The 136,548-nt window shown below is 44.4% G+C and overlaps 3 protein-coding genes across 9 annotated transcripts; 2 read left to right on the top strand and 1 right to left on the bottom strand.

Annotated features, from left to right (window-relative positions):
• Positions 1–2,670: 2,670 nt before the first annotated feature.
• Positions 2,671–54,776, top strand: Gabpb1 (GA binding protein transcription factor subunit beta 1). Of its 7 annotated transcripts, none has more exons than XM_051144557.1 (9): positions 2,671–2,766; positions 21,857–21,964; positions 26,813–26,980; positions 28,626–28,820; positions 30,323–30,434; positions 30,770–30,883; positions 35,909–36,094; positions 43,844–43,959; positions 53,578–54,776. In XM_051144557.1, the coding sequence occupies exons 2-9, from the start codon at positions 21,857–21,859 to the stop codon at positions 53,737–53,739; spliced, it is 1,161 nt and encodes a 386-aa protein (XP_051000514.1). In that variant the 5' UTR covers positions 2,671–2,766; the 3' UTR covers positions 53,740–54,776. The 7 variants fall into 7 exon arrangements, with proteins under 7 accessions (XP_051000514.1, XP_051000511.1, XP_051000515.1 ...); XM_051144554.1 differs by lacking the exon at positions 2,671–2,766 and adding an exon at positions 3,220–3,440; XM_051144552.1 differs by lacking the exon at positions 2,671–2,766 and adding an exon at positions 3,477–3,501 and having other exon boundaries at positions 35,912–36,094.
• Positions 54,777–70,952: 16,176 nt separating this feature from the next.
• On the top strand, positions 70,953–92,962 carry Hdc (histidine decarboxylase). The gene is made up of 12 exons (XM_051144560.1): positions 70,953–71,022; positions 73,222–73,394; positions 77,250–77,363; positions 78,271–78,393; positions 80,992–81,126; positions 81,364–81,507; positions 82,247–82,313; positions 83,411–83,573; positions 83,658–83,748; positions 87,040–87,138; positions 91,916–92,017; positions 92,157–92,962. Exons 1-12 carry the CDS (start codon positions 70,992–70,994, stop codon positions 92,904–92,906), a joined length of 1,992 nt encoding a protein of 663 aa, XP_051000517.1. The 5' UTR covers positions 70,953–70,991; the 3' UTR covers positions 92,907–92,962.
• Positions 92,963–99,089: 6,127 nt separating this feature from the next.
• Positions 99,090–136,194, bottom strand: Slc27a2 (solute carrier family 27 member 2). Its single transcript, XM_051144550.1, has 10 exons — positions 135,529–136,194; positions 126,362–126,571; positions 123,394–123,552; positions 121,086–121,210; positions 111,941–112,135; positions 108,842–108,932; positions 107,794–107,992; positions 105,889–105,986; positions 100,633–100,763; positions 99,090–99,427 (listed from the first exon to the last, which is right to left on the bottom strand). Exons 1-10 carry the CDS (start codon positions 136,007–136,009, stop codon positions 99,251–99,253), a joined length of 1,866 nt encoding a protein of 621 aa, XP_051000507.1. The 5' UTR covers positions 136,010–136,194; the 3' UTR covers positions 99,090–99,250.
• Positions 136,195–136,548: the final 354 nt, after the last annotated feature.

Genomic DNA, 136,548 nt, shown 5'->3' with positions numbered 1-136,548 from the left:
TGAAGACTGGCACCATCTAATGGGTCAGACTTTTAGCCGCATTCTTCTAGAATAACTAAAACTGAAATCTCATTAAGTCAGAGCAACAGAAGGTAGCATTGCCCTTAGGCACCAGTCACTAGATGGCCACCTAGTGGCCTTTCCAGCCTTAAATGTAAGGCTGGCCCCCAAACTACTCACTGCTAGGTGTTCTTTTAGCTTAGCATTCAAGGCTTATTCTCAAACTATTTTTTGGTGGTGGGGGCGGGGGGGGGGGTGCTTTGCTAATGATAGGCCGGTACTCTACTGCTGAGCTGTATTCTCAGCCTTCAGAAGAACTTGTCTTTCTTCTTTTGTTTTTGAGACAGGGTCTATGTAGATCAGCCTACCTCTGCCTCCCAAGTGCTAGGATTAATTCCAACTGAAATCTTAATCTAGAAATTTATTCTTTTTTTTTACCCGAGACTGGGTTTATCTGTGTAACAGCCCTGGCTGTCCTGGACTTGCTTTGTAGACCAGGCTGGCCTCAAACTCACAGTGATCCACCTGTCTATGCCTCCTGAGTGCTGGGATTACAGGTGCACACGACCACGCCCAGTTTAGGAATTTATTCTTAAAACCTCAAGTTTAGTTTAAAGTGAAAATAAGCCTAGTTTAGTCACCATAAAACTTTTTTTTTAGCGTCATGCTGGGCAGAGATGGCGCATGCCTTTAATCCCAGCACTTAGGAGGCAGAGGCAGGTGGATCACTGTGAGTTCGAGGCCAATTTGGACTACAGAGCGAGTTCCAGGACAGCCAGAGCTCAGAGTAACCCTGTCTCAAACATAACAAAAAATCTTTTTTAATGTCTAGAGCCAGGTGGATAAATAAATCAACTTTCCATAGTAAATTTCATGAAACCAAGTGTTGAGATTTTTTCTTTTTCCAAGACAGGGTTTCTCTGTGTAGCCTTGGCTGTCTTGGACTTGCTTTGTAGACCAGGCTGGCCTTGAACTCAGAGATCCACCTGCCTCTGCCTCCCGAGTGCTGGGATTAAAGGCATGCGCCACCACACCCGGTCCTTTCTTTGCTTTTTTACTCAGAGAACTACTTTATCCAGTCACCCTTTCGTTTTCTTTGTGACATTATGGGACATTATCTGTTTTAAAACTTTAGTTGGTCTTCCCTTCACTAGAAATAGCAGCAGAGCCATGCTCTTTGTTGCTCCTTTTATCTTCTCTAGCACACAGAACAGTAGTAGAAAGAAGGTGTGCTCCAACAGGTACCGAGCGAGTACAGCCAGCGATTGCTGACTGGATAGGCCTGCAGGCCCTATGTGCTCCGAAAGAGGCGGCACCTTCCCTGGCACCCACTCCTCTCACTTCTCCTTCCAGTGAGCACACCACTGTCCCTCAGTACCCACCCACTTGGCAGTCAACTTTGACCCCTTTCAGTCATTCTCACAGCCATGCCTTCATTCCTCCTTGTGACTACCTTACTGCCTTCCAAATTAGCTTCTTCCTGCCTTGGACTATTTGCTGAATAGTTACCAGTCAAAAAATTATCAACTCATTGGTTGACATGACAGTTAAGGCTGTCACTAAACCTCTACAGGGACATCTCTGAGAACGACTTAAGTGACCTGTTTTTATTCAGTCTTTGCCTCTTAAACCTTTGCATTATTGTTTCCTTTGGTTGGAAGGCCTGCACCAATTCTCTTACTAAAGCGAATGGCTTCCTCCTTCCAGGTTAGTGGTGGGTGGGCGGGATCTTCCTCTGAGACCATAGTGTATTCAGGAGCTCTTAGGGCACAACCACTGATGATGTACACTTGTTTATATGCTATAGCAAGAATTCTGCGGAAATCATTAGCTGACTATTCGCTCAAAATGTTATGGAAGGCATGACAATTAGAAAAAAAAATCCACGCACAAGCCCTTAATCCCAGCATTTGGGAGGCAGAGGCAGGCATCTCTCTGAGTTCAAGGCCAGCCTGGTCTACAAAGAAAGTTCCAGGACAGCCAGGGCTATTCCACAGAGAAACCCTGTCTCCAAACACCGAAAATAAAATATTAAATCAAAAGAAAAACACACAGAATATGCTTTCTTCATACTGGTTACTCTGCTATGCTTTAATAAGTCATACTGCCTACAAACTTTCACTCTATTAATATAAAGGGCAAGTGGAGGTACAATTACGTATCTGAGGTCACACACACAGATCAGTGGACAACATGGATCCCTTTTAAGCCTTTTTGCTCTTAAGTTAAATTCCCGGTGATTCCTAGATGGCGGATGCCCAAAGTTCCACGGGTAGTGGGCCTTCTGTTAAATATACGTAAGTGTAACTTTGAAAATATTGTGTAAGTTAAATTTAAATGGCCTTTTCCTCACAAATCATCATCTCCCAATAAACTCTTGGTTTGAAAATTATATATAACACTGGGCATAGTGGCACACGCCTTTTAATTCCAGCAATCGAGAGGCAGAGGCAGGCGGATCTCCGTATGAGTTCAAGGCCACCCTATTCTAAAGTGAGTCCCAAGACAGGTAAGGATGTTACAGAGAAACCCTGTCGGAGGCGGGAGGGGGGGGGGAAGCTAAGAAAAAGAAATACAACATAAATCCTGACACCACAGACACGTAGTAAAGTGTCACTGTTACAACATAAAAAAAAAAAAAAAAAGCCACAGAAACACCCTCATCGCATACGACCAGTAAACACCAGGTGAAGAGGACACATCCTTTGTTCCTGAACTGGCACTACAACTAGCGATTCCAGGTCTACCTTCCAGGACCAGTTTAAGGTAAATAATGGTTCCTGATTGCACTTCCGCATGCCGGGAATCGGCTAGGACATCCCACAAGCAAGTTTTAACTCCGGGCGAGCCGTAGTCCCTGCGCTTTAGGTGTCACACCGAGGAGACAGGTCGCTTAGCACAACGCACCCCAGCTCCCACACATCCTGCCCCGCCGCGCGGCGCGAACACTCGGCCGCGCACATGGCCACCGCAGCGCTCACCCCGCTGCCGCGCAGGCGCCGGGAGAGCCGGGACTTGCGGTCGCCCAGTGGATCATTCCGCGCAGCCTTTGTGTGGCCGAATGCTAGAAATGGCTTATTTCCTTTCTCTGTGTTTAAAGTCAAAACCAGACCCTTTCGTCCCTTTCTCTCGCCGGAACGGGGCCGGGGGAGGGCGGCGGCAGGCTTGCTCCTGGGGGCGGCGGGCGGAAACCGGCGCGGGTTGGCGAGGCCTCCGCAGGCATGCTGGGAGCTCGCCCGCCGTGTCCCTCCGCGCCGACGGGGACTTTTCGGTGGGGATTTTGGGCGCCGACCAGACGCGGCATTTTCGGAAAATAGCGCCCTGTGCAGCGAAGCGCTCTGTGTGTGGTGGGGCCGCGTCAGCCCTGCCGGCTCCGAGGCGCCGCGGTCCCCGCACCTCCTCCCGCCGCTCCCCCGCCGCCGCTCCCGAAGCTTTTCCAGGTCAGTGCGGGTCTGTGTAGGGCCCTGTTACCACCGGATGTGGAAGTTGATCTCTTCGCTGGTAAAAAATAATTCCACTTCCCCCGGAACCCAGATCATCCCCGCGATTTCCTGTTTATTGCATTAAGGCGCCGGGTTTCCGGGGCTCCCGGCCCCGCTCGTTTGGCGGGGGTCGGCGGGGTCGGCCTGGGTGTCCACGCCACCGCCGCCGCGCTTTGTCCGCCCCGGCGCTCGGCTTCTGGGAGGGGCGGCAGACATGGTGGCGGCCGCCGCCCCCTTCTCGGCCAGGCGTCGCGGCCTCCCGCGGGCCTCAACGGGACCCTGGCTGCGATGGGGTCGCAAAGATCCCAGAGGGTCCGGGCCGGTGGGGGCGGGCGGCGGGCCAGGTGGCGCGGCCCCCGCCCGCTCCTTTGTCTTGGTGGCCTTGATGGCCCGGCCCGGTTGACGACAAGCGGGAAGGCCGCGCCGGGGCCCACGGGGCCCACGGGGTCCACGGGGCCCGCGGCGCTCGAGTCTCTGCCGGAGCAGGCGGGCCTGGACAGGGTGGACGCGAGAGTCCTGAACGGACGGAGCGTGCCATTCTTAGTGGCCGAGACTTTGGCCCCCAGAGACTTCGCTGCCGGAACCCACGCGGGTGCGGGACAGCCGCGAGTTTTCGTCCGCTCCTCTCTTGCCTGGGGCACAGATCGGTGTTGAGAGTTAGTTCTCCCACAGTGCTGGAGCCGCGTGCCCAGCTTGAAGTGTGCATCTCCAAAATGAAATGAAGGACTGGCACGGGCCTACTTGGCTGTGTTTGCCTTTGAAGCTTTTGCCTTAAGCTCGTTTGGACTGTGTAGAGCAGACACACTCGTTTAAAGCGGGGGTGGGGTGGGGGCGCGAGGCTCCAGTACTTCTGAAAGGGAGCTTCATAACGTGGAAGTAATTTTAAGTTCTTTCTCCAGACCCTGGTTTGCTGTCTATTCAGGCAAGTTACTTTCTGGAAAAAAGACGGTCGTGTGCTGTTCCTTGGGAAGTAGTTGCCGTCCCAGAATTTGAAAGGCACCGAATTTACTATGCAGAAGATAGTTTATCTCACAGAGATTCACCTAGGTTAATTTAAATTTAACTGATAGATTTTGACTTTTAGGCCTTCAGACTCTGACTTTGAACGTTAAGGAAACTGGTAGCTGTTATCCCTTTACTCATTTTTTTTTTTTTTTTTTTTTTTTTTTTGGGAGGAGGGGGGTCAGGAATCATGTTTTATGTCTTAACTCATGACTTAGGCAATAGTCACATTGGTTTTCATTTTTGCAAATCTTCTTAGTGCCCAGTTTAATAGAAAACAGATTCTTGAATCTATTTTTGCAGGCAGTCTTGTGATAATCATGCCACATAATCACTGGAAAGCACTGTACATCATACTTTTTTTCTTTTTAAAAAATATGTCCTCCCATCCTGTTCCCAGCATGTAAGTACAATCAGGATATTGTGCAAGACAAACCTACAGTGTGAGTGAGAAGAATGATTCCTGTATTTGGGGGGAGAGAGTTGTTGACTTTTTAAGAGATAGGGATTTAGAGTCCTAAGCATCACAAAGATTATACTTTAATGATAGTATTGAAATCTCGGGAAGATCTGGAAATAGTCGAAGTGACGAGTCATTTTAAAGTTCCAACTTGCATGTTTAATGGTGTGCACAGACAATAAAGTAGATTTACAAGCACAGTAGATGTCCTTTTTCATGAGGGCACGTGCACCAAAGGAGTTTCAGACTTCAGGAGATCGAGACCTTGGCTGAAATAAAGCATAACTAATATGCATATGTAATTTGCATATATAGGCCCTTATTCTGAGTCAGTCTGGGTTTCCTAGGTTTGGGTGATGAGTCTGTAAAATTTCAAGGTGAGTTTGCCTCCAATGGTTTCGGAAGGGAACTGAGTTTCCACTGGTTTCTTGTGACCTCTAGTCTGATTCTGTCAGTCAACCTTTCTCTGCTGTTCCATCAACAGGAAGCATCTGGCCATTCTTCATGTAATTGTCAGAAAGTGCCAGGTGCATTTTTAATGTTTGCTATTCATTTAAGAAAAACAAAACAAAACAAACACAAAAACCAGAGCCTGACAGGGTGGCTGGTGGACGCCTTTAATCCCAGCACTTAGGAGGCAGAGACAGGCAGATCTCTTGAGTTCAAGGCCAGCCTTTTCTACAACGTGAGTCTAGGACAGCCAGGGTTTGTTTGCAACACAAGAAAAATCCTGTCTTACCAAAAACAAAAATAAAAAGGACAGGATCTTAATTTTACTTGATTTTGTGTCCCTGGTACAACCTCCCCCCCCCAATGGCATTTTAAAAACCTGTATCTCTTCAGGTATAGGTAAAGCAAATATTGCAAACTCAAAATTTGTCACATGTAATTATAAATCAAGTTCATTTTTGTTTGTTTTTTGAGGCAGGGTTTCTCTGTGTAGCCCTGGCTGTCCTGGACTCACTCCGTAGAGCAGGCTGGCCTCAAACTCACAGAGATCTTCCTGCCTCTGCCTCCCGAGTGCTGGGATTAAGTGTGCCACCATACTCTGCCAGAAATTCATTTTTGAGGAAGCTCAAGTTTCTCGTAAGTAGTCTTGAGCCAGTGTACTTGCACTAATGGGGTCCAACCCTGATTTCACTGGGAGGCATTAGAGATGCAGGTCAAGCTCTTGGACATGTAGGAATTGATTTATAGATTGACAAAAACGATAATTTAACATCTGTATACAATGTAGTGATCAATCAAGGGTAACATTTCTGTCTCAACTTTCCTTTGTGTGTGTTGGGACCCTTTAATTCCTCTGCCCTAGTTTATAAAACAAATAATTGTAAATTTTGTTCACTGGAAGGCAGGTAGCTTTCCAGTGACCCCGTCCATCTGTGGCTTTTCAACTGATAATTATGCTTCTGTAGCATTATGTCTCAACTTTGGTTCAATTATAATTAGCATTTTACTTTTCTGAAGAGGTTTGTTTTTCTTTTTTCTTCAAGACAGGGTTTTTCTATGTAGCCTTGGTGTCCTAGACTTGCTTTGTAGACCCCGAACTGCAGAGATCCGCTGCCTCTGCCTCCCCCTTTTCCCCCGAGTCCTGGGACCACCATACCTGGCTGCTTTTTTTTTTTTTTTTTTTTAAACTTTTTGCTTGTTTCTCTTGTCTGGGCCTGGCTGGAACTCACAGAGATCCTCCTGCCTCTGGCTCCCAGTGCTGAGATTAAAGGCGTGCACCACCACTCCCGGCAGTTGGGCAGTTGTTTGTTTCTTTATCTCTGTGTCAGAAGAACTAGAATTAGCACCTATTGCAGGGCGGTGGTGGCACATGCCTTTAATACCAGCACTCAGGAAGCAGAGACAGGCGGATCTTCAGAGTGAGTTCCAGGGCAGTCAAAGTCCCTTTCTCAAAATAACAATAAAAACTCGTGAGGACCCGTTTGGTTTCTCCTAACATCAGCACTGTGGTGTTGTCCAGAAGGCTTAGTGCATCTTCATTTGGGCTGGGGATGTTTATGCCATTGTTTTAGAGATTTAGGCTGGAAGGAATTTCTTCTCTAAAGATAATTCTTGATATTACAAAGATGTGAAGAATAACAGTTGAAACACTGTTGATAACAAGAGTGGTTACTGACTTTCCTGTGTGCCTTAGTTGTTTTATTGGTGCGGTATGGATCATTCTAGTATCCGTCATGGAGGTGGGGATCATTAAACGCATTCTTACATATAAAGTGCTTAGAATGATGCCTTAGAGCAGTGGCTTTCAAACTTTCTCCTTCGAGACAAGGTTTCTCTATAGCCTTGGTTGTCCTGGACTATCTTTGTCAGCCAGGCTGGCCTTGCACTCACAATGATCCACCTGCCTCTCCTCCTGAATGCTCGGATTAAAGGCTTGCGCTACCACACCTGGTTGTTTGTAACCTCCTTAATGTTGAAACCCTTTAATACAGTTCCTCATGTGATGACCCCAACCATAAAATTTTGTTGCTATTTCATAAGTATTTTTGCCACTGTTATGAATTGTAATTTAAATATATATTTTCCGGCGGTCTTAGGTGACCCTGTGAAAGGGTTGAAAATTGCTGCCTTAGTAGATCAGTAAATTTTAGGCTTTTTGTTTGTTTGTTTGTTTTGAGACAGGGTTTCTCTGTGTAGCCTTGGGTGTCCTAGACCACTTTGTAGACCAGGCGAGCCTCGAACTCACAGCAGTCCGCTTGCCTCTGCCTCCCGAGGGACTAAAGGTGTGTGCCACCACTCCCGGCAGGTTTTTGTTTCTTAAACAGGATTTCAGTTTAACTGTTTTACCAAACCAAACCAAACCAAACCCAAGTTCTGCCATTCTGTAGACTAAATGAAAGAGGCATGTTGTATTTTCAGGAATCTAGCTGCCACGTTTTACCTTTTTCTCTCTGATTACTTCATTGTCTGTAAAGGTTTATTCCCCCTGTTCAGATGTGCAGCCATAAAGTGGGAGAAGAAAATAAACTTGAGAATCTCGTACAGTTCTCGGCCTCACTCTTTATTTCATTATGTTCAGAGCCCAGGTCAATGTTTGCTCCAGGTTCTTTTACTACCTTCCAGACCTACTGAACTATTAGGTACCGAATTCAGACTGCTTGAGAGAACCTCCTTGTCAGCAATAACTTTTAAAATCTTGATTATACGGAGCCAATATAGATAATTGCTTGACTTTCTTCAGGAAATGTTTAGGCTTGCCTGTATGTGTATTTTGTTTGCATGCATGTATGTGCATCATGTACATGCCTAGCCTGCAGAGATGATGGCGTCAGGCCCCCTGCAACTGGAGTGAAGGGTGGCTGTGTATCATCATGAGGGGTCTAGGAATTGAACCCCTGTATTCTGCAAGAAAAAGTGCTATTGACTGCTGAGCCATTTATTTCATAAGGGCTCATAAGTTTAATTCTTTTCATTTACTATTCTATCCCCTTTTATTACTGTCTTCTGTTGTGTGATTCTTGCCATTCATGTCAAGGTTAAGATCCATCTGTTCTCTCTCCTTCCCTCACTTTCTCCCTCTGGCCTTCTCCCTCCCCCCTTTTCTCTCTTTCCCCTGATAGCTGTTTTTTGTTTGTTTTTTTGAGACAGAGTTTCTCTGTGTAGCCGTGGCCATCCTGGACTCACTTTGTAGACCAGGCTGGCCTTGAACTCACAGCGATCCACCTGCCTCTGCCTCCCGAGTGCTGGGATTAAAGGTGTACGCCACCACGCCCAGCTTGATAGCTGGTTTTTGTTTTTTGTTTGTTTGTTTTTTTTTTTTCTGCTGCTGTCTGAGAATATAAAGGCTCATGCTTTAGTGGAAGGCTAAGGAATTTCCATCACCTTTAGATTTATACTTTCTAATCTATCAGTTCCCAGTTTCCTATCGAGTTGTCTATGATACATGCTTTCCCTTTGTTGTATCCACCAATCAGGAGTTTTCCTTAGATTGTCCTTCCTTGAATCCACCCTGCAGATGACAGCCAGAATAATTTCTCCCAAAACTTCCAAATCTCATCCTTCTGAAAGCCCAAGGAGAGAGTTTACCTTTGGTCTTTGTATTCTCCACTGTGCTGTTGACCTTTGCACTCTCCACTGTGCCAAGCAACAGGAATTGAGCCTGTGCTCAATAAGTGTTTGAAGTCAACACTTTGAATAACTCCAGTAGTCCGCAGGGTAAAGTCTCCTTTCTGATACTCAGACTTTTGCTTATTACATTCTGCTTCTTTGACTTTATTACTTACTCTAGTATAATGAAACTTCTGTTTCCTCGTTGATTATATTCTTCCTTTTCCTTCCATTTAAAAACTTACCCAGAAGCACATGTGTCATGCCAGGCTCTGATGAGATCTCCTAATAATCAGTAAAACAAGACAGAGTCAACCAGGTACTGGTGGTGCACACCTTCAATCCCAGCGTTGAGGGAGGTGGAGAAGCAGACGCAGGTGGAGCGCTGAGTTTGAGGCCAGCCTGGTCTATAGAGCGAGTTCCAGAACAGCTAGTGCTACACCAAGAAACTGTTTGGCAAAACCAAACCAAACCAAACCCAAGACAAAGTCCTGTTCTCAGAGCTGCCATTGGAGTAAAGGGTGTAGGCAACATTTCTATGTAAGGTAAAACAGGAATAAAGCTAGGTCGGGGGGGGGGGGGTGTGATGTGGCTGCCACTTGAGTACCAGAGAAACCTGATCCCTAGAGTCAGAGTGAGTGAATAGGTTCTGGATTGAGGAAACTCAGGATCCTAGGTGGCGGGGTACATGCTTAGCTTGTTAGGTTCACTGAGACCTACCTGTCTTAGAACCTGTACAGCAACAATCAAAGTAGTTTTCAAGCTTTTTAAAACTCCTGGGCTTTACATATCATTCTCTTTTCTTTCTTTCTTTTTCTTTTTCTTTTCTTTTTTTTTTTTTTAAAGATTTATTTATTACGAATACAGGGCTTTGTCTCATGTACACCTGCACACCAGAAGAGGACACCAAATCACATAGATTGTTGTGAGCCACCATGTGGTTGCTAGGAATTGAACTCAGGACCTCTGAGCCATCTCTCCAGCCTCTCACATACCATTTTTAGTTCTCAAATACAGTAGCCCACAGTAGGAAATAATTTTTTTTACACATGGTAGTCATTTATACTCATGACTGTGTTTCTGTGCATATGTGTTCATGTAACTATATTGTATGCTCAGATTTATTTTGGTGTTTTGAGACAGGGTTTCTCTGTGTAACCTTGGCTGTCCTGGACTCCCTTAGACTAGGCTGGCCTTGAACTTACAGAGAACTGCCTGTCTCTGCCTCTCTGAGTGCTGGGATTACATGCGCCTGGTGTGAAGTACTGCTCTTAAAGTCTGAGCATATCGTCCAGGGGCTACGCACCTGTAATCCTAGTAATCCCAGGGAGGCAGAGGCAGCAGACCTCTGAGTTCGAGGCCAGCCTGGTCTACAAAGAGAGTCCAGGACAGCCAGGGCTCTGTGTAACAGAAAAATCTTGTCTCAAAATTTTTTTTTCCTTTCTTAAAAAAATTATATTTAGCTGGGCCAGGTGGCCCACACCTGTAATCCCAGCACTTGGGGAGGCAGAGGCAGGCAGATCTCTGTTAGTGTGAGGCCACTTTGGTTTCCATAGGGAGTTTAGGACAGCTGAGACTACACAGATAAATCCTCTTGAAAAACCAAATCAAACCAAAATTATATTTAACATTTCCCCCATTTGTTCTATGCATCGAACCTATGACATCACACTTTTCTCACGTACTCATGAATATTCTACCCATGAGCTTACTCCCTAGCCCAAGATTCTGATTTTTAAAGCACATAGATTGCTTTTATTAAATTTTTACTTGACCATAGTTCAGAGTAGATCCTTTTTTGTTTAGTTTTGTTTTTGAGACAGGGTTACTCTGTAGGTTTGGCTATTCTGGACTTTCTTTATAGACCAGGCTGGCCTTGAACTCATAGCATCTCCGTCTGCTTCCTTGAGTGCTGTGATTAAAGGTGTGCACCACCAATTCCAGCTGCAGACCCCTCCTTAACAGTGCTAATCTTAACTGTGCATACAGTGGCTGTATGCAACATTAAATTTGTCAATGTCCCTTTTCTTTCCAAACCATACATTCTGTATTTCTGCTCCACTTGTTCTTTTTCATTGTAAACCTCCGTAACTGTTGTCAATAACCATGGTGTTGGCTCAAAAATGTGCAGTCTCCTCCCCCGACCCAAGACAGGGTTTCTCTGTTAGTCTTGGCTATCTTGGACTAGCTTTGTGGACGAGGCTGGCCTTGAACTCACAGATCCACCTGCCTCTGCCTCCGAAGTGCTGGGATTACAGGTGTGTGCCACCACGCCCTGCTCATTGTGCAGACATTTTCTCTGCCCAAGAAATTAGTTCATTACTTTTTCATTTAGCCTCAGGTAAGTTCTTAGGACATGAGCAAAAACCAGCCAGGATTTTTGCCTTACGAATGGCCTCTAGCACCAGCTGTTGGTATTGTTATCCTCTGAAACCTCTTCAGCTGGCCCTACACAGATTGCATCGCCCTCAGAGTACTGTTCTCCAGGCTGTTGTAAGATACCCCTTTGCACTTTGATTACCGCACACAACTGCTTTTCTAGTCCAAAGTTCCAAAGTCTCTACATTTCTCAAAAACATTGTGTGTCTAAACAACAACAACAAAAAGACGGTCTGGGTCTTCACAGCCACTGTCCCCTCTTGGTACTAACTTTGTATTAATTAATTTTATGTTGTTAGGACAATATGACCATGACAGTTTATAGAAGAGTTTATTTGTGGCGTGGAATCCTGGCCTCCATTAATCACATTTGCAGCAGTTTTCATTTGTTGCTTTTTAAGAGCAGAAAATTCTTTTTTAAGATTATTACTGTTTGGGTTTTGTTTGTTTTTTCTGAGACAGGATTTCTCTGTTATCTTGGCTGTCCTAGACTCACTTTGTAGACCAGGCTAGCCTGGAACTCACAGCAGCCCGCCTCCTAAGTGCTGAGATTAAAGGCGTGCGTCACCATGCCTGGCTTGTTTGAGTTTTTTGAGATAGGATTTTGAGACAAAGCCACTCTTCAGAGAGCCTGGGCTGTCCTGGAACTCCTATGTAGACCAGACTGCTAGAATTGAATTGCCTCCCAAGCCCCAGGTGCAAGGTAGGTGTGCGCCAACACCCAGCCCTGAGCTGGGGGAAGTCTTGCCCCGAGGACACTTTTTTTGCTTAGATCAGGCCTATTCTTAATCTGCTATTTTTTAATTGGTAATTTTTTTATTGGAAAACAAATATACAACTTGAAATGGATTTGAGGTACAAATTGTGCCATAAGCAGATTTTCTTTAAGTGGCTAAACAAAGTTTAAAAAGCAAGTAACAATAAAAGAAAATGTTTCTAGTACAATACCAACAGTACAAAAAAGTAGTGTAGGAATACCTGGGTAAAAGCCATTCGGCAAGAGTCAACTTTAAGTCCATATTGTTGACTTCAACAACAACATGTTTACAGTTCTAAAAACTACTAAAAAAAAAAAAGACATAACCCAGATGTTCCCTCATTTGACCGACTCCATCTAAGTGTAGATGGCTTAGATACAGCCAGAGTAGCCACGTGCAACATGTTACTTGATCAATTTCCTAAAATAAGGTTTGACAATGACAGTAAGATAAGGGAAGAAAACATGGAGGAATGAAGTCCTAATTCCTATACATGCATATTTTTTGACAGTAGGGGGAACCTTTTACAGATAAGTTACAAACAAATTTAACACATCCTGTACAATGTCTTTGTGTCATCATTTGTACAAACTTTATAGTTTACCTGACCATCGCCATCAATGTCTGCTTCCCTGATCATCTCATCAGCCTCTTCTTCATCTGTTAACTTCTCTCCAAGGTTTGTCATCACACGGTGAAGCTCTGCTGCACTGATGTAGCCGTTGCCGTCCTTATCAAACACGCGGAATGCTTCTCTGATTTCTTCTTCACTGTCTGTGTCCTTCGTCTTCCTTGCCATCAGTGTCAGAAACTCAGGGACGGCAATTGTGCCATTACAATCTGCATCTACTTCATCACGTCTTGCAGCTCTGCTTCTGTGGGGTTCTGCCCGAGACCTCATCAGAGCCCCCAGTTCCTTTGTCGTTAAAGTCCCGTCACCATCCTTGTCAAATAGTGAAAAAGCCTCTTTGAATTCCGCAATCTGCTCCTAAGTCAGTTGGTCAGCCATGCTGCAAGGGCTACTGGTTTCCAAGTCACCACCAGACAGCTACTCTGCTCTCTCGCTCCACTTGGACTAATCTAATCTGCTGTTTTTATCAACACAAGACTGGGCTCTAACATTGAATTTCCCGATGTTCTGTTCTTTTTTTTTTTTTTTTTTAAGATTTATTTATTTATTATTTATGCAGTATTTTGCCTGCATGTGTGCCTGCTTACCAGAAGAGGGCACCAGGTCTCATAGTAGATGGTTGTGAAGCTACCATGTGGTTGCTGGGGATTGAACTCAGGACCTTTGGAAGATCAGACAGTGCTCCTAACCACCGAGCCATCTCTCCAGCCCCCTCTTTTCTTTTCAAATTGTACTTTTTCTTGTGTATTTCTTTTTGTTGTACTTGCTCCCTTTCACTGTAGACCTGCCTAAGAGTGATTGCTAATGATGATATCAGAATCAGCAATAAGCTGTCTTGAGATCTCCCTAAGGTTGGGCATGAGAGAGAAACCCTTTAATCCCGGCACTCGGGAGGCAGAGGCTGGCAGATCGCTGTCAGTTTGAGGCCAGCCTGGTCTACAAAGTGAGTCCAGGACAGCCAAGGCTACACAGAGAAACCCAGTCTCGAAAAACCAAAGCCAAAACAAAAACAGAAACAAACGAACAAACAAAAAGGAACTCTCCACTAAAGCAGTAGTTCCGTTACTTTTGATAGTGGCCAAACTTTGCAGCAGCATCCATAGGGGTTTGTATTTAGAGTCATGAAGGTTACATGCCTAAAAAAGTTGTGGAATCTGGGTTCTCTCATGGAGGACTGAAAGGCTGTGTGATGCGAGGATTGTCTTGGGGCCCTGCAAATGCTAGAGCTACGAAATAGCTGCTAAAGAAAGCTTTGCATGGGGGTTGATCCAGCCCACGAGAGAGAAGTGTGTTGCATCAAGACAGGGTTTCTCTGTGTGACAGAACTCCCAGGCCAGCCTCTAACTCACTGAAGTCCTTCTGTCTCTGCCTACCAGAGTGCTGGGATTAAAGGCGTGCACCACCTTGCATGCCTATGGACTTTTAGATAATGTTGAGTTTATGAATGATTGTGGCCTTTTGAAATTGGACTGAATGCACTTTACATCATAATAGCACCCGCAGCATATGGGGCCAGGGAGTGGAGTGTGTGGTTTGAATGAGAATGGCCCCAGGAGACCCACGTGCTTGAGTGTTTCTTTTGCTGTTGATAGAACTGGGTGGGAAAGATGAGGAGGTGTGCCACTGGGGTAGGCTGTGGGTGTGTAAGATGAGGAGGTGTGCCACTGGGGTGGGCTTTGGGTGTGTAAGATGAGGTGTGCCACTGGGGTGGGCTGTGGGTGTGTAAGATGAGGAGGTGTGCCACTGGGGTGGGCTTTGGGTGTGTAAGATGAGGAGGTGTGCCACTGGGGTAGGCTGTGGGTGTGTAAGATGAGGAGGTGTGCCACTGGGGTGGGCTTTGGGTGTGTAAGATGAGGAGGTGTGCCACTGGGGTAGGCTGTGGGTGTGTAAGATGAGGAGGTGTGCCACTGGGGTGGGCTTTGGGTGTGTAAGATGAGGAGGTGTGCCACTGGGGTGGGCTGTGGGTGTGTAAGATGAGGAGGTGTGCCACTGGGGTGGGCTGTGGGTGTGTAAGATGAGGAGGTGTGCCACTGGGGTAGGCTGTGGGTGTGTAAGATGAGGAGGTGTGCCACTGGGGTAGGCTGTGGGTGTGTAAGATGAGGAGGTGTGCCACTGGGGTAGGCTGTGGGTGTGTAAGATGAGGAGGTGTGCCACTGGGGTAGGCTGTGGGTGTGTAAGATGAGGAGGTGTGCCACTGGGGTGGGCTGTGGGTGTGTAAGATGAGGAGGTGTGCCACTGGGGTGGGCTTTGGGTGTGTAAGATGAGGAGGTGTGCCACTGGGGTAGGCTGTGGGTGTGTAAGATGAGGAGGTGTGCCACTGGGGTAGGCTGTGGGTGTGTAAGATGAGGAGGTGTGCCACTGGGGTAGGCTGTGGGTGTGTAAGATGAGGAGGTGTGCCACTGGGGTGGGCTTTGGGTGTGTAAGATGAGGAGGTGTGCCACTGGGGTAGGCTGTGGGTGTGTAAGATGAGGAGGTGTGCCACTGGGGTAGGCTGTGGGTGTGTAAGATGAGGAGGTGTGCCACTGGGGTAGGCTGTGGGTGTGTAAGATGAGGAGGTGTGCCACTGGGGTAGGCTGTGGGTGTGTAAGATGAGGAGGTGTGCCACTGGGGTGGGCTTTGGGTGTGTAAGATGAGGAGGTGTGCCACTGGGGTAGGCTGTGGGTGTGTAAGATGAGGAGGTGTGCCACTGGGGTGGGCTTTGGGTGTGTAAGATGAGGAGGTGTGCCACTGGGGTAGGCTGTGGGTGTGTAAGATGAGGAGGTGTGCCACTGGGGTGGGCTTTGGGTGTGTAAGATGAGGAGGTGTGCCACTGGGGTGGGCTTTGGGTGTGTAAAAGTTCTTAGATCTTTAATTCCAGTACAGAGGAAGCAGAGACAGGCAGATCTCTAGGAGTTGAAGGCAAGCCTTGTCTACAAAGTGAGCTCTGTGTAGCCCTGCCTGTCCTGGACACGCTTTGTAGACCAGGCTGGCTTCGAACTGAAAGCGATCCACCTGCCTCTGCCTCCCAAGTGGTGGGATTAAAGGTGTGCACCACCACCACCCAGCGAGAAAAGATCTTAGGCTGTATAGATGAATTAATGATACTGTGTATTAGTGTTATACTACTGTATTAGTGTTAGTTTAATGCTGGTTAGTTGGTGGGTCAGGTAAAGCACGTGCTTTAGGCAGGGTAGCTGGGAGCAGAGAAGAGAGGGCCTCTGAGCAGTAGCATACACTCCAGGCCGTGAGTGGTTTTGAGCAGGCTTGCATTGCTGAAGTGGGTAAAAGGATTTTGTGGGGAAAAGAGGATGAGTGTTTCCCGCAGATTGTCAGGCACAAATTTTGAAGGTGGTTAGAAGGGCACTTCAGCCGACACCTGGAGTCAGAGCCCAGTTCCTGAAGTACCCTGAGAAGTGTCTCCGCTTTCTGTGATTATCCCAGAATGCGTAGCCTTGAGTTCTGAGATAAGATTTCAGTTGTAAGGAGTGGGGACCTTGTAGATAGATGGGTTCTTGTACACTGGTAGTGTAAAGTGCACATTGGTATAATAGTACACTTTTGTGAGTGTGAGGCCAGCCCTGGCTCCATAGACGGCTGTTGTAGAAAAGAGATGGGCTCATTTTTCCCTTCTGAGGCTACACAGGGAGGAGAGCCCAGACTGAAATCCTCAGACGACACATGCTGCCTTCTACTTCAGAAGCTTCTCCGTGTTACCTTAAAATAGAAGACAAAAAATTCATGATGGGAAAGTTCATTCAAATTGAGTGTACATGATAAATTCTTTTACTCTTGCTCTCTTTGTATGATAGAGACAACAGTGACAAGTGACAAGATTGTGAGGACTGTATTATTAGTGAAATTCCTTTCTATTTCTTTATTTTTATTTCATGTGTAAAACCGTGGCGCCGGATGTGGTGGCACATGCCTTTAATCCCAGTACTCTGGAGGCAGAGGCAGGTGGATTTCTAGGACAGCCAGGGGTACACAGAGAAACCCTGTCTCAAAAAACAAGCAGACAAAAGAAGTTTGTGGCATGTATGTCTGCACCAAGTGTGTGCAGTGCCAATTGAGGCCAGAGGAAGGTGTTGCTGAGTCCCCTGGCACTGGAGTTACAGGTGGCTCTGAGTTCTGTTTAGGTGCCCTGTACTGACCCCAAGCCCTCTGCGAGAGCAGGAAGTGCTTAAACTACCGAGCCAGCTCTTCAGCCTCCCGAAGTCCACTTCTCATGAGAATGTTGACAATTAAATACTGATTGCCAAGAATATTTCATACGTACATCTATATACATGATAACTTACTATGTAAAACAAATGCTTTCAACATTTAAAATTAAACATTAAAGGGTTTTTAAGCTTACCTGTAACCTAGTTTTTTGTTTTGTTTGGTTTTGAACCTGCTTGCCTCTGCCTCCCAAACACTAGGAATAAAGGCGAGCGCCACCATGCCCAACCTTGTAACCTAGTTTTGATATAAAGTTTTTAATAAAAGTTTGTTTTTAATTGCATGAGTAATATGAGTTTATTGTACAAAACTTACAAAATAAAGGGGAAATAAAAGAATTTTTTATTATCCTGCTTTATTGTTTCTAGTTCTTTTTCTGTGCATTTTTTACATATTTCAGTTATGTTGTATATACAGTTTAGAGTCTTGATTAAAAAAGATTTATTTATTATTATGAATACAGTGCTCTGTCTGCCTATCTGTTAGAATATCAAATTATAGATGGCTGTGAGCCACCATGTAGTTGCTGGGAATTGAACTCAGGACCTCTGGAAAAAGTCTGCTCTTAACCTCTGAGCCATCTCTCCAGCCCGAGTCTTGATTCTTAAGCCATTACATACTATTTGTAAGTTTTTTGATTTTTGTTTTTGTTTTTTGAGACAAGGTTTCTCTGTGTAGCCTTGGCTGCCCTAGGCTCGCTTTGTAGACCAGACTGGCCTCGAACTCATAGAGATCCATCCACTTGCTTCTGCTTTTCAGGGTGCTGGGATTACAGGTGTGTACCACCACATCCAGATTTTGTAAATATTTTTAAATGAAAATATTAAAGATCATTTAAGTATGTATGGTTGTATAAGCTGCTGTTCTTGTAACCACTAGATGGCACTCGTGTATAATTTTTGTGAGTGCAAGTTTCTAGGTGGATCTTACTTAATAGGTTTTTAAATTTAATTTATTTTTTTGCTTTGATTTTATTTGTTTTTTTGAGACAGGGTTTCTGTACTTGAGAGCTACCAGCCTCTGCCTCCCAAATGCTGGGATTAAAGGTGTGTGCTACCGCCACCCGGCTTAGAATTTTATTTTATTTTATTTTTTTGTTTTTTGAGTAATATGTTTTAATTTAAACAAAACAATAGTTTATGTTAGACTATGGTACGCATTTAATAAACAGTTTTTGTTTATTGTTATTAATAGTTTTGTTTATTGTTATTGTATTTATTTACTTGAATTTATTGTAATAGGTATTTATATTCTCAAAGAGAAAGGGAGTATTGAACTAAGTGGTGTAACATTCCATATACAGTAGGTTTTGGGTATATTAAGTCATTAAAATTTACTGGTTTTTCTTTGGAGAAAATCAAGTAAATGATGAGCATATATTTTAATTGCTAACCCTTATCATTTTTAAAATATTGTTTTTCTCCCTGAAGATTTAACATATAATCAGTCTGAATGAACTGAAGACTTGACCCAGCATTTGTATGTGTGTGGTGTTCATGTCTATATGTACATTTACATATATATGAGCATGTGTGCACCTGCACAAGTGCACATGCATGTGTGCACATTGAAGGCCAGAGGTTGAAATTGAGTCTTTAGCTCCTCTCCACTTTATTTATTGAAGGCAGAGTCTCACTGAACTCAGAACACTCTGAACTCAGCTAACCTTTTAGGTGCTACGCTGCCCCATCTACCAGGTGTTCATGTGGGTTCTGGGAATCTGAACTCTGGTCCTCTGGCTACATGGCAGTCCCATTGCCAGCAGAACCACCCCCAGCCTCTTTGTTGTTTTGTGAATTGATTCTCTTCCTGGTTATAGGATCTTTAAACTGAATCAGTTTAGCAGGGTGCAGAGGCCTGGTCTGCAAAGCAAGTCCAGGACAGCCATGGCTACACAGGGAAATCCTGTCTCGCAAAACCAAACCAACCAACCAAACAAAAATCAACTTACTAAATTAAGTTACTTTTACTGTTGTTGGCATACATGATAGAGCAGTATATAAGGGTAAGTTTTAATCACCATTGACTACAGTAGGAATTACTTTAAAAATATTTTACATCTTTCAGCAATAACAGTTATTTCTTTTTGATGACTTCGTGGTCATCATGGTTTTTGTTTTGTTTTGCTTTTATTACTACTGTGTTAGATTCTTTTTTTTTTATAATTGAAATTCTGATGTCTTTTAAAAAATATTTTATTTAACTTTAATCTATGTACATTGGTGTGAGGGTGTCAGATCTTGGAGTTACAGACAGTTATGAGCTGCCATGTGGGTGCTGGGAATTGAACCCGGGTCCTTCAGAAGAGCAGGCAGTGCTCTTAACCACTGAGCCACCTCTCCAGCCCCCTGTGTTAGATTCTTGTTTATGCTTCCTCCACCTTTATTTTGACTTAGGTTTTTCTCTCTGTCTCTCTGTCTCTGTCTCTCTGTGTCTCTCTCTTCTACTTTGTATATAGCCCTTTATTAGCAACTAAACTAGAAGGTATCTGTTATACAACATGGGCAGTTGTCTGTAACTCGAGATTTCTTATATCCTAGTGCAGATCATCTGCACATACAGTTTCTTTTATTAAAAAGTCTTTAATCCCAGTGCTCGGGAGGCAGAGGCAGGTAGATCGCTGTGAGTTTGAGGCCAGCCTGGTCTACAGAGCGAGTCCAGGACAGCCAAGGTAACATACAGAAACCCTGTCTCAAAAGCAAAAGAGCACAAGACAAAACAAAGCTTCCACCCTTTTCTGTCTGTGTATAATTTGCAAAACTGATATGAAAGTGGAATATGTATACAGGATTTGTAAAGCGTACAAATTTCAAGTATGCTAAATGCTTTACAACCCACTTTCAAAAAACTGTGCATAGATTTGAAAAGGAGTTATTGATAATTTTGTATTTGGCATAGGAGCTACTGTCCAGAATGTATACAAATCAAGATGAAAAAAGCAGACTAATTTTAGAATGTGAGAACTGTAGTCTGGCATGCTGTAGTGGTTCTTCAGAAGTTGCTGTCTGGCGTAGTATGTCCAAGTGGACTTGCTGGCTGAATAAGCACTGTAAATGTTTACATTGTACATAGCATTTCAAGGATAAGATTCATTTTGGAGGCATTTAAGTGAAATTTGGTGCATCTACAGAATAGATACTGTATCCAGTAGTTTGGATTGTGTTCTTCTAGGAGAGGGATCAACTTGTCTTTTAAAGATTATGTAGTCTTTAGTAGGAAATTACTGCTTAAGGTTCCTCTGCCCTCCGGCATGGTCTCTAGGAAACACCTTTATCTGAGATCATAAGTTTAGTCTCTTTGCAGAGATTAAGGACCTTGGGCTACAGAGAAAATGGGGGTGGGGGTGGGGAAGACAGCAGAAGGTCAAAGGTAAAAGAAGTGTTGCAAGTGTCACATGCAGAAAATACAAAAACCCATATAAACTCTACAACTGGATATGTTAGGCTTATTCTCCACCACAGGGTATGTTATGAATTCTCTTGTCATTTCACAGAGAATAACTCCTAAGAAATCTCATCTGTGCACACCAGCTCGTGTTGATGGCTTTCTGTGGCTAGTCCTTTGCATGGCATGGATGGGCTCATATTACAGGACCTCCTAAACATGATAATTTGGCAACGTTCTTTCCAGAGGGTCGATTGATTGTCTTGTAATTATCTCTTAGTACCTCCTAACCCGTCTTCTGAGTATGTGGCATGTTTTATGCCTTCCTGGAGGAAATGACCTTTCCAAGCTCCTTCAGTCTCTCACATGCTCTTCCTGAGTGACGGCTGCATTAGTCCACTTGTCACTTCTCCTTTATGGCCTCTCTACCTTGTGAGTGTATTCCTTTTTGGACAAATTTGAATCCCAGCTGCATCTTTTTTTTTTTTTAATCTCAGAAGATTCCTCGTCTTCACTTCACAGGCTTCCAGTTTTCCCTGTTTCTCTTTCCATAGCATGTTGTACAGTATCCCAAAGTAAGCTTCTGGCTGGACAGCTTTCTGGATTTGGAAACTTTCTTATTCCTCAGAAGGACCAGCTCAACTCTTTGCTCACCTGCGGATTCCTGTCATGGTCTTTTCTGACACATACATCTGTGTAACTTCCCTGCCTCCCTCTCCCTCCCCCCTCCCTTGACTGGGACTTTAGAATTCTTGAATTCTCTAAAGACAGAACCTCTGTGTAGATTCTTAGTGAGACAGCTGTCCTGCTCCTAAGACCATTCAGCTCCCTGTTCAGCACTTGCATGGAGTGTGAATTGTGTTCCTTTCTGGAAGACTAAGTGTGCACTGTGTGCACAGGAGCAGAAAGTGTGTGTTTCAGAATTCGAGCACACTTATTTTTTCAGAAAACGTCATGGTAGATTAGCTGATAGCAGCAACAGGATACTATCTTGTACTTTATGATTTTGCTTTTGTTTTCCAAGATAAGGTTTCTCTGTGTAGCCTTGGCTGTCCTGGACTCACTCTGGCGACCAGGCTGGCCTCGAACTCACAGAAATCCACCTGTCTTTTCCCCCAAGTGCTGGGATTAAAGGCGTGCAGTACCACCGCCCGGTCTACTATCTTGTACTTTAATTTTACTTTTATGAACATGTTATTAGGTTCTAATTAAAACAGGTGCTGGTTTTAGTTCTCAGACTCTCAGTATCTGTCACCTAACCTCTTCTGTTTTTTTCTGACCATATGTGAAAGAAGAATTTAAGCCAATTTTGCTCAGGTAAAAAAACTTAATGAGAAGAGAAATATATTTCAGGAATCCAAATATAAATTGTTTTGCATGATCATTAGTTTTAGGTTAACCAAATCACATTTATAGGGATAACTGAGAGTGGACTTCTGAAGGAGGGGGAGTCATGTCCAGTGTGTAATGGAGATTCTGATGCCAGCTCATGTGTTTCATTTAGATGTCCCTGGTAGATTTGGGGAAGAAGCTTTTAGAAGCGGCACGAGCAGGTCAAGATGATGAAGTTCGTATTTTGATGGCAAATGGAGCTCCTTTTACTACAGACTGGGTAAAGAGTGATTTTAATGTTGTCGAGTTGCTTTTACTTCCTCCTCCTCTTCTGCTGCCCCTCCTTCCCTTCTTCCCAGATAAAAATTTATCCAGTATTTATGCTTATATAAGGTAAATGTACACATACTTTTTTGGGGGAAGGGATTTGTTCAGAATTTTACAGTTATGTATTTTAAAAAGATTCATTTTTTTATAACTTTAAAAAATATTTATTATGTATACAGTGTTCTGCCTGCATGTGTGCCTGCACTCCAGAAGAGGGCACCATATCTCATTATAGATGGTTGTGAGCCACCATGTGGTTGCTGGGAATTGAACTCAGGACCTCTGGAAGAGCAATCAGTGCTATTAATCTCTGAGCCATCTCTCCAGCCCCTATTATGATTTTTTAAAAGATTTATTTATTTATTATGTATATAGTGTTCTGCCTGCATGTACACATGTACACCAGAAGAGGGCACCAGATCTTATTATAGACAGTTGTGAGCCACCATGTGGTTGCTGGGGGTTGAACTCAGGACCTTTAGAAGAGCAGCCAGTGCTCTTACCCTCTGAGCCACCTCTCCAGCCCTCTTTGAATTATTTTAAAGCAAATCCCTGCAACTGTCATTTCATGTATAAATATGTCAGCATTTGCCTATATCAGATAACTCTTTTGCTAAAGATTCTCAAGGAGATCTTCAGTGTGCTGCCAAGTTAAGAACTGAGAGTGCTCACAGCACTCTGGAGGCAGAGGCAGGCGGATCGCTGTGAGTTCGAGGCCAGCCTGGTCCACAAAGTGATTCCAGGACAATCAGGGCTACTTACAAAGAAGCCTTATCTTGAAAAACAAAAAAACCCAAAAAACCAAAAATCAAAAACAAACAAACAAAACTAAGAACGAGGAGTAAGGGCGGTGGAGGCACAAGCCTTAATCCCAGCAGAGGCAGGGGAATCTCTGAGTTGGAGGCCAGCCTGGTCTACAGAGCTAGTTCTGCACCAGCCAAGGCTACACAAAGAAACCCTGTCTTGAAAAACTAACCAAACATACAAAACAAAAACAAAACAAAAATACCAAAGAAAGAACCAAAAACACTGGAACCCAGAGAATTTGTTCTCTAAGATTAAAGTTTGCTGCTTTGGGAATACTTTGTTGGCTTTCCAGCTCACCAGCATGGGGTCCTGAAGACAAGACCTGAGCATGCTCCCCGAGGGACAGTTTCCTGAGAACTGTCTGCAGCATTGAGACTGTCTCAGCACACCCCATCCCCCACCCTTTCTCCCTTTTCTTGTGTGGGCACTGCAAAGAATGAGCTGATGTGAGCCAACACCAAGGAGAGAGGGAAATGTTTATTAAGAGAATTTGGAATCAGAAGCATGCCTTGTACATTTGAAGCCCGAACTCACAAACACCCATGTGTCTGGGAAACCAGAGGCCGAGGAGTGGATGTTGTTTCTTTGGACTAGGGTTCTTTCACTCATGTCCCTGGCAGAAGCAAATGCATATCCTATAGAGAAATTATTTTTAAAAATCCCAGCTTCGTATCTACTAACAAAATTTCAAGGAAAGGGAGCAGTCAAGAGTAATTAACACCCAAACACAAATGCAAACACAAACACAAAGCAGCTTGAATGTCTCTGAAACAACCTGACAGTAGAAGCAGACCTGCTGAGGACGGTAGGTAGCGCATCAGAACACGTGAGAGACAGCTGCACACAAACTGATGGGCGGAAACCCAGGGTGTAACATAGACGCACAGTAGAAAATGGCAGTGCTGTGAGAGGTTGCGAGAGATGCCAGGAGCATTTCCATAGTGACAGAGGTAGAAACAGTAGACCCACAAACAGAGGCTGGGGCAGGGTAAAGACATTTGAAATAGTGGTTGCCTAGAATTTCCAGAATTGATAAATACCCACAAATTCAAAGAAGCTCAACAAATTTATAGCAGAATTAACTGGTTGAGAACACTGGTTGCTCTCGTAGAGGACCTGGGTTTAGTGCTCAGCTCTCACGTGGCAGCTCACAACTGCCTGAAACTCAGTTCTAGAGGATTCTTCCGGTCTTCACAGGCATTACACACATTGTGGTGAATAGACATACATGCAGGCAAACACTCATACACATGAAATAAAAATAATTTCTTTTTAAAGAAAGCACACTGTAGATAGATCATCATGATGTGTAGTACATCAAGACAGAAGGATCATACATAAAGGTTAGTTTCTGCAGTGTGTGAAGAGTTCCTGGGGGTCGGCAGTGAGAGACAGACAGGTGACTCAGAGTAGCACTCCCCCAAGACAGAGTTTGAATGGCCAGGAAATACAAAACCGTGTTCAACTCCATCAGTAAACAAAAAGCAAGCCAGAAGCTACTTGGCATATTTCTTGGTTAGCAAAGTGATATTTCGAGTGCCAACCTTGATGAGGAGATGGTACAAAGGTGAACCAACGTATCCATTTTGGAGGACAGTTTGACAGTGCTTATTAAATTTTAACACGAGTATGCCATTTGTAGCAATTGAACTTCTAGAACATTGAAGAAAATCTTGTTAATGTGCTTGAGTTGCTAGAAGACCCTACGTAGCAGAATCATTTATGATAAAGCTGGGAAAAAAATGTTCATCAGTTGATGAGTCGTATTAGCTACAGATTTTCTCAAGTGGATTATTGTAGAGAAATTTAGTGTGCTTCATTTTTGCTCATTAACATGAATGCATCTTGAAAATATAATTTTAAACAATAGACAAGTACGTGTGGTAGGATTCTAGTAAAGTTCAAAACAGGAAGAACCAAACTATACCATGTAAGGATTTATAATTGATAGAAATTAAAACAAAGCAATGCTTTGTCAAAAAATTGTGAGTAGGGACTGGGGAGATGGCTTAGTGGGTAAAGTGCTTGTCATGCAAGCTGACCTTGGTTTGGATCCCCAGAACGCACACCATGCACACATGCACACCAAAACCAAGAGACGGGCTTGTAATCAGGGAGCACCATGAAGGATTTCAAATTATTAGAATGGTTTTCCTTCCAGACTGGTGTTGACTTACAGACATTTAGCTAGTCTTGAAACCATATGTAAGTATGCATGTCACGTATATGTAAGTATGCGTGTTATATGTATTTTTTTCTCTCCTTGTGAGCCAAAAAGGAAAAGTCTCAAGAATAACAGCAGAAATACAAAATAGACCTCAGTACCTCTCTAAGTAAATCTCAGTGGTTGCTCAATGAAAGTGTTAAAAGTCTTTCATTAAATACAGAATTGGAGAGTAGAAAAAAGGCCAGTTATATGACAGTACAACAGGGCATGAAAAAAGGATTATTCAACAATCTCCTTTGATTTATGAGGGTCTGTTAAAACCTCAGTAAAATAAATTATTTTTTGTTGTAATAAAATAATTATTTCTAAGGTTTTCTTTGTAATTCTGTCACTTGTGTGACTTTAGGCAAATTGGTGACCTCTCTGTGCTTTAGGTCCCGTTACAGTGCTTGTGCTGTGAAGGCATCAAGTGAGACCAATACGAAGGTCTTAGGACAATGCGGTTTACAGGAAATGATTTAAAAACTGATGCTGGGCGTGGTGGTGCACGCCTTTAATCCCAGCACTTGGGAGGCAGAGGCAGGAGGATCGATTTGAGTTCACGGCCAACCTGGTCTACAGAGTGAGTTCCAGGGCAGCCAGAGCTGCTACACAGAGAAACCCTGTCTGAAAAACAAAACAAAACAAAACAAAACAAAACAAAACTGAGGTGATGGGCTGGAAAAATGGCTTGGAGGTTAAGAATGTTTGCTGCTCTGCCAGAGGACCTGGGTTTAATTCCTTGCACCCACTTGGGGGCTGACAACCATCTTTTACCCTAGTTCTAGAGGTTTTGTTTTTTTGTTTTTTGTTTTTGTTTCTGAGACAGGGTCTCTGTGCAGCCTTGCCTGTCCTGGACTCTGTAGACTGGGCTGGCCTCGGACTCACAGAGATCCGCCTGCATCTGCCTCCCGAGTGCTGGGATCACAGACGTGCGCCACCGCGCCCTGCAGTTGTAGGGGTTTTGTCACATTGCATTTAGGCAAAACATTCTTACATAAAGTAATACTAATAAGTCAAAACAAACTTAAAACAGAGGTGCTGTCTAATAGTGACAGCCTAGCAAATTTCATGATCTGGTGAAATAATCTCTTTTTAACATCATTGGCTGTCAATCAGAATTAGTGGGCTTTTTTGTACTTCTTAATGCATGTAATATAATGTAACCTAATAGACATACACCTCTGATACTAAAATTTTCTTCATTCTCAGATCATAATTATCTCTAATTTTAAAAAATGATTTTTTTAATGTACATTGGTGTTTTGCATGCATATGTGTTTGTATGAGGGTGTCAGAGCCTTTGGAACTGGTGTTGTAGACAGTTGTGCTGCTGGGAATTGAACTCGAGTCCTCTGGAAGAACAGCAAATGCTTTTAACTGCTGAGTCATCTCTCCAGCCCCATTATCTCTAATTTTTAGTAAAATTAATTCCAGTTGTTTTTCTGTTAGTGACAAAGAGCTAGGCATGATCTGATCCCAGCACTTGGGAGGCTGAGATGGGATCTCAGGTTTGAGACGTGAGACCTTGTCTAAAAGTAGAGGAGGAGCAAGAAGAGAATCTGAGTGAAAGGAACCACTGACTTCTTCCACATTAATGCGTGTATGGGGACAGTGAAGATAACCCTGAGTCAAATAACTTCTTTTGATGTTTGAATTACTATATCCACAACTTAATATGCTTCACTGTTTAAAATATAGAGTAGTTTATAGTGGAATTGTATCAAAAGCAACTAAAAAGCTTTCTTTTTTTGTTTGTGCATGTGTATGTGTGTTCCTTTGTTACAGTTGGGAACGTCTCCTCTCCATTTGGCCGCACAGTATGGGCATTACTCTACTACAGAGGTACTTCTCCGAGCCGGTGTAAGTAGGGATGCCAGGACCAAAGTGGACCGGACACCACTGCACATGGCAGCTTCTGAGGGTCATGCCAGCATAGTAGAGGTTTTGCTTAAGGTATGTCTTTTCTTTTTAGACTTAGGTTTTGAATCTAAACCCCACAAAAACTTTATGAAATGAGAAAGAGGATGGGTTTCATTAAGTGCCTACTTTTTAGCCTGGTGTGGTGGCACACGCCTTTAACCCCAGCACTCAGGAGGCAGGGTCAGGCAGATCGCTGTGAGTTGAATGCCAGCCTGGTCTACAAAGCGAGTTCAGGACAGCCGAGGCTACACAGAGAAACCCTGTCTCACCCCCTCCCACCAAAAGTTCTACTTTTTGTTTCACCTTTGATAGAACATTTGTTACAGATGTGTGTAAATCTGTCAAATGAATATTGCCTTAAAGTTTTCTTTGGAGGGAGAGAAAAACCCTCCGATAGGTGTACCCTCAGTTAAGAGTCAACCATCGAGAGTCAGTCCAGCTTTGCCTTACTATAGTCAGAGTCCGTAGGCAAGGAAGATGCATCTCGGTGGTTAGCAAACAGATTAACAAGTAATCAAATGTGGATTTACTGTTAGTCTTCTAAATGTCAATGGGTCACATGGAAGATTCTGAAGTGGGTGACAGTGATTGTTCATGACCCTTTTCATCTTAGCCTGAAGATGAACTCACATGAAGGAAATGAAAGGAAGTGTAACGTCAAATCACATGTAAAAACTCGGGCTGGAGGGATGGCTCAGTGGTTAAAAGCACTTACTGCTCTTCCAGAGATCCTGAGTTCAATTCCCAGCACCCACATGGCAGCTTACAACTGTCTGATGCCATTTCCTGGTGTGTAGATGTAATGTAGAAAAGTCTCCATACACATTAAATAAATAAATAAATAAATAAATAAATCTATAAATCTTACCCACATGGCAGCTCACAACTGTCTGATGCCATATCCTGGTGTGTAGATGTAATGTAGAGAAAGTCTCCATATACATTCATTAAATAAATAAATAAATAAATAAATAAATCTTACCCACATGGCAGCTCACAACTGTCTGTAACTCCAATTCTAGGTTATCTGACACCCTCACACCAATGCACATAAAATAAATTAGATAAACTTTTTAAAAAGTAAAAACTCAAGTTACTGTTTAGTTAACTCGATGCATTTAAACCATTCTTTCAGCATGGGAGCAGAATAGACGTTGCTGAGCTGCTTCATATTGTACTGCTTAACTGAAGTACAGCGCGCATTTACACAGCGCACGTGCGCTGTGACTAGCTGCAGCACGCTGCACCTAGCCTCCCGGTCAGACAGTGCCGCGGCAGCTTCCTTCTGATTCCCTAGGTGGGTCTTGTTTTGAAAGCAAAGGGTACATTTAATTATAAGGGTTTACCCACCTTAAACCATTAAGGAGTTCCGGAGAAAGCCTCAGTGCTGCCCTTCACCTGTTAGGCCACTTCAGCTCTTTGTGCCCCAACTAAGTACTAAAACCACAGTTGTCTTATGTCAAGAAATTAGGAGGAAAGTAGATAGGAAAATCACCATGGTAGAAAAAGTGATAAAGTGACAGATAACTGATGATACTGAACATATATCTAGTAATTCCCCCACTCTAAAATTAATGGTGCCCTTTCTTGCTTAAAAGCATTGTGGCTGGTATTTTCATATCAGGGATTTTTTATATTCTATATCTTGAAATATTACTGATTTTGAAATATTTTTTAGCATGGTGCTGACGTCAATGCAAAGGATATGTTAAAGATGACAGCTCTGCATTGGGCAACAGAACATAATCATCAAGAGGTGGTGGAACTTTTAATCAAATATGGTGCTGATGTACACACGCAGAGTAAATTTTGTAAAACTGCATTTGATATTTCAATAGACAATGGAAATGAAGATTTAGCAGAGATATTACAGGTAATTTGGCTTTGAGTTTAAGAAAACTTGGAAGGCAGCTTGCAGCCAGATGCTCTGTCTTGCAGCGTTTCCTGTTGGGCTCAGTTCTTTGAGTGGCCTTGTTCTCTCCACTTCTCACTTGTTACTGTCCATAATCTGTCACCTTAGAGAAGGAGCTAATCTCTGGCTTTCAGTTTCTGAGTTCCCTTTCTGAATATAAATTATTTTGTTGTATATTTGAATGTCATATTTTATCAAAACAATTGCAAATTACTTTATAAAGATTTAGTTAACTAATAGCCCTTGGATGAGTGATATAGTTTGCTTTTTAACTCTATTTTTCTTTTTAATTAAAATTTACTGTGTGCATGGTGGGGGGCGCAGAGAGTGACTCTGAGGAGTTGCTTCTCTTCATCTTCACGTGGGTTCTGGGGACTGAACTGAGGTCTTGAAGCTTCTGTGGCAAGCACCTTATAACTACTGAACCATCCTGAGCCTCTTCTTTATTTTAAATCTACTGTGTCTAGCATTGCTATATTTACAGTTCTAAAAATGTAAATTGGGATCTAGCAAAATGGTGTGTTTTGCTAGGCAGGATGTTCATTTGGGTTAGATGCCTAGGAGAGGAATGAGAAGATTTACGTTAGTCTGCTTTAAGGACTGGGGTGATCTGCCAGGACGGTCCCTTCCGCCTTTGTCTCTTTCCCATGGTGCAGCTTCTGGGAATTTCCCCAGGCAGCCCCCTCCTCCTGACCCTGTCTCTTCTCTCAGTTCCTTGAATATGGCTGAAGCTTTCAGTGTCAAAACACGTAGATATGAAGGCAAACACATGTGACTAAAAGTGGTAAAATTTTGCCAAGCTTTTGTGATGTAAGTGATAGAGACTATTATTCTGGTTTCTTTCTTTCTTTTTTCACCATCTGTAAAAACTAAACTATTTCTAGACATTATTCTGTTGGACTTTTCTGGTCACCAGAATTACTTCTTACCTGTCTTCTCGTCCTGTTCTCCGTAGAGCTCTCTAAGCTTACCTGACCTCACTGAACTTTCTTGTAGGATGTGTTTTGTGCTGGGAAGTGCTGAGTTTTACCTTGACTCTTGCATTTTTCATATCTAGGAATATAATTTAAGGCTTGAGGTCTAAGATTAAGAACAGTCAAATGGGAAGGCCATACTTTAATATGTTATATATTGCCTAATGTGGCAGAAATCATTTAAGTAGTTCTACAGAACAGTAAGCTATCTTTGATTGCATACTTTTTCTGTGTTCTGTAAGAACCTTTCAGATGTGAATTTCTCCTCCAGTGAGGTTTGTTGTCACTCAACAGGAGGCCTTAGGATAAAGTCCGTACCTACACTTCCTGCTGCCCTCTCAGTGCTTCGCTAACAAATCTTCCCATTGTATTATGTGGCTTTTCTAAGAGACTGTGCTTCTTCATGTGTGTATTTATATACTAGATTGAGAACCTGTTCCTGATGTACTACCTGTAATTCTGAAAATATTGTGATGATTTATTCCCTAGATTGCTATGCAGAACCAAATCAACACCAACCCTGAGAGTCCTGACACTGTGACAATACATGCTGCCACACCACAGTTCATCATTGGACCTGGAGGGGTGGTGAACCTAACAGGTCTGGTATCTTCAGAAAATTCATCCAAGGTAGCAGGTATTGAGTTGCATGTAGGACAGCTGTTAGGATGTTAAGCATTAGTAGGGATTCATCAATTTAAGGAAGGACTGTTGGAGAATGAGGGTAAGAATACATCTGCTTTCTTGGCCTCCTAGTTATTAACAAAACCATTTTTCTGAGATAAACAAATCTAAAGTCTTATATAGTACACGGCAGTATTACCTTTCCCAACTGATGCTCTCCAGTGTTAGTTAAGACTCAAGTGAGAAACAGAGGATGAGCGGGATGCATTGAGTAAGCACCCTAAAGTCTGAATTCTGTTTCTTCTCTCCTAGATGAGACGGGAGTGTCTGCTGTCCAGTTTGGAAACTCCTCTACGTCAGTATTAGCTACGTTAGCTGCCTTAGCCGAAGCATCTGCCCCACTGTCCAACTCCTCAGAGACTCCAGGTTAGAACACAAGTCAGATCTGTACCCTGAGCATTTCAAGTTCTGCCTGACCTTTCCATAGTTCACTTTGTCAAGGTTTTCCTCTGTGGTTAGTACTTTTTGAATCCTGTTCAAGAAGTCTCTTCAGCGTTTATTAGAATGTTTGGTTTTCTTCAAGAGCTCTCATAATTTGTGTTTACCTCTGCGGTTCCTTCAGTTGGTTTTTCTACCTTTCTTATTACTTGCTTATTTCTTATTAATTAAAGTCTTTATTTTTGATTTTTATTTTTATATCAGCTACCAGTATGATGCAGTGTCCTGATCCCATTTTTATTAAGTGCTTTATCAAGTGCTTGCAGAGGCCAGGAAGGGAACATAGCCTGTTAAGGTGGAGTAAAACTGCTCAGCTCACAGGTGTGGAGGACGAACGATGGGGGCACCCGCCGCTCGCCTCTCCCTGAGTGAAGTCCTGTGGCCCAGCTGGCCAGATCCTCTGTTTACATGGTAAACTGGAAAAAAAGAATGTGAAACCAGGCATGGTCTGTACTCTGGTAATCCCAGCATTTGCCAGGCTGGAGCAGAGAGGTCACAAGTTCCCTATCAGTCTGGGCTACACAGTAAGAATCTATCTCAAAGGAACAAAAGAAGACAAAAGCCAAGAGAATAGATGCATTAAAAATTACTAAATTTTAGTAACAATTAAAATAAGCAGCAAACTTGTATGGTTCACATAAAACATGTGCTTGCCCAATTTGGCTCTTACTTTTTGCCACTTTGTGACTTTTGCTTAAATAGAATATTTAAATATATATGAATTTGCATTTTCATAAATTTAAATATTTTCAGTCTTATATATGATAGAAAAATCTTAATGACTGAAACAATTTATAAAAAAAAAACAAAACAAAAAAAACCACTATTAAATGGGTTAGCCGGACCCTTTGTGCTAGAGGTGATGGCACATGACTTTAATTTGAGCACTCGGAGGCAGAGGCAGGAAGATCTCTGTGAGTTCCATCCAGGCGACCCACGGTAACATACTGAGAGCTGCCTTAGGGCGGGTAGCAGGGTTTAGATGATGGCAGGCAGTATTGACAGACGGCTGGCTCTAACATGGCTTTCTTTTGCTAGTTGTCTTTTACTCTAGTTACTGTGTGAATAAATGAGTTCTCTTTTATTTGGAAATTTTAGTAAAGTCTGAAAGTGGTCAGGTTTCATAGCACCTGCCTATAATCTCAGCTACTGCAGAGGTGAGGCAGGGGTGGCTGGTCAAAGACAGCCTGAGTTCCACACTGATTCTGTGCCTTAAAAAAAGAAGACACACACAATGCGCCTCCCCGCAACCCTAAGAAATGCTGGGCAGCTATAGTTTAAATGACTCTGTTTGGATCAGTGTATGAGTAAAGAATATCGTCTTCTCCAGACTTTGATTAATAACAGAAGCTCACTGACTGCATGTTCTGAGGGTAAGGTGCTGTGAGACGTGTTTTTACTCAGGATGTTGTTGAGTCTTGACCCAAAACTCTAGAGTAGACATAATGGAAGAGGCAGTGCTCTTCCCTTTCCCCCTTTCTCTTACTATTTAGTGCTGATGATCACTAGGGTGTTCTCTGCTTCTTGGCAGTCTTAAGATTTTTCTGAATTACTTCTGGCTGCCAGCAGCTCCAGGCACCATCATGCTGACATGCTGCACTTACAGCCTGTGCTTAGATTTGTAGAAGCCATCAAAGAAAACTGGGTTCAGGGCTATCAGAGCATTTTTTGGGGAGAATGTGTGTTCACTATGCTTGAGGCACTGGGTTTGATCTCCATCACCAGTGAAAAGAAGGTGAGTGGGACAGAAGACTTTATTTTGTTGATGGATTAAATTTGTATATTTCATTTCAACACTGTGTCATAACGAAGTTTCGGGAAGGTTGGTAGTGGGAAGATATTAAGAGTATGAATGGAGCAAAAGTTCAGGTGTATGTCACTAAGGTGCATACCAATTAAAGAAATACAGTCCCGATTCAGTTGGCATATGCTCATTGTTTTGAGATGGAGGGTTTGATGTACAAGTAGGTTTTCATGGGCTGAGTCCTTTGGTAAGAGCACGTGCTCTGCAAACATGAAGACCTGAGCTTGAAGCTTCTGCACACGGATGAAAAGCCAGGTGTGGCTGCACATACCTGTAATCCCAGCATTGGGAGGGCAGAGGTAGGTAGATCCCAAGAGCTGACTTACAAGCTAACTTCACCAGAAAATGTGAACTTCAGTTCAGTCAGAGACCCTCTGTTAAGCCAATAAGGTGGACAGCTATCGAGGAAGACACCTGACAACCTGCCCTGGTCTCTTTCCTGGTTTCAGACATGGGTATGCATACCTACACACGCAAACATCCCACACATACCATCCCCGATAGCGTTTCATAAGTTTTTATTTTGTAGCTCTAGCCTGTAGTTCTACAACTTTTCTTTGCTTAGTGGTACTCTTCTCTGTGGCCCAATTATATAATACTTGATTAAAAGAAATATATGATTTCCCTTTTTGTATTTGCTAGATGTATATGAAAGTGTCTAGTGGTGATTGAAAATTCTCTTTCTCGTGCTGGGGATGGTGGCACACGCCTTTAATCCCAGCACTTGAGAGGCAAAGGCAGACAGATCTCTGTGAGTTTGAGGCCAGCCTGGCCTACAAAGAGAGCTCCAGGACAGCCAGGGCTACACAGAGAAACTCTGTCTTGAGAAGCCAAAAAGAAAAAAAAACGTATACATTATGGTTTTGGTCTGTTCCAAAATATGGTAATGAGGGGTATTTAGTCTCAGGGAATTCGCTATTGGTTCATGTGAGTCTTGGTTTTGCCTTTCTTTGTTCTTAATTTCAGGTTAGATTATAGGATTCTACCTTCAAAATGCTACATTTTTATGTAATGTAGTTTCTGTTTCTTGTAACTATTTATACATAAAAGTCTCAAGAAACTCTTACTGACCCTATTTAAGCTTATGGCATGGTGATTCAACCTCAAAGGCACTGCCATTGCCTGGCTCTCCTTATTACAGCTCGACTTTTATATTAGATCAATGAATATTTATGATGTTACAGTTACTTTTTATTAAGCCAATTTGTACACACATGCACACACTTTATATCTACAATCTTCTAAAGTTTTAAAGTTGCTTTTTTCTTACATATTTCAACATTTGGCTATTAGATTGTTCTGTAGGCTTGGGATGTGTACTTTGTCTTCTATAATTGTTTTCCTTTTAATTTTTTCATAAATACTTTACCATCTCACAACTTAAAAGAGTTTTTTAGATGAAAGGTAGGAACTATTATTTTAATGGCAGTCACTGCTAACAGTTAAGATGAAAGTTCTTGAGTTGAGCCTTGACTGTTTGTGATCTCAGAAGTTTCTTACATTTGCTGAAGCTTTTAAGTAGTAGTACTTGTAGTTAGTATTCAACCAATAAGCATTTCTTTTTCATATGGATATTTAAAAAAAATCAAAGCAATAGTTAGTGCATTGAAAGCTTTAATAGTTATTCTATTGAATATATTGCTATTTGTGCTCTCTATTCTATTTTGTGACTATTTTTCTGAAATTGTCTTATGTGCTCAGTAACAAAGATAATTATTGCTTAAGGCAAACAAAATAATGAGAAAACTCAAAGGTTTGCCTGCATTTTAGGTATTCTGGGTTTGTTTTGTGATCCTTTGACTAAACAACACTGTTAGAAGCTTGCTGCCTTTTGTCAGATAGCCTTGAGAACCAGCTGTTGACAGATACATCTCTAAGGTGATGCTGGTAGCCTTTGATGTGGTACTTCAGGAACATTTCAATATCCTGATCGCTAAAACATTTCACCAGCATGTTTGGCATCTCTAGCAATGTTTGCTTGAGTCAGCTATTACAGTAATGAATTCCTAGTCCTTCCTCTTCTGTGTTAATTAGTTATCACTCTTTTGTCAAAATATTTCCCTAAATTTCATTCCTTTTAAATGTTGGTGCAGAGTTTTGAAAAGCTCACTCTAGTATAATCATTGTTCAGTTCATAAGTGGGAGGCAGATAGTGCCCGTGGTTTCTGTTGCTTACAGCTGTTTTTGGTACTTTCATCCGTACTTTACACAGTCATTTCAGTGACTTGGTTGTAATTCATTGTATGATGACTAAAGTTTAATTACTGCCAGTGAGTATTTGGTTATTTCTAGTTTTACTTTTAGTAGCCACAATAAAGCTGTTAGGAATGTTCATGAGGAACTTTTTCCCCCTCTGAGACAGGGTTTCTCTGTATAGCCCTGACTGTCCTGGACTCACTTTGTAGACCAGGCTGGCCTCAAACTCAAGAGATCTGTCTGCCTCTGCCTCCCTGGGTGCTGGGATTACAGGCGTGCATCACTGTGCCTGGCGAATGAGCATGTCTTTATGCACACATTTTTTGGGAGATGTAGGATGGCCTGTGGGAAAGGATTTTTGGCAATATTAACTTGTGTGGGTTTTTTTTGTTTAGTTTTTTTAACTTAGGCAGGGCCAAAGGCAAGTTTTTAACCATCAGAACCCTTTGTGCACCTCTTAGAAATTATTTGAAAGCATATTTGGGGGCTTGCTTTATGCAAAAGTTGAATTACACTTTGCTGTATAGTACCAACTCTAGTTGCTGCTTACGAAAGTGGCCTTGCTCATTCAATCCAAAAGGGACTCCCGTTTGTTCTATGTATCCTGATGCATAAATGTGTCTAGAATATAATCAGAGTTTTCATTTGAATTGTGTAATTTTATTAAGTAGATATAAGCTTTGATATTACCTTCCAAGATCTTATATTGTACTTCATGTAAAGAAGACACAGAGAAATGAAGAAGAAAGGTTATTAAAATACAGCCAAAAAGATGGCTGGAACTCATATATAAATTGTGAGACTTGAAGTCAGCTAATTACATAGATGTCTACATCACCATTGGTGATGACATTTAAAAACCATGTAAAACTTGTCCTGTCTGAAAGACACAGACAAAGCAGAAATGAATTTCTATTCATATTCAATGATCTTTACTTTTTTTCCCCCTCTAGTAGTGGCCACAGAGGAAGTGGTTACCGCAGAATCTGTGGATGGTGCAATTCAGCAAGTAGTTAGCTCAGGGGGTCAGCAAGTCATCACGATAGTTACAGATGGAATCCAGCTGGGAAACTTGCACTCCATTCCAACCAGTGGAATGGGTCAGCCCATCATTGTGACCATGCCCGATGGACAGCAAGGTTAGTACTAGATGTCTGCATGAAGTCTGTTTGTATTCAGTATTCAGGACACTGTATTTTAAAAGCACTTATTTATGCACTGGATTTTACTTGTATAGTCTTTTACAATGGATATAATTCCCTGATTTTATTTACTTAAGTTAGTATCAAAATTAGCTTATTTTGAGCATGGGTGGAATTAACCTCAGACTATTCTGTTTGGAAAATGAACTTTAAATATTGCCACAAACAATACACCAATAATTTAGAGTCAGTATTGGACAATTTTTAGACCATTTTGTGCAATTGAGATATCATGAGAACTTCAAAAATACCATGACTTAAAACTTATTAAAAGTATCACTGGTGGGTATAGAGCTTGAGAAGTGTGGACAACTGGGAGGCAGAGCTCTGGAAGTTTGGAGACAGAAATGCAAAAGGATGCTTCTACTGTCACGATTGCAGGGTAGTCTGTAAGAGCGGAAGCCTGCACTGAACACACGTCCACGCCACAGCATGTTGAGTGGAACTGGAGAGGATGGTGCTCGCTGTGCTCATGTGAGCTATATTGTTTTCCAGTGGTACTGACAGTCAACCGTAGTCCTAGAAACAGCCTAAAAGATGGAAGGAACTCTTGTTTTAAAAAGTGTTTGGGTGCACAAATGAGCATCTTAGCCTAAGATGCTAACATAGTGAAGCAACCAAAATATGGTTATTATCAGGGAATCAAGCCAGCTGGTGGGTAATCAGGAAACTTGTTTTTGGTTAGTGAATTTCCAAAAAACAGGAAGGAAATGCTGATCATACTCTTAGTTGAGTTTGGGAAAGAAAGAACATTAAAAATGAGCCTAAGGACACTAGACAGGTAGGCATTTGCAAATGTGGACAACACCAATCTGTCGACAACCAGGGTGACTGCACCACACTGTACAGCTATGGAAGCCATTACCTAGTGCCTCCTGCCCGTCAGCACGGAACCCCAGAAGGAATGCTTCAAACAAAGCTGGAGGCATTTCCTTAAGAGCACTAAGCACACAGAACACTTGCTGTGTGGAGGATTCGTATGAGCAGGAGCAGAGTTTGTTAGCAGAGCCCTCCTTTTCCTCCTCTCCACTCTTCCTCCCACTGCAGCCTGCAAATGTGAGGGTCTCAGCACCACTCGTACCCCCTGGGCTCCAGAAAATACTCCTACAATCTGTCCCTTGACCAATAATGGACAAGTCTGTGACCGTGGTCCTAAGAGTACTTCTGGATTCAGGAATAGACTGGCCATACAAAGCACTTCTACTTGTTGCCTCTTGACAGCTCCAGGATCAACTGTTTCTACAGTGTAAACAAACTCAGTGGAGGGAGGTACATGAAGGATATGGGCATGTGTGACAGCACAATTCTCTACAGACTACAGGAGAGCAGAGGTGACACATGGCATCCTGTTCCTGTGTGCATGCATACTGTCTACACACACACACACACACACACACACACACACACACACACACACACACACACACACACACACACCATGCTTCTGAAGGGGATTCCTGCCTTGCTGACTCTAGGAAAACTTCTAGAGAGTTTTTCTGCCTTCTATTCTAGAACAGGCTGACTGACAGTCTGCCATTGCATTTGAATCCTAGGGATGTACCTGTAACACATGCCTGTGTTAGCTTCTTATGAGTCTTATGGGGTCTTGGTATAGTGTGCTCACCTGAGCATCAATGGACTGGGGGGTGGGGTGAACACTAGAAGGTTTGAATTGGGCGCTGTGAACCAGAATGATTAAGTCATGAGAAAGGCAGAACTCAGAAGTGTTACAGCACTTTCACTGGCTCCCACAGATAGTTTCAAGGCAATGTGTTAGCACTATAAACTGCTACCAGAAGGAGAGTAAGGGACATGTGGGCACCAGCTATATAGTATGGTAGATGAGTAGATACCACTTGGAAGTGAAGTGTTCAGGAACCAGGGACAATCTAGTTTTAAGTGTGGCAAACTTATCACTTGCCACTGGCTTCTGTGTGAAGTTCCTCCACCAAATTAGTTGACTTGCCAATGAATGTCAGAAAAAAAAATCAAGTTATATTTCCTGTAATTAACAAGAAGATTCCAAAGCCGTGGAACCACTTTTCTGTTTGCCTGCAAACTATGCCAGCATAGTGTGCTTGCACTGTGGTCACACTGTATGGGCAAGAGAATCACATGCCTGGGCACAAGCTACTTCCTGAGATGTCCTTAGTTCCTCAGCCACATGCTGAAGACCAGCAGCGTAGGGCTTACGCTGCACTTTTGGAGCTTTCTCCCTCAGGGGACACCCTGCCCCCCAACTGAAGAATTTTATGGCTTTTACCCCATTGCAGAAACAACAACAACCCACAGTCCTCGTAGCTGAAATGGTTGCCCTTGCCTTTCAGTTCATACTCTTTGTAGGCTTCAGTGGGCTGCTTGACTTGTTGATTTCTACTTCTGGCACAGCTGATCCAGGTCTGAGATATGTATGGCAGTGTGGAGCCAATAATTATGAAGGAATGACTGGTGTGGTCTGTTTAGTGTGTGGAATATGGATAAGGAGCCAGGCCTGGTGGTACCTGACCCTTACTCACTGGGTCACTTTTATATCATGGTCTTCCCTTATTGCATGCACCATCATCAGATTAAGTGCTTTGAGAGGTGCCAGAGATTGACTGAGACTACAGCAGTGACAGCATTCAGAGGCCTAGGCATGTCCGTCAGTATCCAGATTGTCATCATGGTCACTGACCCTCTGAACAGAGGGGAGATGAAGAATGAGGGCAGCGCTCAAAAATGGAGCAAGTGCCTAAGTTACAGGAAGCACCCAACTGAACAAGCCCATCACAAGCCAGGTAGTACAGGACTTCCTGAATACTGTGTGGAAGCCATGCCAGCAGGTCCACTAGGCATCAGAAGTACAAGGGAGGCCAGTCGGCCTGCAGGAGATGGAGCTGTCACAGCCCCTGATCCAAGCCGTGTCATCCAAGCAGAACACATTCCATAGGCCTGAACCTAAGTAAGAAATGAGAGCAATTAGCAGATGTTAGTTGGACAAACTGGTGACCAGTAGTCCACCATGCAATCTGTCTTACACACTGAGACCCTTTCGTCTAGTGGGCTGGGAGGTGAGTACCTATGTGTCTGTGTTGAGCTAGATTGTCTCCATGATCCGTACCATTACTAGGAAAGTTGAGATTCTCTTTGGAGATATCAGTACTTTGCTGAAGGAAACCATGACAATATGTCTGTTCACCTCCTTTCATGAGCCAAGGCAAGGCTTTGCCATACTTTTGGACCCTTCCTACAAAGCCTATTTACAGAGGAGGAAGAGGCTGAGCAGTACCTACAAAACTTTCTCCAGAAACTCAAAATACAGAATTTACTTCACAGGACATGGTTGCCTCTAATGGCTGTGCAGGGTTTCCATGGAAAGACTGACAAAAGGAAGTGCCTGTTGTCATGGATGACAAGGTGAAGACACGCTAGTGTGTGCCAGGAAAGAGGTGCTGAAGCACACCTGTCTGCTCCCCTGCGGGACTGGTAGCAACAAGCAAGCTGTTGACCTTGGCATCAGATGTTGGGCTGTGCCTGAAGTGAAGCACCCTACCTTTGGAAAGTTGGTGTGCATGCAAGGACGGTGGCTTTGGCTCCCCAGGCTTGCTTTAAACATTTTTAAAATTTATCATTTTGAAAGTACATCTTCCACTGATCTGTTTTCAGTAGTGAACTCATGACTGAGCTGTCAGATTGGAAGGTGTACTTTGAAGCACTGGGTGTGCCTTCCCCTCCCTCAGGCAGTGTCAGTGCTCTTTCTATAAAGCCCACCGGAAGCCAGTCTAAGCAACTATGAGGTGAAAGGGCGAGGTTTGACTAATATCTATAAACTATCTTAACATAGAGAATAGGAATTATTTTTTACTAGATTAGAGAGAAGATATGAACAGTTTTATGGCTGTAGGCTTTTATTCAACTGTATAAGAACCACAAAGCAAATCCTGCTAATGTTACTTTAAGTGAAACAAAATGGCCTGTGGCTATCAGGCAAAATCTGTAAATAAAAGGTGAGGACCAGGCTGCATAGAGTGTACAGGTTTTGATCGCAGGCTCTAAAGTATGTCAATGAGTAGGGTGTTCTGAAGCTGAAAGTTGATGACAACAGAGATGAAGAATTGGAAAATGAAACTGAACTTAGATATTCATGAAGTGCTAATTATGTGCTTGATTGGTCACAATTCATTTCCCATTTTAGGTTTTACGTGGTCAGTTAATTCAACGACAGCACACTATTGTATGCTCTTCAAAATAGAATTAGGTTTATGCATCCATGTTGATGTATCACCCAGAGGCAGGCTTGCAGCAGCGGGCTGGTCAGGTTCCGTGCCTCTGACTTAGCCTTTCTAGAGTGGTCCATGCACCACCATTGCTTCCCCCCATGGATCAAATTACAGTTAGCATATTTTTAAAAGAGATGGATTAAAGTTCTTGTCAGTTGTTTGTATGGATTTTTCTTGTTAAAACAGACCCTCATCTAGCTGAGTCTGCCCTAAAGCTTAGTATGTAGCTGAGGCTGGTCTTGAACTCCTGATCTTCCTGCATCTACATATCTGAGTTGAGTTTTATACTAGGACTTCCACACTCAGCTGCATTCCCCCGCCCCTGATGATAGGAAAGATTGAGCCAAAGACATCAGTGTGGAAAAACAATTGCCAGACTTTTTTTTTTTGCTTTAGCTTGTAAAAAATAGAATTCATTTTCTCACTTCAAATCAATAGGGTGGAGCTTTCATTCACCTGTAGCCTTGTAAGAAAGCTGATGCTTTGATAAGGTATGCTCAGTCTTAAGTTTCCAAGAACTATGCTTTAGTGTGTTTATAAATTCACAGCAAGCTTGACTTCTCAAATTATCCTTCTTGTTTAAAAACAAAGATAAAAAGCCCAAAAGTTGACTTGTGGATTATAGTAGGAATATTCAGAGCTTCCCTGTGGCACTTCCTTCCCTATTCCCCCACCCCTTTCCCTTTTGAGAATCTCAAAGATTTACAGGGTAGATCAAACGACAGCTACATTTTTTAGTGCAACATTTAAAGTGTCGTTAGGCCAGGTGTGGTGGCGCATGCCTTAATCCCAACACTCAGGCAGAGGCAGGCGTATCTCTGAGTTCAAAACTAACCTGATCTACAAAGCAAGTTCCAAGCCAGCCAGTATTACACAGTGAGACTCTGTGCCAAAAACGGGGCTGGGGGAGTCAACCTGATAGCATGCATCCGAGACCCTGTCACTGAGATAAGGGTTGGGGAACAGAGGCAGACAGAGAGATTCCTGAAGCTCATTGATCAACCAGCCTAGCTGTGTCACTAAGCTCCACAAGTTGTCCTCTGAGCCAGACACACACACACACACACACACATCTACGCCCCCATCACCTATTATTTTTTTGTTTGGTATATAGTTCTGACTGTCCTGGAACTCATTATGCAGCATGGACTGGTCTCAAACCCATAGAAATCCACCAGCCTCTACCTTCTGAGTGCTGGGATTAAAGGCATGGGCTTAAGTTTTAAGGTGGAGAATGAACAAAGAGAACAAGTGATGTCAGTCTCTTGTCTCCAAATGTTCAGTCATACTTAGGCACACACCCACACAAACATTTACGTGCATCACACACATAATACTATGATTATGTACATCTGTGCATACAAACTGTATTAAACAAAATTGTTTCTCAAACCAGACATTATATAGACTAGTTTTATTTATAGCAAATGTAAGGAAACTCATATTGTGGGTGGGAGCCTCAGTGTCAAGGAGCATTCAGTTCTTCCTGAGCAAATGTTAGTGTGCTAGGGTTGCTGTAACAGTGTCAAAAACTATAATGTAAGCAGGAGACATTAATTTCTCATCAAGTGTCAGCAGGCTCATCTGGCTTGTGGCTGATGTCTTCTAGCTGTGTCCTCTCTCCTCCTAGGACAGAAGTAGAAAGCGTGTGACTTCATTTAAGGGCCCTGCTTCCAAATATAACCATTCAAAAATGCTGAAGGTTAGGACTTTTACATACAAATTGGAGGATAAGAGGGACACAATTTAGTTCGTGACAAAGATCAGCATTTCTTTTTCTGTAACCAGCCAAATGGGTTCTAAAGTTCATGTTGATTGAGTAGAAAAAGAGGAAAACTCTGGAAAAAAAAATTAAAGCTGGGTATGGTGGCACACACCTTTAATCCCAGCACTCGGGAGGCAGGGGCAGCCAGCCTGGTCTATAAAACGAGTCTAGGACAGCTAAGGCTACACAGAGAAACCCTGCCTTGAAAAAACAAAAACAAACAAAAAAACAAAAAGAAAAAAAAAATTAAACTGTTAGAGCCTTTATAATTTAAAATATAAAATATGTACCGTATTATGTGCAGTGTAAAAGAATTTCTCCATTCTTATTACATACAATGTAATATGAATAAAATAAAATATTTGTTTTATGTGTATGAGTATATACCTGCATATCTATGTGTACTACATGCATGCAGTGCCCATGGAGCTCAGAAGGAGGTGTTTGATCTCTTAACAGTGGAGTTAAGACAGTTGTGAGCTGCCATGTGGTGCTGTTTGAACTCAGGACCTCTGGAAAAGCAGTCAGTGCTCTTAACCACTGAGCCATTTCTCCAGCCCCATTTTTAATGCTTTAAATTACCATATATTGTGCTAATTAATACTAGGTTCACTATTTTTAAGTTTGTTACCTTTGTTACTAACCAAATTTTTAATGTTTTGACAAAAATTTAAAAGTATTATTGACTTGTTGGGAGGAGAATGTGTGTGCCATGGCACAGTGGTGGAAGTCTGCACAGCTTGAGGGAGTCCATTCTTTCCCTCCACTGTGTGCATCCCATCCATTGAATCCAGGTGACCAGGCTTGGTGGCACTGCCCTTACCTGTGGAGCCACCTTGCTGGCCGTGTTTTGGTGATAATAAATAAGCATTTATTTATTTTTGAGGCAGGGTCTTGCTATATAGACCAAGCTGGCTTTCAATTCAGATCTGCCTGCCCCTACATCCTGAGTGCCCCATCGTATCCCACTTTGACAAAATGTTTTGATAGTCTTAGACAACAACTCTAATTTTCCTCCTGACTTAATAGCAGTAAGTGAATTTTTTTCTTCATGGCTGTCAAATATGTTCACTGTTGTGCAAAGCAAGGGCATGTAACCTCATATTTACATGAAAACATCAAAAATGTTAACAAAGCCCTCTAACCCACTAGGGAGGCAGTTGTGAACAGTGTTTACACTTGTACGCCTTCAGGAAGAGGATTAGCAGGCATTAGCAAGCTCTGCGGAGAAAGATACTCAAACGGAGTTGCCAAAGCGGATGCTCAGCGGTGTGCGTGTGTCTGAATGGATGGGCTTTGTGCACGCTTCTCGTGCATATTTGCTGTTTTTATATAAATTATTGTAAGAATAATACACAAGAAACTAATAAAAGTAGTTATGTTAGTAGGTACCTGAGACTCTTAAAATACGCATCTTTAATATTATTTTCGCCTTACAGTTGTATGGATGAGTATATTATGTGTAAGAGTGCCATGAGTAGCCACTTCAGAAAGTGGGCTTCAGTGAGAAAATGAAGGTGACCAATAGGGACACTGTCGTACAAGAGCAGGGTTTGGGAATGACTGAGGCTGCTTGCTGCAGGCAAGTGGCACCAACAGTGTTGAGATTTTATCTCTGAGTTGTCTGAGAGTGATGTAACGCGAACCTCTTTGTCATTTTAGTATTGACAGTCCCAGCAACAGACATTGCTGAAGAAACTGTCATCAGTGAAGAGCCACCAGCTAAGAGACAGTGTATGGAAATAATTGAGAACCGGGTGGAATCTGCAGAAATTGAAGTAAGGAGCCTTTTACCCGGTGTGTTTTGCTGCAGCCATCCAAAATAAATTCCGTTTCCTTTTATTATTATAATTATTGCTATTATTATCTGTCATTTATATTTATTACTGGCCATGTTTTGATAAAGAACGAAAGTGAATAGTGTCATCATTTTGTTTTTGGCCCCAAACATATGGCAAGCCCTCAATAAATAAATATTGAATGAATGAATGAGCAAAGAATTTATTTGTAACAAAGTTTGTTATCCTAGTAACACTTGGACTGCCTTTGGTTTTTTTGAACTCCATCTCTTATTTTTTGTTAAACTTCTACATGCCATTTTCACAAATCACTGAAAATTCTTTTCTTTCAAAAGTGCTACTCCCTAATTGCCCTGGAAACCCTCTCACAGAAAGACGCTGATTGCTCGACAGCTCATGCTTGTAAATGCAAAAGATACCTGCCTTGTTTAATATTGCGCCCTTTGAGGAAATTGAATTAATTTAGGCTATTCATAATGTCTAGCCATTTTCCTCTCCCAAACTCATTTGTTGGTTTTCTAACATGACGATAAATAAAATTTCTTGTACTGAAGTTATAATGTCTCACATAAAACATGATTCTTAAATAACTTTGAAGAGCAAGTACAGTAGACACAGCTTTGTATTCTAACTGTGCAAGCTCTTGACCTATCTTTGAGTCTGGGTTTTATTTTCTCCCAAATTGGAATTTAGATGATTATCACCTCAATTTTGGGTTTTCATGGGGATGGATAAAGTCAGCATCCTCATCTTTACCTTTGTTGTATCTGATTGATAACTGTGATGATTATCAAGATGTTCTTGTCAAAGTCTCTGATTCACAGAAAGGGGCTTTGTTTTTGTTTGTTAAATGAATGGCAACATAGTTCTTACTAAAGACAGGTAGACATAGTCTCATACTTATTTAAACAGCAGACAGGTGCATCTTGTGGGCTTAATCACAAGCATTAAGCTAAACAGTCTAGTTAACTAGACCTCATAAGTAAATCCTGTCTTAACAATGCACAAAAAACAGGGCTGGAGAGATGTCTTAGAGGTTAACAGCACTGACTGTTCTTCCAGAGGACCTGAATTCAAGTCCCAGCCACCTGCATGGCAGCTCATAGCTGTCTGTAACTCCAAGATCTGACACCCTCATACAGATGTACTACATGCAGGCAAAACACCATTGCACATGAAAAAAAAAAAAGAATGCACAAAAACAATCATGACTAATAGTTTAGCCAGGATGTCTAGTAAAATTTTAAGTTTTAACTATTGAGTGTGATGTTTTATTTCTAAAAATTTAAGGTGACACCTATAGGACAAGGTTAAAGTTCTGACTTACAAGCTAACAATTTTTACTTCACTAAACAGTATCTTATTTATATCCTCACTTAGTACTCTTTGTGTGTGTGTGTGTGTGTGTGTGTGTGTGTGTGTGTGTGTGTGTGTGTGTGTGTGTATGCATATGCCTGTGGAGGCCAGAGGTTGATGTTGGGTGTCTCAGTCATTCTCTACCTTGTTTTTACTTTTTCTTTTTTAAAATTAATTTATTTTATATGCATGAGTGTTTTGTTTGCATGTATGTATGTGTACCTTATGTATTGCTGGTGCCTCCCGAAGCCAGGGTCATTGGATACCCTGAAACTCTAGTTAAACTTGGTTGTGAGGTGCCACATGAGTGCTGGGAACTGAATCCACATCTTCTGTAGGAGCAGCAAGTGCACTTTAACTGCTGAGCCATCTCCCCAGCCTTCCACCTTGTTTTTTGAAACAGTCTCTCACTGAACCTGGGGTTTACCAGTTCAGCTAGACTGGGCGTGGCTTGAGGGACCAGCGAGTCTCAGGGGCCTTCTGTGTCTGCCTTCTCAGCACTTGTGATTATAAGTGTGCACCATGCCCAGCCTTACACATGGGTCCTGGGGACCCAAACACAGGTTCTCATGGCTGCACAGCAAATACTTTACTGACTGAGCCATACTCTTTATGTACTCTTTATTTTCATTTTCTGTTTGTCAGATGGTCTCTTTGGAGCATAGGAAGTTACAAAAAGAAACAAAAACAAAACAAAACAAAAGTATATATATATATATTTACTTTGATATATATATAAAACTTTGTTTTCATTATATAATAAAACATTTAAAATTATTTGGATATCATTATATGTAAGTCTATTAAACAATTTAATTTTTAAATAATAATGATTGTAGTCTAACCCTTTATTAATGACTAGCAGGCCTATTTCCCACAAAGTCCAGCCTAGTCCCTTTTTTAGTCTTCCAGAGATGAGGGAGAGTAATTCCAAGTACACAAGAGAGTCACAATTAAGGTGCATTAATTAAGTAGAGCCAAGAAGAAAGAAGCGTTAGGGAGATTAAGTTTAGCTTGATATACAGGACCATGGAGTTTTATTGTTTTTTGTTTTTCAATATAACTTTCTGGTAATGGAAATGTTACTGCATCCCTGGCTGCGTTGCTGCTTAGGGTTTTACACATAGAATAAAGAGCACTTGGAGGCAGCTGGAGTCCCCGTATGAGGATGTGTGACGTCTAGTGTTTACATCAGGCTAAGTCACTGTTTTCTCAGAACACACGGAGCCATTCTCTGCATGTACACCCTTAGGTGACAGAATTGCCCCAGGGGCAAGCTTTTATGCGGTTGGCTTTGATATCTCGGCCAAATTTTAACCCCAAGTTTTTGTGAAACTGATCCTCAGGTGGGGAGGTTTTGACCCTAAGGGACATTTCACAATGTCTAGAAACATTTTTGATTGTCACAACTGTAAATAGAGGCTAGATGGACATCTGGTGATGCCCAGGGCAGCATTAAGAATTTATGTCATTCAAACACATTAATAACACTTAGACTAAGAAAAAAAATATAAAGAAATAGAAAAGTTAACTCATGTACAGTTTTCACGGGGCTTTTTCTGTCTCTGTACCCACAGTTGCCAGAGTATGGAAAAGGAACTTTCATTTGCCTGATTTACTTGTTCTCTCAGAGGCTTACTGCTTCCGCCTGCCAAGCTAAGCCTAGTCCTGGAAGCTTCTAGTCTCTGTACAATCTTACCTAGGCCTAGAATGTTTTCAGCCTCTGAGACTTACTGCTGAATAAGCTCACCCCTTTCTCCTGTGTGCATTGTGATGGTGAGGAAAAGGAAACAGCTTTATTTACTTTTGTTGGGGCAGATGCAAGTAAGAAGGCAGCCACACTGCATTAGTGCACACAGCTTTGCTTCTGTTTCTTGGTGGCTCTCCATAGAAGATACTGTGAAGAAGTCTGTCCTTTAAAGATGTCCCCAAAACAAGCAACATTGAGCTATTTCAAGTGAAATGAATGCATGTATGTAGGAGGGAAACTGAGTGCTGAGCACGTTAGGAGGCAGGTGTCTCTGCTGCTCACAGATGATAACTGCTTATAATTTGTAGTTATATGAGTTCTGGTTAGAGATGACTTTATTAGTCAATTTTGGTTTTTGTTTTGAGTAGATTTTGTGTGTGTGTCGGGGCGGAAGTGGGGTTTGTTTGCCCAGGATCAAGCTGCATGCATGCTAAGCAAGTGCTAGATCTACTACTGAGCTATCCTTGTCCATGCCTTTGCCTTGATATTCTTCCTCCTCCTCTTCCTCCTCTTCTTCTTTCTCTGTCTCTGTCTCTGTCTCTGTCTCTCTCCCTCCCTTCTTCCCTCCCTTTCTCCCCCACCTCTTTCTCTCCCTCCCTCCTACTCTTCTTTCTCTCTCTCCATCGTGACAGGGCCTCACTATGTAGCTCTGGCTGGCCCAGACCTCTTTTGGTAGATTAGGCTAGCTTCAAACAGCTATGCCTGCTTCTGCTTTTAAAGTGTTGGGATCAAAATTATATGCCACTGTGCCCAGCAAGGTTGTTTATTTTGTAAATGACATATGTGTGTCCTTTAGCTAGGTATGAGTTAAGGGTCCTTAATGTTAGCGTTCTTATAAAAATTGATCTGTAAAATTAAATAAATAAATAAATAAATTGATCTGTAGCCAGGTGGTGGTTGCGCACGCCTTTAATCCCAGCACTTGGGAGGCCGAGGCAGGTGGATCGCTGTGCGTTTAAGGCCAGCCTGGTCTACAAAGCGCATCCAGGACAGCCAAGGCTACACAGAGAAACCCTGTCTTGAAAAACCAAAAACAACAACAACAACAACAACAAATTTGTAAATTTTTGAACAGTGTCTTACTTGAAACTTTTATTTAAAATGATTTTTGTTTATTTTGCTTAATTTTGTTTTCTTGGTTTGTTTTGTTTTAGGTAGCATTCCGCTGTGTAGGCCTATCTGGTCTGGGAGTAACCTCGTAGCCCAGGCTGGCCTTGAACTCACATCACATCTCCACCTCAGCCTCCAGAATGCTGCAGTCACACTGTTTCCAGTCATGCTTGGGTTGTCTTGCTTCTGCCAGGAATTAAACATGTTCCCTCTCTCTTCTCAGGAAGTTCTTCCTCTGGGGCTGGGGAAGGACAAGACCTTTATGGAAAAGGCCTGGTAGGGGCCACTTTGGCTTTATAAGCCATATGGCTCCTGTAGCTGTCTAAGTGTGTTGTGATGGAGACTGCAGCCACAGGCAGTTTGAAACAAGTGGATGCAGCCTGTGTTTGTAGAAATCAGATCATTATATCACATCTGGGCAATTAACTTTAGGCACAAGTAAATAGCTCAGGTACTTTGCCTGGTTTTTCTCTTTAACAAACATGTATCTTGGTACTTGAGGCTGAAGAGATAGCTAGCTGCTCTTCCAGAGGGTCTCAGTTCACTTTCCAGCAGCTCACAACTGCCTGTCACTCTAGTTCTAGGGGGTCTGGCAGTCTCTTGTAGTCTTCACAGGCACCTGCACTGCGCGTGCGTGCACGCGTCTCTCTCTCTCACGCACACACACACACACACATCTCTCTACACAGATGCATAAGCACCACATAGTTTAAAATAAAACATTAAAAAGTGTTTGAATGTGTGTGTGTGAGAGTGTGTGTTGTGTGCTGTGTGTTGGGCTAGCAAGGTGGCTCAGCAAGTTAATGATTGCCATGTAAGCCTGGTGACCTAGGTTTGGTCCTTGGAACACATATGAAGGTAAAAGGGAAGACAACTTCATACATGGCATACATACCCATACACACACATAATAATAATAAGGTAATAATAAGTGAAAATTTAAATATATACCTAATCATTAAGAGGATAGGTCTGACCTCAACTGTAGGTTTGAATTTTCTGATATCTGAGTGGCTGACCTTGTTTGACGTTTCAAGGAGGATTCTCCATCATCAAGACAGAGACCAGATAGCATCAGCACTTGATTGCTGTGAACATTAAATGAAAGAAAAGCTTGGCGTGGGGATGCGCCCTCTTGTGAGTTTGAGACATAATGAATTCTAAGCCAGCCAGGGCTACATAGTGAGACTGTCTCAAAGAAAAGAAATGGGACCAAATGCAGGATGGGTACAATAGTGAGCATGTAGTAAATTCTTAGTGATATTTACTAGCAAGATTACTTAAAGTATATGTTGAGGTAGAAGGTAGACTATTGTAATTGTGTCTTTCAGTTTATAATAGCTAGAATGATATAAATTTGAGTATTAGAAAATTATGTATTAAAATGGTCAAATTGTCCCTACCATTGCTTTGAAGACAGGACTAGAAAATCATCTTTGAAAATAAAGGGAGCCCAAATCACCCCTTGCCCTGTGGTTCTGTTGCCTAATAATTCAGTATATTATAATTCCGTATAATAATTTGTATATCTTGTTGCCATCAATCTTGATTGTTACTAGTTTTCTTAGAAATATGTTAACCTCTTCTCTTCCTCCAGTGCTGGGACTTGTACCCCAAGCTTTCTTCATACTGAGCAGCTGCAAGCCGCCCCTAGAGCAGCGCCTCAGCAGCACATCACACATAACTGATACTGCTACATAAAAGTAGCAGAATTGGAGGCTGCAGAGATGGTTCAGCAGTTAAAGTGCACTGGCTCCTTTTCCAGAGGACTTGAGTTCAATTCCCAGTACCCACATGGAAGCTTACAACAGTCTATAACACCAGTTCTAGGGGATCTGGCACCCTTTTCTGGCCTCCTTGGGCACTGCACACTAATGTTACAGACACACATGCAGGCAAAACACCCATATACATACAATAATAATAAAATATGGAAATTGGGCCAATAAGATGGCTCAACAGGTAGAGGCACTCACTGTGAGTGCTTGGCATCTTAGATTTGACCCCCTGCGCCCGGATAAGCGTGGAAAGAAAAACCTGACCCTAGAACATTGTCCTCTGACCACATATGTGCCATATCACATTAGCACACACTCACACAATAAATATTAAAAAAAAATCAGTGTGGCTTTACTACAAAATATTAAGTCCATAGGATTAATATTTATATTTAAATAAAAATGTCAGCTGTCAGCCTATTGTATTTTTTGTTTGTTCTTTTCAAGACAGGGTTTTCTGTATAGCCCGGGCTGTCCTAGACTGGCTTTGTAGATCAGGCTAGTCTTGAACTCAGAGATCTGCCTGCCTGTCTCCCTAGTGCTGGGATTAAAGGCATGTGTGCCTCCATGCTCTGTTTAGCCTGTGTGCTGTTAATGTGTGGGAATGCTTTTTTTGAGACAGGATTTCTCTGTGTAGCCTTGGCTGTCCTGGACTCGCTTTGTAGACGAGGCTGGGCTCAAACTCACAGAGATCCGCCTGCCGCTGCCTCCCAAGTGCTGGGATTAAAGGTGTGTGCCACCACACCTGGCTAGATTTATTTATTATTTATATAGTATTCTGCCTACATGTGTGGCAGAAGAGGGAATCAGATCACATTATACATGTTTGTGAGCCACCATGTGGTTGCTGGGAATTTAACTCAGGACCTTTAGAAGAACAGACAGTGCTCTTAACCTCTGAGCCATCTCTCCAGCCCCTGTGAAATGGTTTTTAAATAAAATGTCTTCCATGAAGTGTATCCAGTAACTGTGACATCAGAAACAAAGGTCTCTGAGTAAAATATGTAACATTTCCCACTTTTCACAGTTTCATTTGCTTTGAAAGGTGAGGTGGTCAAAAAGTTCTCTTTCTATATTTTTGTGTTTCTGAGAAGCAAAAGTACAATAGAAGAAGTCTTTTGCTTTTGTTTTTTAGAGGCAGGGTTTCACTGTGTAGCCTTGGCTGTCCTAGACTCGATTTGTAGACCAGGCGGGCCTCGAACTCACAGCGATCCACCTGCCTCTGCTTCCCAAGTGCTGGGATTACAGGCGTGCACCACCACGCCTGGCTCAGAAGAAGTCTTTATATGTTAATCCCATACTCAACATACACAGCAAATACTGAGGATCTTTATAGTTTACAACGTTAGACAAAAAGATGGAGCTGAAATGAGTCTTTCGTTTGGCCTAGTAGGTGAAAGGGAGCTATATTTTTCTTAGTGCTCAGTGGTTGAATGTTTGAGGCCCTGTGTTTGATCCCCCGTTGGGTGGTGTGTGTATGCACACGTGCATGTGTGTTTGGAATGAGATAAGGTAGATAGGAGTAAGCCATTTCACTCTGACACTGTCTCCATTTGCTTGTGTTTTCTGTAATAATAGCAAACCCCTTGCAAATGCCAGGTGTTAATGAATAACTAATACAAGATGACCCCATATAGTCAGTTTGTCCTAATATTTCCTATGCAGTTGGGGAAATTTCTATGTATATTTAAACATTGACTACAACCCCCCCCCCCAAAAAAAAAAAACCCCAAAAAGCCCTTCTTTCTTAATGCATGTAAACCTGGATTTATTTTCATTAGTTTTAGTTATGTGTATGTGTATATCCATAGTGCTGGTACCTGATGCAGTCAGAAGTATCACATAGGTCCCCATGAGCTGGGTGAAAGTATGGGGTGCTTCGTGAGTTCACATGTCGTCCTTGGACAAGGGCCTTGCTCATCGCTGCATCATTCAGTTTTAGTGTATGTGCTGCATGCCAAGTGAGCATGACATAGGTAAACGTTAAGGACACTTACATGTGTGGCTACACCCGCTCCTCCCACAAGTAAAGTCTTGCTCCTAGGCAAACACGGCCACGCCCCTACCCTTCACCTCTGCTCCTGACCATTGGCAAGCTCTAAGTCCTTCGTGGGTCACAGCCAGTTCTCTTGTTGATTGTTTCCCTGAGGCCTGACTCTTAGGTGTTTCCAACTTAAGTTTTTCTGGTTTCCATCTCTTCTAGCAGTAGGGAAGGGTGTATGTAAGTGACTCTGCTCCCCAGCAGGGATATAAAGTGTTAGAGTAGGGCCTGGGTATTGCGTAAACTGGAAAGAAAGCCAGTCCTTTATTGGACTTCTCAGTTACTTCCGTATCTGGGGACCCATAAGAATCTGGAAAAAAAAAATCTGAAACTATTAAATCTAACTTCATTCTCAATAAGTGGGATCATAGTGTGTGTGTGTGTGTGTGTGTGTGAGAGAGAGAGAGAGAGAGAGAGAGAGAGAGAGAGAGAGAGAGAGAGAGAGAGAAGGAGAGAGGAGAGGCAGAGACAGAGACACACATACATAGACACAGAGGCAGAGACAGAACGAGAGCTGTGTGCTCCTCTTGGTAGAAGTGCCTGAGCAGGAAAGCAGGAGGCGGTGGTTGTGTAGGAGACCCTCAGACTGTCCTACTCTAGGACATCTCTGACCTTCTGCTCCCCCTTTTCTGCAATTCATAGTTCTATTTTGGCCCTTACCTCACTAACGGGATTTTGTGATGAAATTACTTTGTTCCTAAGACAGGAAACCCTCCTGAGCCTGGGCTTATGTGGATTAGCTTTTCTCCATGTGCTTACTGGAGGTTGATACGAAAGGGTCCTTTGAAATGTTTGTTCCTTTTTCCTTGATAACCGAATAGAAGCAGAATAGAGAAGAGATAAGCATATTATTCTCACTGGACTGGGCTTGTGTGTATTGCCTCTCAATAACAGAGGATTTAAAACACTTGATATCTGTTTAGCAGCAGAAGGTTGTTAGAGTAGCCTTTTATGGGTTGCCCACCCTGTGGCTTGCTAGTCTAGACCAGCGCCCTTTGTGATGCAGTTCAGGTATTATGCTTGCTAGTGCGGAGGAGTGTGGGCCATTTTGGAATGAGTGACATTTGAATCCCATAAACGTAGTGTTCTTGGGAAGGCAGCCATCAATGCTGAGCATCACTTTTGTCATTCATAGCCTGGCACGGGAGAAAGCAGGTTGTAGAATTGCCTTCGCTCAGTCATGGTAGGTGGCCAGCTGTGTGATTGTTATTTGTAGGAACTCTGAGGAGAGACAGCGGTGTGTTCATAGTTGGCTTTTAAGTCTTCTATATCTTCCTTCAGTACATATAGAAAGAAGTACAGGGGCACATGTTGTGTTTATTCTTTCTAAATTAGAAATAGCTTTCTTGAAGTTAAAGAATAATCTCCCTCTCATAATACAGAGAACAAAAGTGGGGGTTTGTTTGTGAATTGGCTGGAAAGGTAAGTCTAGGAGGAGGGACCGAGAGGCCGCTGCTGTGGCTACTGCAGAGTGGCTTTTTTTTTTTTTTTTTGAAGGACACATAGTATGTTAATATTATTTTTGCAAAAATTGAAACCACGGCTTTTCTTTTCTAAATTAGGAGAGAGAAGCTCTTCAGAAACAGCTGGATGAAGCCAACCGGGAGGCCCAGAAATACCGCCAGCAGCTGCTTAAGAAGGAGCAGGAGGCGGAGGCCTACAGGCAGAAGCTGGAGGCCATGACACGCCTGCAGACCAGCAAGGAGGCTGTGCAGCCGCTGTGAGCACGAGTTTGCTTCTACCTATTGTCCAGAAAGAATACAGTCTTGAACTGTACACAGTAAGGACACAGCCACGGGAATACGGAATAATAGAAAGTGCTACAGATTGCTAATGGGACTTAAGCCATGAGCTCCGACTTCTTGTAATATAAAACTTTAGAACTTGTGAAATGTATTTAAAACTGAATTCTGTAAATAGTTTTTTGGTTGTTTCCTTTTTTACCGTTACAAATGAGTTGATAAAGATTGTTGAGGAGAGATCCCAAAACCACAGTAAGGCACTGTTACATAGAGGGGATTCTTTTTGATTTGGGTACAGACTTTAATTTCTCAGAAACGGAAGTTTTAAGGGTGGTCGTTGTTGATTAGACCAAATGTGTAATAATTATGGTGGACTGACGCTGGAAATAACTCTGCAAGGAGATTTCTCCCAGGAACTTTTGTACAGCTTTTAAGTTGTCTCAGGTTCTCTGAAAACATTTTTTAGGAAGCAGAAATTTTATATTTGTTCAACTTCAGCTACATGCAAGTAGATTTACATGTATATGAAGCAGATATTTTTAAAATTTTGTTTGTACATATTCTGCATGTTTATGGTTTTAAAATGCATCACTTGCTTAGGTGTGTTTCCCACAAAGACGATGAAAGTTAACAAGAAAAAGCAAAGGCACCACTGTTGTTCTGCCGGCCACTGGAAGTAAGTAAGCTAATAGCTGGTGTCACTGGCACCACAACAGTGTTCCCGGAAGGAGCAACCTGCAAGAGAACATGCAAACTCTATGCTCTTCTGAAAATCCCACTGTGGGGACGTGAGACTGTACTCTGTGCCTTCCATCATGGTTCCCACACAAGCACTTTGAGGCGCTGAGTCTTAAGATAATGTTTTTGGCAAACTCAGTGCATTTGGGTTTCTGAAATATTTCATGGACTTACTCCCCTCCCCCTAAGAAATTATTCTTATGGAAAATTGCTTTTGTATGTAGAACAGGACGTTTTTGTACTCAGTGATGCTATAGCTATGTCTAATGTCACTTTTGCTCCCCCCCCCCATGAAAGCTCCAGGCCTGTGCTACGACTCGCTCTCATCACAATACTGTCAATTCCGAAACGTATGGACGCTGGACAGACTATTCCATTCTTTTTTGTAAAATGTAACTTCAAACTCTTTTATTATTTTGTTGTTTTGTTTTATTGCTTTATGGAAATGTTTAACTCCCAAGCTCCTCTAGCTTACCTGTATAAAGAACCAATTACCGTCAAGACTGTACTCTGGCCTCTTTTTCTATTTTACAATTAAATACCTTTCCACATATGCCTGGTGCAGAGTCGTGTTTTGACTGCACATTCTTCACACATTAAGATGTGGGCGATGGAGCTCAGTAGTGGAACAGCTCTTGGTGCTCTTAGACTCTGGTTCAAATCCCGCTGCACATATTCTGCCATAGGAAAAGAATTAGACTGTTCATGCCTTACTCCCCAATGATTCCTTGAAAATGTGATGGGTCTCTCACCTGGGTCATCCTTATAGGAGTTAATGTAATGAAATGGTCTGCGGAGCCTCAGCCTGATTGCAGCTGCTTTTCTGGAAGCCTCTGTGGACAGTGATTCTCAACTTTGCTAATGCGCGACCCTTTAATACAGTTCCTCATGTTGTGGTGAGGAAATGTATTATTTTCATTGCTACCTCATAACTATAATTTTGCTACTTTCATGAATTGTAATGTAAATGTCTGGTATTCAGGACACCTGACATGTGGCCCCTGTGGAAGAGTCATTTGACCCACAAAGGGTTGCAATCCGTAGGTTGAGAACCTTTGCTTTACAACAAATACAAATAAATAAAAAAAAAAAAAAAAAAGGAAGTGAATTCCTTCCAGTTTTCCATTAAATTAGTTCACTTTGAAATGCAGCTTTGGGCTGGAGAGATGGCTCAGAGGTTAAGAGCAGTGTCTTCTCTTCCAGAGGTCCTGAGTTCAATTCCCAGCAACCACATAGTGGCTCGCAACCATCTATAATGAGATTTGGTAGCCTCCTTTGGCATGCAGGTGTATTTGCAGAGAGAACACTATACACACAATAAATAAATAAATCTTAAAAAAAAGAATACAGCTTCACTGTTAACCAGTTTGGTCTCTAACTCATGAACTCTGGCAACATTCCCATCACAGCTTCTGTAGTTCCGGGGCCTTAAGCACAACGCACATGCCACTGCACTCTGACAAACATGGTGAGAAGTCTCTCACCATGTTGACCTAGTTAGTCTTGAACTTTTGGATTCAACTGATCCTCCTCCAGGTAGCTGAGACCACAGCTATACCCCTCCACCACCTGTACACAAAGGTTAAATGATCTAACACTAGATTATAGGGCCAGGGTCATAGCTCAGTGCTTGAATGCTTACCTAATACACATGGGGCCCTGGGCTCAGTCTCCAGTGAGGCAAAAACAAAGCACAAAGTGCCAATTTAAAAAAAAAAAAAAAAAAAAAAACTGCAAGCGCTCAAGAGATGGCTCAGAGCTTAAGAGCAACCACCTATAATAAGAGCTGGTGCCCTCTTCTGGTGTGTAGGGGTACATACAGGCGAAACACTATACCTAATAAATCTTTTAAAACTAACCACAAGCTACGTTCTCAGCACTAGGAAGCAGCTTGCCCTTCAGTCTTAAACCACTGGAGAATGTGTAGTTTGTATTTTGTGTAGTGACATGTTGAGCAGATGGCTGGAGTGTGTTTAATGCCTTATCGGCAAGCTGACATGTGAGACTTTTACTCCCAGCCTTGGGTGCTGCCGGAGACTATTGGATACAACACTCAATTTTGTTCTCCGGTAATAACAGCAAGCCAGTTGTTATGAGAAAACAATTGGTTGTGGTGTAAAGGGTATTCCCGTAGCTTTGAGATGTTCACTGTGCCCAGAGTCATGTTGGATAGTGCTGTCTCTCCGTCTTCATCTGACTCACTGTGCCGAGAAAGCAATCCTCAGGCAAGAACCTAATGAAAATGATTCTAACGAATTTAGTGAAAATGCCACCCCCACCCAACCCCTCTTTCTTTCATCTTCTACTTTCAACAGTTTTCAGGGAGGCTGGAAAAGCCTCAGTGATGTTCTGGACTGAGGACTAAAATAACTGAAAATAATAGGAAATAACACTGTTTCAGAAATCCACAGTGATGTTTGCAGTTAGCAGATGTCTGGTTGCCAGGCACTAGCTCTTCCCATGTGTGTGAACAAGGGTCTGAGATCAGCCTTTCTTTACAGCAGTCTGTGAGAGAAGGAAGCCAGTAACCGTAGGGCCTAATGCATTCTTTGTTTCATTTTTATTTCTTGCTGTGCACCCAGAATGGTTTCTTCCTTTGTCGTCTCTAGATTCTGAATTCATAAGTAATATATATATATTGTTATATATATAAAACAGTATTTTTTATATATATATACTGTTGAACCCGTCTTTCTGTCTCCACTTCCTGAGAGGGATCCAGGTACATACCATCATACTTGCTTGTTTTTGTCGTGTGTGTGTGTGTGTGTGTGTGTGTGTGTGTGTGTGTGTGTGTTGGAGAGGGGAAAGTGGTTGTGCAGCCTGAGCCTCCCATGTGCACCGCCATGCTTGCCTTCATAGCGTGTCGAGTGGCTGGACCTCCAGGGCTAGTCTGTGCTTTCAGGAAGTCTCAGTTGAGGAATACCATCTACAAGGACTGTGTCTCAGCTGATTTATCACTCATTGTTATTTATTAGTGCCTTAACATTTTCTAAAGACCTATGGTGCTGGGTCTCTGGCTCTCAGGGCTTACTTTCTTACACCAATTTTCATGGTATAAATGCCAGACTAGCCAAGCTCTTCTATGACTTTGCACTGGTGCATGAGTGTGTGTGTGTGTGTGTGTGTGTGTGTGTGTGTGTGCAAGTTAATTACTTCATTGACTGGGCCTTCTCCCTGGCCCCAGGTTGCTCTGTTTTTTGGTGGTGGTAAGACAGTGGGAGACAGGAGAGCTTTCTTGCCAGCCAGTAGTAGTACAAAATTTCAGAGGAACAGAATGAAAAGAAAATATGTGAACAAATTCCAGTCTGTAATAAAAAAGATCTATATACAAGTATTTGTTTAAAGCATAGGCTTAATGGACCGTGTCTATGTCAGGATATGTTTCAATGACCTCTTTTTATGGTGATATTTATTGACAAGTTGCAAGAAATACTTGACCATAACACACCCTGATGCAGTGACAGAAGGTACAGTTACAGGTGCTTTATTCTGATGAGCCCGTTCTTTATGCAGTACTTAGAGTTTGAATTGCTTTGTGTAATACCCAGAACACCTTGAGACTTGACTCAAAGTAAAAATACAAGAAGGATAAACATTTCCAGATCAGACCACAATGGAGGGCTAGGAGCTGTGGTGGCATATGGAGAGGCTCCCAAAACACCAGTACCTGGCCTTGTATAGCAAACAGGAAAAATACAATTTTTTTTCTATTTACCTAGTTCCTACTGAGTAAATAATATTTCATCTAGTCAAATCAATTTAGGAATAGATTCACAAATCGCCTCGTTATTTCACTAAATAATATTGACTGTACTTGGATCTCATTATAGATAACTAATCTGTTGTAGTCTTAAGCCATGCTTGTTATTTGTTTTTTTCCATGTTAAATGGGAACACTTGATGCACGTAGATTTAGTTTGACGCAGGCACTCCTGGTTCACTCCCAGATTGCCCTCTAAACTGCCACGAAAACTGTGCTGTTGTCACTAGAAATGTGCTAGTTCCAAATTAAAATTTGAATATCAATATTTTTGTAATTTTTTATATGCACTTGATAATAGAAATGGTCTTGTGTCTTCTTCTCATTTTATACCTTAAATTTCTTTGAAAATATTTTACTTAAATGAAAATAAATGATAATATAATATGGAATGTGATCTAGATGTAATGTTTAAGGATTTCCACTTGTTTTGGTTTTGGTTTTTGTTATTCAAGACAGGGTTTCTCTGTGTAGCTTTGAATGTCCTGGACTTGCTTTGTAGACCAGGCTGGCCTTGAACTCACAGTGATCCACCTACCTCTGCTTCCCAAGTGCTGGGATTAAAGGTGTGTGCCACCACTGCCCGGCTGGGCTTTCTACTTTTTATATAAATATAATGTCACCTTTTTAAAAACCCTTTTTGCTTTCCTGAAGAAAAAAGAAGCTTTGTTGTGTTGATTTGGGGGGGACATGAGCAAACACCTATTCACCCCATATAGGACACCATGAGCAGATCAGAGAGATAATTCCCCCAAGGTCTTGTGTAGGGAACCAATGTCTTTATAGGCATTACTAACAGGAGTATGGTGACTCAAAAGCTATTGCATTTCCAAAAAGCCTACCTCAGCCTGGGTGATGACTCTCCAAAGCTGCACCCCTTGCAGCTGTAGGCACACTTGGAGGTAGCTGCAGCTGAGCATCTCCCCAGCCAATAGCACCTTGTGATTGATTATCTACTGCTTTATAATGTGTGTGTGTGTGTGTGTGTGTGTGTGTGTGTGTGTGTGTGTGTTAGGATTTGAGATTCTGAGCTTCCTAGACCTGAGTTTCCTGCATTTCTTGAGTCTGCTGGGGAATGTTTCCATCAGGATATAGCCACACAACATACCTGGCTTTTAGGGTTCTGTCCACCATATTTTATTATTTGCTTACTTGTTTGTTTATTTATTTTTTATTATAGTTTATTCACATTACGTCCCAATTGTTATGCCCTCCTTCTTATCTTCCTGTTCCCACCCCCCTCCCTCCTCCGACCTATTCCCCTCCCCTAGACCTCTGGTGGGGGGGCCTTCCTCCTCCCTCTGTCTGATCACTGTCTATCAGGTCTCACCAGGAGATCCTGTATACCCTTGCTCTGGGTGCCCTCAAGGCCGCCCCACCAAGGGCCAGTGAACCAAAACCAGACACCAGAGGTCATGTCAGAGGCATCCCCCTTACCCCCTTACTTGGTTTTTTATTTGAATAGTTTTGATCTCATATGCATAGCTGATATATATTTTATTCATTTTAATTATGCACTACTACATAACTCTATCCTTACCACTATGTGGATTTTGAATTTCATGGATTTAAAAACCTTGACTGATCTGTGAGAATGATCCTGTGCATTTTAGCACACCAGTTAAAGCATTTTTTATTGCTTTTTGTTGTTGTTTTTCGAGACAGAATTTTTCTGTTTAGCTTTGGCTGTCCTGGACTCTGTAGACCGGGCTGGCCTCGAACTCACAGCAAGCCACCTGCCTCTGCCTCCCTAGTGCTAGGATGAAAGGCGTGCGCCACCATGCCTGGCTTTTTATTGCTATTTTTCATGATTGTTTTAGCCTTTCTATTTCAATCATAACTCTGAAGAAGTAAACTACAACTACTTATAGGAAAAGACTGTATTTCAAGAAAGCCACACTTGCCGGGCGTGGCGGTGCACACCTTTAATCCCAGCACTTGGGAGACAGAGGCAGGCAGATAGCTGTGAGTTCGAGGCCAGCCTGGTCTACAAAGCAAGTCCAGGACAGCCAAGGCTACACAGAGAGAACCCTGTCTCGAAAAACCAAAAAGAAAAAAAAAAAAGCCACACTTGAGTTAAACTATAATCTCTTAAAAAAAAAAATCCTTTGTCTTCCTGGGAACCATGTCTATTTTTAAACATTTCTACCCAATGTTTCAGTGTTAAGAGTAAGGGACTAGGCGGGCGCAGTAGCGCCCGCCTATAATCCCAGCACTCTGGAGGCAGAGGCAGGAGGATTGCTGAGTTCGAAGCCAGCCTGGTCTACAAAGCGAGTCCAAGACAGCTAAGATAACAACACAGAGAAACTCTGTCTTGAAAAACTGGAGAAACAACAAAAAAACACAAGAGTAAGGAGAAGCTGTTGACTCCTAGGCAGAGAGTGGAGTCTGCCTCGAGGTGGAGACAAGGCACAAGCCATGAATCCAGCTCAGAAAACTGTAACTTTTACCTTTTCTCTTCTCTTTTGATGGTGACCAGAGCCTTAGCATGCTTTCTTTGGTACTCTTGTCTCTAAAACTTTCCATTGTTAGGTCACAAAGTAGGCCCCTAAGAGGGTGGCCCAGCTGCCAACACCCTACAATGATTACCCAACCTTAGGTGGGTCAGGTGGCTTGAGGGCACAGAAACCCTCCAAGCGTCACACACTGAAATGCTATTCAATACCTTTATTATTTTTTTTTTCCAGGAATAAAGTGAACATCGGTTTGTTGTTTGGCTTTGATGAAACTTCAAAGCACACAGAAGAGACTAAACACAAAGGTCGTACCGAAAGCTAATGTATCCTGGGTTTGCCCTTTGCCGAAATTGAACCAAGACCAGATAAACAAATTAAATAGCCCTATTTCGCCTATAGAAATAGAAGCAACCATTGATAGTCTCCCAACCAAAAAAAGCCCAGGGCCAGATGGTTTCAGTGCAGAATTCTACCAGACCTTCAAAGAGGAGATAATACCGATACTATGCAAGCTATTCTGAAAGATAGAAATGGACGGAATATTACCAAATTCCTTCTATGAGGCCACAGTCACATTGATACCTAAACCTCACAAAGATCCAACAAAAAAGAATTTCAGACCAATTTCTCTTATGAACATTGATGCAAAAATACTCAACAAAATTCTCACAAAGCGAGTACAACAGCAGATCAAAGACATCATTCACCATGACCAGGTAGGCTTCACTCCAGGCATACAGAGATGGTTTAACATACGGAAATCCATCAATGTAATCCACCATATAAACAAACTGAAAGAGAAAAACCACATGATCATCTCTTTAGATGCAGAAAAAGCATTTGACAAAATCCAACACCCATTTATGTTTAAAGTTCTGGAGAGATCGGGAATACAAGGCACTTATCTAAACATAATAAAGGCTATATACAGCAAACCAACAGCCAACATTAAATTAAATGGAGAGATACTCAAGGAAATCCCTCTAAAATCGGGAACCAGACAAGGCTGCCCTCTGTCCCCATATCTCTTCAATATAGTTCTTGAAGTTCTAGCCAGAGCAATAAGACATCAAAAGGAGATCAAGGGGATCCAAATGGGAAAGGAAGAAGTCAAATTACCCCTATTTGCAGATGATATGATAGTGTATATAAGTGACCCCCAAAATTCCACCAGAGAACTCCTACAGCTGATAAACACCTTCAGCAAATTGGCAGGATACAAAATAAATTCAAAAAAGTCAGTAGCTTTCCTGTATACAAATGACAAACAGGCAGAGGAAGAAATTAGGAAAACTGCTCCCTTCACGATAGCCTCAAACAATATAAAATATCTAGGAGTAACTCTAACCAGGCAAGTGAAGGACTTATTCGAAAAAAACTTCAAACCTCTGAAGAAAGAGATCAAAGATGACATGAGAAGATAGAGGGATTTACCTTGTTCGTGGATTGGGAGAATCAACATAGTAAAAATGGCCATCTTACCAAAAGCAATTTACAGATTCAATGCAATCCCTATCAAAACACCTACAAAATATTTTGAAGATATTGAAAGATCAATTCTCAAATTCATATGGAGAAATAAAAAACCCAGAATAGCAAAAACAATCCTATACAACAAAAGATCCTCCGGAGGAATCTCCATACCTGATCTCAAGCTGTACTACAGAGCAACAGTAATTAAAACAGCATGGTACTGGCAAAGCAATAGACTGGTGGATCAATGGAATCGAATCGAAGACCCAGAGATGAATCCACACACATTTGCTCACTTGATTTTTGACAAAGAAGCCAAATCTATTCAATGGAAAAATGATAGCATCTTCAACAAATGGGGCTGATCTAACTGGATGTCTACATGTAGAAAAATGCAATTAGACCCTTATTTGTCACCATGCACAAAACTCAAGTCCAAGTGGATTAAAGACCTCAACTTAAAACCAGAGACATTAATTCAGTTAGAGGAAAAAGTGGGGAAGAGCCTGGGACACATAGGCACAGGAAACAACTTCCTGAACAGTACACCAACAGCCCAGGCCTTAATGTCAACAATTAATAAATGGGACCTCATGAGGCTGAGAAGCTTCTGTAAGGCAGGAGACACTGTCAAGAGAACAAAGCGACAGCCTACAGACTGGGAAAAGATCTTCACCAACCCTTCATCTGACAAAGGTTTAATATCCAAAATATATAAAGAACTCAAGAAATTAAACACCACAAAACCAAACAAACCAATTGCGAAATGGAGCTTGGAACTTAACAGAGAATTCTCAACAGAGGAATATCAAATGGCCGAGAAACACTTAAAGAAATGCTCGTCCTCGTTAGTCATCAGAGAAATGCAAATCAAAACAACACTGAGATTCCATCTTACACCCATCAGAATGGCTAAGATCAAAAACTCAAATGACACCACATGTTGGCGAGGATGTGGAGAGAGAGGAACACTCCTTCATTGCTGGTGGGAATGCAAACTAGTACAACCACTTTGGAAAGCTATCTGGCGCTTTCTCAGAAAAATGGGAATAGGGCTTCCTCAAGACCCAGCCATCCCACTCCTTGGAATATACCCAGAAAATGCCCTACCACACAACAGGGACATATGCTCAACCATGTTCATAGCTGCTTTATACGTAATAGCCAGAACATGGAAACAGCCTAAGTGTCCCTCAGTATAAGAATGGACTAAGAAACTGTGGTACATTTACACTATGGAATACTACTCAGCTATTAAAAATGAGGAATTCCCGAAATTTGTGGACAAATGGATTGATCTAGAAATTATCATAATGAGTAAGTTCACTCAGAAGCAAAAAGAGACAAACGGTATATACTCACTTATATCAAAACACTAGTCCAAGGGATACGTACCATGAAAATCTTTACTTACCAAGAAAGTGGGTCAGAGGAGAGGACATCCTATTGAGACTTTAGGTGAGAGTAGCATGGAAGAATGGGGAAATAGTAGGACCCACAGGGTCCTGGAAACCTACAAGAAGAACTTTATGACAGGCAGATCTGGATCCTGGGGTCCTCCTCAAACTAAGGTACCACCCAAGGAGAATATAGGCAGTAAGCTTCAAACCCCTACCAAGACCTAGCTGACAAACAGGATATTCTCCACCGTTGAGTGGAGAGTGAGATCTGACTCTCACACGAACTCTGGTGCCCCTTTTCTGACCACGTCCCCTGGATGGGGAGACCTGGAGGCACTCAGAGGAAGGATAGCAAGTTACCAAGAAGAGACTTGATATTCTAAGAGCATATATAGGGGGAGGAGGTCTCCCTCAATCACAGACATAGGGGAGGGGAGAAGGGGGAAGTGGGAGGGAGGGAAGAATGGGAGGAAACAGGGGAAGGGCTAACAATTGAGATGTAATATGAGTAAATTAATAAAATTAATTTAGAAAAAAAAAGAGACAAAAAAAAAAAAAAAAAAAAAAAAAAAAGAAAAGAAGAAGAAGCAGGTACAACTTCCTGGTCCTCACAGTCTCCTAAGAGACAACCATTGTCAGCCACTATCCTGAGGTGGAGATGTTTTGGTCCCTCACGTATGACGATGTATTTATGCTGAGGTGTGTTGCTAGGCAAGTGCCCCACTATGACCTATAACCCTGGTCCTCTGTTTACACCTTTGCACTATGGTTTTGCTATATATTTTTTGTTTTGTTTTTGGAAATAAATGGCAGAGTTCTGTATGACTCTTAACTGTGTTAATGCTATCATTTGGTATATTGGTAGTTTTCATTAAATGGTATTTTTTTACATTAATTTACTCTGTATATGCGAGCACGTGCATGTGCGCGCGCGTGTGTGTGTGTGTGTGCGTGTGTGTGGCGTGTGTGTGTGTGTGTGTGTGTGTGTGTGTGTGTGTGTGTGTGTGCTCATGCATGCCACCGCATATGTGTAGATTTTAGATGTGAGTTTCTTCCATCTACCCTACCATGCAAGTCTTGGGGTAATCAAACACAGGTCACCAGGTTGGACAGAAGTGCCTTAACCCACTGAACCATCTCTCTGGCTCATATTTTATTTGATTTTAAGATAAGTGTGTTATTTTGCTTGTTTTTGACAGGGTCTCATGCCTGAAACTCCACTGTGCAACAAACTGCCCTTGAACGTCTGATTCCCACATGCCGGGGTTGCAGGTGTTCGCCACCTGATTGGCTTCTGCGGTGCTGAACTTTGAACCCATGCTTTTTGTGCATGCTGGGAAAGTTCTCTGCCAAATGAGCCAAATCCCAGCCCTTATTTACGCCTTCTCTACCACATATGGATGGTACAAGTCAGTGGGGGTGGGGTGGGGGGTGCTAGTTCTGCAGTGTGTGCATTGTACAAGGATCGTGTCTAGCCGTCGTTCTTCCAGCCAGGACCCCTGTCTTATCTGTGCTCAGCCCCTTTCCTTGTCCCTAAAAACTTCCCTTAATTTCTCCTTGTTCCCTCTGTTCTTTCCCTTTCATCCCTAGCATCCACTATTCCATCCCGCACTTGTACAAATCACTGGTTTCCATTCATGAGTAAGAGAAGGATGAGGTACTTGTTTTTCTGTGTCTGGATTGACTGCATCAACATTTTCCTCTACTACTTACACGTTGCTGCAGATGACAAGATCGCGTTCTTTCTAACGGTTGTGTGGTGTTCTGCTGTGTAAGTGCATCACTTTTTAAAAAATTAATTCTTTTGTCTACTCGTCTGCTGAAGAGCTTTAATTTGGCCATTCATCTTCTGAAGAGTATCTGGGTTGGGCCTACAGACAAGGCTTCCTGGAAAGAAGCTGTGTCTGCAGGGCTGGCCAACTGCTCAGAACCTCGTGGCTACGGAGAGTCTAGAATGCTGCAGGCCCAGAGCCTATTACAATTTATCTGGCGCTATGCTTAGCGCTCCTAAACAGCCATTTCTTGCCCACCTCTGTGTCAGACCTAGCATTCTGTGACCAATGGATTAAGAGCCTTTTGCGGTCTATTAACTTAATAAAACCCTAGTTCCCCACCAACTAAAAGGCTAAGATAGAATCTGAGGCTTATAGCACTGTGCTCTCCACCTTGCTGGGACCTGCCTGCCTGATGTACCCACCAGTGTATTTGGCAAGTGTCTTGATTTACGGCTTTCTTTGTTCTATATCTATAGAAACTTCATGAAACTGCTACCTCATTGAAGAATAGTATTTGGGGGAACCTAAACCCATGTTCCAGGGCCATGGGCACTCATGTTTGGTTCTGGAATGAACAAACTCTCCCCTTCCCTTTGAGGTAGGAGTTGTGGTTTCGTGACAACAGCCCCATATTTTGGCTATTGGAATTAATACTGCAATAAACAGGGTTGAATGGATCTCACTGGTACAATGATTTCCTCAAACAAACAAACAAACAAAAAACAAACAAAAATGATTTCCTCACAAAAGTATCTTTATTTTTATTTGTGTATGTATGCCATTTTCTATGTATGGAAATATCACTTCTATTATATCATAGTGGACATCATCACGCTAGATTTAAAAAAAAAAAGATTTATTTATTTGTATAGTGTTCTGCCCACATGTGTGCCTGCACGCCAGATCTTATTCTAGATGGTTGTGAGCCATCATGTGGTTGCTGAGAATTGAACTCAGGACCTTTGGAAGAACAAACAGTGCTCTTAACCTCTGAGCCATCTCTTCTCTCCAGATTTTAGGGTTTTTTTTTTTTTTCTTCTCATATATTACATCCTGACCACAGTCCTGTCCCATCCAACAGCCTCCTTCCCCCCAGAAAGGAGCAGGTTGCCAGGGACATTAACTAAGAATGGCATAACAAACTACAGTAAGACCGGGCACACACTGTCACATCAAGGATGGACAACGTAACCCAGCAGGAGGAAAAGGGTCTCACAGACAGGGACAGTGCCTGCTCCCACTGTTTGGATTTTCACAAGTTTCGAAGACCAGCTTTGTATCAACGGGGGAAACTAAATCCAGCTGCTGGCTGGTCACCCAACAGACATTTCCTGAGGGCAACTTTCCAGACTGGAACTGAATTCCACTGATAGTGGTCAAACTGAGGGGACAGAATTAAATTGCTGGCATTGGCCAGTTCTGATAGCTACTGGGCATGGGCTTACAGCTACCATGTAAGTAGCGGGTAGGGCTGATAGCTCCTAGTGGCAGCTTCCATTGATGGTGACAAAGCATCCAAAAAAGAAAGGAGAGAAGGAGAAAACACACACACACACACACACACACACACACACACACACACACACACACACACACACTCCTACACTTGGTGAGTAAGACAGACTCCAGCAGATAGGTTCCAATAAAGCTTCTTCTTTCAGGTCCTTTTTACTTTACACATACATACATGCACACACACACACACACATACACACACACATTAACATATAGGGAGGATGGAAATGGATTCCAGCCCAACCTTACATGCATACATATACATGTACACACATCTTGGCGGGTGGAACAAACTCTGTTTTGTTTTGGTTTGGGTTTTTGGTTTTTCGAGACAGGGTCTCTCTGTGTTAGCCTTGGTTGTCCTGGACTCGCTTTGTAGACCAGGCTGGCCACGAACTCACAGCGATCCGCCTGCCTCTGCCTCCCGAGTGCTGGGATTAAAGGCGTGCGCCACCACGCCCGGCAGAACAAACTCTGAAGAGCATGCTCCAACCCATATTTTTATTATTTTCCCCATAGCTTATATATCCCAGCAAGATCTTTCAAGCAGTACAAAAATCACAGTGTAGTTACATTCTGTTTTTCTTTAAATGAACGATTACAATAAGTATATGTAAGAAAAACATGTTCTCCAATATCCTCACATGATCAAATGTTTTACATATTATGGGTGAGAAATAAGCTATTTCTAAGAACCCATATACATTTGTAACTAAGCAGCTTGTTATATATTAACAAAATGTGACCAAGCAAGGTAACTTCTCAGCTAGTTTTTTCTTTACTGTCAGACTGCAATTTGTGGTTACAAAGAATCAATTATCTTAAAAGGCAATCTTACAAAAATCTTAATCACAAGTATAAACTTTTATATAAAAACAGCTGTTTCTACTTTAAATCTGTAAGGTGCTCATCTACTCATTAATAATTTTTATTAAATCATAGTAGGAAGCTGAGGGCAAAATCAAGTATAAGGAAATTAATGGTCACCTCAGTCACCAGCCCAGCTTCAAAGTGTCGCATCAGGCAGTGCTATTCATGAAGAAGAGATAAACCTGTTTTTTAGGATTCCAAGTGTGGGATAGGAACCGTCTTGTGAGAGAACAGGTGAGGTTAATTCACTAGAAGAGCAACCACCTTGGGCAGGAGCTTAATTGTTGCCAGCTGAATAGATCCCGTGAACAGACTCTGGGAGGAGATATATAAATGAGCCCAGGACCTGGGGTAGGGGGGACTTTTTGGAGACTTGGGATAGTTTTGGCTGTTCTTTGCTGCACTTCAAGACGCTCCTAGAGAGAATCACTCAAGGGAAGGCTTAGGGGCTCCAGCTCCTGCTGAGGTTCTGGGTTCTGGTCACCCCAGGTTCCAGCAGAAGAAATCCTGCGGCTCACACCCAGAGAATCGTTCCTCGGAACTGATATCCTTAAGGTTTTGTTATTGTGTCCATTAATCCTCATTTCCTATTGTTTTGGTTAGTCAGGTTATAAGTGACGAAGGCTCGGTCACTAAGTTGTTAATAAAATATATTGGTTAAGAAAATTGAGCCTACAATTCAGGGCTGGGGTCTTTGTTCACCAAACTTAAGACGTCCCTGGCTTTATTATTAAGAGTGTACTTTCTCTTCACTTCAAATTGTTCCTTAAGATTTTCTGCATCGTAGCCACTAGCAAAAAACATCACACCTAACCTTGCTAAGCAATCTATTTCTTTCTTTCTTTCTAAGGGGAGTGTTCATGGTTAGCAATCTACATCTGCAGGTTCTTTTCAAGGGCGGTGGTTGAATCATTAATCTGCTCCAGCAGCAATGCTGAAAGAGATCAAGCATTGTTACTGTGAGTGCCAGTGAGACTGCCCAGTGAGTGGCTGGAGGCCCCTTAGAGCCCTCACACAGTTCATATATTAGGAGTATCATGAGGACCACAAGGGTAACAAGCAGAGATATGCTCCACAACAGTGTCAAGTCCTCAGGAGGTTCCGCCTTCCCTGAGACACGCCCATCGTGGGTATGCTAACCAGTGGGCTGCATTCCATGAGTTCTAGAGTTGTTTTGCTGTTTCTTCTGCATGCTCCCGGAACACAAGAGTGCCAAGCTACTAAGCCATATAAAACATATACGTAGGGTGACGTAGGCCAGACCCTACAGGTTTCCTGATCTCTCAAGTTCCCATGATCCCCAGTGAGTTGATTTGATGCTGTGGTCCCTGTTCTCAAGGTTAGTCCCCCGCCCCTCCCCCCAACCCCTCTGGTTCCGCCAATCATTTCTCCTCCTTCTTCTCCGCAGGACTCGCCTAATGTTTGGCTGTGAGATTCTGCCTCGGCTCCCCTCAGTTCCTGGACTAAGTCGCTGTGGGCTCTTTGATTCTGCTAGGTGCTGGTCCCAGCACATCGTGTTAGGTTCTTAAGTTCATGTGTTGGCTTTCTACACTGTAGTAGCAATTGATTTGTTCATCTAGGGTAGTTAAGTTTTACTTGACTTTACCAAACTGCTTTCTGTAATAGCTAGGAAGAGTAACAGCGATGAAAATTTTTATTCCACCCACCTTGCGTCTGACATCGGTAGAAGTTAGGAGCTAAGGAGTTTGTCTTACAGGCAGCTATTCAGAGTGACGGGCCACTAGAGAGTGAGGCATCTGTGATCTAGCAAACTCTACAGAGACAATGAATATAGGAGCTGTGAGTTTTAGGAGCCTGGATTCACCAGGGTGACAGACAATCACTGGCTCTTTCCTTTTCACTTCCTGGTTCTTAGGGCTTTCTGCAACTTTTTGCTTTTTTCCCCAATAGGTAAAGGTAGGGTTTCCCTGAGTCTATGGTCTCAGAACTGTGATCCAATCAAAACCCCTCACAGATATTCAAATCAGCCAGCCAAGAATGCCTCAGCTTGATTCCTAGTTTATGAGTGAGTGCTGCCAATCAGACTTATTCACTGGACATGTATGTCTATGTACCATGGTCATGCCTGTGGTGCCTACAGAGGCCAGAAGAGGACGTCAGATCCTCTGGAAATGGAATCACTGATGGCTGTGAGCTCCCACATGGAAGCTGGAAGAGCCAGGGCTCTTCACTGCTAAGTGTTTCTCCACCCCAGCCCCACCCTCCCCTTTTCAACTACTTCTTGGCAGAGCAACTGCTCTTCCCCCCTCCCCTCTGCTCCCCTTCCCTCCCCCTCCTCCTCTCCCCTTCCCCATGAATTCTGTTGTCACATGCTTCTGTTTTACACAGAAACTTCTGTTTTTTCTCACACTGGGCTTAAACTCTTGGGGTCAAGCATCCTCAGACAGGAGCCTCTGAAGAACCAAGGAGTCTCACTATAAAGGACAAACAAAACAAAACAACTCTTGATGTTTGGGAAACTCTAAGGATTTTTGATGTTTTGTGGCAGTGTTGGGGTTCAGGGAAAACATGCCAGCCCAAAATATGGTTTCAGGAGAAAAGACTTTGCCACCCCCTTAAAGTGGCTTCCTTTTTGTTATCCCGAGAAGTTGTGGGCATAGGAGTAGCTCTCAAAAGCTGTCCTTTTGTAAGAGACATTCAGAGAGAAATCTTTAGGAAAACTGCTAGCCTCAGGACGAGGAGGACAGCAGATAACTGGCATCATAGGAAAGATTTTCATCTGACACAGGACAGCGTTTCTTCCTCCATACAGAACGTGTGTGCCTCCCCCACTCTGCCACAAGTCCTCTGTGCTGCCCCGTAGCTCAGCTTGCTGTGGAAACTCTCCTCAACTGAGAGGATGTCCATACTTACTGTCATTAAACTCTGACCCCCAGTTTCCACCTCACCTTAAAAAAAAAAAAGGACCTCTGGAAAAAGAGATTTGAAAAATTTGGAGTCCATGGGCTCACGGGACTACCTGAAGGACAAGCACCCGAAGAATGCAGCTCTATGCCCCATGTGTCATTCTTCACCTATTGAGTGTCCTGCTCGTCATATTCTCCTTGATCAATAGTAATCTGTTTGCTATGGGGGCGGGGCTAAGGTAGGGGGATGGAAAACTCTTTAAATAAGAGATGCACTGGCTGCCAGGGAGTGCACAGCACTGACAATAGCAAGCAAGAAGCCAGGCTGATAGCTGCCTGTTCTCTGTCTGCCTGCCAGGAGGAGCGAGCCCAGGGAGATGATGCAGCCCAGTGAATACCGAACTAGAGGTGAGTGGTGGGTACCGGCTGGTCTTCCCTGAAGATGAGGCTGCAGAAACTGCTGTTGGGGGGCCAGGTGAGTGTTGGAGTTGCCCTGGGGAGAGCTGGCTTCAGCACTGTTTCTCCTGAACTGGATGTAGATCAGAGTTTAAAAGTGTTCCCTCATTCTCTGTCTCTCATGTACCTACTCCGCGTACTTTGCTTGTATCTTGCGTTTTGTTTCCTCCCTACCTGCCTACAAAATAAACCGTTTGCATTTGTGATCCACTCAATTATCTTATGAAACAGGAAAAAAAAGTTTCTCAAGTATTTATGTCAAGTGTTTGATAGCCTCCACTCTCTTAATATTCATTTCTCTGTATGAAGTAGTTTCTTCTTCTCCCTAAGAACTCTCCACGAATCCCCACTTGTATACAGGCTTGCATGAAAAGCAAAACCAAACAGTTACCCAGTTTTCAGGCCTGGCTGTCCACAAAGGGGAAACTGGTAGTTGCGCAAAGGGAAGTTTTAAGAGGACACGCTGGCAAAGTCACTTGTGACATGACGGCTTTGCTATTGCTTCCTCCATGCAGTGCAGGCCAACTGTCAGGCACATGGACTTCAAAGAAAGGCTCTTTCAAAATTCTACGCGATGAAAGAGAATTTTGAGTGTCTTTATAATTTTGTAATATTCTCATCTCCAATCCTGGGCCACATTGCCTAGACTTGCTTGGCTGGAAGCTAATAATCCTGTTTTATGTAGAACCTCTCCGCTCTTCTCCCCTAGCGGCCGCCCGCGGTGGGCAGATGTGTACCGGGCACAGCACACTGCTTTTCAGTGGTGCACTTAGCTGAGAGCAAGGGTCCTTAACCAGCAGTGGAACATAAATTCCTATAAGACCGTCCCTGCCATAGGATGAGTGGCAGCTGTCTTATGTCTGCTGGGTGCCCAAGGCTATGGAGGGCTGAAGGAGTCAAGCCCCCTTACTTCTCAGATCTGTCTGGGCCTGGTTCTGTGTGTGGGATCGTCGCATGAGCTCATGTAGAAGGAATAAGGCAAGTTTCTCTTCTCCCCTCTCTGCTCATGCTCTCCTTTGCGGGGAGAAGGAGAGGAGGTGGAGTTTAGGGAGGGTTTCCTGCTGTTCACTGTAAACCCACAACACAAAGGTGGGGAGGGAGCGGTTAGTGACCGTGAAGGAGCTCCTCTGAAGACTGAGGCCCCTGAAGAAAGGGAAGGGAAGAAAGAATCACTGAGCTGCAGTGGCTTTGCTTCCCCACCTAGTCTTCATTCATTAGGTACATTTATGTAAACATGAAAGGCACGTGAGAAGCCCCGAGGAGCAGCATCAGGGAGCTGTAGGCCTCACATCTCTTGAGTCCAGGTTGATTCATGAGCTCTTGTCAGGGCTCCAGGTTGTGTTTTAGGCATGTTCCATGTGCCTCAGAAATTATATGTGACATTTTTTTGTGCATGTAAATTTAAGGTTTTAGTCACACTCAGAAGATGGTGCCAAGTACAAACAAACAAACAAAAAACAAAAATCAGAGCGCTGATTTTATGAGTCTAATTTTCTCCCTTTATTAGAGCTGGATGTGGAAGCTTCCATCTGTGATGACAAAGAACATAGTACGTGTGTGTGTGTGTGTGTGTGTGTGTGTGTGTGTGTGTGTATGTAACCAGTCTGGGATGCATAAAGCCACCAGGTCTCTGCTATGAGACTTTAAGGTAAGAAATTAACAGCTATTTTGTTTCTGAGAGGAAAATAATGGGAAAGTAGACATTGCAGGTCAGGGGGAAAGGAGAGAAATGTTTCACTTTGGTGCTGACGTTTTGTGCCTTGCAGATTTCGCCTCTCTTCATCTGTTCTCTCACGTGTTCTATCTTTTTTCTTTTTGGTTTTTTGAGACAGGGTTTCTCTGTGTAGCCTTAGTTGATCTGGACTCACTTTATAGACCAGGCTGGCCTCGAACTCACAGCAATCTACCTGCCTCTGCCTCCCAAGTGCTGGGATTAGAGGCGTGTGCCACCACGCCCCAGCTCCACACGTTCTTTCTATCACTCATTCACACCCTCACCATCAAGGTCCTGTTGAGGATCAGGGCTACTCCCCCTCCCCCCGCCCCCCACCGTGGATCTTTCTCCTTTCACCAAGTCTTTTATCTGGGTCCAAAAGGGACAGGCATAGACAGGCCAAGGAAATGTGACCTGGTTCCTCTGCTTCCGTCCAGGAAAAGAGATGGTGGATTACATCTGCCAGTACCTGAGCACGGTGCGCGAGAGGCGGGTGACTCCAAATGTACAGCCTGGGTACCTGCGAGCCCAGTTGCCTATGACTGCTCCGGAGGAACCCGACAGCTGGGACAGCATCTTTAAGGACATTGAACGAATCATCATGCCTGGGGTGAGATAAGCAACTGCAGGGAAGATTCCAGATTTCAGGGTACATGGGCATGAGTGGCATCCTAAGAACTCCCCACTTGAGTCCGTGTGGCAGGACATCCTGACATCAGAGCCCATCTTCTGGGAGGGGAGGGCTATGTCTTTGTTTAGAAGTAGGTTTCCTAGGCTAGGGCTGACCTGTAATACTGATAAGGAGGAGCAGAGGCTAGAAGTTTGCTCAGCTAATGAGATGGATGGAAACATGCAGACTGGTTTGAAAAAAGGGGCAACGGTAGAGCCAGGAAGGTGAGCAGAGATCAGGGGCAGTGTCTGCATCTCACTAGGCAGGCCCAGGGACTCCTGTACCCTATCTCTGAAATCTCACCAAATGGGTGGAGTACAAGTCCCCAGGAGCACCTATCAGGTTGGAAGGACTAGGCAGCTGAGAGCCCAGCAGCCAGCTACTCGGTCCTCTGTGTCCTCCTTACCAGGGAGGCCTGGTGGTTGAATTGCTTCTTAGGGACAGGAAAGGACAGAGCAACCTGAGGTGACAGTGGCTTGGGCAGGAAACAGATGGAAGCTGGCTGATGCATGAGACTTCACCTTGAACTCACTGTCCTGGGCTATGAGGGCATTCCTAGTTACCAGGCATGAGTAGTTCCTCTGGGGTGACCCTGCTAACATCACCCCAGTTCCTTTCCCTGCCCTACACAGGTGATGCACCCGTCCAGGATGAGCTGTTTAATTTAATCCTCTCAGGGACCCATTTGACAGACAAGGAAACTGAGGCCCAGAGGAGTTCATTATTTTGCTCCAGGTTGTGTGTGGCAGATCCAGGATTTCAGCCTGAGGTGTCTAACCCTAGAGGCTTTGTTTTCCCTCCCGTTCTTGGATACCTTTATGGCAAGTGGCTAGCCACCCCTTCCCCCCCTCCCCCAACTAGCCCTGGCAACACTCGGCTCCATAAACCCACCCACTGTACCCCAAGTCTTTCTTCTTGGAACATTCCTTGTTGAGCTCTGCGTCTCTAAAAGCTCTTCCCACTGTTGACTTGATGTTTGCTCCCGTCAGCCCCCCCAAACGCTTTGATCTTAGATGTGACAGCTGTGTCTACAAGCCAGGAGGAGGACATGCTCAGATTCAGAAACGGACACGTTGGTCATCTAGACTGTTTCACGAGCATCTTTGAGTGCAGCTTTACAGAGGCCTAGCTGTTGTTAAGGTTATCTCGCCAGTTCCATTCTGTGAAGCCATTGCCTCAGGGAGTGAGGCAGAGGGTGACTGTTAGTACAGCGGATGAGGGGAGGTCACAACAGTTTCCTGTGGGCGTGGCCGAGGAGGCTCACTCCTGGATTTGGTGGGTCTGTCTGCTGTGATAAGGGTTCTGCTGGATTATCTCATCTGATTATTTTTACAAGAGCCGGTAACTGCATCTTGATAAGGCCATGGGGTGGAACCCTTCCCTTGTTTCCAAGTGCCATCATATAACACAGTGAGGGCCCAATTGTCCATCTCATCTTCCAGGCTCTGCTGACCCCCCAAGAGCCAGCCCGGAAGCAACTGGCTCTTTTTCTTCTTATTGAAAATTGCATGGTTTTTTCCTCTTCCATTTCCTACACATCTTGAAGGGGGGGGGGAATCAATTTGCTTTAATTCCAATCTTTGCAAAAAAGTGAGAGCAAAAGAGGAAGCAAAAAAGCAAACTTAGTGGAGAAAAGACCTTGCTGGCAAGCCTGAGGACCCTAGTTCAATCCCTGGGGCCCATGTGGTGGAAGGAAAGAACTGACTCCCCCAGATCTCCAAAGGTACACACACACACACACACACACACACACACACACACACACACACACGTTTACACACAACACATGCAGGTTATACAAAGACTATAAGAGAGAGAGACAGATGAGAGACACCGAGGGAGGGAAGGCAGGGTCCCTCTGCTTGTGTGTTTGGGTGGAGTGGGACCTAGATGGTGTTTGGGAACTGAGAGATGCCACCTCTCTCTGCCACATGCATTTCTCATCAGTAAAACAGGGATGACGATTGGACCTCGTGGGTGTGCTGTGAGAGTTAAGTGTGATAGAACATGGGAGGCAGGAGATCCTGGAACCGCCTGCTGGTTTCCTGCTTGTGGAGAAGTGAAGGAAGAGGCTTGCTGAGAGTCAAGCGAGGATGTGTGGTGTATCTGTCACCTAGTGGCTAGCTCCTTGTCAATACTACCACCTTGCAAAATGACCAGTTTCTTGTTTGTGTTCATCTCCTTGACAGTCGCAGGGTTTACTTCATGATAGGGAGGCACAGGAGAGGTTTCTGGTTTTTATAAGGGCCTGAAGTATATACATATTTTGAGACCATCGTTAAGAAAAATTGAAAACGGATCTCAAAGTTGAGTGAGGAAAGCATGGGGCTTTGGAGCTTAAGTGCCTGAACTTTACAGTGTGTCCACAAGGAGCCGACTGAGGGCAAGGATAGCTGTGGATCCTGTGTCCCTGGACTTCACTCTAGCTCTCCTGTGTGTACTGCGTGAAATAGTGTCTGCGCTACAAAGGTTGCGAGAACATGTTCATGCAGAACAGAATGGTCCACTTGGATGCTCTTTACTGGGTTGTTACTGGGAGAAACATTCAGACTTAGTGTGCCTTGGGTTCAGGGATCATTGTGGGCTGCAGGCACTGAGGAAGGGCCCTCAAAGAAGAACTCAGTCGTCTTCTAAGAATCAACAGGGTTTGGAGGGTCATGTCCTCCTGAGAAGTCAGAGGGCATGGCTTTACTCAGAGGCAAATGCAGGTGAGCAGATGGACCAGGGTGTGTGGTCCCTCAGAGGAGGGCCCTCCCTAGATCCTTCTTATGTCTCGGACTGTGGGCTCAGGGTTAGCCTAGAGTTTGACTCCCACACTTCTGGGCTAGTCTCTCTTCTCCGTCCTTACCTCTCCTGACTCCATTCCCACTGGGAAGCCAAGAGCTTAGAGCATATGTAGGTGACTACCAGCAGGACCAGCAGTCTTCCCTGAGACATCAGTGATTCATAAAACAACAGAAGCTTTGGCCAGGACTGAGAGGAAACAGCCATTTGCCCTCACCCTTTCAGTTTCTATTTCCTTTTTACTTCTGGCAGGGAATCAGTGTGGGGATTTTGAGAGTCCCATATCCGTGTTACTGTAGCAGTTGTCACTTCTCTTAGTTCCTTCTTGATGTACAAAGGTCCTCTACTGATGAGTGGAGAGAAAGATAAGTGGAGAAAAAGAACAGTAAAGAATGACTTATTCTTTTTCTTTTCTCTTTTTAAAAACATTTTTAAAAATCAATTTGTTTAGTTATTTACTTTACAACCCAATCATAGCCCCCCTCGCTCATCTCCCGCAGGTCCCACCTTCCCTCCCTCTCCCCATCTCCCCCTTCTCCTCCCCCTCAGAAGAGGAGAGCCTCCCCTCCACCTACCCATCGCAGATTGCCAAATCTCATCAGGACTGAGCGCATCCTTTCCCATGGTGGCTTGGCCAAGGCAGCCCTGCCAAGGGGAAGTAATTGAAAAGCATGCAAGAAAGTCCTTGTCAGAGAATAGAATCATTTATTCTTTTTGTTTGTTTGTTTTTGTTTTTCGAGACAGGGTTTCTCTGTGTAGGCTTGGCTATCCTGAACTCACTTTGTAGACCAGGCTGGCCTTGAACTCACAGTGATCCACCTGCCTCTGCCTCCCGAGTGCTGGGATTATAGGCGTGCGCCACCACGCCCTGCTGGGATTTATTCTTATGGAATGTATCACTCGCCTCTCTGAAAAGTGTCTCCCCGTCTTTAGAGTTGTTTGTTTTTGCTAGAGATGTTCTCTAGAGGACAAGAGGGCTTTCCTGGTGCCAATTGTGTTCTCTGTCTTTAGGTGGTGCACTGGCAGAGCCCCCACATGCATGCCTACTATCCGGCTCTCAACTCTTGGCCATCCCTGCTAGGAGATATGCTGGCTGACGCCATTAACTGCTTAGGATTCACGTGGGTGAGTAGAAATGGCTGTAACTACTCATATCTGGGGCCATAGCATTTCAGGGCAGATGACGTCTTCTGTTCTTTGTCTCCGAAAGGGGGTGGTATCCAATGAAATATTAATAATGGAGTATTGATGGAAAATTAAAACATATCTTAATGTCTGCATTACTAAAACTAAGTCTTCATATAAATGATCTTATCTCATCCTTTAGAGTCACGAGTCCCGGCCTCATTTTATAGAGGAGGAAGTTGAGGTTTAAGTGGGTTATCTTCCTAAATTTACAGAGCTTATACAGACTCTGATGAGATTTGAGCAGAGATCTGGTCATTTCTACAGTTTGTGACCTTAACAGGGCAGTTTGATGCCTGTTGGGTCACAGCTTCCCCGGGGCTCTTGTCTCTAGAGTTACCAATACGCTCTTAGCTCTACTCAGTGGTGCCAGAAGCTTCACGGAACACCCTTATCTCCTAACCTTGAACTTTTGCAGTGTGTGGGAAGTTGAGGAGAGTCTGACTCGGGCTGTTATCTTGGAAAGAGCACTGTCATTTTTTTTTTAAGCAAACAATTTCCCTTGGGCTTTAGGAAATCAGCTGGGTGTGTTAGGGACTTGGAGATGAAAATTCATGCCAACCGTTCCTGGGCTGTTTCTCAATGGAGCCCGCAGACAACAGACCTCATTGAGGGCAGCATAGATCCAAAGCCCCCATTCCTTCCCTTCCTGATATAGGGAAGTAGACCTGATATAGGGAAGTAGAGTGGGTGGAACGAATGTGTGCATCCTGGGACCCCTGGCCATGACCCCTCCTGTACAGAAGTTCCCTCTGATACTGGGCCAGAGATGCTGGCATTTCTGGGGATGGTGGTAGCATCCCAGTGCCTTGGGTCAGTGTAAATGGAAGTCCTTTCCTTCTTTCAGGCTTCGAGCCCAGCTTGTACAGAGCTGGAGATGAATGTCATGGACTGGCTGGCGAAGATGCTGGGCCTCCCGGAGTACTTCTTGCACCACCATCCCAGCAGCCACGGGGGCGGTATCTTGCAGGTGACTGTGATGATGACATCCCATCTCACACAGGGGTGGAGCACAGAAAGCAAAGGCAAATCCCTCCCCACAATTCTCCTGCTCTCCACGGAGTGTCCTTTACCTCACGCCATCACAGCTGTCACCACCATCATATCCCGCACCATCACTGTAGCTTGCACCTCTGCTACAGTCACTGCACCTCCTTCAAGTTCCTGTTCGTCTCTGCCCCTGTCTCTGTCACATTCCCTTATTGGAAACAGATGAACTTAGCATCTGATTATTATGGGCCCAGTTGTCCTTGGTTTAGGCGTCATAGTTTACAGTCTGACACCTGTGGCAAGAGGAAGGGACGAGTAAGGAGAGACAGCAGTAGCAGGAAGAGCTTCATCACTCATACCCTCTGACCCTGTCTTTTGGGTAAGGGGCAGATGCTCTTTCTCTCTCCAAAGACTTATGCTTTTCAAATAGCAACAGCTCAGGGCGCAGCTCTGTGAGGCCCTCCATAGACCCGGCACAGTGGTAAGATGCTGATGCATCTGTGGGCTCTTGGCATCTGGGATGTGGTTTGGAGAACTTTGGGAGTCTCTGAATTCTTGAATTCTAACATAGTGTACACATATCCTGGCTTTATAATCTATAGAACAGATAATGATATTCCCCCTAAAGAGCAGATGAGCGGATTAGATAAATAAAAATACACTCACTGCTCTGAGAGGGAGGCCTGGCCAAGACTCCTGGAACCATTTGCTGTCTCAGTGAACTCCACCAGATCCCTATGAGGAAGGCAAACTTGGGTGTGTTGCAGGCTTCCTGTGAGCAGATAGAACTTGGGATATAGTTGGGAAAATACAGTTTCTGTTGTACACGGTCTTTCTTTGCCTTTTTTCTTTTCTTTGTGTTGTTGTTGTTTCTGTAGCCCAGGCTAGCCTGGAATCCACTATGTAGCCCAGGCTAACCCCCAATTCACAGCAATCCACCTTCATCATCCTTCTGTGTACTGATTTTACAGGTGTAAGCCACCACCCCTGGCTGATGATTTTGCTTTCCAGCCAATCTTCTCAACGCCCCTGTAGGTACGCAACATTGTCTCTGTGACCTTAAGATCTCGATGAGGTTCAGAGAGCTTAAAAAGCAGTTCCTAAGTGGGAGAAAGAAGATTCTAAGTCAGAAATGTCGAAATACAAACCCTGCTTTCTCCTGTGTTTATCAGCCACCTGAATCTGAAATTTTCCTACAACCTTCCTCATCTGTGGGGATAGGGCAGCCATCTCAGAGAGGCGTCTGAGGATTCCATGGGACAGGGAGCATCTTATGAACTATGGATTGTGGTACAGATAGGAGATGGGAATATTATTGATCTGTCTTCCTTGTTATTAAGTGATGCTCAACCACTGAATATTCTGAGGGGTCTAAGCTACCCTGTTGTCCATGACAGCGCCCACCCTGGCTTGTTAGCAGATTCTATCAGCTGTAGTTCACCTGAATATTTCAGGAAGTTAGTACTGTGTGAGTGGAGAGAAGCCAAAGACTTCTGAGACACAGCTGATATGTCCTCCAGGACCCTCACAATCATGACTGGAGAAAAAGATCATCCAGCCTTGTCTGTCTTAAGGGACAATCCCTTTAGTGTGGATGCTTTTCTTTCTTTCTTTCTTTCTTTCTTTCTTTCTTTCTTTTTCTTTCTTTCTTTCTTTCTTTTTTGTTCTTTTTCTCTCTTTCTTTTCTTCTTTTTTTTTTTTTGTTCTTTTTTTTCTTCAAGACAGGGTTTCAAGACAGCCTTGGCTGTCCTGGACTTGCTTTGTAGTCCAGGCTTGCCTCGAACTCACAGCAATCTTCCTGCCTCTGCCTCCTGAGTACTGGGATTAAAGGCATGAGCCACCAGCCTGGCTTTTTTTGTTTTTTGTTTTTTGTTTTTTCATTTTTCGAGACAGGATCTCTCTGTGTAGCCTTGGCTGTCCAGGACTCATTTTGTAGACCAGGTTGGCCTAGGACTCAGAGATCTGCCTGCCTCTGCCTTCCGAGTGCTGGGATTAAAGTTGTGGGTCTCCTCACCCAGCGATGCTTTTCATTTGATGGATAGAAATGAGTTTGCAGAAGGAATCTTAGTCAAGTTTACAAGAACCATTGAAAACAACACCAGACCAAAATCACCAGCCTCTTGCACAAGCCAGCACTCTCTCTAGGGTGCCTGTGTGGACTCAAACTCCATTTCCATCATAGAAAAACTGCAAGTCTCTTCTGTCTTCTCCCTCCCCTCTTTTCCTCTTTCTCTCGTTCTATTTGCAATGGGATTAAACACAGGGCGGAGTGTAGGCTAAATATGGGCTCTACTACTGAGATATACTTCTGGCCCCAAGTATATATTTTTTTCAATAATTTGTACATGGTGAGCAAACATACCCACAAGAAATGGAACAATCTCTCGCATGTTTCTAGAGCATTCTTTTCCTTGTTTCTGTAGTCACTCTGAGATGTGTTGGCATTAGGTGCAAACTTGCTTTCAGGATGCAGGAATACGTGTATGTAAATCTGGGAGGCGGGAGGCACTGTGGGAAGGAGAGGCCCATTTCCTTACTAACAGTGATTGCACGCATTGAAAATCCCTCTCCACTACAGAGCACGGTCAGCGAGTCCACTTTAATTGCCCTGCTGGCAGCAAGGAAGAGCAGAATCCTAGAAATGAAAAAGTGTGAGCCCGATGCTGATGAATCCTCGCTGAACGCTCGACTTGTTGCCTATACCTCTAACCAGGTAACTTGCTTGATGCAGGTCATACCCTCATGTCAGTGCTTGGCCTCGGGAGCCTTAGTACTCATGTAGAACCCTGGATTTCAGGGAAGTTGGAGCATGGGGGGTTGATTTCAGGAACCATAACAAATGCCGACTTCAAACATGGGTATCGATTGCTTCAGTCCTGGTCTTCGGCCATTCCTGGTCACAGCCATCTCACAACAGCCCGTTGCCGACTGTTTTCCTTGGCCCACATAGGCTCACTCCTCTGTGGAGAAGGCGGGCCTGATTTCCCTTGTGAAGATCAGATCCCTTCCTGTGGATGACAACTTCTCACTTCGAGGAGAAGCTCTCCAGCAAGCCATCGAGGAAGACAAGCAACAGGGCTTGGTGCCTGTCTTTGTAAGTCAGAATGTATCTTCAAGATCAGTGTTAGCAAGCATTTTTTTTTTTTTTTTTGGTTTTGTTTTGTTTTGTTTTGTTTTTTTTTCAAGGCAGGGTTTCTCTGCAAGGCCTTGGCTGTCCTGGACTCTAGACCAGGCTGGTCTTGAACTCACAGAGATCCTCCTGCCTCAGTCTCCTGAGTGCTAGGATTAAAGGCATGCACCACCACGCCAGGCTAAGCAAGGGGTTTTGACAAAATCCTAGTAAGCAATGTGCTGCAAACAGAGGCAGAAAATGCCTTAAAAAGCCTTTAGTGCTGGGACTAAAGACATGTGTCACCACACCTGGCTCGAGGTGTTATTTCTTGTTGTCTTATGAAATAAAACTTATGGGTTGTAACCAGTACTAAAAAGAAAAGGAAAATATCCAATTGCATTCATGCAGCCAGCGTATGCATTGTTTTGTGAAACTTTTCTTTTCGTTTTTGTTTTGTTTCTTTGAGATAGGATCTCCCTATGTCAAGGCTGGTCTTGTACTCACAGACACCTATCTGCCTCTACCTCTTAAGTGCTGGCATTAAAAATGGGCACCTAGGTGTACGTGCGTATGGAATAGGTTATTGTGTAAAGTAGATTTCTCACAGCAAGTTACGATAAAACAGAGTGCGAAGTATACACTGTTCTCGGTGAGATGGTGTGTGTGTGTGTGTGTCTTTGTTGAGGCTCAATGTGTCATGTGAACCTTTATTTCTCTCTAGGTCTGTGCGACACTAGGGACCACTGGGGTCTGTGCGTTTGACAAGCTGTCAGAGCTGGGCCCCATCTGTAAGTATGCGCCTTTACTGACTAAGAAGATAAAGGATAACATTTGAAATGTTTGCTAGAATGAGAACCTGAAACCAGCTCCACTGAATTATTCTCATTGGTCAATTTGGTGGGAGGGAGGGAAACCACCAAAGATCATGAGAGTCACTCCCCAGCAGCACTGGTCCCTGGGCTTTTCCTAGTGATGAGATCAAAGCCAGAAATTCTGTAGGTTGCATTCCATCTTCGGAAGCACCAGTGAACTCTCCATTGCTATAACAAACACCTCTGATAATGAACTTATAAAGAGAAAGGGTTTATTTTGCCGCACAGTTTTGGAGGCTTCCAGTCTATAATCAGTTGGCCCTTTCACTTTTGGACCCAGAGTGAGGCACCAAATGTTAGTGTGTGTTGGAGCAAAACCAACACCACATCACAAGCCAGGGAAGGAGAGTGGGGGAAGAGACCAGAGCCCCACTACCTCTTCAAAGTAGTGAACCTCCCAAGAGGCACCACCTTTTAAAGGTGTCACCTCCAGAATTACCACTCCCATGGAATAAGCCTTTAGGGGACATGGGACCCCCAAACCCCAGAAGAGTCTTCACATCCCCTCACTTACAATGTTGCAGTTTATTTAAAGCAGCCTGTCTTTAAAACAGAGTGAGTGAAGTGCAGGGAAATGTTTTCTTCAGCTTCTGGGGAGGGAAAAGGGCAGCTGAGGGGAAAACCACGCCATGGGTAAGACGGAGAAGAAAACCCAGATGGAATTGCTTAATTTCCTAGCCCATCAAGGACGGACGTCTCTCTGACTGTTGTGTCAGAGGTGTTGACGCTGCTTTTTGGCCTTTAGCACTGTTGGATTTTGTGCTAGGATATTCTAGGTTGAAGCCCAAGGTGTAGAGACCCTCTGCCCAACGGGAAAAGACCTACCTATCTACTAGGAGGCAGTACTGCCCACTTTCGCTTCACTCTTTTATACCAATACCCTGTCATCTCCTCCCCCTTGCGACTCCTTTAGCAAAGTCCGGGTCTTCTCGTTGCCGTCTACCACGGTGCTGGCCAGGTGAGCGGCGCCTTTTGGCTGCCTCCCCTCTACAAACGGTCCTTTGCTTTCTCAGGTGCCAGGGAGGGGCTGTGGCTTCACATCGACGCCGCTTACGCAGGTACAGCTTTTCTGTGTCCCGAGTTCCGAGGATTCCTGGAGGGCATAGAGTACGCCGACTCCTTCACCTTCAATCCTTCCAAGTGGATGATGGTGCACTTTGACTGCACCGGGTTCTGGTGAGTGGAGCGCTGAGCGTGGAAATAAATGCCTTGCTTCCTTAGAGCGACCTCAGCCACTGATACCTGCTTGAAAACCCACAGGGTCAAGGACAAGTACAAGCTGCAGCAGACCTTCAGCGTGGACCCCGTCTACCTCAGGCATGCCAACTCTGGTGAGGCCACTGACTTCATGGTGAGTTTCCAGGAGTGGGCAGCCTGTGCCTTCTGAGATGGGGACTGTCGGCTGACCCCTGAGGTTTTGCACTCTAGGACTTCCTCGCGTTGTTTGTCATTGGATTCGCTCTCTTTCAAAAGCTGTAAGCAAGCACACAGAGTGAAAGCTAGAAAAAGTAAAAACCCTAGAAGACTCATGACTCCCAAGTCCTTTTGGCTTGTTTTCCTCCCAGATGTGTTCTCTTCGTCACGGGTAGATCAGCTCCTTTTCCCATCTTTGTTGGTTTGTTTTGTTTCCTGGCCAGCAGGAGAGTGTGGACCATTTCTTCCGGTGGGGAAGAGGCTCCCAGTTAAATTGCTTTCATGTTACTTTCTTGGACACAGGAGGTGCAGACGCTCTGTAGGGGGAGATGAGACACTAGGGCCCTTTGTGAGGTTCTGGATGCCTGCACCTCATACTTAGGCTCCCAGCAGTACCTTATCTTAGGAAAGCAAGTTCTTCATATTTGCTCTTCAGTTTGAAGATGAGCCCCTCATTTTAGGTGAGATTTGGGGTGTAAATAAGCATGTAGTACATCATGTGGCTAGTGAAAGGTTTGATAGGGGAACACAGTGCACTTGGCTTGAAATGCATCCATAGTAATCCGGGCAACTATTGAGACTGGGCATGACTGCCTACTCCTGTGACCCCAGCATTTGGGGCGAGGGTTGGGAGGAGGGGGCAGGACTGGTGTCAGGAACTGAAATTCCAAGTCCAACGAAACTCCCAGAACTATAGGAGTCATTTCACAGTCAGGATTGACTGGCAGGTGTAGAATTTGATTTTTTTTTTTTTAATTTAAAATGTAAAATGCCCTCCAGAAAGGGCAAGAGAGGCCGTCTCTCTTTATCTCTCTTTATCTCCTGTGGGAGGGCTTCCCACACTGTAAGCTTACCATCTGTGAGTCTAAAGCCTTCCTAAAAACCTCAAGAAACTATCCTCATGGAGAATCATCAGCGTTATCAAACAAGGATGGCACTGCTACTATATTACTAAATAAAAGGAAAAGGCACAGTGGTTGCCCAGGGGGGAAAACAAGCCAGTTCTTCACCAAGATTGCCAGGCTCCGCTGTCCGTGTGCCAGTGTATTCGTTCATTCAGTTCTAACCGCAGGGCTTAGAAGGAGGAACTGTTCCTCTCTGCTCATAGAGAGAAAAACCTAGACAGAATCCGGGACCACTCGGGCCAGTCAGAGGAGAAGCGTGGCTTCAAGCATGGGCGATCTGACCTGAGCGCTTGTGCGTTTGGCTGTGCTGCAGTTGCAAACGCCTGCAGCTCAAATGAAGACCTTCCTTTCACGCACACTACCTGTTGTGCATTTGCTGCCAGGACACTGTGCTAAGTGGTGGTCGTGCCGTGGTCCTATCAAGGCCTCATGAGCCCCTATGAAGTTAGTGCCAGTAGACTCTCTAGTTCAGGAAGGCCCGTGCCAGACTTTATGAGCCCCAACTTCCGGATGCAGCAGAAACTGGTTAGGACAGTCTCTGATTCCGTCTAGTTTGGCGTTAGCAGAGTGAGAGGAAACAGAAGGGAACAGACCCCGAGTGGAAACCAGAGGGGACCACAGCTGAGACGCTCCCTGCCTCTTCTAGTACTTTTCTGGTTCATCAAGGCGGTCGGTGTAATCACAATCATCTAGAAACCAGAATGTTTTAGAAGGAACTCTCATCACCCTCCCATCTGCTGAATGTCCTTAAGACAAGGGTAGAGCAGGCTGCGGCAATGATTTTGTCTTTTCCTAAGGTTTTGATGCCCTCTGCTGGCTGACAAAGGTCCTTGTGGCCCTCCATCAGACAAGTTTGCTTTCTTTCTTTCTTTCTTTCTTTCTTTCTTTCATTCATTCCTTCTCCTCCTCCTTCTTCTTCTTTTTTGTTTTTTTGAGACAAAGTTTCTCTGTGTAGCCTTGGCTGTCCTGGACTAACTTTGTGTAGACCAGGCTGGCCTCGAACTCACAGAGATCTGCCTGCCTCTGTCTCCTGAGTGCTGGGATTGGTGGTGGCACACGTAGTCCTGGCTGTCTGGAACTCCTCACCCAGAGGCCAGCTTCGAACTTAAAGTGATCTTCCTGCCGCTCCCTCTCCAGTGCAGGGACGAATGTGTGCATCACCATGTCTGGGAGTTCAGTGCTTTCCTTGAAGGAAACATTGTCCTTGATCCTGGGGTGATTTGCCAGCTGTGTCTGGCCTGGGAAACTAGAGAGAAACATAAAGATGAGGCCATCAGTGGAGGCTTGGCCGCTCCATAGAGGGAGGCTGATGAGTGTTCCCCAGGATGAATAGTTTTAGGAGACAGAAATTGAGATGGAGGTTTTCTGACATTTGAGGGAGAGCTTGGGAGAAGCCATGCTGCTCATTAGAACAACTGCAAATCCACACCCTGCACCCCCTAAAACAAACAAACAAACAAACAAACACCATTTGCTCTGTCTTCAGACCTGAGAACTTGGATTGGGAATTTTCAGATGTGTGGTAACTGCAGCTTTGGACTTTTGCAGCTCTATCTGTGCAGTACCGCCCCCATAAACCTGTCTTGGTTTGCACCGTAGCAACAGCTTTGGGTGTTGAATTTGGTACCAGGACAAATATCAATCCCAGTATGAGGCCAGGACTCATAAACTCATTTGTAATCTGAAAGCTTGAGTCTGAGGCTACAATAATCTCACAGGCAAATGCAGGTAGGTAGCAGCAAGGTTAAGTAAGGAGGGAGCGTCTCCGTGCAAGACCCCTCCCCTCTTACTTTGATTTGTAGCTCACACTAAGTGGACAACTTTCTCTGAGTTTTTGCATCTACTGTCCCCGAGCCAATTTTCTGGCAAGAGTCTTTTGCTCTATGCCATGGAGGTGCCAGTGAGGTAGCCCTGGCAAAGTCACACAGGGTAAGGGGCCGGGAAGAGCAGGAGGAAAACCCAGGTCTGTTGGGCCCCAGAGTCTGAGCTCTTAGTCACTGTACTTTAAGCCACTACGCATGTTGAGAAAAACAGACATAGAACTTGAATTTCTGCTGGTAAAGGAATTCGCCTTGAGTTTCAAGGCCAGGATGAAGTACTTAAAGCAGCCGTTTATGTGAGGTCGCCTGGAGCCACTTTTGCAGCTCTATCTGTGCAGTACCGCCCCCATAAACCTGTCTTGGTCTGCACCGTAGCAACAGTTTTGGGTGTCATGGTGACACCACTGGTCCCAGGAGGGCTGGGCAGGCAACACATTATGCTAAGAGTGCCCAAGGGATGGGTGTCTTGCTTCTAACCACGAGCTCTATGGTATTTGTTTCTAGCATTGGCAGATCCCCTTGAGCCGGCGCTTTCGCTCCATTAAGCTCTGGTTCGTGATTCGGTCCTTCGGGGTGAAGAATCTTCAAGCACACGTCAGACACGTATGTTGTGTGAGGGCCATGGGACCGAGTCCATGATGCTTTGCGTTTTCATGGGAAGGATGGCATATCTTGGTTTTACGAATCTGCCCCGGGGGATCTTTGGTGTCTGGTTCAGGTGGTAAGGCGTGTAGAGGGCCTCTGAGATTTGACTATTGGTTATCCAGAGGAGCGCTGAGCACCACGTAATCCCAAAGGGCTGACTGTGATTTGTAGCTCTCCTTGTTTGTCCTCTAAACAATCAACACTAAGCACAACTTCCTCTGAGCTTTTGGCCTCCCCTGTTCTGTCACTTCCCTGAGTGTTTCCTGTTGCTGTCTTTGAGAAATGAGAACGCAAAAGACTATTTTGCAGAAAGAGAAAGTGAAAGTACGTCAAAGGGCAGTGCGTTTGGGCAAAGTAGGGCCATAACTAGTTTTTTGGAGGGGTCGGGGGAGAGCAGGTGGGGGGCAGGCAACAGCTGTGGGGAGATGCCCTGATTGTCATAGCTGGTTGAAAATTCAGGTCACTTACTCATAAGGGGATATTAGCGACATAATACAGGATAACCACACTACAAATACAGAGACTGATGCACCAAGCAAGGACCATGTATGGTGAGGATCCAGACCCTCTGCTCAGATGTAGTAGACAGGCAACACAGTCTCCTTGAGGGTCCCACAATATGGGGAGTAGGGACCACTTCTGACATGAACTCTGCCCCCCCATCTCCCCACTGCCCCCACCTCCAGCCCTTGAGTTGATCACTTTCCCCTGGCCAGCCACAGAGGAAGAAGATACAGGTAGTACAGATGAGACTTGATAGGCTGAGGTCAGATGTTGGGGGAGGAGTGCTCCCCTTTCCGAGGACTAGGGGAGGGAAGGAGAGGGTATGAGGGAGGGAGGGTGGGATTGGGAGGTGACGAAGGAGGGGCCTACAGTCGGGATGTAAAGTGAACAAACTGAAAAAAAAATAGAAATTAAAAAAAAAATCAGGTCACTTTTGCGGTGCTATCTGGAACCTAGATTTCCCCACTTGCAGACAGACCTCCTTACAACCCTGTCCCCTGCACTGTGCTAGCAGATACTTACTGAAGGCCCGGTGGTACATTGTTTTTTCCAGTTTAATTTAATAACTGCACAATTACTGTGCTAAGGAAGAGACTCGGAGTTAAGTGACTTGGGCACTCATGTTTCTCACGGAAAGGGCACTAGGCTGAGAGTCCAGGCCAGTGGCATCTCTCAAAAGCTGGCTTAACTCGGGGACAGGATTGTAGCCAAGAACCCAGCAAGGACAGGATTGCTCTTCCTGTCACTGGCTCTATCTTTGCCTTTCACCTTTCTCCTAAGGAAATTCCTTATTTCTTCAATAAGCCAGAACCAAGTGAAATGGTGAAGGCAGTACCAGGACTGGCCTATGAGCATTTGTCACCTGGGGTCCTAAGGGAACTTGGGCACTTCCTGTCCCTCCTCTCTCTTCAGACTCAAGATTGGAAGGTAGTGGGTGGAATGAGGCAATGGAAATTTCTCTTGCCTGCAGCTTGGGACTGGATATTCAACTTGTAGGTCAACTTTCTCTAACACTGCCTTTTGCTGCCATACTGTCCAGCCCACACTCTGGGGCTGCTTTGTTCTCATTCTGGGCTGGCTCCTTAGCTTGGGCATTTCACACACTCATCCAAACTCCAAGCCCGGTCTCCAGCCCCACCCTGTTCTGCACCGTCTTCATCCTTCCAAATGGTAGGTATCAAGCTCTACTTCTGCAGAGGGCTTTGCATTTCTATGCTATCCAGTGGTGCTTTAGAGATTTGGTGTTTTTTTTCTTTCCCCGAGACAGGGTTTCTCTGTGTGGCCTTGACTGTCCTGGACTTGCTTTGTAGACCAGGCTGCCCTGGAACTCACAGCGATCTGCCTGCCTCTGCCTCCCGAGTGCTGGGATTAAAGGCATGCACCACCACCGCCTGGCAGAAATTTGAATTTTAGTTTTACTCTTTGGCGACCCTGAGCAGATTAATCTTTCTGAATTTGTCTTCTTAGACCTACAAAATGACGTGGTAATGCCATTCTCAAAAGTTAAATGAGATGACACACACACACACACCTTTTAGCAAAGAGCCCAAAAATTAAGTATTCCTCCATTTCTTTAAGGTGTTGCCTGGGCCGGACTCAAGCTTTCAAACCTTTTCAGTACTTGCGCACTGGATGGCGCCAGGACTGGGTATTTTTCCTTCTAATGACAATGACTTATCATTGCCCATGTCCCATCACCTGCAGGAGACTGGGAAATTTTTGTAAACAGCCAGATGGTCTGTGTGTGTGTGTGTGTGTGTGTGTGTATGTGTGTGTGTGTGTGAGTGTGTGTGTGTGTGTGTGTGTGCGCGCGCGCGCACGCACACACGAGCATTGGTCCTTTACTGTCTCTGTTGTAGCTACCGAACCCTGTCATTGTAACACAATGACAATATGTGAACACATGGGGATAGCTGGCTTTTTTTTTTTTTTTTAAGAAAACATCATTTCAAAAAGTAGTAGTTCCGCATTGAGCTATGGCTGTTGTGGCTTCCTGGCTGGTGTGTAGGAATACTGGTTGGCAGCACTGTCTTATCCCTTCATTGTGGGGGGGTGGGAGTGGGGGGGTGGGGGGGTGGGGGTGGGGAGGTCTGTAGTGAACACAGACCTATATTGTGTACTCCTCTCCCATGGCCTCTTTTTTGTCTTGTAAACAGCTTGCCTCATAGGAGGGAGGAGCATGTGGCAGCAGGAGGGAGTCTTTGTACCCAGAAGAATTACCTTCTGCCACCCAAGCCTTGGGAGAGTCACCCTCCTTTGGCTTTTAGAAAGTGTTTTGTTTTCTGTCTTTAACATTTTCCTTAGCCAGGAAGTGGTGGCACAAGCCTTTAGTCCCAGCACTCAGGAGGCAGAGGCAGGCAGATCTCTGTGAGTTTGAGGCCAGCCTGGTCTACAAAGCAAGCCCAGGAAAGCCAAGGCTACACAGAGAAACCCTGTCTCGAAAACCAAAAACCAAAAACCAAACCAAACCAAAACAACAACAACAACAACAAAAGAGAGTGAGGATGCCTAAGAAGGTGGGCTCTGCGGAGGCTGCCCCTGAGATGCTATATTAGGGCATTATGAGCCGGACATATGAGTGGGGCGTAGAGATTTCTGATAAGGTGGAAATGGGCCTGGAGGGAAAAGAGTTACAGGAGAGACCCATGACCAGGTCAGACATGAAGCCTGGACATAGAAAAGAACTGGAGTACAGTTCATGTGCTGTCCCTGGACAGGGCCTAGGACGTGCAGATAACAACTTCTTAGGGACCAAGTGGGGAAGTAGCTCCTTTGGTAGACTGCTGGCTCCCTGTGCCCTGTCTGAGCCCCAGTACTGCTGAAATGTCTCCTGGTGGTATGTGCCTGTACTTCTAACTGAGGGGAGGTGGACGCAGAAGCATCGTCTTTGGCTACATGGTGGGTTTGAACCAGTCCTGGGATACATGAGAGCCTTTCTCAAGAAAAGGAAAAGCTCATGGGGGCATTGGTGAGAGTGTGAAAGAGACGGCAGAGAATGTGGAGTGGAGAGAGGTTGGTTCCAATGGCACCATCTCCTCACAGTCAAGGATGACAGCTGAAGCTCCTGCCGTCTTCTAAAACAGAATATCAGGTGGGAGTTCCAGCCCCTAAAAAAATCACTTAGCGGGGACTGTGTGAGAGAAAAGCAATCCAAGCCAGTCTCAGACTGCAATCCCTAGCCCTATCCCCCTCCCCTCCACAGGTCGCACTATGTGGTCCGGGCTAGCCTGGAACTCAATGTGTAGACCAGGCTGGCCTTGAACACACACACACAGAAGACCCACTCACCTCTGCCTCCTGAGTGCTGGCATGAAGGCCCATTACATACCACCACTGCTGGCAACCTTGAACTTCTGATCCTCCTGCCACAACTTTCCCAACCCTCCCACAATTTGTCGATCGAACTCAGAAGTTTGTGCACAGTGGCCTAGCAGATTGCCAGTTGAGCCACAGCTTCGTCCTTTATTTAAAACTTCTATGTAAGAGTGAAACTCAAGAAAACCACAGGAAAACTTAAGAGATCTTATAAACTTTGTAAAAGATCAATAGGATACAAAGCCTTTAATTTTTGATGATAAATCTGCACAGCATCTGAAACAACTGTGTTTTAGTGTACAAGGTGGTGTGATATTACCTGTGTTCAGTACCAAATGAACATTGCTATTTATAGAACATTTTACCATCCCATGAAGAAACTCCTCACCCGTTAACTAGGCACAAGTCCCTCCCCCATGGCATAGGTGGTAATGCTATATGAAATATAGGCTCCCCGTGAAGTGACAAGGGCTGGGAGGGCCTTTGAGCTATGGAGTGTGAAGACGGCACTAAGGTGAGGGAAGTCAGTAGATACTTCTGAGGCAGGCCTATGGCTCAGCTTACAGCCTGCTCTGCTTTCTGGGCACTGAGTCGGGCCCTTTCTGGCTCCCTTGGCTGGTAGGGAAGCCAGAACAGGAGGCTGACTGCTGAGTTATAGAGCACACGCCTTTTGAGTTTGGGGTCTAAATTGAAGGAGGTCTTGGAGACACAAGGTCTCTGGGTGGGTGTGACATGACAGAAAGAGAAACAGTAGAGGTTTGTCAGCTTGACTATGAGTGTGATCAGATGGGGAAGAGGCCACACAGGTGCCAGGAGTTATCTGCGTCACTGGTCTAAGTTGTTGAGTGGTATGGAAAGTGGATGCAGTTTGGTTTTGCCTGTTAACCACAGTTTTCCTTTATGTTTACAATCCCAGGGTACAGAAATGGCTAAATACTTTGAGTCTCTGGTCAGAAGTGACCCTGTCTTTGAAATCCCTGCTAAGAGGCACCTTGGTTTGGTGGTTTTCCGTCTTAAGGTAACGCACACTTCCGTGGCTCCCTGAGAAGGGTGCTTCTATTCCAGAGATGGGTCTCTCAGGCCAGTAAATGCTGGGTTTCAGGAGATGTTTATAAGCACCATGGTGTAGAATCCAATTCTCTTTGTTTTTCATACAGGGTCCCAATTGTCTCACAGAAAGTGTGTTAAAGGAAATAGCCAAAGCTGGCCAGCTCTTCCTCATCCACGCCACTATCCAGGACAAGCTGATCATCCGTTTCACTGTGACGTCCCAGTTTACCACCAAAGATGACATCCTGAGAGATTGGAACCTCATCCGAGAGGCCGCTAACCTCGTCCTGAGCCAGCACTGCACTTCCCAGCCAAGCCCTCGGGCTGAGAACCTCATCCCACCAACCGGAGGCTCTAGGGACCTGACCAGTGGGCTGTCCCTAGAGTCTGTCAACGAGGGAGGTGATGACCCAGCTCAGGCCCGGAAGATCATCAAGCAGCCCCAGCAGCTGGGGGCCAGTGTGGTGAGAAAGGAAGGTGGCTGCGATGATGCAGAGACTCCGCTGGATGCCCTTGATGACTGCTTCTCGGAAGAGGCCCCAGACACCACCAAGCACAAGCTGTCATCCTTCCTGTTCAGTTACCTGTCAGTACAGAGCAAGAAGAAGACAGTGCGGTCCCTCAGCTGCAACAGCGTGCCCGTGAGTGCTCAGAAGTCGCTCCCCGCAGATGGCTCAGTGAAGAACGGGGGCTCCTTCCGGGCCAGAATCTTTTCCCGGTTTCCGGAAGAAATGATGATGATGAAGAAAAGTGCCTTCAAAAAGCTGATCAAGTTCTACAGCGTCCCCAGCTTTCCCGAGTGTAGCTCTCAGTGTGCCCTCCAGCTGCCCTGCTGCCCTCTGCAGGCCATGGTGTAGACGCGAGCCTTCAATGCAGAGTTGTGCTTCAGGGAGTTCATGAACCCCTCAAAATTGTGTGCTTCTGTGTGTGTGTGTGTGTGTGTGTGTGCATCTCGAGGGGAGCAAGTCCCTAATTTTGATCATAGCCTCCAAGGAGGTTCATGACCCACAATGGACTGTAGTTGGGGAGTTTAAGCCAGCATGCTCCAGAGGATTGCTGGGACTTATCGGACAGAAGGGCCTGAGATGGTGGCATCACTGTTAAGCTTGTACCGTGAAATACTCCCTAGAAATAAATTGTGCTTATATCTGAAATAAAGCATAGTTCTGTCTTACTTGACACCCCAAAACATCCGTGACCGAGCAAGCAGCGTGCTGGAGGTGCAATGCCCTGATCTTGCTTTTCAGAAGGCTAAAGATTTTAATTTCATTCTGAGAAAGTAAAATTGGAGAGTCCCTTGGTAGCAAGCATAGAAGGAAGTTTGTTATTTGAGACAGGGGCTTATTATGTAGCCCTGGGTGTCCCAGAACTCACTCTGTAGACCAGGCTGGCTTTGAACTCACAGAGCTCTGCCTGCCTCTGCCTCCTGAGTGCTGGGATTACAGTTGAGTGCTTCTGTACCAGTGCCAGCAGTTTGTATTATTATTTTTAAAAGAGATTTTATTTATTATATAGAATGTTCTGCCTGCATGTAATGCCTGCAGGCCAGAAGAGGGCATTAGATCACATTATAGATGGTTGTGAGCCACCATGTGGTTGCTGGGAATTGAACTCAGGACCTTTGGGAGACCTGACATGCTCTTAACCTTGATCCATCTCTCCAGCCCCAGTTTGTATTCTTGATCAGCTCTCAGTTAACACTGTAGCTTCTGCTTTGTTCATGGGAAGCTGTGTGACTTTATTTATAAACTGTCTTGAAATTGCTGATGGAAGAGCCTTAAAAAGAAAACAACAGCTGGGCAGTGGTAGCTCATACCACTTGGGAGGCAGAGGCAGATGGATCTCTGTGAGTTCGAGGCTAGCCTGGTTTACAGACCAAGTTCCGGGATATCCAGGACTACATAGACCTGGTCTTGAAAAACCAACCAACCAGCTAAACAAACAAATAACCACAAACAAAAATGAACCAAATACCCCCAAAACAACAACAGTAATCCTAGGGCTGACACAGTTCAGTGGTCAGGAACATGCACTGCTCTTGTAGAAGACCTGAGTTCAGTTTCCAGCACCATGTCAGGAGGTCTACAACTAACTACCCGTAACTCCAGCTCAGTGGACCACATACCTCTGGCTTCCTCAGGTAAACAGACTCATAACTACAGAAACAGACAGACAGACAGACAGACAATTAAAGATGAAATCTTAAAAAGCTGGCTCCTGTCTTTCATTCCCAGAAATATTGGGCTAGTTGCTAAGGGGTGGCCCTGGGGTCTGGGGCTTATTAGACACCCCAGGTGATGCGAATGTGGTCTTTTTCTATCTGAGTTGTTCCTCGTACATGACTCCTAATCAACACAACCAGCCTCACATTGGAATTTGCTAGAAATTCAGATTCTGATCCCGACTCTGGTGTGTGGGACCCAGAGCTCAGGTTATTCCGTGTTCAGGTGTAAGATGTGGATGATTTAATGAGCTCTTTGTCCTCAAAAGAGCAGGCAACACAAAGTTACCGTCCTACTATGTGCCAGGCACTGACAAGTCACTAATGAGTGACATATACGGTCTCCTGTGCTCACAGAGCTTATAGCTTCCTGGATGTATAAAAGCTGAGTCAAAAGAGGCTGACAGTGGGAGTGGGACACAGGACCAACCATACACACAGCTCCATTTGACGTTTTGTGTGTCCTGAGGCCTGCAGCCAAGCTGGCTAGACTAGAACCCTGTTGCCTATCAGCCTACCTCCCTTAGAACACTGCAGGGTTCTGTGGGTGACACTGCCTTTCGTGTTAGCGGCTTCATTACAGAGTCCATGCAGCCCATGAGCCATGACCAAGAGTTGTAATGCACAAACTCTCACCTTTGTTCAAGGGTCTTTCAGGGATCTGTTCTTCAGGATCTACCTGCTCTCCCAGAGTCCTAGGTCACACTAGTGTTAAAAGTGTATCTATCATCAGTCCCCACTAAATGCTTTCGTGTAGACACGGGACAGGAAACACGCCTATTAAATAGTCTTCTTATTACACTGCATTAGGTCATCTCTATTTTTATATCGGTTCCCATTAGCTTCCATTTCAGAGGTAACAGTTGTTGGCTTCATCCCCACATTACCTGGGCTCATGTGCCATTCTACTCAGGGACCTAGTACAAATGTCACCTGCTGGAGTTAAACCCCCCACTTGTGCTTTCAAATGAAGCCAACTAGTGCAGCTGTTTCTATGAACACAAATTTTAAACCTTTTGTTAGTATACCTTAGTTATATATAACAATTGGTTTCATTATGCCATTTTATATATATATATATATATATATATACACACACACACATATACACACACACATATATATATACACATATATATACATGCACGTGCACATTATACACATATGTACATACATATATTTATATACATACATACATACACACATATAATGTACATTTTGATCATAGTCCTCTCATTACCCCTCGGCCTCCCCCTCATTCCGGATGATCTCTTTCTTCTTCTAAGCTGGTGCCTTTTACATTTCTCTGTCAGAGAGCTTATGGCAGCAGGAACATTGGACAATGGCTACACGAGTGAGTGGAGAAGATGTCTTTTTCCTCCAGCAATCACCAACTGCCTATAAATCTTCAAAGAGGGGTGAGGCTTTGTGAGCCTTTCCTATCCCAAACTAAATACTGACAGGCTCCATCTTGTGAGGTCTTTGCAGATAGTAACAACTACTGTGAGTTCATTTCATGGGTGTAAAAACAAACTTTTACTTGCCTGATGTAATTGTTGTCTGGGAGGCTACTGTCTCCATCTGCTAACCTAGGCCGAGTCCCAGAAGCTTCTAGCCTCCATGCGATCTAACGTAGGCCTAGAATGTTTTCAGCCTCTGAGACTTACTGGTGAATAAGCTCACCCTTTCTAGCTCTTTCTGAACTCTGGCTGGCTGGTTCAGCTCTGCTGTTCTGGCTCAAATTCCTCTCTGAGCTGACTGATTCAAATTGGCTTCTCTTAGCTTCTGACTGAATGGCTCTGCTTGGCCTCAAACTACCTCTAGCCATCTGTTCTAATCTTCTGGCTCCTTCTCATTCTCTGGCTTGTTCCATCTTCACCTGTGTCCAGCTTGTTCTCTTTAACCTGTCTCTATAAAACTCTCCCAGCAAGACTGTCACCTCCCTTTCTCTCTGCACTCCTCCTCTCTTTCCCCTCTGTTCTTGGGAGAGTACATAGCCTATCCTGTCAAATCTTTCTCTGATTCCTCATTTTGCCTCTCAATTAGACATCACTTTCAAACATGGCTGCTTCCTACTACAAACCAACTTTACCTTCATTGTTTGGGATTAAAAGCCACAATAATAGTGGAGAGGAAAGCTCAGTCATTCAGAACACTAGCTGCTCTTGCTGAGGATCTGGGTTCAGTTCCCAGCAGCCATGTGGCGGCTCACAACCTTGCATAACTCCAGCTCCAGAGGATCAGACTCCTTCTGACCTCCTGGAGCCCCAGGCACACACATGGTGTACATATGTATATGCAGGTAAAATATCCATACAAGTGAAATAAATCTAAGAGCAAGAGTGGAAAGAGTCTTAGAGATGTCCCCAGCATTATTTTAGTAACGTATCTGGGATAAGAGTGGCCATTCTTTTCACTTTTCAGGATTCCTGGGTATAGTTCCAGGTCATTTGAGGATGTCCTCTAGAAAGGATTCCTTGCTTCTTCTAGGCAGGCTAGGGGTGACCTGGGTCTCACTATTTGCATGTAGAATCAGTGACTGTGGTGGCCTAAGTAAGGTTAAGGATACATCCTGAGTGCATCAACCATGGGCCTGCTTCTGAGACTGTCCCAGCTGAGATCTGTGGCAGTAAAGGGGTTGCACTCAGGAAGGAAGGCAGCTCAGTGTAGGGGCAAAGAACTCCTCACAAGGTCCCAAGCCCTCCTGGGCAAATGACTTCATATCCTTGAGCAGACATGCTCAGGAGACTGCCCGGGGAGTGAAATGTGTTTCCTGCTGGGAGACATGAGGCTGGGTGGCAGGCGCATGTGAGACTGGGATGGCTGTTGGACAGCAGGCTTCTCTCTGCTCCATGGTTACGTTTTGTTTGAGATGTTTGGAAGTTTCATAATAGTTGGGTGATTACATCCAAAGGATCTGGATTTCTGGGCGTGGTAGTGCAGGCTTGTGATGCCAGCAATGAGGGGACTGTGCTAACTGACTTTGTGTTAACTTGACACAAGTAGAGTCATCAGAGAGGAAGGGCCTCAGTTGAAGAAATGCCTCCGTGAGATCCAGCTGTAAGGCATTTTCTCAATTAGTGATCAATGAGGGAGGGCCTGGCTGATGGTAGCTGGTGGTATCCCTGTGTTGGTGGTCCTTGGTTCTATAAAAAAGCCCCTCCATGTCCTCTGCATCAGCTCCTGCCTCCAGGATCCTGTCCTGACATTCTTCAATAGTGAACAGCAATATGGAAGTGTAAGCCAAATAAACCCTTATCTCTTCTACTTGCTCTTTAGTTATGGTATTTTATTTTATTTTATTTTTTTACAGCAATAGAAACTCTGACTAAGACAGGGGCTGAGGCAGGGGGATGATGAAATAAGAATGACTTGAGCTACAGTGAGACCCTGCCTCAAAATCAGTCTGTATTTTGTTGAATTTGTCAGAATATGACCTGAGTTTCTGTATGACAGTCGGAGTAGTGGCTGTCCCCATTCTCACGCCTTCAGCAATTGATTCTGTGTGGATCCTGAGGGCACATGGCCATCTAACCCTTGATGTAGTTAAAACAAGAACAAAACCCAACTAACAAGACCAAAAAACAAGACCAACCAAACAAACCAAACCTAACTGCACTGACCAACAAAAAACCCCAAACCAAACAAAAAACAAAACAAAACAAAACAAAATAGAAACCCCTAACCTGACTGAACATCTTTTAAATGCAGAATTAGGATATGTCAGACTTAGTCTTCTGAGGTGGTTTGAATGAGAATGACTCCTCCTCCCACCCTCCCACCCCAGTCCCCGCCCCCATGCCTTTCATACTTTTGAATACTTGGTGCCCAGCTGGTAGTACTGTTTGGGAAGGATTAGGAGGTGTGGCCTTGTTGAAGGAGGTGTGTCACTGGGTGCAGGCTTTGAGATTTCAAAAGCCCACCCCATCCCCAGTTTGCTTGCTCTGTCTCAAGCTTATAATCAAGTATGAACTCTTACCTCCTGCTCCAACACCATGCCCACCTGGCCTAATGCCACACTCCCACGATGATAGCTACCTGGCCTGATGCCATGCTCTCACCATGATGGCCACCTGGCCTAATGCCATGCTCCCACCATGATGGCCACCTGGCCTGATGCCACGCTCCCACCATGATGGCCACCTGACCTGATGACACGCCCCCACCATGATGGCCACCTGGCCCAATGCCACACTCCCGCCACGATGGCCACCTGGTCTAATGCCACACTCCCACCACGATGGCCACCTGGCCTGATGCCATGCTCCTACCATGATGGCCACTTGGCCTGATGCCACGCTCTCACCATGATGGCCACAGACTCTAACCCTCTGGAACTGTGAGCCCCCAAATTAAATGTTTTCTTTTATAAGTTGTCTTGGTCATGGTGTTTTGTTACAGCAATAGAAAAATAACTAAGACGGCACATTTAAGGACTAAGCTGACATTTCAGCTTTGATTAATGTCTGCACAGTGGCTAGGATGGTTACGGGAGGGGAAGGTGAGCCCCTTGCTCTGGAGCTGGATTCCCACTGTGTTGTTTATTGCTGGCCCACCTTCCCTCTTCTTTGCCACTTTTTACCAAGATGAGTAGGAAATGTGTTTTGAAGCAACTGATGTGGGGTTTGCATTTAGAATAGAGAAAGCACAGAAGAGACCAAGATATCGCATACATTAGAGTTAATACAGTTTATTATGTATTTAAAAAAATAAAGCCCTCTTTCCAGGAAGCTTGGTTTGCAAGGACAAATGGCAGGCACACATTGAAAAATAATTGTCTCTAAATCTTGCAGAGGCTCAGGTGTAATTAAAAAAAAAAAAAAAAAAAAAGACCTGTCCTTTTAATGAATACTTTCCTAAAAAAAAAAAAATCGCACCTTATAATTGTCAATCAAATTAAAGTTGGATTATATGAAGTGGCAATGCTAGGTCTATTGGGTTTCTTTCTGGAAAAGTTCTGTGCTAGCCACCTGGGGATATTCAGAGCTTCAGAGTTTTCTCACTTATGGCTTTATAAATGTCCTCTGTCATGGGCACATATGATTTTGCTGCATCATCCAGGAAATACAAGGCGTCTTGGATGACTGTGGGGTTAAAGCCCTCTTGCATCAGGGTCACTTTGCGGTGTTTAAAAGTCCCAGTGATCTCAATGGTATCCTGCAAAAGATCACACAATCTCCATGTTAGCTGTGCTTTACAGTAAGTCAGTGTGCAGGGATAGGGTGGGGATGGTGGGGACTGGCAGCACGTGGCCTTCCTTTGTTCCTGTAAGAGCTGAGGAGCATGTGTCCACACCGCCCATTTGCGGAAGGTCCACACAGAGGCCTATGTAAGAGACTTAACTCCTCAGAGCAGAGGTTCTCAACCTGTGGGTCACGACCCCACAAGGGTCCCATATCAGCTGTCCTGCGCATCAGGTACCTATGCTGTGATTCATAAAGGTAGCAAAGTTTCAGTTATGATGTAGCAAGGATAATAATTTTATGGTTGGGAGTCACCGCAACATGAGGAACTGTAATAAGGGCTCGCAGCGTTAGGAAGGTTGAGAACCACTGCTTTAGTGCCTTAGCACCTCCATGTGGGGTGCACAGCTGCCAACAGTGTGCAGACTCTGAGGAGAGGGGGCACTGGAGAAGCTTCAGGTGGGATATCCTGGCTGTGAGTGGAAGAGGGAGACGGGTCATTTACACTCTCAAGGGCATCTGCTTCCCCAGTCTGTCTATTTGGCTAACGACTCTCTACCATGTTGTCATGCGCATCAACAGAAGTAGCCTTACACACTCAGCACTTCTCAGGACCCTAAGACCTTGTCAAGTCCTCAGGAACATATCCACAGGGCTCAAAGTCCTCAAACGGGAGGACCGAACCAACTCCGGTGACACTTTGACAGTTCCAAGTTACTGACGACGCTCAACTCAAACTTGCCCTATAAAAAGGTGTTGGACCTCAGCAGACTTTGTGTTCTTCAAAAGTGGAAACGACACGGCCGTGGATGGATCTCAGGGGCCGAATGCTTGCCTAGGGTGAGCAATGTCTTGGTGCTGTCCCCAGCACAGAAAGTAAGAAAAATAAACCAAAACCAGGAGATTTGGATAAGTTCTACTTGACGCGACTCTGACACCTCACCAAACGCTGACTGTGAGGTGAGTAAGTTGGCCTGCCATTTAAGGAGGAAAAGACTGGGATGGGGCTTCTGTTTCTTCTTTCTGGTCTTTCCCCATCCTTACTGAACTATAGTACTTCTTCCTGAACTCTGTCTGTGCATATGGCAAAAAATTGGGCAAACGTGGTCACTACAGAAGAAGGGAGTGATTCCCTAAGAGAGTGCCTGGGGAAGATTTGAACTTGAGAACTCTCCTCACTTGTATTCTCAGGAACCGAGGCCTCGCATAACTCGGCAGATACTCTGTAATGTGCTTAAAGAGTTTCTTTCCATCGAACTCATGGTTTTCTTTCATCTTGATCGAGGCCATCCCGATTCGACCCTCATGATCTGGAAATAGAGTAAGAAAACATTAGCTGGTAATTTCATTCACGAGGCTCTGCCAGGTCAAAGACCTTCGTACGGACTGTGACAATGACAAACATTATTTTTGTTTTTGTTTTTTGTTTCTGAATAGTTCCAATTTTTATTTCAAATGAGTGTCCACATTATTCTATGGCCACTATGCTATTGCTAGAAATACTAATTAATAACCAAGCAATAAAACTAATGCTAGATCTATGTTGACTCTTTAATATTTGCCATGACCTATACTCAGTGTGTTCTCATTTAACCACAGCAACAGCCTTATGAAGAGGTGCAGATGTTTATTTCAAGGATGAAGAAACTGAGATTTAAAGGCATCAACAGCTTGTCCAAGGTCATACCGCAGGGAGTAGGCAGCTTCAGAGACTGGTCATGCAGGTAGGCTTCAAATCCTGTCCTTACATTGTTACTCTTAGTGACCTACACAGAGCGATCTGTGTAGGACAGTGACTGAGCTGGTGGCTAAAAAGAATTGTCTTTTTGTTTTGTTTGTTTTGTTTTTTCGAGACATGGTTTCACTGCATAGCCTTGGCTGTCCTAGACTCTCTTTGTAGACCAGGCTGGCCTCGAACTCACAGTGATTCACCTGCCTCTGCCTCCTTAGTGCTGCGATTAAAGGTGTGCGCCACCACGCCCAGTTCTTTTGTTTTCTGATTCCAATAAAAACTCCTTGCTCCATGGCCAGGAGTGGTGGCAAACGTCTTTAATCTCAGCACTAGGGAGGCAGAGGCAGGTGGATCGCTGTGAGTTCGTGGCCTGCCTGGTCTACAAAGCGAATCCAGGACAGTCAAGGCTGACACAGAGAGACCCTGTCTTGAAAAACAAAACAAAACAAAACAAAACAAAACCCCTCCTTGCTCCATTGTCATGAATAACAGAGCCGGGCTTGTCATTTGGTTTACAGCCTTGGGTCTGTTGTGCCGTGGGCACAAATATTGCCTTTGAGAGTTATTTACTCACTCAAAGCTCCTAACAGCTTTGCCTCTGTGTTTCAGAGAGGCTGTAGGGCAGGAGGGTAAAAAGACAGGTGCAGGGGTGAGCTGCTTGCTGTGTGCCCTTCTGTTCTTGCCCAGCACTCTCAAGGGAAAGTGCGCTGCACAGAGAAAACTGATCTCAACAGCAGGGCCCTTAGTGGAGGTGATTAGAACAATTACTATTGTTTGCTTGTGAGGACAGTGGTAATTAGGTATTAATGTACTTTCTCCCTGATCCAGCAGACCCAGTGGGAGCCCGAGTCCACTTCCCTGAACTACTTAGCCGTAATCAGATAGGAAGAAGGAGCTTGTCTTTGGTCACCTGGGCCCCAGAGTTTGAAATCTCTCCCATGGTGACTGTACCTTTATCCATTGCTCTAAACAACAACAACAACACAACAACAACAACAACACAACAACAACAACGACAACACCAACATGCCTCCTCATTCAGTTTTCTTCTGACCCAAAGGAGGAAGGTAGGGCGCCAGATAATTTTTCTTAAGGGGTGCCGCATACCTGTCTCAGGGACCTCAAATGTCCCCAGTAAGCTGCTCTTGGAATTACAGTAGGAGCTGGTGCAGCAGAAATACTGCACTCACTGGCTCGTACTCCATGCCTTGGTAGTGGCGATGCCTAAACTGGAGGGAGGTGGGCCTGTTAGGCTTCTGCGCTGACTCCTAGGGGTTGACCTTGACTAATTCAGCTCCAGGAAGAAGGTTTAGGCTAGGGCTAAAGATCAGTCCTGGTCCATTCTCAGGAGATGTACCACTGCCTACATACAAGGTTATTAAAACTAAAAATCAATTATAATTAAAAAAAAAAGATTTATTTATTTTATTTATTGCATATGAGTGCTTTATCTGCAGAAGAGGGTATCAGATTACATTATAGATGGTTGTGAGCCACCATGTGGTTGCTGGGAATTGAACTCAGGACCTCTGGAAGAGCAGGCACGCTCTTAACCACTGAGCCATCTCTCCAGCCCCAAAATCAATTATAATTAAGTGAAGGGAAAAATTTTAATTTTTCTGTTGTATTATCCATATATTAAGTACTTAGCAGCCACGCTGTGACTGTTGGCTACCCCACTGGATATTTTTTTTTTTTAATTTTTTTGGTCTTTTTCAAGACAGGGTTTCTCTGTGTAGCCTTGCCTGTCCTGAACTCGCTTTGTAGACCAGGCTGGCCTCGAACTCGCAGAGATCCGCCTGCCTCTGCCTCTCGAGTGCTGGCATTAAAGGCGTGTGCCACCGCACCCGGCCCCCTTGGATATTTTCATCAACACAGAAAGGTTTAGTGAGAACCGGAAGTTCTAGAGAGTGCCCGGACTGTTGCTGTGTGTGATGCCTCCATTCAAACTAGCAGTTCTTCCCTGGTGCAAAAGTGAGAACTGTGGTTCACGGTCACTGCGGGAGCAGGACACCTGGCTTGAGGAGGGCCTGCTGCATTTGCAGGCTTAGCTGCTTACTGTGGCCAGAGTGCAGATGACACTGTGAATCTAAAGCTGGGCAGGACTTCAGGGTTCACCCCTAACTTTTGGCTGCTATAAGAATGTTGCCCGATTACCATACATCCCAGGGCATTTTCACTGTGTTGATATCAGCTTTGATTAGTGTGTGTGTGTGTGTGTGTGTGTGTGTGTGAGAACTCGGGATAAACTCAGAGCCTGTGCGTGCATGCTGGGCCAGCACTCTGCCAGTGAGCCTCACCCCTAGCCTAGTGTTTTTAAGAGTCACTAGAGCAGCAATTCTCAGCCTGTGGATTGTGACCCCCCCCCTTTTTTTTTTTGCACACCAGATATTCACATTATGATTCATAACTAGCAAAATTAACAATTGTGAAGTAGCAATGAAATAATTTTATGGTTGGGGGCAGGTGTCACCACAACATGAGGAACTGCATTAAAGCGTCTCAGCATTAGGAAGGCTGAGAACCACTGTGCTGGAAGTAATTTTTTTTTTTTTAAAGAAGTACAGCTTCATGGGTCCACCCATTCAGCAGGTCTGCGTGGGGCTGACACGATTTTGAATCTAGCAAGTTCTCATTTATGGTGATGTTGCCTGTCCGAGACTCCGCTCTGAGGAATACTGGGCTTTCAATTCACGTTCGAGATTTTCTCAGCTACCTAAGAAACGTATTAAGATTTAGCACTCAGAAGCATACCCGCCACTATCAGAGGAGGCTATAAGGGCCTAGGGTGTCATGCTAGCTGACACTGTGACAATCTGAGTAATGTTCTGTGCCCTGCCAAAACTCTGAGGCCTGAGATGTGGCTATGTTTTCCTTCACATGGTTGTCATTAGAACACAGGGATACCCACCCTGCTGCTGCTGCTGGGAGTGCAAATCAGTATGGTGGTGTCTTGAGCAAAACTGAAAGCGGATCCAACATGGTGGGCCCAGCTATCCCACTCCTAGGTGTTTACACAAAGGACTCTGACTCATCAGAGAGACAGTTGCACATCAGTGAGATTACAGCACAGTTCACAACAGATGAGTTATGGAAACAAGTGAATAAGAAAATGCAGTAAGAGGACTGAGGACTGCAGAAAGGCGGACAAAACTGGAGATCATTATACTAAGTGGATCAGTCAGTTTCAAAAGCAAGTGTTTTCTCTCATTTGTGGTTCCTGGGTTTTACGGATATATACATAAAATCATCATGTATATAGGATGGGGAAGTAGAAAGCTGGATGGTGGCAGGATATAGGGAGAATACACTATATGTATTATATAGTGACTTTATATATTATATAATTGCATGGAAATAAAAAAAACTTTAACAAAAATAAATAAGCAGATGTTGCACGATAAACAACTTAAAACAGTTTCAGAAAGTCCCTGGAACTTGTCAGATTTACGAGGCCCCGCCACAGTAAGCAATAAATTCCGCCGAGACTCGCTCTCAGACAAGCCAATGCGCACAGAAGACTCTCAGACCAGGCTATTTTCCTGTAAGAAACCAGCTGAGCTGCCTGGAAGCGGGTTAGATCAACCAAGGCACCTGGAAAAGCCACTCTCCAGCCTGTTGGGTTGCCCACAGGCTGCGCACTATGCTCCAGGTTCCTAGGTTTGTGAGTTGTCACCCACGCTGGGGTGGGGCTTGGTGATGCAGTTGTCTTTGAGTCATTTCTGCTCCTGTAAGTAACACTTACTCATATTCCTGTAAGTAACCCCAATAAAGCTCATTGATTCACCATGTTGGACTTTGGTTATGTCTGTACTTCGGTCTGTTGTGGACTCCCTATCTGGGGTGAGAAGATGTGCGTGTTGTGTTTCCTCAGGAAAAGATTTGACACACAACATGTGACCCTGTCAATGTGCAGGAAAAGGCCCTTTGTGTTCTACTTTAATCAAAGGGTGAGAATGCCCCAAACTCAGTTTTGGAGACAAAAATAGCTTGACACCTTATATTGACGCATTGATTTTACAAATTTAATCCTCTCTAATATCTGCAATAAAAAATGGCTGATATGGCAACCTTGTGTACGATTGGTAAATATATTTGATATTTATGAAACTGAAATAAATTAGTTCTGACAGTTTCAACTGCTGGGCCAGCAATTATTCCCAATTTGAGGGACCTGTGAAATAGGCAGCATTATTCCCAATTTGAGGGAGCTGTGAAACAGCCAGCAAGTGTTGGAGCGAGCCTTCTTTCCACCCTGCTGGTGAAGGCAGATCTGTAGCTCCCTCAGTGTCTCCGTGAGAACCCTGAAACTCAGAGTCTGGCCTGCTCTTAGGAACCTGCCCTACAAGAAGCGCCTGAATGAAATCTGCCCCTTCCCAGCTTTCTTCCTAGAGAATGTGATGGTTCCTACTTGCGCCTCTGACTTCAGAGGCAATACGCCATTCTGCGGCCCTCAAACTCTCAAGGTACGTCAAACGGAGACCCAGGAACCAGGAGGCTTCCCCAGCCTTAGAACCCTAAATTAAGCAACAGCTAAAACGCAGAGGCAGGCCAGTTCAGATGCACTGAATTGCTTTGACAGTGGAATCAGAGAGTCACTCTCTAACCCCTGGTGGCTAACTGCCCCTTCACTGTCCTGGCAGCAGGAAAAAGCAAGACAGACTTTGGTTTGCCTGTATGGTCGCATAGCATCTTCTCCATACCTGGCACGGGCACTCCGTAAACGTTTACTTCCTCAACAAAATCAACCAGTCCCACTATGTCCGCGACTTCAGTGGTAGCTACGTTCTCTCCTTTCCACCTGAGAGAGAAGAGGCAGGGTTAGCCAAGGCCACACTTGCTTTCTAGTTAGTGTTTCTTTCAGATCTCGGTGAAGTGGCTGGTCCTCCCATTCTGGCTCCTAAAACCCTCACCTCATTTGTAGCGTTCTGTTCGAAGCAAAAAGGGTACAGACCTAGATAATAAAATGTGCAACTTCAATCTCGTCACACAGAACATAACAGAGAGCATTGTGTTCAAATGGGAAATCCAGACCTGGTTAAGAAAGTCCCTGGATGTCAGAAACGAATCTCAACTCCTTTTTGCTTTGTTTAGGCCCCTCACTTTTCTTTTTTTTTTTAAATATATGATTTAATTCACCTAGTGGATTTTTTGGGGGGCAGAATTTCATAGTTATATTTCAAGTTCTCACCATAAGAAAGCTTTTAGCTAAAAAAGAAAAAAAAGCATTTTTTTTTTTTTTTTATTAATAGAGATTGTAAGGAGATTGTAATGTTAAGGCCTACCCAGGTGCTATTTTTCATTTAATTTAAAATTAGAGGTTTTACAAAAATAACCTTTAGATCTCTGAAAAGCACCTTTATGTATGCTTGCATGTGTGTGTGTGTGTGTATGTGCGTGCGTGCGTGCGTGTGTGTGTTCTGTCCATGTGTGTGTGGAGGCCAGAAGAAAACGTAGAGTGCTTGTCCTCAGGCACTGTCCACTCTTTTAAAAAGATCTCTTGCTAGCATGGAGCTCAACACATTGGTGAGAAGGGCCGACTAGCCAGCCGGCTCAGAGATTTGCCTGTTTCTGCCTTCCCAGGGTTCGAGTACACACATGCACCATCAAACCCAGCTTTTAAAATGTGGGTCCTGGGAACGAACTCTGGTCCTTGTGCTTGCAAGGCAAGCACTGTATTAGCTAAGTCCTCAGCTTCCCAAAGTAACTTCTTAATGAGGGTGGCATATGGTTCCCTGGGCCAGACAATGTTAGGGATTGAGTTAGAGCTGAGGACCAACCAGACTCTCAGGAAATGGGTGAAAGAATGATTAACTTGGGACTTCTTTTTTTTCAAACAAAAATCTATTGCTTTTGTGAGCCAATTAAAAAAAAAAGGCGGGGGGGGGAGGGGGGAAATATTGGTGGCCAGGGCTGTGGTGAGTCCAAGAGCGTGGTTCTGATTTAACCTTGATCTTTCCACTGCAGTCAGCCAAGTTCCACGCTTGCTTGATTCACTCGCTCAGGGGTGGTGACCTGTACCAGACACTGCAGTGGGTCCTTTCTGGGACATTCCTAGCTCAGCAAATCCACACAGGAAGGAAGCCTCTGCCATGGGTAGGAGGACTTAGCTATCATTGGAAATTCATGTCACCACTGAGCAAAATGACTCCCAAACTTCTTTATGCTAGCCTGGGGGTCTTGTGGGGAACCATTTGGTTGGAGATGGATGAAGGCTCTGAACTCCCACTTCTTCAGCCAGATCAACTTCACATTAATTTGCACTTATTTTAAATCTAAAAGCAAAAGGCTGTATGATTAGAAATATGTGAAAAAATCCCTGGCTATCCTAAGAGCGTCCACTAAATATGCGGGCCATGAAAGAGCCATTGGGTGGACTTCAGGCTCCAGAAACAAGGAAGAGATGTCCTGCCTTTATTTTCTTTTGTGCTGTAGAGAGACACTCTGTATTTTACCCTTTATTCTCTGGGAACGTAGGAGGTGAAATTGCACGTAAGAGACAGGAAAGGACGGAAGCATTTTGGGAAAGTGGCATCTGATTCTGACTGAGGAACAGGCCAAAGTGTGCGAAGTATTTGTTTTGGGTTCAATAATTCAGAGACACCAACCGGAATGTATCTCCAACTCTGTCATGAAAATAGACGAAGTTTTCACGGTCGATCATTAGGAGGTCCCCACTGTTGAAATAGAGGTCTCCTTTCTTGAAGACGTCTCTCAGCTTTTTCTTTTCTGTCTGAGCCTTCCCTCCGGCGTAGCCATTGAACGGTGTAAGCTGTGTGATTTTGCAAATCAAGAGTCCAACCTCACCTGAGACAGAAGAGAGCAAACTGGGTTTTGTTTTGTTTTGTTTTTGGTGAAGAGGTAAGCACCTTTTATTATCATCCTTATCCTTAAACTGATAGCTTATTGATGGCAATAAGCTGGCTGTACAAGTGTCATTTCTTGTACCATATTCACACATACCATTTTGTGGTTGAATGTGAAATGCCTCCCCCACCCCCCACCCCCGCAGGGCCGTGTGTTCGAACTTCGTCCCCAGCTGGTGATGCTTACTTGGAAGGCTGGGGCCCCTTTATGAGGTAGAGCCTCACTATACAGTTCCATGTCCTGTCTGTGCTCTGTGTCCTCGCTGTGCATGCAACGTGACCACACTGTGTCTTTTCAACTGTGAGCCAGGATAAGCTCTCCCTCCCCCAAGATGCTTCCTGTCACTCGTTTGACTACAGCAGCAAGAAAAGGAGCAGATACAGATCCTGTTCGTGCACGCGTCATCTCACAGACACACATACCAAAAATGTAACCTGCATGGCCTTCCAATTATAATCACCTTACTGCTAATCTTTCATTTAGTACTGACTCCTACACATATTTAGACAACTGCATAGCGGGTAGAAGCATAAACATAAGGTCCACATGAGGCTTTGTAGCCATAGATGTCTAGACCTTTCCACAAAGTACCTTACAAGCAAGGTGCTCAACCAGCTTAAAGGTGTAATTATATGTTAAGGTAAGCCAGTGCAGTCTCTGTAATTTATATATTTGTGTGAACACTTCAATAAAGACATTGTCCTGCTAATTTTAATAAAATTTATTGGTGATTCTATGTTAGTTCTTAAATGCTGCTTAGAATAATTGCGTACACCAGGTCCACAGTACCTTTGGGGACTTTGACGCAGTACCCATTTGCGTCACGGATGGGCTCATCCTTCTCCACGTCATACTTAATCAGCTCATATCTGACAACTTTCTACGAAAATGAAAAATATCATTTGAGCACATCAGCTGAGTTATTACAAAGAGTGCTGGGAGGACAACACATACCATACAACAAATCTTCAGTGCACAGCATGGGTGGAATTTTGCATCTGCTGTTACCACCCAGATTCAGATAGAAAGCATTTTCATTTTCCTGGGCAAGTTACTTTCTGCCCTTGCTAGTTAGTCACCATTCTAACTTTTATCACCACCAATTAATTTAAGGAAGTGTAGGCCTGTATGTGTTATTTCAATTACTATGTCTGCGGACATGAGCCCACGCTGCTGCTCTTCTCAGTGGTGTTGCTGTGGAGGGTACCGAAGACAGAGCCCAGATCTTGCACAAGCTATGTGAGCACCCCACCTCTGGGCCTATCTCCAGCCCTACAGGCTAACTTTTGTCTACATTCAATTTTCTCTTGTATAAATATACTACACTTATTCTGTTAATGGATATTTTTATGAGTACTTGGATTATTTCTAGTTTTGGTCTATTACAAGTAAAAATGTTAGGAGCATTTTCTTTTGGTGGGCAGATTACAAATGGATTTATAGTCTTATTTAATCGTGTCTTATTATGTTACCATCAGACGGCTGGTACCTTCAACCCTAGGGAACACACTAATCAATATATCTAAGGATCAAAGCAAAAATGACTTCAAGCTCATAACTATGAAGTTCTTAAAAGGCTATCACAGTTAGGTGTCGTGGTACGTACCTGTAATCCCAGCTACTTGGTGTGTGTATATGTGCGTGTGTGCATGTGTGTGTGCATGCGTCTGCATGTGTGTGTATGTGCATGTGTGTGTATGTGTGTAGGGGTGCTGAAGTATGAGACATTTAGCAAGAGTTTATTCTAAAATAAAAGTTGTTTTTTTTTTTTTTAACAGGCCTGGGCTGTGGCTTGGTGGTAAATGCCTGTCTAGACTGTGCAAGGTCTTCAGTTCATTCCCTGACTAACAACTAAAACCAAGTACAGCACAAACACCAGACTACATCTTAATAAAGTGTGACAGTAAAAGAATTTATACCAGCATAACACTAAGCATATTATTTTTCCCTCCTTACAGAAACCAGCAAATACAATAATATTTTGATATAATTTCCATCTGCGTTTAATGTGCCAACTTCAAACTCAACTTCATTAAAACCAAGTGACACTTGGTGGTGGTGACGCACACCTTTAATCCCAATAGTTGGGAGGAAGAGGCAGGCAGATCTCTTGAGTTCAAGGTCAGCCTGGTCTCCAGAATGAGTTCCAGGACAGTCAGAGCTACACGGAAAAACCCTGTCTCAAAAAGCAAGGCAAAACAAAACCAAACAAAAATACAAACCACCACCACCAAAAACCCAACTGGCACTTTTGGACATCAAATGTACACTGATTTAATTTATAAGAAAAACAAAAATCTTGCCTTTGTAATTAATGTTTCTTTCCACATTAACTGATGAGATACCTTGATAAAGATTATTCTCTTTTTCCTTTTTAAAGGAGTTTGTTTAATGTAGAAAAAAATGACTGTAAAGACAGGACAACCAGTGGATGAGAAAGCAAAGGCTAGTAGTGCATTTGTACATGCATAAGGAGAAGTTTGGTAGAAAACAAATTTCCATAAAAGTCCTCTCTCTGAGGTCAACAGTAGCAACACTGACAGCTTGCTTGGGGTTAGCCTTGATCTCCATGGCTGTGCTAGTCGCACTGGCCTGACACCAACTTTCCAGCCTATCGCAGGGTGGCTCAGCAGGATTGTCATGATGGTAGAACTATCTGTTCTGCTGAGGGTGGTGTCACTGACATGTGACCTGAACACCTGCAAGGCAGCTGTTCCTGTCAATGAAAAACATTGTGGAATTCAAAATTTTGCTTTATTGACATTTAAATATTTATACATAACTAGAGGCAGCATAGGTCTGGAGGTCAGGGAGTGAGCTGCATTGTGTGGGGTGTGGTGCCATTGCTGGGGAGGACCCTTGGACTTGGGAATGCCTTGTGCTCCAACCAGAGTATAAGAAATGGAAGGCTTAATTAAGCCCAGGGTTATCACAGAGCAGGGATTTTGCATAAATTACTCAGCAAATCTTTTTCCTTACTAACCTTGAGTTTGGGCTAGCTGGTAGGCTCAGTCTTTTTTTTTTTTTTTTTTTTTTTTTATCTCTGTTTCAAGATAATCAAACTGAGGCCTAAGGAATGGACGTAACTTCCCAGGAGACTCAGCTCGCATGAGGTGCCACTTGGATCTGCCTTTCAGAGCCACAGTGCTTAGCATATGGACTACTGTTCTCATTCTTCATTGGTCAGTCCCTGGGGTCAAAGGCCATCTCAGATCTCTGCTGTGGCTATTTTCCAGTCAGAGGCATAATGACAGCAGGCCAATGGAGGGTCAATATCCATGGTTTATCCTTGGACTGACTGACTGACTGACCACCAAGAAACCAGACTCTTCAGAGTCCCCAGGCTATAGAAGAACAGAGAGAGGGAAGAGAAATAAGATCCATCTTTCTGATGGACCTATGAGGAGGACACACGTATCGGGCAGAACATCTCAGTTCTCTTGAAGATCTGGGCTGCTGGTCTTAAGCCTGCACAGCTTTTACAAAACACCAGGGCCTTGTCTCAAAACAACCAAGCCCAAAGGTAGGAGGGGGCTGGGAACCTATAGCCATACGTATAAAGAATTCCCCCATGTGATTTTCACGCACATCTCAACTAAAGGGAAATACTGCATTCCACAGTGTATGGTAAACTTACGAAAAGGGTAATCTTCAAGTTTTTCAGGTACGAACGAGGGAGGCACACATCATACAGACTTCAAATGCTAAAAGAAATGACTTGCTGAGTCTGAGGCGAACCTAGAAGGCCGCCATTATAAAGAATGGGCAAGATTCTCTTGGTGGCACTGATGGGACATGGTTCTGATGCTACGTCATGACATAGCTTTGAAGGGGTCTATCTAGTCTGAAAGCCAGCTTGCACACACTCATGTTTTCAGTGTACTTAACCCTTTGCAGGTAGTTTGCTCTTCCAACAGCGCCGATTTTTCTTGGATAATTCAGAAATCCAATGTTGCCTTCAGTGGCAGCGTAGAACTCATAGACGTGAATGTCCCCAAATCTTCTGATAAACTCTTTCCACACATCTCCCCGTAAGCCGTTTCCCAGCGCTATTTTCACTTTGTGGTCACGGTCATTTGGCTTCTGTGGTGACACAGAGAAAGTAGACAGTGTTACCGTTCTGAGGGCGTGAATTTATGCTTTCATTGTATTCAGATGACATATTTAATTTATGGTGATAGTTACCCTTATTTAATTTCACGTTTGTGCCCATTACAAATTCATCTTGATGCCTTGTCTATCACTCACAAACACAATCCCTTCTTTCTGCCACATAAGCATCGTAGTCCGGAATGCTGATTTAATAATAAAAAGTATTATATTTTCCATTTGGACTTGAGGCAAGATGAAACAACCAGATGAACCAGGAATGCGAACATTTAACTCTCATCTAGTGTGAGATGTTAATAATTTTCTTATGGGGCTGGTGAGTGCCAGTGCATTTCAGGAAGGGATGTGCTCATGGGAAACTGTCAGAAAGGGACATGCTCTGCTACATGGAGGGTTCTGGGTATTTCTCTTGGAAAAGCAATAGCTCTTATGTGGCAGTGAAGAACACGGGGGACCCAGCTGGGATGGGGGGACAGTCGGGAGCACTTCACTTAAACCATTAAAGAGCAACAACGCTAAAGACTAGAGAGAAGTCCGGGCCACATCCACCAGGTATGACTGGAGTCACGAGACCTGCTGCGGTTGAATTTACACAATGAGCCGTCTTGAAAGGACAAGAAAGGAAGCAGCAGCAAGCTGGCTCCCAGCTGCTCAGGTGGCCCGGGAGGAAGAGGTTTTGCCGTAAATGAAAATCAGAGAGAAAAAGTTGTTCTGTGTGTAAGGACCTAGGCAAACCTAGTGACATTTTGAGGTGTCTGGGGGGCCATGCTGCTGCCTTCATGTACCTGCACCTGTTAGATGCCTACAGAGATGGCCCGGCCAATGACAATTTTAAGGCGCATGGTGAAGTTTGTAAGGCAAAGTATCTTCACTAGGAGACCATAGCTTGGTGGAAAGGACAGGTAACCAGAGAATGTTTAACTTTTTATTTGTAAAATTGTGCCTTCATTTGAACAGAAAACAACCTGGGACAGCATAGACTGCCAGAAAACAAGAGCTCTCCTCTCTCATCAAATGGAACCTGTTTGCTTAAATCAGCATGGCCCGCTGCGGTGGCAGAGGCGGCGTGGTGGTGGTGGTTCTGCTGCTGTTGCTGCTCTTCCTCCCCCACTTCCTACTCTCCCTTTTCTTGATACAGGGTCTCATTCTGCAGTCCAGGCTGGACTTCAACTTGTAGCAATCCACATGCCTCAGCCTCCTTCTCTCCTGTGGAAGCTACCTTGCCCAGCTCTTTCATTATTTCCAAGAGAAAGGAAGAGAGAGAGAGAGAGAGAGAGAGAGAGAGAGAGAGAGAGAGAGAGAGAGAGAGAGAGAGAGAGAGAGAGAGAGAGAGAGAACACTAGCTGTTGGCCTTCTCTAAGGACTGACTGGCAAACAGAAGACAAAAGAAACTTCAGATTGGTTCCATGGAGAAGGAGCTAGAAGCAGCTCAGGAAACAGCAAGTACAGACTTGCTTTGTAAGAGGCATGATGGGTCAAAGGACTTTAGTGGTGAAGCTCCTTGCAGCTCTCTGGCTAGAGAGGTAAACAGAGACTGCCACTGAAGAAAATGGGTCCCTCCCCTCACGCCATTCTTCTGAGGAGACTGTTAGAGAGTGGTCAGAGGCCTCAAGTCCAAGCGCTTGGAGCGGTTTTGCACCTGTACAAGGCCTGGGTGTTCTGACTGCTTAGAAATACAATCTCTTCATCAGTGTCACGGCTCCACAGGTCACTGTGTGCTCACTCACAGCTACCAGTCAAGAGGTAGATGGTGTGTCCGTTTGTGTTGGCTGCTGTTCTGGAACGCCCATCACCAGTCATTTTCTAACATTAACACTAATTGTAGGGTTCCCCTACCGATAAAATATTTTTCTCAGAAAGAACTGTCTGATTTTCAGAGAGTTCCCTTCCTACTCCCTTTCACGGGAACTCTGAGACTAAAACATTCCAGTAATTGAAAAGTACTTATTTCCACTTGCCAATAACCTGATCTTGGTGCCCACCTGTACTCAGGCCTGCGTGACACCGCAGAGAGGCCTTTCCACGTGTAAACTCAAGACGTTACTCATTCCATGTGCAGCCTGCGCTCACTTCTCCCCCACCCCACATACCTAGTTCACTTCCTTGTTTGCTAGCCCCGCCCCTCTTTCATTAATAGACGCGTCTTCCTTGGAGACCAAACATATCTCTGAAGCCTGCACAGGGCTTGGGCCTGTGTTTTGCAGACAGCACAATCTCTGTGTTTAAACAAGTAACCTGCACCAGGGAGTGCTCAGTAGTAGCCCATGGCTGGGGCATCCGCAGAAGCACAGGGCGAAGGGTGAAGGTGCCTAGGTGTGTGGGCAGCTGGCCAGCCCCACAGGTGCAGCAAGACACCTGTGGGTGGCAGGTAGCTGGGTTTATAATCATAATACCACGGGCTTGGTTTTCACAGTACAGCCCAGGGGATCCTATTACATTAGCAGAGGGATTAACGTTGGAAGGCTAGAAGTGTCCCGGACACATAGGAGATCTGGGAACTTCTAAGAAGCTCTTTTTTTTTTTAAATTTTGTCTTTTGCTCACCTGGAGCTGAGAGTGGCGTGTAACTAACCCTGTACATCCTTCCCTTGGGGATCCGGGTCTTCTTCACCACCCGTGCCTCTTCCTAAGGATGTGACCTGTGGGTCCTTATCTCTATCGTTTCTCAGGCAAACGTACCTGGGACTTAGGTTCCCACTGGGATTTAGTGACTAATCAAAGGTAAGGGGGTCAGGGTGTCCTGGGAGGGAATGCAGGGAACCAGAAAATTAAAGTAAGTAGAGTGTTTTCACAGAGGGCTTGTCTATGTGTCAGCATTTGGTCTCTATTGTCTTACTTAAGTTTCTAAAATCCACCGGGCGAGACAGATCAGGGATTATTTGTCATATATTTAAAAAAAGAAAGAAAAAAAAACAGAGCCCTGGAAAGTTTACAGCAAAGAGCCTGGAGTCACAAAGATAGCAAAAACAACAACAACAACAACAAAAAAAACCCAAAAAACAAAAAACCAAAAAAACCAAAAACGCTGCTCCAAGAATCAAATACGCACCATGTATACACACCATGTATACACACCATGTATACACACCACGTATACACACCACGTAGCTTCAGACGGCATTCTCTTCAGAGACAGGGGGATAAGAAGTTCAAAGTCATCCTCAGACTGCTCAGAGTTTGAGGCCAGAGGCCAGCCTGGGATACATGGGGACCTTTTGAAAGAAAAGAAGAAAAAAAAAAAAAAAAAAAAAAAAAAAAAAAAAAAAAAAGAAGGAAGGAAGGAAGGAAGAGAAAAGAAGAATAAAATGAGGGGAAGAGAGGAAAAGAGTAAATGGCATAAAACCCACTTAGTACTGAAAGACTTCTGAATACAGAACACTGTATTCATTTGGTTTCTCTGTCCCAACCTTTTGCCCTGAGCTTACCGCTCTGAGATAGACACTTATTTTTACTCTTAGTATTTTTTCTTATTTTCACTTTTCTAAACTTAAATGCATACATTTTTATCTTTTGATTCATCAAACTTTACTACCAAATCTTGGATTATAGGACTGTGTAACAAGGCTCAGTTTGAAAATATAACTTAGTGTAAAACAGCCTGACTACACAGCTGGGTACAGAAGTCTAGATGAGCAATGACTTCCGCTAGAATTCTGAAGGCGTCACACCATTGCCTTGTTTTCAGGGCTGCTCTCAGGATCCAAATGTTTTTAGAGAATGAATCCCTCCCATTTAAAATGTATCATGTTGGGCTGAAGAGATGGCTCCGTGGTCAAGAGCACTGGCTGCTCTTCCCGAAGTCCTGAGTTCAATTCCCTGCAAGTGCATGGTGGCTCACAACCATCTATAATGAGATCTGGTGCCCTGTTCTGTCTGATGACCTCTTCTGTCATGCATGTAAATAGAGTACTCATGTACATAAAATAAATAAATCTTTTAAAAAGGTATTATGTTACTTGCTTCTTAGGTTTTGCCTTCCTTGGCCCTACTACATTAGTTTGGATTTCTGTCCTATGTAGTTTAAGGTTGCAATATCTCTTAGTTTAAACAAAATATTTATTTGATATGTATGAGTGTTTTTCCTACATGGATGTATGTGCACCATGTGCATTTCTGGTGCCAGAGGAGGACAGAAAATGATGTGTCAGGACTCCTGGAACTGGAGTTATAGATAGTTGTGAACCACCATGTCGATGCTGGGAATTGAACTCTGGTCCAAATAATCTTAACTGCTGAACTATTGGTCCAATCACCTCTCAGCTCTGTAGATAAAGCAGCGTGTGCGCTTTCCCCCTTGACTTCCTCATTTTTGTGTAACATCCAAGAGGTGAAAGATTTTCATTGTCTTCCAAAACTCCTGAGTCCATGTTCTTTTTTTTTTTTTTTTTTTTTTTTTTTAAAGATTTATTTATTTATTATGTATACAGACTTCGTTATAGATGGCTGTGAGCCAACATGTGGTTGCTGGGAATTGAACTCATGACCTTTGGAAGAACAGTCAGTGCTCTTAATCTCTGAGCCATCTCTCCAGCCACTCCCTGCCCCCACCAGTCCATGTTCTTAACACCCACTGTGCTGTACACAAGGAAGGCTCCACCCGGCTGCCTTCTCCTCCCCTCTGCAGACCCAAGCCCTCTTTAGAAATGCCATCTCCCACCTCACCCTTCCACGGGAGGCTCCTCAGTCACCTGTTGTCACGCTCACATCTGTCATGCTCTGTGTCCCAGGCTACACATTCAGCTCACCTCCTCATGCAGAGCTGTTTGCAGTTCTAACACACATTCTGCCGCTTTCCCTGTCAGCCCAGATCAACCGAAGCACCCTTTCTCTGCCAGGCTGGAGAACTTCCCTGTGCCCATCACAGTGTGTTGCCTCTGGCAAACCTTCCTGATTCTCCCCTCTCTCCCTCTTTCTCCTGTTTTGCCTCTGTTTACTCTGCACCCTGTGTTGGCACATCCCACTCTGTCCTGTTTCTACCAGAATTTGGGTGTTTCAGAAACAAGAAGCGGGCTGGAGAGATGACTCAGAGGTGAAGAGCACTGGCTGCTCTTCCAAAGGTCCTGAGTTCAATTCCCAGCACCCACATGGAGGCTCACAACCACCTATAATGAGATCTGGTGCCCTCTTCTGGTGTGCAGGTGTACATGCAGGTGAAATGCTGTATACATAATAAACAAATACATCTTAAAAAAAAAAAAAAAAAGAAACAAAAAGCTCAGGGTAGAAGAGGCCCGAGAGGTCACCACATATTAAGAACGGGACATCAATAGGGAAGTAAGCTGATGCCTACAGTGCCACCAGCACCCTGTTCATCTCACCTCCCTTCAAAGTATCTTGTGACTCCCAGAATGCTCCTGGCTTCCTTTTCCCTGTCTCTCTGTGCTCTCCTTGGCCACACCTCCCAGAAGATACACAGAATCTCTTTGAGAACCCTTTGCAGTCACTTAGTTCCTGACTAGACGACAGAAACGCTCAGTGTTAGCAACATCTTGAGCTGAAGAAGGGGGATGGAGAGATGGCTCTGCCTTAAGGAGCACTGGCTGCTCTTGCAGAAGACCCAGGTTTGGCCCCCCAGCACCCACGTGGCAGCTCACAACCATCTGTAACTCCAATTATAGGAGATCCGACTTCCCCTTCTGATCCCTGCTGGCACCAGACACACATGTAACGTACAGACATAAGTTCAGGCAAAAAACCACATACACACTAAATAAATAAATCTAAAAAGGAAAAAAATTGAAATTTTTTTTTCCTTAAAGGATACTGTTTTTTAGGCAACTACAATGGCAACATGGGAACGGAACAACTTCACACTGAGGACGGGAAGGAGAGTGATCTTTCATTTAAGTGTATGCTCGGCAGGACAAGGAAGACGACAAAGCATCGACACAGAAGACTCAACTACTGGGAGCCAAATCTGAGCTATGATCCGGAAAACTATGCCCGGGGTCCCGCTCTTCCATGCCCTCTGCTCTACCAGGAAAGCTACTGAACGTGGTTAAGAAGAGGAGAGGACAGCCATAGCAGCCTCCACTTTTCAGTGCTGGCCCTACCTAGAGTCTCTGGATGAGCCATGCCATGCCAAGGGGAGTCTTTTCGCTTGCCAGATCAGTAAGTACCCTTACGACTCAGTACTCAGCGACTCAGTACTTGGCGACTCAGTACTCGGGTTACAGCCTACTCTTCTCAGTGGCTCTGAGGGTGACGCAGTTCCTAATCATGCTGACCCAGAGTTTGTACTGTGAGTTTGAGTTTTTAACTCAGTCTTTTTTGAGAAGTCCTTAGAATTCTTTCATTTTAATTATTATTTTTTTATGTGTGGTGTATTGCCACATAGGCACAGGTGCCAGTAAAACTTTTCTTGACCTCTTTCCTGAGTGCAGAGAATCTGGGTCTCCTATAATGTTCTGTGATTCATAAAGTTCCTCCACTGAGGGCTTTTTGAGATAACCTGGTTCATTCCACAGGATTCTTACATGCAGTCTGTGGACAGGCAGTGCTCAGGGGCAACCCATAGCTGCCAGACCCAGTTAGAGACAAGGGTCTATACACAGACCACACATCATAGCATTTAGTATTTTGAAAGTGTAAAACCCATCATCGTTTTCCAGCATTTGAGATTAGCATTAAGAAAAATGAGGAAGCCGGGCATGGTGGTGCATACCATTAATCCCAGACCTCAGGGAAGCAAAGGCAGGTGGTCTGTGAGTTTGAGGCCAGCCTGGTCTACAGAGTGAGTCCAGGACAGCCAGGGCTACACAGAGAAACCCTGTCTTGAACAAACAAACAAACAAACATGAAATAAAAATAGGGAAAGATCCAAGTGTGTGTGTGTGTGTGTGTGTGTGTACAGCACACATACTGCTGGGTTATAGTAGGTAGGTATGTAATCTGTAGGACCAGGTAAAATATTAATGCTGAAAAATACTCTCAGGGAAAAGGTCCTGCTTTAGCCCATAGATAATTATAACTTTTATGTGTCTGTTCAATTTTCAAAAAAAATTTACAAGTATGTTAAGCCTGAACATTTTGGAAGAAAAAAAATTATTCATTCAACTCAAGCAAATATTTTTTTTTCCCCTAGAGCAAGATCTTAGGATAGAAGTTCAGTAAACAGAATTTGCTGGTGCCCGGGATGCTGGTGTCTAATCTCCATCCTGGGGAGTTGAGAACAAAGCCTTTGCATGGAAAATTCACTAGTGGGAAAAGAAGACAGACAATAATCCTTCAGGTATGAAGGTGTGACAAGTGCCAGGAGACATAGCAACAAGGCGGAATATCAGGATGGGCGGGCTTGGCTATTGTGGGAGGGGCTCCCAGTGAGCAGCACCTAGGCTGACTGGAGTGAGGAAAGGAAGCTGGGTGGAGGAGCAGGAGCAGTGGCTCATTTTCTTTTGCCTTGCCACATAGCTCTGGGTGTGTAAGCTGAATATAACAGATGTTTACCAACAGTGATTAATCAACTCAGTGGTCCTTTGAGTTTGATTTTTTGTTGACTGGATAGCTTAAAGGAATTAAAAGCTGGTGGATGTCCTGTACTGGTCAGTGAAGCGGTTTTCAAAAAGGATCAGATTTGTCTGCTAGAGGATATTTGACAATATCTACAGACATTGTAATTATCATGGGCTAGCGAAGGGCAAGGGAGATATTACGGATATCTTGGGAATGAAGGTCAGAGATGCAACTAAACACTCTGTGTGGGACAGAGTAAGTTCATAAGGCCAAAACTTAGCAGGAGCCAAACAATAGCAATGACACCATTCATTGGAAATCTGATCAGGTCCCAAGGAAGCTGCCAGAGTCGGTGCAAGGGCAGTTCTTGTGAGCAATGCTGTCAATGTTCATGAATAGCTCCAAGCAGGGCAGACCCAAGATCCTTGGAGTTACCTTGAACAGATCTGATTTGCTTCTTTCAAAGCTGGGGTAGATTTATTCATTAAAAAGTACCAAGTAAAAGTTTTCTAAATGAGTCTGGTAGAGAAGGGAGGGCAAGGGATGTTGAGGAGACAAAACCATTAAAAAGTTACAGGGCCCAGAGAAGACAGGGAGCAAGAAACACACACACAACACAAGAGGCAGAGACACAGACAGGAGAAGGGATAAGTGGCTTTTGCCCGGATGGACTCAGATGGGTTAGCATATGACCTGTTATTTGAAGTGGGGTTGGCTGTGGCTTTTCACGAACACAAGGAAGGGGAAGATGTAAAAACATGTAGCAAGACAAAGAATAAAAACCTGGACTAAGATGAATAGTCATTGTTCTCCATTGAGGTCCTTCCACAGGTTACACGTGTTATCAGGCCTGTTAGCACAACAACTAACTGTCATCTAAACAGAAAACTGAGATTGATGAATCAGCAGATGCCTGACCCCGTGCCAGGGAGCCTGGCTATGGCATCGGTTTAAAAGAGATATGTTGGCATAATGTTCTTGCGGGGTGTGTTCAGTTTGCCCTTGTTTACTCAAATGCTGGTTTCTGTACCTCATGATTTGGTTTCAATATGGACATTGGATTGTGATGTTTGTTCTAAGTATCCCCTGTCTCAGGTTTGTGTAAACATGTCACCGCTTGTTCTCTGCATTGCCAATAAAAACTAACGAACCAGTGCTGAACAATAACAGAGAATAGGGTGGGACATCCTGGTGAGTGAAGGGGGGAGAAAGAGGAGGAAGGACGGGATGGAATCACGAGGGGCAGACTGGGAAGCACCAGGAGAAATGAGCTGGACCTGGGGTATGAGTAAAAAAAGCAAGTATAGTGCACAGCATTGTGCTATAGGCTAACAAAATAGATCCTCGTCTCTCTGTGTGGTTATTTGGGTATAGAGCTGGTCAAGGGGTAACCGCTGGTTTATTACAATGATAATTCAACACTAGATATTAACAATCACTCAACACAGATATTAAGACGCGGGGAGTGTTACCTGGGGTGTGTTGCACAGATACCGAAGCAGTTCGCCAATGTACTGAATGACAGTGGCATTGTATTTCCTGCAGTCATCCCAAAACTGGCTGGCTGAAAATTTGCTTCGCAAAGCAAAAGTAGCCCCTATAGAAAAGGCACAGAAAACATCTCTCTAGTTAGAAAAAAAAAATCGAACGCATGGTAAGTACATGTTATAGTTAATGCAAAGTGTTAGGAAGATGTGCTCTCACCCACGTTGAGCCTCCAATCTACAGAAGAGAAGATGCTCGAAAAACCATTCCAATACAATCTGGGTGCTCAAATGAGGGTTATGAGATGGAGGCAGCGAGATCCTTGGAAGGGGATAGAAGGAGAGAAGGGGAGAGGGAGGGAGGGGGGAGGAGGAGATGGGGGAGAGAGACCTGCCACCAGAGCCAAGACTGTATTTCTTGTGTGGCAAGGCAAGGTGTGTGGTTATGTATCAGGGTCTGGAGGTGGTAAGATTCCCCAGACTATTTCCTCACCCAATCAATCGTAAGGGTCTTTAAAAAGGAAGAAAAGTAAATGGGGGAGTTGGAGGATATGCTTTGAAGATGGCAGCCTCTAAAAGTGGGGAAGCCTGGGACACGGGTCCCAGCATCCAGAGGGAGCGCAGCCTGGAAGCTTAGGGCTTCTGACTTCCAGAACAATGAGAAAACCAATTTGTGCTGCTGGAAGCCATTGAGCTTCTGGCAATTTGTTACAGTAGCAACAGGAAGCCCTGCTCCCCCGCCCCCACCCCCCACTTTTCATGTTATTCACTTAGTGTGTTGAAAAGAGACTTTCAAAAATATATTTCTCCTTTTGCCTGTATTGTGGTGCTGAAGGTCTTATTTGTCTGTTTCAGAGCCCCAACTGGTCTGTTCTTGAGGACCCAGGAGTATGCCTATGCTCAGCAGCTTCCCCTCCTGAAGGGCGGGTCTGATGCCAGGCAAGGCATTCAGAGAAAAAAGAATAGAGAAAAGAGAGAAATGGATGCTTGGACCATGAGTTCTAGTTCAAGATGCTATAAAAAAAATGATCATAGTCAGGCTAGCTTACATTAAAAATAATGATTTCTCCCAGTTTTGGAGGATATCAGGGTCAAAAGCAAGGCACAAGCAAGTCTACAAAGGGCATTGTTTCTTGTCTGGGGATGACTATCCTGTCTTCACTGCCTTTTAAGGGGGAGTGCAGAGCCAGCAAGGAGACTGTCTACTAGACCTGCTTATCAAGACAGCAATCCAGTGTTCCAAAGCTGCACACATGTGGCCTAACACGTGCAAGGGCCCTGCCTTTAAGACTATCCTACCAGGGCTCAGAATCACAAACATTCAACTTATCTCAAACACACACACACACACCCACACACACACACACACACACACACACACACACACACACACACTCACACACAGACACAGAGACACACACATGAATGTATGTATATATGTGCTCCATATATTTTTAAAAGATTTATTATAATGTATGCAGTGCTCTGTCTACATGTATACATGCACACCAGAAGAGAGCACCAGATCTCATTATAAATGGCTGGGAGCCACCATGTAGTTGCTGGGAATTGAACTCAGGACCTCTGGAAGAGCAGCTAGTGCTCTTAACCTCTGAGCCATCTCTCCAGCCCCTAGTTCTAGATATTTTACTTCAAATAAACGTGTCTATCTTAAAGGCTTATTTAAAACAAAATGTCACATTGGAGAAGAGTTGAGTTATTTACTTCAGTGAAAGAATAAGGACTAGTTTTCTCAAAAAGAGAGATATGGGGCTGAACCTCCATGGGTAAAAGCAACATAAATTCCCCTGGAGGGACAGACAATGCCAACTCATATTTGGATGGTGATGTTTGAGAAGGGAGGGGAGCTGATGGCAGGTCAGCTAGCCTGACTGCCACCAGGAAGCTGTGGAAATAGAATGGAGAAAGAATAAGGACAGTGGGGAGAGACACTTGAGTCAGACGCTGATGGAGAGTGACACGCAAGCTTCTGAAGTCGGAGAACTATTTACAGAACCTAAGAATCCTGGGTAAAGGCATAAATTATTTTACAGGAATTCTTCCTAGATATATTGAACAGTTAAGGCACAATGAAATAGAAATTAATTTAGACTAATTAACTTCATGATGTGAACCACGTGACGTGTGCTCATGATGCGTGAACCACAACGCCTTAGGGTCAATGCAGAAGCAAATACTATTTCCGGTACACAGGAAAGTAGCCAGGTTTGTTTTTCCCTTTGAGTAGGTGTGAGTGTGTGACAACTCCTGATGCCTGGAGAGAAACTGAACTTACCAGCCACGATGCATCCATGGAGGCCAATCATAAATGCTGCGCTGTGGTATAAGGGCATAGTGGTGTAGATGACATCATGGGCCTTAATTCCACTTGCCATAGCAAGGCCGGTTGCGTACCACAAGCGATGGTGATTGATGGTTGCAGCTTTTGGAAGACCTTTGCAGAGACACAAGAGAAGGCATCAGTGAGTTGGGTTGGCCATTTACGGCACGGGAGTGAGCTCTGGTGTATAAAATTCCTTCACACTGTGCTGGGAGAATGGCATGAGGAAGGTTGGGGGGGCGGGATGAGCAATCAGACACGCATGTCTTTTTTAATTCCTGAAAACCACCAGAGAGTAAATAATTTAGGTTTTGTGGGGTCATATGGTGACTGTTGGGCTGACTCATCTCTGCTAGTGTGCTGAAAGCAACTGTGCGCATACGTAAAGGCCCCAGTGAAGGACATGTTCCGAGGACATGTGGAGGCTGTATTTGGTTTTTAAGGTACAGTTTGCCGCCGAGTCTTGAGACAGGCAGATGACAGTAATGACTTGAAGAGATTGGATCCCTATTTTGGGCTCACTACTTTGTAAGGCATTTTTTTTTTTAAATTTCAATTTTTTCAATAAATTTTTCAATAAATCAAACCACCTTATCCAAGTCACAATGAAGAAACTAAGTTTCAGAGACTCAATAGTGCAGACCACTAAACTAAGCCATTATCCTTGGTAATGACATGTAATTGTCAATTCTATTCAAAACACAAATATAGAGTACTTTTTTTGGGAAGATCTGTCCACATTTATAGACTTCCCTTGTGTATCGAGTCATTGATTCCCCCGCTGCCTCGCATCTGTTACATGAGTAATGTTATGATTTATTTATGTATTGCTACTTCAAGTGATACCATCGTGACTTACCTGTTCACATGGCAATTCACACCATGAAATGATGTCACAGGACAAAAACCATATGTTTGTAATCTGAGCACATAAAGCATACATTGTCAGTTGTGAGGGGGATCCCCACTCACCCCCTGGCCTGCAAAACACGAGACTGTTTCCTCATCGCCTTGCCAATGAAAGGGTAAACACTGGGCTCCCTGCCAATCTGAGAGGTATAAATGGTCTCTGCTGTAGCTTTAGTGTGTTAAACTAAGCACACTTGCATTTCCCCAATAATAATTTTCACAATTAAAAGACTTTCTTTTCTTTTTTAAAAATTTTTATTAATTTATTCAGATTACAACACAATTGTTATGCTATGCTTGTATCTTCCCTCCGTCCAGCTTTCACCCTATTCCCCTCTCCTAGGTCTAAGACCGAGGGGGACCTCCTCCCTCACTATTCTTTTTCTTTCTTTCTTTCTTTCTTTTTTTGATTTTTTGCTTTTTCTAGGGCAGAGTTTCTCTGTGTGACTTTGGCTGTCCTGGACTCACTTTGTAGACCAGGCTGGCCTCGAACTCTCATCGATCCACCCGCCTCTGCCTCCTGAGTGCTGGGATTAAAGACGTGTGCCACCACGCCTAGCTAAAAGACTTCCCTTTCAAAGTATGCTTTCCTGCTCCTCACAGACGATGGGGTTAGCGGTGAGGCTGAAATCACTACTTAGGGGCTGAGCTAGAGCTCAAGACCCAAGGAGGTGACTCTAAGTTGTGATGAGGAAGGCGGGGTTCCCAGGGCTCAGCACTTGGCCAAGCATTGCTCGTACAACAATTAGTTCTGTGAAAAGCAAGCCAGCCATCACTCTAAACACAACTCCAAACTCATTTAATTAGTCAGTGCTGCAGGGCACTGATCTAATGGTAATGCCCTGTCCGATACTAACATTGGGAAATACAAGAAACCATTAACAAATCAACCGTATTCACGATAAAAAAGAATCGTTTGAATAGTAAAAGTTGCATTTTTTAAAGAATTCAGCTTCTGTGCTTTGAGTACTTTCAGAACTCTCTTAATTTAAGATTTTACATTAATCAATAAATCAAGAAGAATATTTTGTAACCATTACATACTTTTGTGCTACTGATTTCCTGTGAGGAATAGAGAAAACACTTTGCTCTCTCACTGCTTAGATGGACTCATTTAATTACTTTATACAAGAGTAATATGCAAAGATTTCATCCACAGATTAAAAAAAAAAAACAGCAAAATATACACCAGTCAGACTGTTTTCCTGTTAAATACCAATGCTGAATTATGCGATTAATTTTTGGAGTGCTAGGAAACACTCCTGAATGTAAGTTTTCCATTTCCTTGCAAAACTTGCACGGTGAAGAAGTTCCATACTTTCCAGTGTTAGGATTGGATTTCCCCATCACTAACTAAAAGCTAATTTCTTTTCAGTTATAATCCAAGTTTACAACCTCATCTAAGCAGTCTATTATTCTTATGACATGAGGTAGAAGTCCCATGTATTAAGGCAGTGTCTGCGCGCAGTGGACACACAGTTGGTTACTTATGACATCCATCTTTCTGTTGGTAGGACGATTTGGAAAACTGATGAATAAAAGCTTACACACATCACGTTACTGGCATAGGCTTTACTATGCCTTTCCAAGCTTCTTTTTATTATCTATTTAAAGTAAACATTCAGTAAAAAAAAAAAAAGAAAAAGACTGGTATGTGCCATTTATATTTATTACATATTATATTTGAATTCTGGATATAAAAGGATCAAAATACTATAAGCATTAAAAATTTCTGGACACATTCAGGACCTCAACTATTTTTTTTTTATATAAAAAAGTTGTTAGTTAACTGTTTATATGTTTTAGAGCAACTGAGTGGGTGTGTGTGTAGAGCCGGGGAAAAGCAAATAAGATCATGTGTGATGAAGTAAGATTAGTTTTCACAGGTAAAGATCTAAATTCTCTAAAGTATTAGTGATAACCTTTGCTAGAGAAACAGCAGATTTGAAAGGTCAGGCGGGCGGTTAGCCCCTTCAGGACAGGCCCCGGGTCTTGGAAATCCTTGCTTATTTACCTGTGGTACCTGACGTATAAATGTACACCGCCGGTGTGGCAAAAGTGACCTCAGACCTCCATGACTCCGGGGTGGGTTCCGCTGACACTCCGTCCACTTTGTCCAGCAGTATGTCCACGCCATTTGTGTTAGAAGTTCTGCTTACGTAAAAGACGGACACGCCATCCTTTTTCAGGGCTGGCAGAACCTCCTCAACAGCTTCTTGGAGCTCTTGAATTAGTGGGGAAAAGCCAAGCAAACCACATTAGCTGATTAAACATGTACGGAGTGACATAAACTTCATGAAATGTTGCGCCAACCTATATCTTGCTAAAATGTATGGATACGAGTGGTGCTTACAGCTATACATTTTTTTTTTTCTTTTTGAGACAGTGTTTCACTATGAAGTCCTGGCTGCCCTAGAACACGATATGTAGATCAGGCTGGACTCAAACCCCCAGAGAGTCACCTGCTTCTGCCTCCCCAGGGGTGGCATTAAAGGTGTGTGCCGACATGCCTCCCTGGTTATGGATTTTAATATGGAATTTGATGTTTTTAAAAGTGGGTGCACATGCGCACGCATGCACACACACACACACACACACACACACACACACACACACACACACACACACACACCAAGCACAGCAGATGGTTGGTAGATGCTATCACAGAAATGGGCATTGTGCAAAACCAAACATTAAGTGTATGTCACTGAAATACTAATACAGAGAAACAGGCATTTCCAGAACATGCCACACACTAAAGGCCATCATTGTTACAATATCTATATCACAGGCGAGTGTTCAGGTATCACAAACAAATCTATTTTTTCCATGGGTTGGGTAAAAAAAAAAAAAAAAGGTCTGACTTAATATGCAAACCTTACTTCACACTTCCTACTTTGATTATGTGCCCTCAATCTACAAAATAAAACACCTTTTGGGCTTACCTGTCCTGAATAGTATTAACTGAAGTAAGCATGCATATTTTTTTTTTTTTTTTAGTTTTTATTAATTTATTCTTGTTACATCTCAATGGTTATCCCATCCCTTGTATCCTCCCATTCTTCCCTCCCATTTTCCCTTATTCCCCTCCCCTATGACTGTGACTGAGGGGGATTACCTCCCCCTGTATATGCTCATAGGGTATCAAGTCTCTTCTTGGCAACCTGCCATCCTTCCTCTGAGTGCCACCAGGTCTCCCCCTCCAGGGGACATGGTCAAATATGAGGCACCAGAGTTTGTGTGAAAGTCATATCCCACTCTCCACTCAACTGTGGAGAATATTCTGTCCATTGGCTAGATCTGGGTAGGGCTTTAAAGTTTATTGCCTGTATTGTCCTTGGCTGGTGCCTTAGTTTGAGCAGGATCCCTGGGCCCAAATCTGCCTATCATAATGTTCTTCTTGTAGGTTGCATATTATTTTTTTTTAAAGACTTGCTTGTAGTCATTTTATGTGTATGGGTGTCTTGCTTGCGTGTGTGCATATGTACCGCACACATGCCTGCTGTCTGTAGAGGCTGGAACAGGGTATTGGATTCCCTGGAACTGGAGTTGCAAGCACTTGCTTCCTGACTAGTCTCGTCGCTGTCAGTCTCTCTCTGCTTCCAGTACACGGGCTTTACTACCGCTCACTGTCCAGCGGCCCTCCTCCCCCATTCACAGTTCTGCAGTGGTTGCACATCCCTTAGGATGGAGCCCGTTCTCCTCACTGGGAGCTGCGCAGGGGCCCCATGGTCTCATCCCTGACTCTGATTGCTTGCTTCTGCCCCTTTCCTCTACTCACATACCCCATGCGAAGGCCCTATTCAACGTGCTTGCATTTAATAACCCGCGTCCTGGCCATCCCACTTGCTTAAAATGGCCTTTCATCCCCAGTCACTTAAAAATCCTTCGTCCTCCCTCAAGGCAGCCTAGGGGCAAGCCTCTTCTGCCACCTTCACTTCTGGCTCCCACACAGGTCTGAGCACACCTGTCCCACGATGTTTAGTGCACAGTGTGACAGATTCACATCCAGTCAACTGTGAAATCCCGGCAATTAAGGGATCATAACTTCTTGTACAGAGGACGGCTTCAACTCAGAGGACCAGGAACAAGTTGAAACTGATTACTTGAGAGGATTTGCAACTTGGAATACTTTGAGTGGATAAGCTTTTAATAAAGTAAAACGAAATGACTTCTGTATACGAGAGCTCTCTGCAGGCACTTGGCCTATGGTCCTTTTCTTTGAAAGAAAGGGTAGTAGCCATGGCCTCTGCCCTGTATGATTTATATGGCGTCACCTCGAGTCTTGCTCGAGTCACTAGAGGAGTCTTCCCTCCCCCGAGTTAAAGCTACTGATGTGAAGACTGGAATATAAAACCCTGTGTTTGAATGGTACCTGTTGGCTATGTAGTTGACATGACAACCAACTAGGGCACACAAACTCAAATAAATCCATTTGTCACAGCCTGAGTCCCTCTGGACTGGGAAGCTGAAGTTTGTAGGGGTTGTTTTGGGGGGCTGACCCTGTGGGGTGACCAGGAGAAGTAGATTTGATAGAGGCAGCTATTGAACCAATACAGTCACAGCAGCGGCATCTCCAGCAGGTCCTCACTGGGACCTGAAATGGGACTTCAGCATTGTCTCAAATTAAGGGAGCTGAGCCCAGCCTCTAGGCTTTCCTGTCAGCCAATCAGGCTGGCTCACTCACTGAATGCGCTCCGACTGGGGGTGTGGCTCTTTAACTAAACCAGGTCCTGGAAAGGGTCTCAGCTGAGAGTCCCTAGCAGCTTAGGAAGGGGTACCCAAGGCCAGAAGGAGTCAACAAGTGGCATTGCCACAGCATCTGCCATGCCTGTCATCCTCAGGCAGACAAGTGTTACATTTCTCATTTGTCTAAACTGTTTTTGTAAGGTGGCCTTACATACATTACATTGAGATGTAGGGACATTCTTGTAGCCTCATTTCTACAAGTGGACTGGGACACACTAAATAAAAACAATTATGACTGGTCGCTCAGAATTCCAATGTCTTTGCATTTGCCTCGTGGTTTAAGTTTTGACAAAGTGACTTTGCCTTGTAGAAGGGGGTGTCCTCTTGCCTTGCTCTGTGTGTGTTCAAGCATGTGGACTCCCAGTATGAGTAACAGGCAATCATGGTGTATCCCGATGGCCAGAACAGCTCAGGCTTCATTGAAAGCCAGGGAAGGTGAAGAGGGAGCTGGAAGGCTGCGGAATAGATCTGGCAGTTCCTCTTTGGTCTAGGTTTACACTGTAGAGGGAAATATTCGCTCCCCGAGAAAGCAGCGTGTGCTGGGTGGTGGGACACTAAGCGATGGGCAGGAGATGAGCACATGGCTAGCAGTGTTTGCTGTGTAAGTGTGAAGACTGGAGTTCGGATCCCAGCACCCACGTAAAAGTCAGGCAGGGTCCCATCCACTCTTGTAACCCTAGAGCTTGGGGAAGTGGCTGGGGTGGAGATAGGAGGATGCCTATGGCTTGCTGGCTGCCAGTCAATGAGTTCCAAGTTTCAGCTGCCCTAGAGGTGACAGAGGTGGGCAGTCAATACCACACACCACAAACACACACACAAACACCATCCACAGAGAGGTGGGGGAGTGGGGGGTAGGAGTGGGGAGAGGGGAGAGATGGAGAGAAGAGGAGAGGGAGGAAGGGAGGGAGGGAGGGAGGGAGAGAGAGGGAGAGAGAGGGAGAGAGAGAGAGAGAGAGAGAGAGAGAGAGAGAGAGAGAGAGAGAGAGAAGGATCAAGTGATTTCAGATCTTAAGAGAAAAGTCTCAAAAACCACATAGAGGCAAAGGCAGGCGAGTTGCTGACTTTGAGGCCAGCCAGGGCTACATAGCAAGACCTTGTCTCAAAAACTATAACAAAACAAAAAATTAAGTTGTATACTAGTTCCCACCAACCCCCTCTCTTTTGAAGAAAGAAGAAAATATCCATGGAAAGCAGAAAGAAAGGAGGCGGAGGAACTCAATCCACACTCCCCGTCCTGGGCAGAGCCAGCCAGCGCTAAAGCTCAGTCTGAAGCTTCACAACAGGAGACAGACATGCACTCTAGCAGCCTGCTGTGCCACTGCGAGGGTGCTGGAAGACATGACCCACTAAGTTAGCTAAAAGATCCCAAAAGTGCTGACAGATAAGTCCACAGAAAGGACGCAGGGACAAAGGTGTGATGGGTGTGAGGCAGCTGAGCCGGGTCACTCAGGGTGAGGATTTGTGTCTTTCCAATTTCATTCAGAAAAATAAGGGACACATTTCAAAGTGGTGCTAACATACTCCCCAAACAGCTGTTGAAGCGCCTGAGGCTCGCATTGCTAGCAGTAGTTTGGAGTGGTAGTGACCACTCATTGTCAGCTGTACAATATGCTGCATATTAGAACCCTTTTCTGTCACGGACACGCCTCCTTTCCTTCCCACACAAAGCACTCACCCTAGGTAAAAAGGTGCTCTCTTCCGGTTAAAAAGTCTAATGGGCACAAATAAAAATTTAACAGAGAGCCATATTCCATCTTACATTTGTGCCATTAATTTGCTTGGGTTTAGTTTTCATCTTTCTCTCTCTCTTTTTTTTTTTGGTTTTTTGAGACAGGGTTTCTCTGTGTAGCCTTGGCTGTCCTGGACTTGCTTTGTAGACCAGGCTGGCCTCGAACTCACAGCAATCTGCCTGCCTCTGCCTCCCGAGTGCTAGGATTAAAGGCATGCGCCACCACCGCCTGGCTCCATCTTTCTCAATTAAAGCTATTGTTCTCTAGTCAGGCCCCAGATAAAGGAAGGACACTTCCTATCATGAGATGACCAGGTCACACACCAGGCACCGTGTGACAACGAACATCTGACGTAAGCAGCCACCACACGTGTCTATTAAGCATCTATATTCTTATTTACCAGTCTTCTGGGAAGCTCTTTCAAATGCTGGCTGTTCATATTTCATTATCCAGAGAACTGTTAAGCCTTCTCCTTCAGATTTTGTAACACAAACAGCCGATTGAGAGATTTCTCTGTTTTAACCTCTCTCCTGTCCTCCTGTTTCTAAACAAAATGAACTCATTCCTATATATGCTAGAAATACACTAGTTTTTCTCTGGAATGAAGCTATATAACTCCCACCCCCCTTTGCAAACTTTAGTTATAAGCAGGGGGAGAAGACACATGTTTAAGAACACCAAGCTAGCTCTCCATTCAGACCCTGGGCTACTGGGCCAGGAATCTCACTTCCTGAAGATACTACTCACTTGGTGTGTGAGTTTAGGTCATTGTACAGGGCCTTCCAGAATCTGGTCACAGATCTCAGTGTGGTCCCAGTCCATCTATGCTCACCACCTGTTCCCCCTCTGCTGTGAGATGCGGAGAGGGCACATATGCTTTACTGCCGGAGGGGCTGGACAGAAGGGTTTATTAGCAGAGCCTTTGGGTGGGAGGTCTGAGGCTGAGCCTGGGGTGACTGAATTGAAACAGCTTTTCTCACACTGAGACGCATTTGACTGTGGCACATCACGCCTTCAGGCTCATCTCAGTGGATCTCAAGCCTCCGGAAAGAAAACCTGCTATAACCCGCCAGAATGGTAGCACTCTTCAATTCAACAAAGATGTGTTTAATGCCTTCTGTGTGATCTCATCCTCAAGACAAAGTGCACTGAGGCAACTGAAGCAGAAAGTGAGGAAATAATCAGGGTTGAGAGACTCTCCTTGTTGTGGAGCAGAGAAGCTGTCTCTTCCCAGACAACCAGCAGTTCCTGGGGAGGGTCTTGGAAGGGTCACATGCTTTCTGGGCAGGATGTGGGGGGAAAGAGGAACCTTTATTCACGACCTCTGGGAATGTAAACCAGTAAAGCCATTATGGAAACCGGTATGGAGTTGTCTCAAAAAAAAAAAAAAATAGAATTACTATATGACCCAGATCTTCCCCTCCTGGGAATCTGCTCACAGGGGCACCTGCACTGCCAAGCTCGCTGCTACATGATTCATAGCAGCAGGAGTGGAGCCAGCCTAGACACCCATCCCTGGGTTAGCGGACAGCGAGAACGTAACTCTGAAGCAACAGAACTGTACTCAGCTGGACTGAAGAGCGAAACCGTGAAACCTGCAGGGGAATGCATGGAACTGGAAGTGCTAAGTGAGACAACTCAGACTCAGAAAGATAAAAATTACATGTTCTCTCCCACATTTGGATTTGTGTGTGTGTGTGTGTGTGTGTGTGTGTACACACAAGATCTTGAGAGGGGGAAAGGACGAGGAAGGGGAATTAGGACACAAGCAGAAAGGAGACTATGGGTGGCAATGAAAGGGGACAAGCCAGTGTCACAGAGACAGCAGAGAAGAAGAGAAGAGAATCAACATTTTTTTTTTTTTTCTGAGACAGACTCTCACAACATAGTCCGAGCTGGCCTGGAATTTGCCATGTAGACGGATTAGCCTTGGACTCACATAGGCCTTTTAAGTGATGCGATTAAGGTGTGCATCACCAGGCCCCGTCTACAAAACCAAAATTTAAATAAAGATGTCATAACTAAACCTAATATTATATATGCTAATTAGCATCAAAAGAAAACCAATTCACCTTACTGTACCAAACTCAGACTGCTGGTCAATGAACAAGCGCCCTGGGAGTGGGGGGAGGGGGAAATCTGGGTGTGTCTCTAGGTCTTTGTTGCTGTCTATCCACACAGACCTGGGCAAGGGATGCCCTCTTCCAGGCCTCCGTTTGGTTGGCTATAAAATGAGTGGAATTCTGAGTCTCAAAGACTAGCCCTCAGATCATCTGTGGCTGAGGTAGGGCTGGTCTGCTCCCATTGAGATCCTGTTAAGCTTAGGGACGAGGTTTTGGAATCTGTCTTTTAAAATAATAAAATTCTTGTGCTTGCTGAAGTTTCTTTTTATAAACTTTTTGTGGGCCTAAACATGTTAAAGTGAAAGCCTTCCAGTATGTCCAAGGTCCTGCCTTATCCAAACAGTCCTAAGAATCAGCCCACTCGGCACTTTTCCACTTGGGCCCATCTACTCAGCTCCAGACTTTGGACTCTGGTAACTTTACAGAAACTGTTCCAGGTCAGAGTGTATAATGTACAAAGGTGCCTCTGTTATTTGGAGAAACAACATGTTTTCAGATGCGTGGCCTTTCTCAAAGGTTAGTTTGCACATTTCCACATGGCACAGCTACCTAAACACGCAACTTTGGACTCTGTCTTTTGCTCTCTCAGGAACTTTTTTAGGTCAGAGTGTAACTCCGTGTCGTGTAAAAAGAACTCTCAGGGATTCAGAGAAAATGGGACACTTTCATTTTTAAACCGTTTCTCATTTCAATGCTAGTGATAGGTTTAGGGTCACTGGCCAGTTAGAGTCGAGTCTGATGTGAACGTAGGAATTTCAGTGTTTATCCATGTAGTCATGTGCCAGGCCATGGCTATCTGCTCGAGGCAGGAGGTACTGGTCCAGCACCCCTAATTTGAAAGTTGAAGTGGTCCAAAATTCTGTTTCCTTGAGCGTGGTCATGACTCTGCAGCACCACAGCGTGTAGCTTTGTTCTTTGTACAGCGTTATTGAGTATACTGTATAAACTTAACTTCACGCTAAGGCAATATGGCGTATGTGGAACACAAGCAAACTCTCGAGACTTGGACTGCATCCTTATGGTGGCCCGTGATATATATGTAAAATATTCCAAAAAATCTGAAACCTGGACACTTCTGGTTCATTTCAGACCAGAGAGATCCAGCCTATATAGGTATTGTAGCTGTGTTTCTGGCTCTATTATAAAACCAAAGCCAATCAATCACTTCAGTCTCTTTGTCAGTTAAACTTGTAAGCACCATGATGTCCCCCCCCCAGTGGAATGGAGTGCGTGGGGGGGTGGTCTATGCAGGAGGTGCTTCCTGGGGCAGAGCACAGGTCAATGCCCTAATGACTTCGCTCTAAGAAGGCAACAGGCTTGCCAGAGCCTTCCAGTTCTGAATCATGAAGTCTTTAGAGAGCCTTTTGAAATGTCTTTAAAGGACCAGGCCCTTAGCATAGTTTGTTGCCTTTAAAATAATCTCTCCACCTGTAAGCTTTTGTTTGAAGCCTCTGCTTTTTCGTATGATGGATTTTATGTCATGTGCAACAGGCTTACAGACTTTCTGGTGTCTTAGAGGTAAATGGACATTTTGACTTCTGGGGGCTCTAGGCAAACGGCTTCGTTTCCTTATGATTTTTTTTTCATATGTTGTTATGGCTGACCCTCCCTCATTGCTGAGCTAGGAACGGAAGGGTTGGGCAGATAGATTCCTGACTCTCTGGAGCCCTAAAATGTACATCTGTGGAGAGGATGGCACTAGATAAGAAAGAGCGTGGGGTTTGAAGATGAATCTAGGCTAGACATTTTGCTTCCGTTTCCTCAATTATACAGCGGAGGCACGATCTTTAATTTAGCAGAATATTAAAACCATCCATCACAGTGTTTGGCACACGTGGACTTCTAGATTCCCTCATCTTCTGTCTCGACGTTAATGTCTTTCTAGTGTACCCTGGCCTAGGCCCCTCCTTGCTGGCTGTGAGAAGCAGCCGGATACCAGGGTGGAGTTCAGAGACTAACTGTTGAGAGCAGGGGACATATGTGAAATGACAGGGATCAGAAGTGACTTTCCTATGACTGGAAGTCTAGCAAGGTCTACAGGCAGGGTCCATTGCAGTTCTCATTCAAGACTCTGAATTTTAACGTAAATGTTTTAAGTACTGACTAGAGGAACGGGCTTGGAGGTGGATCCCTCTGGTTAACCCCAAGTCTTCTTGAGACTGAGGGCAAGAAGCTTTGGATCTCTGGGCTGCTCCGGTTTCATTTTCTAAGTTTCATAATAACCTCTATATGTTGTGAGGATTAAAAGCAATATTGTGCATATACAGTGGTCCCCTGGATAAATATTGGGGGTGGGGGGTGGGAATTGCCTCATGCAGAACATGGGTACACATTTTTTTCTTGTGTTGTCTCTCAACAACACAGCATAAGAGCCAGTCAGTGGCTTAGTACTCAACATGGTGTTGGGTATTTGTAAGTAATCTGGACCCCACACTTGGTGATCCTAAAGATTATTAATGAGCGTCATACACCCTGAACTGACCTCTTTTCCCTCCTTCCCGGCCTCCCACCACACTGTGGCCCCGCAGCCAAGTCAAGTCTACTCCCCTCAGGCCTAGGGCCAGCGGTCTGTAGCTCACCTGGGGAGGCCAGCAGCACCTTCGCCCCGCAGCATTGGAAACAGTGCAGCAGAGACTTGGCACGGATGTTGTAGTTGAGGCACGACATGGGACAGCCCAGTTTGAGCAGTCCCAGCCAGAGCCACACGTAGGCCGGCTCATTGCCCATGAAGAGGGCCACGCAATCCCCCTGTCGCAGGCCCAGTTGGTCGTGCAGCGCCCGCGCAACTTGGTTGCTGCGCCGATCCACCTGGGCATAGGTGAGCGTGTCGTCGCGGAACAGCAGGAAAGGCTTGTGCGGGGTCTGATGCACTCGCTCTAGGAAGACCTGCAGGATAGTGCGCACCGGCCGCCGCTGCCGGTAGCTGCGTATCCGCCGGGCCAAGTTGGCCACCCGCAGGAAGTACCGCACATCCTGGAGGAGGTAGGGGTAGCAGCAGGTGAACAGTAGAGGCAGCAGCAGCAGCCCCGCCAGGCCCGTGTAGAGCACCGGCAGCAGCATGGCGGCAGCTGAGGGGTCCCCGGTCCCCGCCGGGGCCGAGGGAGCGCTGGAGGAGTGCAGCTCGGCGGCGGGCGGGCGATGAGCTGAGCGGGAGCTGGCGACTAGGCTGGGCCACCGGACGCGCTGCGACTGCGGGTGGCAGCTCCGCTGCAGGTGCTCGCGGCGTGCGCCGCTGTGCGGGCGGGACGGCCGTGGGTCCCGCCCCTCGTGGGGTGCCTCGTGCGCTCAGGGGACCACCCCTGCCAGCCTGGGTGGCCTAGGACTCGGAAACACTTGTGTTCAGGGGCTGGAGTCAGGTGAGATTCGGTCCTCCGCAATTGATGCTAAGCGCACGTTGAAAAGGTCGGAGGCGGCGACTCAGACGTGGGGCTGTTGTTAGTTACTCTTATCACACAGCGCCTTTGTTTAATCAAGTACCTTATGAACGCACGCACCTATTATCAACCCTGTTATTAACAGCGGGCGTCAGGTGCCAACACCAACCCAGAGTCCCACCTCCTCTCCTCGGTCCCAAAGGCTTTCCGCCAGATCTTTCTTTG

This window comes from Acomys russatus, chromosome 4 (assembly GCF_903995435.1).
Source record: "Acomys russatus chromosome 4, mAcoRus1.1, whole genome shotgun sequence".
Taxonomy (NCBI): Eukaryota; Metazoa; Chordata; class Mammalia; order Rodentia; family Muridae; genus Acomys; species Acomys russatus.
The sequence above is the reverse complement of the archived record's forward strand: the minus strand, read 5'-3'. Positions and strand labels throughout refer to the sequence as shown.

Coding starts and splice junctions, on each gene's coding strand:
- Gabpb1 (XM_051144551.1), top strand. CDS start 3,478: ATGTGGAAGTTGATCTCTTCGCTG. Junction 30,884..35,908: donor CAACTCCTCAGAGACTCCAG/GTTAGAACACAA, acceptor TTCCCCCTCTAG/TAGTGGCCACAGAGGAAGTG. Junction 36,095..43,843: donor CATGCCCGATGGACAGCAAG/GTTAGTACTAGA, acceptor TTGTCATTTTAG/TATTGACAGTCCCAGCAACA.
- Hdc (XM_051144560.1), top strand. CDS start 70,992: ATGATGCAGCCCAGTGAATACCGAACTAGAG. Junction 71,023..73,221: donor CAGTGAATACCGAACTAGAG/GTGAGTGGTGGG, acceptor GCTTCCGTCCAG/GAAAAGAGATGGTGGATTAC. Junction 87,139..91,915: donor TTCAAGCACACGTCAGACAC/GTATGTTGTGTG, acceptor TTACAATCCCAG/GGTACAGAAATGGCTAAATA.
- Slc27a2 (XM_051144550.1), bottom strand. CDS start 136,009: ATGCTGCTGCCGGTGCTCTACACGGGCCTGGCGGGGCTGCTGCTGCTG. Junction 123,553..126,361: donor TTATACGTCAGGTACCACAG/GTAAATAAGCAA, acceptor GTCTCTGCAAAG/GTCTTCCAAAAGCTGCAACC. Junction 100,764..105,888: donor TTACGGAGTGCCCGTGCCAG/GTATGGAGAAGA, acceptor CTCTATTTCCAG/ATCATGAGGGTCGAATCGGG.